Here is a 129,906-nt window from a genome sequence, read left to right on the forward strand (position 1 = left end):
TTTACATTCAAAGGCGGTAAGGTGATTGCAACGCACAAAACACAATCGTTTTTCAGAGTTCAGTACTTCAACAGTTTTCTACTCTATATCCTCACGTTCTAGGCGATGTCTACTACAGGAGCAAATTTCTCAATAGTGAGACGTATAAAAAGAACATAGGTGCCAACAGGATTGTTGTATCCGAATTTGGGACTATGGTACTTCCTGATCCATGCAAAAACATATTTTCAAGGTAGGTGCAAATTTTTACCAACATTTGTTTTTTTGTTCTTTATTAAACATTGTGAAGTAAGATACATAGGTACGTAGGTTGAATTTAATTCACTGTGCAGTATGCTGTGTGTGTGTGTGTGTGTGTGTGTGTGTGTGTTGTACACATAGAACATTAGTTAACATTCATGACACTTTTGACCTCTCCACAGGACTTTCACCTACCTCAGGAATGCCATCCCTGATTTCACAGACAATGGCCTTGTGAACATTATAAAATATGGAGAGGACTATTATGCTGCATCTGAAATCAACTATATCAGCAAGGTTGACCCACACACTCTGGACACTAAGGGGCGAGTGAGTTCAAACATTTTCACATTTATTTTCAAAAGAACTTTATTGAGATATTCAAGTCAAGTCAAGTGCCAATATTGAATGGAAAGCGATATTCCTGATTGGTTTATGCACATTATGTGGAGATGATCATGTCAGCACACGGTGATTGACTAAGATGTGAAAGGTCATTGTAAAACGGATTACTATTAAACTCTGGTTATTAATAATACACTATTGTTGTGTATGGTGCCCTTTTCTCCAGAGTGATTACAGGAATCATATTGCCCTGAATTTGGCAACAGCACATCCTCACTATGACGATGAGGGGAACACCTACAACATGGGCACCGCAGTCATGTACGGCATCCCCAAATACGTGATATTCAAAGTCCCAGCAGATGCATCAGGTATGACGATACAGAAGGGCTATATGATCAGGCGTATACATTGAACATTATACCTGTATTACAAAGACATAGTTTCTCTGTTGAAATGTCCACTGAATAAAAGACTGATGGCAACTAAACCCATTTGGAGTATACAAATGAAGAAGGTGTGCTCTCATCCCTATACCACGCTTACAGTTCTTCCAGATTTGGCAAAACACTGATTTCTAGCTTGCATTTCCATAGTTACAAAATGTATTGTAACTATACCTATGTAAAACAAGATGCTTTAAAAAAAAAATGTTTCAACAGATTTCCCGGTAATAATTTGCTCTACTTTTTATCTGCAGGTGTGGATCACAGCCAACCACCCTTGGACAAACTGGAGAAGGTGTGCGAAATTTCCTGTCGATCAAAGCTGCATCCAAGTTACTTCCACAGCTTTGGAATGACAGAGAATTACATCGTGTTTGTGGAGCAAGCCTTCAAGCTGGACATCATCAAACTCGCCACAGCCTACTTCAGAGGGGTCAACTGGGGAAGCTGTCTCAAATATGACAAAGATGATGTGGTAAGTAAATCAGTGTACAGTACATTAAAGCATTACATTCTGTAGCATTTCACCATTATACGTTTCATTTGTGTTATGATTTGTATACATGGGTTCTAAATGTTTGTTTTCCTCTGACTGCGAAACCAGCTGCGCACAACTCAACCTCTGATTGTTGGAAACCGCTGTCGGTCAAAAGATAAGCTCAAGTGGTTGCCTGCCAGTGTCTTACCCCTCCTCCTAACATCGTCTTTACAAACACTGTAAACCCATGTGTTGGTCTTTTCTAGACACTTATCCATCTGATTGACCGGAAGACGGGGAAAGCGGTGTCCACAAAGTTCTACGGAGATCCGTTTGTTGTGTTCCACCACATCAACGCCTACGAGGAAGACAACCATGTTGTCTTTGATCTCATCACGTATAAAGACAGCCATCTGTACGACATGTTCTACATCGAAAACATGGTCCAAGATTCAGACAAGTTCACTGAAAGCAACAAGGACTTCTCACCTCCAGTCTGCCAGAGATTTGTCCTACCCATCACTGTTGCCAAGGTACTACAGCTGACCTTGTAGCACATAGTCCTCTCTGTGCATTTGAATTTGAAAGAAAATGCCATGACGATCCATTATCATCCATTATGAGCAAACGTATGTATGTACGGTATGTACGGCCTATCCTAGTTGATTCTGGGTCTCATTGTTTTGCAGAATACGCCAGAGGGCACAAATCTGGTGACTTTGGAGGGCACGAAAGCCACAGCAGTGAAACGGAAGGATGGCTCAGTCTTCTGCATGCCAGACCCAATCTTTGTGGGTAGGTGTCTTCTTCATCTTGCCCAGTGGGTAGCTGTAATTGATGAAAAAAACAGCAACACTTTGAACTGTTCTCATGTGGACAATTTCTCCTCCCAGGTTTAGAGTTGCCACGCATCAATTACAAATTCAACGCTAAAAAGTACCGATATGTCTATGGCTCGAGGGTGGAGTGGTCCCCACATCCAACTAAGGTAATATATTTAATTTTAACCCCTTTGTGCAGACCCTCTGTCATAACCTTTTTGTCACAAAAATTGTAATCTCATAGCAATGTTGTTATGGTGTAGTTCAGTCTTTTCAGCAAAGAGTGAAAAGGCCAGTGGGCCCACCTGCACAAAGAGGCTACTACCCGTTATGTGTATTAATGTATATGGCCCTCCTTTATAAATATAACAAAAGCATGATAGATTTACTCCTAATGGTCTCTGGTTTCACTCACTCATGCAGATTGCCAAAGTTGACCTTGTCAACAGGACACATAAGGAGTGGATAGAAGACGAGTGCTACCCATCTGAGCCTGTTTTTGTGGCCTCACCCGATGCTGTGGAGGAGGATGATGGTACGTAGCTCAACAGCACTCTAGAGAGGAAGTCAAAAGCTATTTAAAGATATTTTTCAATGTTTTTTTTTCCTAATTTGATTTTAACGTAATGTTAAGGCAATTGGACCTTGACTAATATAAGTTAGTTTTTCCTTCCTAGCTAAAAAAACAAAACAAAACAAAAAAGTATTTTACCTGGGACCGGGACACACGATTTAAAAAACAAAATAAAACATTTCTGAACTTTGATTTGAAGATGCCTTTTTATTTTTTAATAGAAACAACACCACTTCTACAACAACGCTGTCTGCAAAAAGCATAGTTTACCTGACCATTTTCTCTTGATCTTTTCAGGAGTCATCCTGTCCTCAGTCGTGTCAACTAATCCAGAGAAACCCCCATTCCTGGTGATCTTGAATGCCAAAAACATGGAGGAGATTTGTCGTGCAGCAGTGGATGCCCCTATTCACATGGACCTGCATGGTGTTTTCATTCCCAGCAAGGATAGCAACTGACGGGTTTTGATCTCATGAGCTGAACATAATCTTGTCTTCAAGGCCTTCTAACAGAGCACATGGAACGCGTCAAAAAAATATTTGTTCACTCAACTTAACTCAATCAAGTCATCTTAGTGCTTTGACTGAGTTAACTGGAGTATACTTGTGTAATAGAAGTACCATTAAAGGTGCACTGTGTAGAATAGTGGCCATAGTAGGTATTGCAGCTATGCTGCTTATTGAATACTTTTCATGAATATTTACTAAACAAAACATATATTTACTTATATGACCAAAGTACAGTAAGTTTTGCAGCTAAAATGTCTATTTCTGGAAATTTTAGAAGGGCGGAACATGGAGAAGATCTCCCCTTTCATGCAATTTTCCCAATCATAATGAATACTTCGAATTTTATGGTGGTGATAAGAATTTATTTATAAGCGTAATGTTTGTGAATGGGCTGCATACATTCTAAAAAAATATTACACAGTGCACTTTTAAAGGAATATTTTGAGTTTTTTTGCACTCTTATTACTTTTTTGCAACGAGTTCTCTGAACATGTCAACAGCAGTTTTCTGCAACAAGTCAACAAGTCTTTTTTACAGTGAAGTGAAGCTTGTCTGTTAGGCCAAGAGTATTTGCTCAAAAATAAGCCCAACCCGGAACAAATTAGTAACAAGCTGGATTTCTCAGAATATGTTCAGAATACCTTTAGGAACAACATACTATAAGTCTCCGGGAATCCACCTTGTGCTTTCCGAGAAATTCAAGATGGCGTCCAAATTATATGATGATATAGTGTTAATGCAATAACTTCTGAACGGGTGAATGGATTGTCACAAAATTTGGTGTGCTAACACTTTGTAATTACTAAGTGATGTGATTTAATTTTTGGAGGCCATCACTTTCAAGATGGCCGATATTCAAGATGGCCGACATTTGACATCCGTGTAGCATGCTACAATGCTACACGGATCCATTGACTTTCACTAGCTTAGCGACATGCTCCCTCTTTTAACTTGTCTTAAAGCAAGACAACGGCTTACATGAAAAATAAGACACTTTACCACCTTTATAAACCCTGGCCAACGATTTTAACTGTATTAAGCCCCAAAATAGTGGCATACCCCTTTAAGCACCGCTGCCCCTCGAACTTCGACTACTGGGACGAGACCAACAACGGCCGGTCCGTCCACATCCATCCCACGCGCACCGAACAGACCGTTGCTGCCGCCTAGGGCACCAAAAGCCCCCAGAACTAAAGGTCGTCTGGGCTCGACCGTGCACCCTCCGCCCTACTCCGTTTCCGCACCGAGCCGTGACTCGCCAGACGCGACGTCAGACAGTTCAGACGTACTGACCTTCGAACTGGGTAGCCAACCGATCCCCGCCATCTTGAATTTTTCAGAGAACCCAAGGGGGAATCCTGGGGACTTTTGATTCCTAAGGGTATTCTAAACATATCCTGAAATGTTCAGCTTGTTACTAATTTGTTCCGGGTGAAACTCTAATACTCTTGGCCTATGTTATTCCATGATTATTCATATCTCAGGAAAACTGTCCCAGGCTGACATTGAGTATACTGTGAATAAATATGAATATACGTACATGCATTCCAGAATAATACATTAATACAAACTAAATGAAATGTTTTAATAATTATTATAACGTACTGTAAGATAACATTTGAAGTTTTTTATTGTATTGTTTTTATTTGTAATTCCATCTAACTTTTATACAATTTATATGTTTGATTGTATGTTGTGTGTTTAATTAAAAAAGCTTTAACCATCCCTGTGTATTCTGGCTACCGTGTTTTAAATTTGAAATTCTAATGAAAATAACATAATCAGTATGATTTCCTTAATCAAGACTTAAATTATTCCATTACTGCATTCAGTCCAGGAAAACCATAGAACTCTGCCAGGGTGTTGTGGAGAGAAGTGGTAGAGCTGTTAAGCTGCTGGAGGAAGCAAAGACAGGGTACTTTAGTAAGAACTCATAAGGAGAGGGCGTTTTGCCTGATGAAAAGGCCTACAGGTACAAACCCCAACTCCGGTGAAGTTGGGACGTTTGGTAAACTGAGAATAAAATCAAAATGCTATCATTTTCAAAACATTCAAACATTCCTTAGATGGAGAATAGTGAAAAGACAACATATCAAGTGTTAAAACCGAGAACAAATATTATTTTAGGGGACATATGTACTCATTTCTAATTTGATAACTGCAACATGTCCCAAATAAGTTGGGACGGGGATCCGTGAAATGTTATAAACATCCAAATAAGAAAAAACAAGGAAGAACATTTCAAAATGAATGTACTGATGAACAATTTGAGTGTCCAGGTATAAGACAATCACAGAGAGGCTGAGTCACTCAGAATTAAAGATGCAGAGGGAAGAATTACCATAGTTTTTACATAAAGTTTTGAATTCCATTGATTTACCATGATTGAGTGTATATAACACATATTTCTGTCATTAAAATCATTGTATAGGTTCATGACATCATGAAATATATACTGGCTGTAGTCTCAATAAATGGGTTTTAAACAGCATGAAAAGCAACTCGTGCTTTATATTTTGAAGGGTGATCTTCGATTACTGCCACATAGTAAGACAAATTGCATTCTCTACTATGTTTTAACAGTTTAACTCCAACATATGGACCAGCAGGACATAAAATGGCTGGCTTTTGGTCAAGACCTGTCACACTGTAAGCACTACAGAAAGGAAAACATTGAAAAGCATGACAAGAAATACACCTACCATTTAAGCTGGTGAAATCATGTCCAAGATAGGAATCAACACTGTTTTTATATAAAATCATCTCATCGGTTAATGCTATTAACTGTTAAGTGTTGTTCTTTGTTTTGTTTTTAGACTTCCTCGACATTTGCTGCCTTTTATTGTCCCCGTCCCAACTCTTTTGAGACGTGTTGGATTCACATTGGCCTATTCATGAATATCCCCCAAAACAATAATTTTGGTCAGTTTTGATGGCTGATATGTTTTCTTTGTACCGTTCTCCAACTAATGTCAGAACTTGACTTTTTGAAAATGGCCGTATTTTGTTATTATTCACAATTAAGCTTGCGTCCCAACTAATACGGAGTTGGGGTTTGTAGGTTGAACCGCTGTGTATAATCTAGGTCAGTGGTTTTCAAACTGTGGGCCTGAAGGTATTCCAAGTGGGCCAAAGAATTTTCTAATGAGCAAATTATTATTAGTGTGTGTTGCTGTTGACTATTTATTTGAGTTTTATTGTTCATTGGGTCAGAGGTGGGCCCCGAACAACAGCGAAAATGTCAAGTGGGTCCCAAGTTGGAAAAGGTTGGGGACCCCAGATCTAGTTTCTATTGCTTTGGCCTCAACTAGTGGTGTACTGTAGCCGGTTAAACCAGGTAACTTCGTTCAACATTTCCTATAGACATATAGCAAGGTGCTAACCAAAGCTTTTGTAGCAGCGAGTGGCTATCAATCACTAGACTGATGTTAATCTATGAAGCTTTGAGGCCCTTGACACACGGCTCTGGACACACATGTTCCACCACTCCCTCTAGTGGTGGTAGACCATATTTACCTACCCTACAGAGGCAGCTAAACTAGAACCACGCCACCACAATACTATGTCATGAGTAATATAATCTGTTTTCTGTGGGAATTGGGCCATCAATCGTAAATCTACCACAGTCAGACAGCCCATTCAAATGCATTGGCCACAGAAGTGTGGCCCAACCACGAAAAACGGGGCTTTATCGTGATGGCACGACAAACGTTATAGATCATTGATCGGCGACTCATGGCCACGTGACGATATAGCGTGCGATACAGTTGATGCCATTGATTTATGTGTATTGTGTGTATGCACGCATGAGTAAGCACACTGACACAGCACCTGGGCATCCTCTGTCTGTCTGTCTTTCTGTGTGCTAGGCTCAGGAGTGTGTAAGGACTTGACCATCCCTGTTGAGTTGAGTGATGGGTGACGATGGATACCTGACTTATTAGAGCCAATTGTAGCTAGGATCAGGCTTCACTCTGTGTTCATTAATTACTTTGAGGGAGCTGGCCCAAACTAGGCCTATATAGCCTGGGCGAAAGCCGACTGTTGACTCCGGAGCCAAAATCTTTGGGTGCAGAACATAGGATGGCATCGCCAGGCTATAAATGATAACCTCATATAATAAAATGGGGTTCAACTCGAAACAAGTGTCTTTTAAAAATAAAATGGTAAATAAAAAAAGACATATTTTGTACTTGGCTCATTTGGACATGCATCCTCCATTACTAAACCGTCATGATCATTCTGAACATTAGTTTTTATTGTGTACATTCAGAGTTTAATTGTTTCCGGAGCCCTCTGGCACTCATCTCCTCTTCCTCGGCATTGCAGTCAGCCACTGCTACAGCATCAGTAGTGCAGTAGAAGGGCTCCCCTACACCCTTTGAGTTTTGTTTGAGTTTTCACTAGTGATTTTGTATTGGTAAAATCTAAAGCCATCACATCCTTTGTGCTTGGTTTTCAACATTGAATAATTATCTATTTAACTTTTTGACAGTTCAGGTGGAAAGAAGGGGAAGCTCTCAGAGTTCATTCAAGGGGACTGTGGAGGTAGGGCATAGAGGTGGGGTGATGTAGTTGACGGGGTATGATGGATGAGCGCAAACCAATACACCTGGATCTCCAGTTTAACATTCTTCAATATGTCAAAAGAATGTGCTAAATGAGACCTTGTCACCCTTTTGACAACTAAACCAAATTGAAAGCTCCGTCTGGTGTTGCACAGACTTTGGAATTGGCCTGTTTCACTGTGATGTCAGAAAATTCGAGGATAATCAAGTTATGTATGATGATAGACCAGGGGTTGCAGAACTTTACACTCAATGCTCAGTGTTCAGAGACGCCTGAAAAAGTGAAAAAGGCCCGTTTTATATGTGCGCGGCTCTGGTCTGTGATCAGGTCGAATAAAATATTAGATTAATGAAAATCGTGAAACAGTGGATCCATCATACTGCATGAACTTGTGTGCTGGGGCTCAACCTCAGGCAGCACTGTTCATTTGAACCCCTGCACGTAAAGGTGTTCCAAATGTATCTCTCATCTCTGTTATTATCTTCAGCCTAAATTGTTTTATCACTTGAAGAGTTTACGTTCCACTTTAGATAGTATAAGTTCATATAAGTAGATCATAATACATTCAAGTTCATCATTCTTTCCCATTCATACTGCAAGGGTAGCAGGTCTCTGGGCTATGCCGGTGGAAGGAGATGGGAGCAAAGGTCACTCAAGATAAGACAATTAAGATAAGAGATACCAGGCAAGCAGAATGCTGGCATTTCACTGATATTATGTAGTCGTCACGTCACCATTTGAGATAAGACAGAAAGACTGAAACCAGCTAATGTACCGGTAATCCACTACATTTTTACACAAATTAGAAAATGTCTTACAGAGAGATATCTAAGAGGTAAAAGGTAAATAAGCAAGACACATCTCACCAGCTGTTGTACAGTGGACACAATCGACAGAAGCCATTGCGATTGCCAGTTTATCAGTTAGTCACAAGAAGGCAGTTACATAATAAGAATACATGCTCTGATGCATGTAGGCTATGGTGTGCGTGGCGGGTGCACATGTTATCTAGACAGGCGTGGCGCCACATAAGGGCTTAGTGTCTTGGCAACATCGGGAACAGTCTCAGGTGTCTGACGGGTCACTTGGAGCTCACAAAGCGCCACCATGCTGGGAATATTTACCAAGAATGGGAAAGAGACCCCGGAACCACTGAAAGCAACAATAACTGGTAATTCACGCTAATCTCAGACTCCAATTTGCACTGTTTATCTAGTTTGTGTTACCATGCAAGATGTTGTTACTGAATCCTTGTGGAGTCTGTAGTGCTTTCTTGCTCATCATCTCATCATCAGCTCTAATAACTATTGTGTGTGATGTGATAACTGCTCACTTTATTTTTCATACTGTTTCATTTTTGCAATCTTGATGGACAGTAAGTGGTAATCAGTTGCATTCAACAATACATTGGATTTTGACAACAACAAAAAAAAGATCCCTGGTACATGGTCTTTAAAGGTACACTAAAAGGTACTGCAACTATGCTGCTCATTGAAACTGGACTGCCTATTGCCAAATTTGACCTTTTCATGAAAGTTTACTAAGTCATAAACTAATATTTTTTTTAGTATGGCCCAAGTACAGTCATTTTTGCAGCTAAAAATGTCTATTTCTGGAAATTTCAAAATGGGGGACCATGGAGACGATCCCCCTTTTCATGAAAAGTGCAATTTTCCCAGTCGTAATGATTACTTAGAATTTGATGGTGGTGGTAAGTATTCATGAAAAGGGTAACATGAGTGAATGGGTTGCATGAATTCTGGAAATAAACAACTACAAATCTTACACAGTGTACCTTTAATACTGGGGTCACCTGCAACAGGTGACAAGATGTACTGTAAGTCTAAACAACTGGTTTTGGGTAATGGCATGCTTCCCTCACTTGCATCTGTCTGCACCCCCAGGAACAGTGCCAGAGTGGCTGCAGGGGACACTGGTGCGCAATGGGCCCGCTCTGTTCAACTTTGGGGAGACCAGCTACGCCCACTGGTTTGATGGCATGGCCCTCATCCACAACTTCACCTTCAAAAATGGTGAGTGAGTGAGTGAGCTTTACACATACCAATGCCCTACTTTACATGTTTGTATAAAACAGGGGTGGGGAACCTATGTCTCTAGGGCTGTTTGCGGCCCTTGAGGTCCTCCTTGTCCGGCCCCCGATATAGGCCTAATTTTAATGTTATGCAAATTCACATGAAATATGGTGTTTTGTAAAGGAATCTTAGAAATTACATTTGCAATATAATAAAGTTATATTTCTAGGGGACCGAGTGACGCTGGGGTCTGTTGTAAAGGTGGCCTTCAATATAGGCCTAACGTGCAGAGGGAGGTCCTGATTTGTGTTCATGCAGCCCTTGGAGGACTTAATAACAAGTGGCCTCTTGAATGAAAAAGGTTTTCCACCCCTGTTATAAGATATAAGATGTTTACCACTGGGCTGAGACTGGGGATGGATGTTATACATTTGTATTTGTACTGAATGTTTCCACTGTGGTCACTGAATTGCATTGTATCATGCAATACAGCCGTCATCATTGATCAGGCACGGTCACTTTTTCAGGTGAGGTCTACTATCGGAGCAAATTTTTGAAGAGCGAGACTTTCAAAACAAACTCGGCTGCCAACAGGATTGTCGTGTCAGAATTTGGCACCATGGCCTATCCAGATCCATGCAAAAGCATCTTCTCAAAGTAAGACCATCCATCTATACTAGCGTTTCTCAACGGGGGCGCTACAGTCCCCCAGGGGGCGTTGAGGAGCCCTAGAGGAACGTTGAGAAGGATACAACTGAGTGGGGACGGGCTTAGTTACCATTGGCTTATGATGAGATCAAGGGGGCGTTTGTTCAAAAATGGTTGAGAATCACTGATCTATACAGTCCTATTACATAAGGCTTTCAGCTTGGTTAGAATGGCTGGATTGGTTGAGTGGTTCATTTAAAGTAATACTGGGTAGTTTTCCTCCTTGCTCTCCTCGGCTCCTTAATTTCCTTCAAGTCAGAGTCCAAAGAGGTTCGCGTCTGAGACAAGACAGAGTTCAATAAGATTAGAGTCCAAGTCAAGTCTGAGTCACAGGTCAATCAGTGAAAGAGATGAATACCAATAGTGTGAAAGTTTGAAGGTAACCTATATATGCCATATGCATATGAAGACCAGCTTGTATGCTATTGGATTTTAATCTTTAAAGTCTATGATGGCCGGTGTTCTAAAGAAAAGTAAGACTGAGTCAGCCGAGTCCAAAAGCCTAATTTGGCAAGACCGGTGTCCAAGTTCAAGACAAGTTCGAGTCCAACTACTATCGAGTCCAAGATGAGTCCAAGTCCATAGAAAAACTAACTTGGCCCCGACGTGACAGAAATGTTAAGGCACAGCACTGTTACGCCAGGCACCCGAGTTAGAGTTCCGTCCTGAGGTCATTTCCCGATCCTCCCCAGTCTCTCTCCCTCTTTTTTGAAAAAAAAAACAACAAACAAAAATGAAAAAGAAAGAAAAAGAAAGACAAACTTGAGTCCAGACTCAAATCCGAGTCCGGACTTGAGCATTACAGGCCTGGCATGGAGAATGTTTAATCCACGGAGAGAGCCGCAAGATGACCTCAGGAGCTTTCACCCATTTACAAATTCATGACCCACTGAAAGGTTTTTCACATTTAAAGCAATGTATTCTAGACTTGCAAATAGTACAGACTCCATAAGACAACATGTACCTACCTTGTGCTAGTAATGTCAGGTTTCACCCCTGCTTATCTGGAGCCAGCAGGTTATAAAAGCTTGTGTCCATGCCAGGTCAATGTGATTCTCACATATTAACCATCTGGCTTTGCACTCTCCTTACACCAGTCGACTTTAAGCTGAACTGTCTAGTGTTGATGTCTCTCAATGGTGGAACGAAGTATCACTATCTTTTTAAGAGTAATGTCACCCCTCTCTTGGGAAGACTTCTTCTATCTCTTCATAACAGACCTTACCTCCTCTCATTCCCTTTTACTCGCACTGCACAGTCTTGACACTGTTATGTGTGTTAGTCTGCATATAGCCTACTGCAGATAGTTTATTTTCAACTTCATAAGGCATATTACATAAAAGTGTCCTTTCCAGTGTCATTTGAAAACAACTGACACAAATGTTATCGCTGTGACAACTATAGCAATTTCAGAGCTCACATTTTGGCCTCTCTGCAGGGTTTTCACCCACTTCAAGAATATCATTCCTGACTTCACGGACAATGGCCTCGTGAACATTATCAGATACGGGGAGGACTTCTATGCTGCATCTGAAATCAACTACATCAACCGCATTGACCCACACACTTTGGAAACACAGGGTCGAGTGAGTTTCATATTAAATGACATAAATTTAAATGAAAAATCATCATATCAGATGAGTGTCACTAAACAGTTAAAATAACATATTGCTTTGTTAGAACTGTAATAGTTGTCTCCATATACCACTTTATTTTTTATTGTACAATGTTGTGTTGTTGAATGGTCATTTTTGTACAGGTCATTGACAAAGTGACTCCATAAAGGCACCATGGGTCCACTTCAGTATATAACCTTTGATCCTCTCCTTATACTTGCCGCCTTGCGGTGCGAGGAAAGACGTCATTGACGAAAGAGGTTTTATTCTATACTTCACAAAAGCGCAATATGAAGGTCAATTTCTCATTTGCAATCGGAATGTTGAACAGGGAATAGTCCTCCAAAAGTTATTGTGCCTAGTCTGACAGCGGGGAAACTTAAAGGTGGGGTTGCAGGTATGACATCACGTTGGGGGAACTCCCCCAGGATTCTAAGGTTCTACATAGACTCCTATGAGCCTGCGGAACACCCAACGTGATGTCATAATAGTACATTTTCTAAAAATGGTTACGGGTCATCAACGAAGCATGAGGCAGGCCACAAGCACAAGGCGAGGACGGGAGGTTAGATATTGAGGTGACTGCATCAGTGATGTTTGTGCTATTTAGAAGTGTCCATGAGGGGGCAGCGTGTAGTAAAAGATTGACTTGTGAGGCAGTGTATGCTGTATAAAGGTTGAGAGACATACTGTGTGACAGTTTTGGCCGGTGTTTTATTACTCTCTATCACCACGTCAGATATTAAATATTGCGGTAAAACCCGTGGCTAGAATGCTAAGTCTGAAATAAAACTCTGTAATACTATTGATACATACAAACAGATTCCAAAAATATTGGGACAGTTGGATATTGTGAATAAAAAATAAAATGCTGTCATTTTCAAAACATTCAATCCATATATAACAATAATTTTGTTAAAGCCAAGCAAACTTGTTGTTTTGGGGGAAATATGTGCTCCTTTAAAATTTGACCCATGCAAAAAATATATTTTTAAGTTGGGACAGGGCAATATAATCTTATAATAGTTGGATAATGCTGAAAAATAAATGGAATAACATTTGAAAATGAACTGTATAGAACGCCAACATGAATGCACAAATAAGGACCATCATAGAGCGTCTGTGTCACTCATAAGCAAAGATGTTGAGGGACTAATTACTTATTTATTACATAAAAAGATTGGATTACCAAAATTGCAGGTGTACACGAGAAATTTCTGTACTGTAAAGCCCTGTACAATTATTGCATGAGTTTATGAGGCAAAGAAATGCTCATTGCCAGTAATTACACTATAAGACTCAAAAAATGACAGCTATTGAAAAATGTATATACACAACGCTACATAAATTAACAGGTTTAAGAGTCTTGTATGAGGCAAAGATCTTTAGATGGACCCAGAAGACATGTGAAACTACTACTGAAGCTATTTCCGTTATGAATAGCTTTAAGATCAATTTTATGTTTAACTAGAGGCACTCTGAGAGTGCAGACCTCCACCAAGGAAGCTGTTTGATAGAACATTTGACTGTGTTACACCCTATTTTTTCATTTCAAGCCTTTTCGTGGAGTTAAGGGTGGTTTAAGGGTGGTTTATGCCTCCAGTCCAGCGTCCCTGCGTCGTGATGCAGTCTAGTTTACTCTTTGTATTGAGGACAGTTTGAGCGTGGAATGACATCGCGCAGACCGTGCTTCAAAACAGGGCATAAACCAAAATTAACTGCATCATGGCTGCGACAAGCTCACTCTGTGGCACAAGTAGGAAGCATAACCTGCCCTTAATGCCTCGAGATCAGCGTCCCTGCGTCGTGATGCAGTGAGCCGCGCAGTTAACGGAGTGAAGCCCCCCCCATCACGCAGGTACTCTGGGGCACCTCCCCAAAAGTGTGTCTCGACGCAGGGAGCGACGGCGTGAAGTGCGAAAATAGGTCTCTGATTGGTCCTCTCGACCAGCCTGCTCTGTCCTCGAGTCGAGAACAAGCTACTTCCTTGTTCTAACCTTCGTCGGTCTACGGACTGTGAGCTCTTCATTAAATAAGTTGCCCGTGCTTTGTCGTTTGATTTATTTACACGAACCAAAGACAACACGTGCGCTTGCAAGTTACCACGCTGAAGTTATTTGGACAGTTGAACAGTGGTTCCGAGGACGAGGAAACATTCCGCTTCGTCCTCGACAAATGAGCCACTTCTTTGTTCCAAACTACCACGGTGGCTGCCAGTGCGATCAAACATGCACGTGATATAAAGATGTAATGTTTCATTTTCATTGTCGTCGAGTCTGTGAAGCGAAAAAAAACAACCGACACGTTTAGGTTACTCTTTGTATTGAAGGCAGTTTGAGCCTGGAATGACGTCGCGCAGACCGTGCTTCAAAACAGGGCATAAACCAAAATTAACTGCATCATGGCTGCGACAAGCTCACTCTGTGGCACAAGTAGGAAGCATAACCCGCCCTTTAGAAAGTGGAATGTCAAAAGTCACCCTATCCTGCAATTCAATTTGCAGTCACTAGGGGGTCTAGATTTGTAGTAGCCTAGCGCCACCCACATCCAATCTTACATTTAGTCTGGTTTGCCAGGCTAGATTTGTAGGCTAACAATGGTGAAGAATATTTAAAAAGGTCCTGGTTCCGGTTCATGATCCGGATCACCACCAGAAATGAATCACTTGTTCCTTTGGTCATTTCCAACAACTCCACAAAGTTGCATCCAAATCCGTTCAAGAGTTTTTTAGTCATCCTGCTGACAAACAGACAGACGGACAGACAAACAGACAGACTGACAAGCAAACCAACGCGACCAAAAACATTACCTCCTTGGCGGAGGCAATAATAAACAATTGTGCTTAATATCTTTGGGGAATGTTATATTGTGTACAAGACAACTATGGATGAAGAAGTTTGGTTATAACCAGAATGAGAAAATAATAATTTTGTATGTGTCATCCCAATGACTGTAGGCCTATTTAATCTGAAGACACTTAAGTCCAGAACACTGCACTGAATCTACTGCTGAAAGTTGGCTTATGAATGTGTCTGTAGCTGTTGAATCACGTGGTGCCCTTTTCTCCAGTCTGATTACAGGAATCATATCGCCCTGAATTTGGCAACAGCACATCCTCACTATGATGATGAGGGGAACACGTACAACATGGGCACTGCAGTCATGTACGGCATCCCCAAGTACGTGATATTCAAAGTCCCAGCAGATGCATCAGGTATGAAGACGACACAGAGGACCTGTGGCGTGGCATCATTCACAACATTACAATACACAGACATAGTTTCTATGGTGAATGTATTCTTTGTTTTAAAGTATTTTGGGGGGCTTTTCTGCCTTTATTATCACAGGACAGTACAAGAGTAGACAGGAAACGATTGGGAGCGAGAAATGGGGAAGGGCCGGGAAATGACCCCGGCCGGACTGGAAACGGGGCACCCGTGGCCATGCAAGCCCAAATGTGAAACGTATTCTAAACTAGAAATGCACTCAGAGAGTGCAGACCTCCGCCGAGGAAGCTGTTTGATATAACATTTTGCTATGTTACACCCTATTTTTATTTTATTTTAAGTCTTTCTGCTTTCTTTTTGTGAAGTTACAAACTGGAATGTCAAAATTCGCCCTGTCCCGCAATTCAATTTGCGGTCACTAGGGTGTCTAGATTTATAGGGTAGCAATGATGAAGAATCTTTTTTTTAAATCCTGGTTCCGGTTCATGACCTGGATCACCACCAAAATTGAATTACTTGTTCCTTAGATAATTTCCAACAGCTCCACAAAGTTTCGTACAAATCTGTTTTTTTGCTGACAGACAGACAAACAAACAAACAAGCAGACAGACAGACAGAGAGACAAACGTGACTGAAAACATAACCCCTTTGGCGGAGGTAACAACAGACTGATATAACTCAGAAGTGGAAAATGACAAACACTGTTTGGAATTTACCAATGATGACAATTCTACTAGGCTTAAATGTAGGCACTATAAGGTAGGCCAGACAAACAGACAAAACAAGTTCCTAACCTGAAGTGAACTACAATAGAATGTGCCATATCATCCCTGCAGCAGGGCTGGGCTGGGATCGAAAAATGGGCTCGGGCATTTTTGGCGTAAACCAGCCCCTCACACAGCCCACCTGTTTTTCTACAATATGATTGGATAAGTCCATTGTCTATATTAAAGATGAACCAATGGGCTACCACATCTAAATTACAGGCTGGTCTGAGGGGAAAAAACAGCAGCACCAATAAACTCCCCCCAAAAAATCAACAGCATGAGCCCCTGAGGACCGTTGGCACCGGGAAAATGCCCTGTATGCCAGATTACCAGTCCAGCTCTGCCCTGCCCTGCAGATTGACCAAACTGTTTTATATGTAATATTATCATTATTAAATGCACTGTAAACGTATGTAATGCAGCATGAATTTAAAACTTCGATACGGCATGAAAGGATTTGCTCTACTTTTTATCTGCAGGTGTGGACCACAGCCAACCACCCTTAAATAAACTGGAGAAGGTGTGCTCTATCTCCTGTCGATCAAAGCTGTACCCAGGTTACTTCCACAGCTTTGGAATGACAGAGAATTACATCGTGTTTGTGGAGCAAGCCTTCAAGCTGGACATTCTCAAGCTTGCCACAGCCTACTTCAGAGGAGTCAACTGGGGAGGCTGTATTAAACTAGACAAGAATGACATAGTAAGTAACTAATGAACTTTCATTGATTTCTTTGTAGTGTTTAAAATCTAACATTTTAAAGATGCACTGTGTAAGATGGTGGCCAGAGAAGGTATTTCATCAATGCTGCTCATTGAAACTCTGCTGCCTACTGCCAAATTGGATCTCTTCATGGATGTCCACTAAATAATGAACTAATATTTACTGGTATGATCAAAGTACAGTACGTTTTGCAGCTAAAAATGACCTTTTCTGGAAATTCAAAATGGCGGACCATGGAGAAGATCCCCTTTTCATGCAGGCCTATGAAAAGTGCCATTTAGTCATAATGAATACTCACATTGCTCCAGAGACTGGAACCAATACCCTATAAATAACAAAGCTTTGAATAAAACGACAGCTGAGTGAATGTAATGTAGTGTTCACACATTTTCAGAGGGTACCTTGATGTGTTGTTTTACAGAATGTATTTCATCTGATCGACCGGAGGACTGGGGAGTCTGTGTCCACAAAGTACTATGGAGATCCGTTCGTTGTGTTCCACCACATAAACGCCTACGAGGAAGATAACCATGTTGTCTTCGATTTGATCGCTTACGAAGACAGCAACCTCTATGACATGTTCTACATCGAAAACTTGAATAAAGATACAGACCAGTTTATTGAAAGCAACAAGATTTTCTCACCACCAGTGTGCAAGAGATTTGTCTTACCCATCAATGTTGACAAGGTACATTGAAACTCTTTAAATTCAGTAAACTTATTTTCAAGGAATAATAGACACTTGATGACAGGCAGTTGAGAATATGTCTTAGCTATTAGTGATTAAACTATGCGTATGCTCTAAAGTTCATTGATTATAATGATGGTTTTTATAGACTTTTAGATCATTTTTCATCACTTTGGTCATCTTCGTAGAACTCGTTATTTGTATATCATTATTACACAAACGGGTCTCTTCCTCTAGAAGACAGAGGGCACTAATCAGGTGACTTTGAATGACACAACAGCCACAGCAGTGAGACAGAAGGATGGCTCAGTCTTCTGCACTCCAGACCCAATCTTCGTGGGTAGGTCTTCTCTAGACTTCACTCATAATGACTCGTAATTTTCAACCCAATGTTTGAAAACCAAAAAGATTTTTTTTGATTAAAAATTGTATGTTTTTTTGTCACCTTACTCAACAGGTTTAGAGTTGCCACAGATTAATTACAAATTCAACACCAAAAAGTACAGATACTTCTATGGCTCAAGGGTGGAGTGGTCTCCGTTTCCAAATAAGGTAAAGTATCGCTCCAGCACATGGTGACCTGTCATCTAAAAAAGCCGGTACAGGTCGACTTACAGCTCTATCTTTTCATCATGTTCCCCTGCAGATTGCCAAAGTCGACATCCTCAACCGAACTCATAAGGAGTGGACTGAGGAGGAGTGCTACCCATCTGAGCCTGTTTTTGTGGCCTCGCCCGATGCTGTGGAGGAGGATGACGGTGCGTAGCAATCAGGGATGAATTAAGGAATAAAGTGCCTCGTAAAGTAGTTCATGAGGCTCCTTGCAGAAGGGGATGGAACAGTCCAGTTTGATTTGCACCCTAAGAGTAAAGTAGAGTAGAATAGTATTAGAGTAGTAGAGTAGTATTTATATAGTTACAATAAAGTACTCTACTCTAGTAGAGTAGAGTACTTTATTGTAACTATATAAATACAGTGAGATTATGTTCGGAAGCAACCCACAGATGCCCACAAAAGTAAAGATGTATTAACAGCATAACTAATAATAAGAAAAAAATAAATTAAGCTATAAAATATGCAATCAGGTATTCACATGTCCACACACACACGCACACGCACACACACACACACACACACACCAATTGCACCAGATTTTATGGCAAAGTCCATATGCATCTCACAGTATAGAGAGTCCTGAAGGACCTGGGCCGCCTGTATGCCCATTCAGTAATTCAGCCACGGTATCAATGACGGCATGCTTAAGGGATATCAGAATTTTCTATAGTACAGTTGCCACAAGCCGCATAATGTCCGATATGTTTTAATACCTTTCATCGTTATTACCTTTCAGGAGTTCTTCTATCCTCAATTGTGTCCAACAATCCAGAAAAACCTCCATTTATGCTGATCTTGAATGCCAAGACCATGGAGGAGGTGGCTCGCGCAGCATTGGACACCTCTATCCACATGGACCTGCACGGCTACTTCATTCCCAGCAATGACAAGTAACTGAGCAGGATTTGACCCTGAGGCCACAGACCACTTATGCTAGCAACATGTCATAAGCAGCAGTCACAAGAAAGGAATTAATTATTAACTAAGTCCTGTTAGTTAATATTTTGCCAGATGGGTTAATTGAGGACACATTTGAACCAGGTAAATTATGTGTGATATCTTCAGGTCAAGTAAGTTCATTGGAGGCATTGAGAGTTTTATTCCCAGGATTTGTTGTGATGTTATTTCATATTTTCATATTGTTTTTCTTTCATTGTGTTTTCTGAGGCTTTATCATGATAGGTCTACAGCAGGGGTGTCAAACTCAAACTGACTGAAGGAAGTCGCGGGCTGAGCTCAATATTTATTTTTAATAAATGGACTAAAACCGTGCAGGCACGCACTTAAAACTCATAGTTACATTTCACACACACTGGCAAATAGTGTTGCATATGAGTGTGATCTTTGTTTGGGCTGGGCCCACTCATACTCTTGTGACCCACCAGATTTCATGTTCAAGTATACTATACATTAACAATGTATGCCAACTGTAATACACATTTGAAATTCTCGTGACCCGAAAATAAAATGACCTGAGTTTGACACCCCTGGCCTACAGCAAAGAATGGGAAATGAAATGAAATGAGAGAGAGAGAGAGAGAGAGAGAGAGAGAGAGAGAGAGAGAGAGAGAGAGAGAGAGAGAGAGAGAGAGAGAGAGAGAGAGAGAGAGAGAGAGAGAGAGAGGATGGGATATACATATTTACATATGCATATAATAAGGGTGCGTGTGTTAGCGCCATTCACTTCTGCACATGATTTTTGTTTATGTGAGTGTAGACAGATTTAGTTTTAATTACGCTGTCGTTTGGGCATGTGATGCTCTATTCCATCTCTAAAAATGTTTCACAATTGTTTGACAATTGTAGGCTTCTTCACAAAAATCACAAATACATTTTCATGATGCAACATTTTTCAGGGGTGAAAAGTTAAAATTCAGCACTTGAATGGCCACCTGCTGATAGTATTTTTGACCAAATAATTTCATTTGTAATATATCTCCATTCATGTCCTTCCTACTCTTTATTTTTACCGTCCTATTTTTGAGTTGTACTTAATAAGTGAGTTGTACTTTACTTTATTAGTGTTTATATTTAAACACATCTCGTGAAATGGGTTTTATTTTGTAATGATACATGAAATAACTTTATTGTGTACTGTGGAATTCAAACTATCCCATATATCCTTGGTGGAACAGTTAAGCCATTAAAGTAGATGGACCATGGACGACACTACAAGATTCCAGTGTCAAGCTTAAATTGTGTGTGTGTGTGTGTGTGTGTGTGTGTGTGTGTGTGTGTGTGTGTGTGTGTGTGTGTGTGTGTGTGTGTGTGTGTGTGTGTGTGTGTGTGTGAGAGAGAGAGAGAGAGGGGGGTGGGAGGGTGGAGGTCCAGATATTTGTGTGTGAAGGTGAGCCCAGGCTGTACAGTACAGAGTGCAGGGTAAATCCCTGGTAAGGCCAAGGAAATTCTAAGAAAGATTGCAGGTTAATATCAACAATAATACAAACTATGAGATAAGAGAAGCCAATCTGCACAAATTAAAACTTCTTGTTCTGTATATTTCCTGTGCACTTTGTATCTGCTAGTGATGTTGGCTATGATTATTTCCTAGTTTGTAAGTCGCTTTGATTATAAAGTGTCTGCCAAATGCAATATAATGTAATGTAATGTAATGTAATCTAAAAGGTTGAAGGTTATTCAGCAAACTCAAAGAGGAATAAAATAAATGTCATACAAAACAGAGACATCCAAAATGGTATTGTCTTGCTGTGTGAAAAAATACTACCATACTAGTACACCACTATGACAGTGCACAGGACCTTTTCGAAACACATTATGACTTGATCATTGCTATTCTGGTAACAGCTATTATATAACAGGAGCTGTGTCTGACTGGGTTAATGGCTTTTGATTTCTGGATCCCCTTATCATTCGGCGATAAAACTTGGGCTTCTAGGAATCGATTACATGAATTTCTCTGATTTTCACTCACTGGTATGGCCACATCACAACAGCTCGGATACGCATTACCACATCTCACCCCAAGAAAATAGAGAGAAGAAAGGAAAGATAATTTAACACACAACCTTTCAGATGACAATGTGTGACCATCCAAGTAGGGAAAAGAAGGCTGCTGATAGTATAGCAACTTACAGTAGCCCTATGAGAGAGAGTTTCCTATGAAGGCATACTGTTTCTCGACAAAACAAGTCCTAAGCTCTACAGTCGTGTTGTTAATGCAGGGGTGGGGAACCAATAGGCATCTGCCCACAAGCCCGGTTCTACTGGGTTTTCGTTCCACTGAGGCGTGGCTTCACTTTTCTTTTTTTTGCCTGCCCTTACTCCTCCCATCTTAGGTTCTGACAGGGTCGATTTTAGAATCACCCCAGACGTAGTTCTGAGCGGGCAAGTGTAGTTCCAACGGTGACATATTTACCGCCATGTAGGCTACACATCTATCCCACACACTTTAAAAATCACCATGGCTTTTCTACCGCCTGTTTTTAGGCTACAGTAGTGGAATAGACAATTGGAAATTGGTCAAGCAATTAAAGCTCCAGTCCTTTGCCAAGGAATTAGTTGTCAATGAATAGTTTTTGTGCTGAGACGGCATTACTGACCCGTTTTTTTTTTTTTAAAGCCAAATAATATGCCTAGCTATTATTTCCATGGAGCAATCAGAAGATCGCAGAAGCCGGTTAGACAGGAGAAATATAAACACTCACCGTGCAAAAAGTGTTCATAATGCACACTAATCACCTCGCAAGCATAACATTAATTCATACGTGGGTTCTCCGTAATGTGGAGCATCTTGGTTGCTTCTAAGTCCTGACTGAATGAAGTAGAGTTTAACAGTGTGGGTATCCATAGCCTAGACTACAGGTTGCTTCCTTCGTGAGCCTCGTCCTTCTTAAAATCTGCTTTTAATAACTATGACAACGGAGCATGAAAATGGCAAGGGATCAGAAGTAGTTTAGACAGGGATAGCTCGCTCCATTTGGCTATAGACAGACGCACGCTGCCACAAAAAAAATATGGTGGGACCAATGTTAATTGCGAATACATCTGGACATGCAGGCAAGAGGAGCGTTACTTTCAGTAGATTTCACGGGGCCTTAGATGAGGAGTGCGCACGCTGAGAAATTATGATAAACATCCCCCGAAAGTAGTCTACTTTTTCGACAACGGGACTAATGTTCATTTAATTGCTTGCTGGTTTGCAAATGCACATCGGCTAGGCAGAAGGAAGGCTACATACTACGGCTAAAATCTACAGTCCAACTTCAATATCCAATTGCCAACAATTTACAAAACGACTTGCCAAGTGAATAATGAGTAACTGTTATCGTTTACATTAAGACTCTTTCTCCCCGATTATTCACCATTGCTTGAAAGCCAAGAACACGGTGTTGTCGTGGCTACTTCAGGGATGGAAATAAGCACCCGTCCACCTGCCAAGGACGGGTGAATTTGGCCTTTGGCAGGTGAAATATGTCAATCCACCCGTCAACTTGACGGGTGAATTTTTTTTTACAGACGCCCGGGTTAATGCTGAATTATACGCAGCATCCAACATCAAAGGTTTAAGCAAATGGGTAATGAAAAGAGTTATTGGCATAACAATAAATGAATTTAGGACCTCTGAAACAAAAGTATTGATCAGAAAATGATCTTACTTGGGATTACAATGTTTGGAACGGTTGAATATGAACTGGTAAAAATGGTGACTGGTATAAATTGTGTGTGACTGGTAGATTTTAGAATCTACCTGTCACAGTGACTGGTGGGGATTTTTAAGTTCCACCCCTGGGCTACTCGCAGCAGCTGCTCATACCTACGGCCCAGTTCTAGACCCTGTGGTATGGGAATGCGTTCCAGACAGCACCATTGACCCCCCGTCAACTTTCATGAACATTTATGAAGTGTTGTGTTAGAACAGTTCCGCGGAACTCTAATGGGCAAGAGACTTATGTCTTGAGGGCCGTTTACGACCTTTGATGCCGTTTTTTCCGTCCCCCGATATAATTTTAATGTTATGCAGCTTCACATGAAACATGACATATTTTGTAGAGGAATCGTAGAAACTACATTAGGAATAAAATTAAGCTATTCAGGGGACCTAGAGAAGGTGGGGTCTGTTTTAAAGGTGGCTGCCTTCAATAAAGGCCTAAAGTGCAGGGGGAAATCCTGGTTTGTGTTCATAGTCTGGTCCTTGGAGGACTTTCATGGCTCTTGAAGTGGGCCCTCGAATGAAAAAGGTTCCCCACCCCTGCATTACAGGAATGTGTTTCTCCACAGGGACAGTCCCCAGGGGGTATTAAGGGTGGTTTGCCTCGAGATCAGCGTCACTGCATCATGATGCAGTGAGCCGCGCAGTTAACGGAGTGAAGCCCCCCCCCATCACGCAGGTACTCTGGGGCACCTCCCCAAAATTGTGTCTCGACGCAGGGAGCGACGGCGTGAAAGGGCGAAAATAGGTCTCTGATTGGTCCTCTCGACCAGCCTGCTCTGTCCTCGAGTCGAGAACAAGCGCTACTTCCTTGTTCTAACCTTCGTCGGTCTACGGACTGTGAGCTCTTCATTAAATAAGTTGCCCGTGCTTTGTTGTTTGATTTATTTACACGAACCAAAGACAACACATGCGCTTGCAAGTTACGACGCTGAAGTTATTTGGACAGTTGAACAGTGGTTCCGAGGTCGAGGAAACATTCCGCTTCGTCCTCGACAAATGAGCCACTTCTTTGTTCCAAACTACCACTGTGGCTGCCAGTGCGATCAAACATGCACGTGATATAAAGATTTAATGTTTCATTTTCATTCTCGTCGAGTCTGTGATGCTAAAAAACAACCGACACGTCTAGTTTACTCTTTGTATTGAAGGCAGTTTCAGCGTGGAATGACATCGCGCAGACCGTGCTTCAAAACAGGGCATAAACCAAAATTAACTGCATCATGGCTGCGACAAGCTCACTCTGTGGCACAAGTAGGAAGCATAACCCGCCCTTTAGAGAGCACTCAGGAGGTGTTGAGAAGGAGACAGCTGAGAGGGGGAGCCACAGTGGTATTCATAATGATGATGGATGGGGGGGGGGGGGGGGGGGTGGGGGTGATGATGCCAGGATTATGACATGGAAAGGGGGGCATTTGGGGATGTTTGTTCAAAGAGGGGTGAGAAGCACTGCGTTACAAGTTTACATTCAATACAGCAAGGAGCGCATTGATATCTATGCATTGAGAATAGCTCGTATGGTGGTTAGTACCATTTAACCAGCCTTCTACTGTACACTAGAATTGGTGTAACTGTTGAACTTGTACCCCCCCATCCCCACCTCCGTCTTCAGGTCCCTCTTGGCCTTGTCCTCGGGTCCTACACTTCACGTGTCATATCATCAACACAAGCGCTGCTGCAACATGTGTACTGGCTATATCCCAGGTTGAAGGGTAGGCAGGAAAGATAACAGCAATGGTGTGCTTTAAACCTACGGTGCATTGCTTTTAGCCATGTGTATTTCTGCAGTCGCATTGCCCATTGCTCGAGAAGTGATCATGAGGGGTGTTTTCTTGACTCTCACGTGTGTTTGTTCACATACCATCATGGAAGATTGGATTGATTCAATTCATGTATTTCTACAATTACTGTATTGAGTCTGAAAGAAAATCAGACCGGTGTGGTTGCACTTCTGCTACAATATGTTGTGCCCTTGCAAATAAAAAACAAAGATGACAGACCATGAGAAGTTTATATGCTTTTTTTAAAAAATATGAGAAACGTACGTGGTCATGCTTCAGAGTCACTCACAATATTCAGCTGCATTATACCAACTGTTTCTGACATATTCACATTGAATTGCAACACAACACTACAATACTGTAGCGCACAAATCTAAGTGTAAGCTTCCTTAATTGTCCTCTGATCTGTCCACAATCAAGGCCGATTACCATGACACATGAAAGCTCCATCGCCCAGGAGGGGCCCATTAACTGATCACCAGAGGGGCTCATGAGGTGTGTGTGTGTGTGTGTGTGTGTGTGTGTGTGTGTGTGTGTGTGTGTGTGCGTGCGTGCGTGCGTGCGTGCGTGCGTGCGTGCGTGCGTGCGTGCGTGCGTGTCTGTCTGTCTGTCTGTGTCTGTGTGTGTGTTTTTGTTGTTGGGGGTGCAGTCATGTCCTCCTTTGGCTTTGTTTGAGATACTCAATTATTTTTCAGTTAACTCATCATAAAGATGGTTTCATCCCTTGTAATTCAAGACTGCATTATGTACAATGTTTTTTTTATCTGTTTGGCTGTAAAAATGAGGTACCATAGCGTGAAAGTGGAATTTATGCTGTCTAAAGTGATTTGTTGGTGGAATCACACAAAAAATAAACATTTTACTTTCTAATTCAACCACATACTGGTGCAATAACAATTTGCTGAGCTGACTAAATATTTCGCATTTCATCTAGGCAGAGTTTCCCATGTTACTTCATAAAGCAGCTCTCAGAGGTTAAACATTGATGGCCCCGCTCAAAGAAGTCCGATAAAGTCTTGATAGAGCCTCACTGTGGTGTAACACCGACTCATAAAACATGTTCAGAGTTGTTTTCTTGTTCCATTACATAGTGGGTTCCCATGCTGCTTATTAGTTATGAAATCACAACAAACAAGGGCCAAGCTGTTTAAAAGAATCAGCTGTCCTTCTTGAGGCTTCTTGTTAGTCATACAATGCATTTCAAAATGCATTTCAAAGGTGAACATGTATTAATGCGAAACAAAATCCAGCCACGTTAAACATTACACAAACACCAGTAATTTTCTGTGAAGAAGCAATTAAAGAAAAGATAATGACTATGATAAGCGGTGTGGATCTGATAATAACTAGTCCAGGTATATCCTGAGTGACTAGTGACTGAGATTGCAGGGACAGGGGGCGGAGTTAGGGCTCGCCCGAGCTCCTTATAACTCTACCCGCGTCTGTGTGTAAACTTCAGAGGTATTGTGAAAGCAGCCGCTGTGTTCTGGAAGGACAATGGAGTACGATTACGGTTCAAACAAAAAGGAGCATCCAGAGCCATGCAATCTAGATGTCACTGGTAGGTTTTACTCTTTTAAAAAAAAAAAATTATTTCCCCTTTATTCTATACTTTCATAAAATGGTAATGGGTTGTTAACAACCACAAGCAGCTTGGTAGTGGACTTGAAGACATAGCTTCTGTTCAAAGATTTCTGAGTTTGATTGTTGAGTTTATATGCTTTGAGTAACATGGTTTATTGGACCGTATCATCTCCTGAGCAAATGGGATGACACTGTAAAAGAACTGTTGCTGGCATGAACTGACTGCATTCATGCTGAGGAAGAAACAAGTATTTTTCTCATTTTGTCTCACCACAACTGCAGCTGAAAATTATTGTGAGGTCTTATGGTGTGTAAATGACTTATCGTTATACTTGCACGGCCATCATTCCATAATAATACATTCAATTTGTGCAAATCTCTTAATTAGTATATAAGTAGGCCTATGATGTCTTGTGCAAACTAGTCACATGCAAGCTGCAGACATGCATTTGACCTACCCAGGCAATTTATGATCTGTTAGTCAAGCCAAGTCAAGTGTACTGTAAATCTATGCAAAAGGGTTTGGACAGAAGTTTGAAATTGCGTTTGACCAGTCTCCAATGTGCAGTTAAACTAAACATATAAATAAGACATTGACTGTACATGAACTTACATTCTTTGTCGGACACATTCACCCACAAGACACACACACACACACACACACACACACACACACACACACACACACACACACACACACACACACACACACAGCCGCAGAAGTATAATCAGTGGTCATATAGGTCAAGGGAAATAGTGTCGATGCCGTAGGCAAGGTGCAAGAGTAAAGTGGCAGTGGAATGGTGAAAGAAATGTTCATGGAACGTCCTTCAGTGACGTTTTGGAATGTCCTAGTTGAGAATTTTTTTTTTGGCAAAGATCAGTTACCTGTCATAGGGTAATCCTCTAGTGACAAGCATTCTCAGACTACTTCAAAGTACCAAAGCACCTGAGGGGGAAGTGTCTGAAATGGTAACTCAAAAATTGCTACCTATCCGTCTGGACTTGTCACAGGAACTCACGCCTTTCGCGTGTTTTAAATTACCATACAGATGTGCTTTTAAAAAAGGTCCCACTGAAGCACCGCAGACGCCTTTTGCATATTCATTTACCATTGTTGTCACTAATCACACCACTTGTTGTGCTTTATACTTTGCCCTTAGCCACACTAAAGAATCAGCCAGATCTGATAATGGAATGGGATGTTGTCACAACTTTGTGTTTGTTTCCCCCTTCTAATTACAGGATCTATTCCAGACTGGCTCGAAGGCACTCTAATACGCAATGGTCCAGGTATTTTCTCTGTGGGTGAGACCTCCTACAGCCACTGGTTTGATGGAATGGCATTGATGCACAGTTTTACAATTCAAAATGGTAAGAGACACACATCGTAAAATAGAATGCAATACTCCACTATATCGAGCAATATCATTGTTAACCTGATTTGATGTTTTAAAATTGAAATTTAACATTTTTAGTATAGGGCAATGGAGGATTCAGCTAATGTTCTGTTTAACTGAACTCACTGTGGAGAAGCGTATGGTAAATCACAGTGGCATCCTGTGTGTTTTAGGTCACGTGAGTTACAGAAGCCGGTATCTCAGAGGAGACACCTACAAGGCCAACATGGAGGCCAAGAGGATAGTTGTGTCTGAGATGGGCACAATGGCGTATCCAGACCCAAGGAAAAACATCTTTTCCAAGTAAGTAATTTTGATCCCTCTATCATGATGTGACTTATTTTATTACCAAGTTATCCAATAAATGATACAATTTATCTAGTGTGTGTGTGTGTTTGAATGTAACAAATGTGTTTGAACCTCCACAGGGTCATTACCTTCCTCAACCACGCTGTCCCAGACTTCACAGATAATTGTGGAAATAACATCATACGATACGGAAACGACTACTACGCCACCTCTGAAACTAACTACATCAGGAAGATCAACCCAGTAACCCTGGAAACACTGGACAAGGTAACGTTGGCCTTAAGGAGCCCTTGCTCTATTTCCAATCGCCATATGTTTTACTTCTTTATCCCTGTATGCTGAATGTGAATTTCTTTCAGGTGGACTACCTCAAATTCCAACCACTGAACTTAGTGTCATCGCATCCACATTATGATAAAGAGGGCAATACGTACAACATGGGCACCACCATCGCAGACAAGGCCAAGACCAAGTACTCAATAATCAAGATACCAGCAGCTACCCAAAAAGAGAGTAAGTATTTCAAGTTGAAATGAAATGCATCTGCTGCACATTAAACCATTGATTCATATATTATTGTAAGAATAACCTCTGCCAAGGTGGTTATGTTTTTGGTCGCGTTGGTTTGTCTGTCTGTTTGTTTGTCTGTTTGTCTGTCAGCAGGATAACTCAAAAAGTTATGAATAGACTTTGGTGAAATTTTGTGGAGTTGTTGGAAAGGAACAAGTGATTAAATTTGGATCTGGATCCAGGATTAGAAAAAAGATTCTTCACCATTATGGGACAGGGCGAATTTTGACATTCCAGTTTCTAACTCCACAAAAACAAGGCAGGAACACTTGAAAAAAATTAGGGTGTAACCAAGTCAAATGTTTGTAAGTTATCTTATAGGCATAGGATTCCACAGTGTGTAGATGTTATGGTGTCAGTGACCCCATGGCCTCCTAGGTTTGCGCTCTCTCATCATCTGTATTAAAGACCTTCTTCTTTCTGTGTGTTTCTGGTTAAACTCTTGCAGCTCTTGCAGTGAATTATGTGACATCTGTACCAAGAGGAGACATCCCTCTCCCATTTGTCTCAGACAAGAATTACCACTTATCTGAACTATGACCTGTACAGTAGCCTATGTTTATTCTACTTTGGTATGTGTATCATTAAAGACGCATTGGAAGGAGAAACAGAGAGACCAAAGCTGCCAAGCGAAGAGCATGTTTTCCAGGCTTCTCAATTTATCTCCTTTCCTATCTGTTCCAGATGGCGAGCCTGTCCTGAAGAACATGGAGGTGATCTGTTCAATGCCCTGCCGCTCCCTTTTGACCCCCAGCTATTATCACAGCTTTGGTATGACAGAGAACTACTTCATCTTCATCGAGCAGCCCTACAAACTGGACATCCTAAAAATGGCCACGGCCTACCTCAGGGGCGTGAACTGGGCCAGCTGCCTGAAGTTTCATCCAGAGGACAATGTAACTATGACTTTTAGGTTTATTAATACTGTTTATCGCTGTGAATTGTCAGGAAGACGTATGTTGGTAGACAGAAGCCACTCTCTCGGATACAAATCTTAATGGGATTTAATTGAATAGCATGACAAACAGGTAGACTTTCTGTTTGAGCCATCTTCAGCGTATCAGGGACAGGGGCTATTCTATATCAATAGATTATGTACTCAATTAGTTGCATGCACCAGCTAGCCTGGGAACTCCCATACTGTCTTTAGTTCTACACAATCGTTTCGATCTGAAAGACAGTATGGCGAGGATGACTCATAACGTACAAGATCATGGGATCTGTGTCATAATGGCCAAGCATTCCGACCTTAACAGTTTCTCTGCCCAATCAGAGAGCAGGGCAGTGTGTCATAAATAGCCAAGTATTCCGGCCCCATACGGAATTTACAATAGGCAACTCCCCAGACCTAATCTCACTTGTGATTAGGTCTGGTGTTAACCAGGCAATGCACCAGCAGGAATATAGCAGAAATAAAAAAACTTGCTGAATGACGTATCTGATCTTTCTCTGCCTCTCCCATCTTCTTATAGACTCTGATTCACCTCATTGATCGGAAGACAAATAAGGAAGTGGCGACCAAGTACTACACTGGTGCCACGGTCGTCTACCATCATGTAAATGCATTTGAAGAGGACGGCCATGTGGTGGTCGACGTGATCGCCTATGACGACAACAGCCTGTACGACATGTTTTACCTCGACGAGCTCAAGAAAAAAACAGAAAACCCAGGGTCATCAAACAAAGCCTACAGCTCACCAAGTTATAAGAGATTTGTTCTACCCGTCGCAGACAAGGTATGATTTTGAGCTGTTTAGAGGCAATTGTGACACACTGAATTTCAATGTATTGACTCAATCATAACTTATAATCAATTTGTTTATTGTAGGACTCTGAAGTTGGAGCGGATTTAGTAAAGCTGAAATACACTACTGCCAGTGCTGTGAAAGAGAAAGACGGGAAGCTTCTCTGCCAGGCAGAGGTTATGTGCAAAGGTAATTGAACAACAGAAACATTTGCTCTCTATAAAAATGGCAATCACTAGTACATCAGTAAATTACGCCTGTTGAATAACGTTTCTGTACGTGAATACAAAGAGACTTAACTTTTTCCCTTTTTTTGGTCAAAAATAGGTGTTGAGCTGCCAAGGATGAACTATGATTACAACGGAAAGAAGCACAGATTCGTCTACGTCACAGGGGTGGAGATGTCAGCTGTTGCCACAAAGGTTGGTCAAGCATTCTTATGGATTATCATGTATAAAATGATTATACTTATTTGGTGTTTTGTATATATAACCAAACTTAATTTTGTGCGCAATTATGTATCACATTAGATTATCAAGATTGATGTTGAGACAAAGAAAACACAAGAGTGGACGGCAGATAACTGCTGGCCTTCAGAAGCTGTTTTCATTGGCCGGCCAAATGCAACCGAAGAAGACGATGGTAAGCTAAACAAATACTCTCTCACAAGTGGGACTCATGGTCCATATATTTCATGTTTGTTCTATCTTTTCAACAGATTAAATTATCGGTAAAAGATCTGCCTCTATCTATTTGATCTATTCTATCTATTCTTTTCTATCCTGTTGCCACTCTTACCCAAAGCATATTATAATCAATAAGGCAGGGGGGAAGTCTCCCTAGAACAGTGGCTCTCAACCATTTTTGAACAAATGCCCCCTCTACCTTACAATAAACCTGATGCGCTCTTGAGCTCATCATAAGTCAACCATCAAAAGCCTACCCGCTTACATTAAAAAATAGACCCACACTCCCCAACACTCCCCATCTGCAACAAAGCACCCCCCTCGGCTGTATCCTTCTCAATGTCCCCTGAGGGCTCATGAAAGCCCCCAGGGGGCTGTAGAGCCCCGTTGACAAACACTATCCTGTGGCGGTCAAAAAACTTGCTCAAGGTCACTATTCAGTCCTGAATCTAGTCTATTAATCCGCCACCCAACCCTGAGACCCCTAGACAAACACTAAAGTCACGGTAGTCCACGTTTGTGCATCATTCACTCACTCACTCACTGTGTAAGATTCAGGATTCAAGATTCGGCCATGCTGTTGCCTAGCGGTGGGGCGCTTGGTTGCTGCACAGGCGACCTGGGTTGGATTCCGGCCCGGGTCATTTGCCAATCCTTCCCCATCTCTCCCCACTCATTTCCTGTCTCTCCTCCTCTGTCCTGTCAAATTAAAGGCAAAAAAGCTGTAAAAAGAACATATTTTTTAAAAGATTCAAGATTCAAGAGTTTATTGTCATTGTCTTTGAAAACAATGGGATTGTGTGTGGAGCAACAACACTACGTAGTTTAAAGTAGTAGCCTACATATTAATTTAGCAGTCTTATGGCTTCAGGGAACAGGCTCTTAGAAAGTCCACGGCTGTCCAATGTAAACATAAGTTCTTGACATCTGACTAACCCAGTCATTTCCCTTGTCTTGTTCTCATAGGTGTACTACTGATATCAGTGATCAACACAGCGCCAGGTGAACGTGGATTTTTACTTGTTCTGGATGCACAAACTTTGAAAGAAATTGCTCGGGCACCTGTCACTGGAGAACTGCACATGGACATGCATGGACAATTCATTCCTAAGGACTGTTGAAATAGCTGTTGACAGAAATGTCTGATCAATGTCTACCGTGATACTGTATCAGATCAGATTGTGTATCAGATTGTGTAAATGTGTTGTAAATGAGTGTTTTATATGAAACTGAAATGTTCAGCCTGATATCCAAGATTTTGGATATGTTTTTATTTTTATTTTGCACATACTTTTTTTAGGCCTAACCTTTGACAAATGTCAAACACTGAGTTGCTAAAAGAGACTATCACTGCAGCAGGAAGGGGCAGAAAAGACAAGATCCCTCCTTTTGAAATTTCCAACCATGTGCAACTGTTGCACACTGAGGAAGGCACACACTGGGAAAAAAAACACTTGATGCAAGGTGTGCCCTTTTCTGTTGAGATTGAATTCTGTTGTGTTTTATTTGGACCAGCACCCTCAAAATAATTAAGGAACTCTAGGTGAAGCCTACTACCTGCCATAATTGAGTTCATCTAGTATGTAACAGTACAGAGTAACTGCCTGAAATTGCAATTTATCTGGTGGATCAATGATCAAATGCATAACTGCAATCTGAGTCAGATTCAAAGATTTGGCAGCATAGGCCTACGCAATAAGGTCATCAAAGCTGGCATGTTATAATGTATTTGTTAACAAAAATGACAAGATGTATCCTATAGGTTTTCAGGGCACCTATATCTGAATCGGCATTCATGTCCTATCCATTGAAAAGTTCAAATCATTGAATCCGATGCATTGTTGTCAAAGATTGTTGTCAAAGAGTCTCCAAACAATATTAAAATTGTGAATGTGAAATATGGAAACATTTGCTTTCTTCACAATGGAATAAAACTGTGTTCCATTGGAATGACCACGATTTATAAATCAAACTGCTCAGAGTCAACGGCTCATGAACTCAGATGGGTTGAGTATACTGTACTTCTCTTCACTGACAGTTTGAAAAATAAAAAAACTCAATGCAATAGCTGATGTGATAATGTGTGAGACAGTGGAAAAGGAGTGAACTTCTTTGCGTAATAAACATCCTGTTTGTTAAGGGGCCAGGAAGTATCCAGAAAGGAAATCATAGGCTTTGTTCTATCTGATTATTACGTGCTAATGTAAATTGAGTGCTTATGTTGGCAACTGCTTAAGGGAAAATGGTGTCAATGCCGACTGCACACAGTGAGCTGTCTCTAGCCCCAAACCAGATTTAAAACCAGAGTTTTAAAAATGTATATAAAACAACAACAAAAAAACCTGATAAACAACTAATCCTGTGGAGAGTGATTTCATGTTTCACATTATCCAGGTAAAACAGGACATCAGTTCAGGGAAAATGAATGTTAATAAATTAATGAGTTGTATCTAGGTGACAAGTAGGGCCTATGACATAGTAGGGCAACACTAGATGGAGTAGGGTTGCCAACTATCAACAGAAAAAATGTGGGACACTTGCGGGGGTGTAGGGGTCCTCCCCCAGGAAAAAATGTATTTCTTAGATTTAATTTCCTGCATTTTAACATCCCATGTTCAGTTACAGGTCAATACGGAACCCGTAGCCTACTTTTCTTTCTAAATACGGGACAATTTCATCTTTCAAGAGACGGTTGGCAACCCTAGTAGTCAAGTCAAGTCAAAAGTCAAGTCAAGAGTCAAGAGTGTGTCAAGTAGTAGTGACGCATGTGTTAAAAGCTTTCAATTTGGTTTAGTTGTCAAAAGGGTGACTGCTTCAAAAGGTTTCATTAAGCACATTCCTTCGACATATTGAAGAATGTTAAACTGGAGAGTCAGGTGTATTTGTTTACGCTCATCCATCCTACCCCGTCAATCCATCATCCTGCCCCCTGCCCCCTGCCCTACCTCTCCAGTCACCTTGAATGAGCCCTGCGAGCTTCACCGTCTTTCCACCTGAACTGTCAATAAGTTGTAGATAAAATTACTCTCTGTGGAAAAAAGAAGCACTAAATGATGTAATTGATTTAGAAAAACCATAGCCAGGCCATCAACCTACTTCACATAAACCTATTTTGACCAATGAAATTCTTCAACCACATTGCATTATTTCATTAACTATATGCAGTCGTCTAGCAGATTACACATTGTTCAAAATAGTAATAATAATATAAAAACAATCTAGAGGGGAGAGCGGGGTAATATGAAACACCAGGTAATGTGAGATACCCCCTATATCTCTGCATTGTAACAAATTTGTGATCATTTAACCACATTGTTTTCAACCACTTCACATTCCCTAAAGTGTTTTTTGCACATTTTTGTAAAATTCCGCCCTTAACACATATTCAACTGTTTTTCAGATAAATTAAGTTATTCTATGCATGTTACTGCACTTCCAACACATGAAACCATATGGTTGATGCTGGTAAGGCTGAAAAGCTAAAAGTTCATAAGGGTTGGAGCAGGCGTCACCCAACAGTTTTTTCCTTCCTTTTAAGGGTGCTGACCAAAATATTGTAAGACTGAAAAATGAAAAAAGGTCGCACCATGCATAGGTTTCTTTTTATTTACACAGACGCGTTTCGGCGTTTGTGCCTGAGGAACACTGAGGAAGGCAGAGCGCCGAAACGCGTCTGTGTAAATAAAAAGAAACCTATGCATGGTGCGACCTTTTTTCATTTTTAAGGCTGAAAAGCTAGAAATGTTATTTCTAAAAAGTAAAAAGTGGATATGGGGTAAACTGAGACACATGGTTATGTATGTCATTACAAAACACATGTAAATAAGGTTTTAAAACAGACATTTGTGAAATATTACATTCATTGTTTTTATTGTTGGTCATATACATTGTAGGCAGTTCCGGATTAACGCCCAGGCTCGATATGGCTGTGGCCTAGGGGGCACTGATTGGGCAAAAGTAAAAAACTGCAGAATTGTGATAAGATGCAATATTGAAAAATGAATCTGTAGTGTTGAGTACAGTTTTAAATAGTCTTAATTCTCTTCTCCACAGCTGGCAGACATGTTATCCTTAATTCCTACTTCAATTATGACACTATGTAATTTTGTCATGAAATTTACCTGCCAGGCAGCCCATATCAACAACGTATGCCGGGCCCTCTTAATCTGGCGGGCCCTTATTGTAGGAAAGCTATGAAGTCAAGTAATTACACCAGGAAGACAATCTGGGCTAAAACACACCTCACAGACATGGGGCGCGTGTGTAGCCACTGAGGCCACCGATGGAAAAAACAGTGTCCAGCCCTGCAATAAACTTATTGAATTTGGAATGTGTGGCTATTAATATAGCTGTTGGGATGTAAAGTTAAACATGTTGTTTTAAGCAGAAAAGTACTTTCATCAGTTTAAACTGTGGTGGTTCACTTTACCCCAGGAATTTCTTACTTTTTGTAAAAAAACAAAACAAAACAAAAACAATTATAGGCCTATTTGTATGGTCCTTTGTCATGAAGATATTCTGTTCATTTCCATAGGTGGGTAACATACTAAATTAGTAGAAATGTGGAAATTTGACAGATGTACTTTTAGCTTGGCAAGAGGGGAGCTTATTGAAAAATATATATCTCACATAACCCCGCTCTCCCCAACTGCAAGTTGACCCTTTGACCTGTTACCATTTCCCAAACAAATGGTGACGTGACGTCATTTTCCCGCGACGGAAGGCAAACACATTCGGCATTGATCTTGGGGCATGACTTTTCACTGGTAGCGATTATTCACTGGAGGAGTGTGCTGTCAGTTTTAAATAACAAACACCCTATGTCATTATGATTTCGAGATTTGCCCTCAGATGTCACGTAAGTTTTGCAGTTGTTTTCTGTATCCTCGATTACTTTATAGCTAATCGAATTAGCCACTAGCTGGAGAGGTTAACAGAGTTGTTGTCCCCTGTGCTCTATTCAGCTTTTACTGCAGTCAAAATATTTAACATATCACCTTTGGCCTACCTTTATTGTGTTTGATTTGTGATATATTGAGGCGCTTGTTGAAAGTGTAGCGTGTGGTCACGACGAATGGTGTCATAAGCATCTGACTGCCTGATGTTTTCTTTCAGAGGAACATCCTGGCTTACACTGCTCGGACCTTGTCGACTCATACTGAAGGCGAAATAAGAATCACAAGTGTTTTAAAAGAAAAGTTTCCCCAAGCCACGTCTCTGAAGGTTGTGGACATATCTGGTAAGCTGGGCACTTATTAATAGCATTGTGGTATTAGTGATAATCATCTTCTGTACATGTCTATGGAATGGATGTTGATGACGGCAGCACTGTTTTTGCAGGAGGGTGCGGAGCTATGTATGAGATACATATAGAATCTGATGAGTTCAAAGGGAAGAGGACTGTACAGCAACATCAGCTTGTTAACCAGGTAAGCATGTGGTCATGAGAACGAATGGAAATAGCAGATCTAGATGATGGTTGTTGATGTTTGACCCCCCAATAGTTCGACTGAGCATCATCCTCTTTTGTAGTGCACTCCCCGAATGGGATGCTCGATCAAGGTGGAATTCACAAAAGTGGATAAGAATAAATGTAACTACAGTGGTGCTGTTAACTTGTCAAACTAACTCCTTATCACATCGATTCTAAAACTGTCGGACATTATTTGGATTTTTAGAAAATTATTTCAGGGCCAGTGTTTCCCCTACATTGAGGAAACTATGGCCGCCATAGTTTCAGAATACCCCCCCGGGATGTACGCACCAACTGAATAATGCACGCTCGAACGAATGCATGCATTACGCATGTAACACACGTGTGCGCACGCACACCAGCACCTGTTTGACAGCGCATCTGAGGCTTCAAGAGGAAACAACCCTTAGAACAAAACCGACAGGACAGCCTGTCACACAGATGCAGTAACACCAGCAAGATCTAAATAAACATTTCTAGATCATAGAACACAGTGCAAGTACCTAGGTTTGCCACCCGTCCCTTGAAATACAGAATCGTCCCTTATTTGTTAGCCGTTCCGCGACGCTTTACCGCCTTGGTGTGTAAGACCCCTCAGTGTGCAAGGCAGAGAAAAGCACGCCGGCCAAAACTAAGCAGAAAGACCGCGTCCGTCCTGCGACCGTTCCGTTCCGCCTTGGTATGTTTTGGCCCTCAGTGTGCAAGGCAGAGAAAAGCACGCCGGCCAAAACTAAGCAGAAAGACCGCGTCCGTCCTGCGACCGTTCCGTTCCGCCTTGGTATGTTTTGGCCCTCAGATGCGCTGTCAAACAGGTGCTGGTGTGCGTGTGCACACGTAATGCGTAATGCATGCGTTTCTTCTCAGTACATCTTCCTGAGACAGCCAAGGAAGATGTTTACTGCAAGCAGCAGCAGACATCAACTGGCCAATTTTTTCAGTTAGATATTATCTGTACTGACTTTCATTGTCGTGTGTACATGTCAGTGGTATCATTCCCTTCCTCACTCTCATCAGTATTGTTTATTTATCTTTTCAGGCACTGAAAGATGAGATCCAAGCTATGCACGGTCTTCGAATATTCACGGGTGTCCCAGGAAAATAGAAAGCCTTTCTTTTAGTTTGAAGTCCAACATTTTTCACAGAATGCCAGAAACAGACTTTGAATGGTTTTACGAGATACCAATTGTATTCAACACTTGAGAACGATAGTCTCTTCATAGCTATAACAATTCCAAAATACCACTTAACTTTTGGTAAGTCATGTCATGTGTCTTGGCTCACATTGATTGACTTTTTCTGTATTTATTTTGTTTTGCTGAACATAGTTAAGTAGGAGTTGAAAGTGACCTAACGCTATCATACGCACAGTTTTGATGCCGTCCCTACCAAGAATCCATGTTGTGGATGCACCAACATACACATTACAGTTTTCCACTGCCTCTGGTACATCAGCATCATTGTATAAATCTGTTCATATTGACCTTCATGGTGTGCTTTTGCAGTACTCTATAGATGTACTGTGTGGTTCATTCATCTACAACTACCACCATTGTATCCTGCTAAGATGTAAATGTTGAGAATAAAGAGATATATATTGTTAATTTTACGGTCTAATTTTCATCTTTTGGGAAATTTCTCCATTACAATGAACAGCCGAAATGCAAATAGCTATTATGTTGCCTTGCGTGTATGTGTTTAACTTTTTAGGCCAGTCATAGATTGTGGCAGTGTTTCACATCCTATGACCAGCATTTGTGCTCATTTGTATAATGTCTGTAAACAAACTGGTTTATTCACCTGTTTTAATCAACAGTTAAGAGAGAGTATGTCTCAAACAATTCAATCAGTCATGGGTAAGTGGTTAGAGCGTCAGACTTGTAGCCCAAAGGTTGCCAGTTCGACACTCGCCCCGCCAGGTTGGTGGGGGGAATAATTAACAAGTACTCTCCCCCATCCTCCTCCATGACTGTGGTACCCGGAGCATGGTACCGTCCCACCGCACTGTTCCCCAGGGGCCCCATTGGAGCTACCCCCTTGCATGGGTGAGGCCTAAATGCAATTCCGTTGTGTGCAGTGAACACTTGTGTGCTGTGTCACAATGACAATGGGAGTTGGAGTTTCCCAGTTGGGCTTTCGAATCAAACTTTTTTGAGGACTTTAAGCCTTAAATTACCCTTTTTGTCATAATCTAAAATGACCCTGAGACATAATATTGTTCATCTATTGTTAAATGGGGAGGGGGGGGCAGATGAAGACCTAGGTCTACTGTAGCCTATGGGCACCCAGCAGTCAACCCAGCTGTTAGCTTATCCAAGAAGGACATTTCACTCCGAAATGTCCAGACTGAATCTTAAAAGTCCTACATTGCTATATTAAAATATCTCCTTGTATTTTTTAAAATAAAAAAGTTGCGCATGTATACTCTGATTTACGGTAGCAGCTTCTCACCGTAGTCAAAATCTGTGCAGCCATAGCAATCCAGCAGCATTTGCTGCACTTCAGGGATACGCAACCTGCAGTAACCGCATCGCTGTGAGGGAGGATTGACAGAACCCGTTAGTTTTTCCATCACGTCCTACCCATGAAACCCACAGACATGCCAAAGGAGGGAGCGGAGATGACAGAAGAAACTGAGCACATGATAGAGAAAAATTGTGCTAAAGAACCAGAAGAAGAGAATGTCGCGTCTGTGGGGGATGCCAAAGAAATGCGCGTCGTGGTACTTACTGGCTTCGGGGGTCTCAACAAACTCCGGGTAACCAAGAAACCGATGCCAGAGCCACTGGAAGGAGAGGTGAAAATTCGGGTTAAAGCTTGGTAAATAATTTTGCAGTTCATGCAGAGACGGTAGTCTGATAGAATACCTTATCTCAGTCAGTGGGGAATAGTAAACTTTGTTGGACTGGCAGCAATCCAGCAACATGTTGCGCATGGTAACCGTAGCCTACGGATCATGTGTAGATGAAATGTGCTCTTTGTCGAGGTGTGCGCACATTTCTTGTTCTTAGAGCTATTTCTTACCTTGTTGCCGTGCACTACGATGCAGACCTCATCACCAAGTCAGAAGGAGAAATAATCGGGAAAGCTGATAACCGTGTCATCATGGCAGGTGGTGGAAGAACAGACGAGGTTACATTGGGTGAAAAAAATAGGTCCTTGTGACTGTGCCCCACTTTCCCCCACTATCTCTCTATCAGGACCAGTGCCTGTTTGATATGACAAGACGAAGGGAAATTGCCTCTAACTGTACATTGTGTATACAATTTGAACATGATGTAAAATGTAAAAAAATAATAATAATAAAAAAGGGGGAAAAAGCAATATATGCCTTCTTTTGTTCCTATAGGCTTTCATGGCCTGGTGGAAAACTAAATTAATGTGGCCTACAGGTGGCATAGGATTTTATCATTTATTATCATTATTACAGTAATAGGGCCTACTGGTTGATATAATATTAGTTAGTAATTGTAAACAGTATTCATCAGGTGTCATGATGTAGACAGACATGTGTTATCCCCATCATCTGACCAGCAGAGGGACTGATTTGACAGGATGGCTTTACTGTACATAAGCTAAAGAAGTCTGTTTTTTAGGTTGTTAGTTTGTCTCTCAAATGAATAAAAGCCTATTGCTCTACATGTCAACATGTTGAAGTTCATGTTTGAGGCATGGTAGCCTATAGACCTGTCCTGTACGGGGGGAATAGTCTTTTATTTCAGCTTCTTTGTTTGTGACAGTGGGCTGAATTTTGTGGACCTGATGGTTCGACAAGGAAATATCGATAATCCTCCCAAGACGCCTCTGGTACCGGGTTTCGAGTGCTCGGGCATAGTGGAGGCAATGGGAGACAACACAACAGGATTTGAGGTAGGTGATTCAGCCTCTGATGACTCACTCATGGCTATCAGTGACTCTCAGTGGTAAATTACAGGGGGCTCTTTTGTGAACAGCAATTTTGAAAGTGTGCCTTTAGAAAAGGAACACTTTGTGGTCATCACTTTTCCGGCTTCTTTTGCATTGTGTAGAGCAGACATAATGCAATGTAATGCCTAGTTATTATTAAAAAAAATAAAGAAGCGCCTCCGAGGCCAGAAGTAAGGTTTTAGATGTTTTTTTTTGTCATTCAACATTCACTGAATCGAAAAGAGAACCAATAGCATCCCAAACCTCAAAGTTAAGTATTTCAGTTTGAGCCGATTTTCATTTGACATTGCCTAATACATTTTGTAAGTGTATAGCTGTTAGCAGTGCAGTTTGCTTCTTTATTTTTTTAAATTCATCATAGTTTAGATATTACATGAATGATGCTTGAACTAGAAGCACTCAGAGAGTGCAAACCTCCGCCAAGACAATGGGGTCAGTGACGCCATAACATCTACACGCTATGGAATCCTATGCCTATTACAACCAGATCTGGAATCCACATCCGATCATCACTAAACTTTGCCGTTTGATAGAACTTTTGACAATGTTGCACCCTAATTTTTTTCAAGTCTTTCTGATTTGCTTTTGTGGAGTTAGAAACGGATATGTCAAAATTCGCACTATTCCGCAATGTTGAAGAATCTTTTTTAAAAAACAAAATTGAATTACTTGTTCCTTATGTCATTTCCAACAATTCCACAAAATGTCCTCAAAATCCGTTCTTAACTTTTTGAGTCGTCCTGCTGACAGACAAGCAAACAAACAAACAAACAAACCAACGCGACCAAAAACATATCCTCCTTGGCGGGGGTAAATACTGTAAATGTGGCAGGTGGTGTTGATCATGCTCTCTAAGTGGCGAATCAACACTACAAAATGTACTTTGTATCGTTTGCCATGTCAGCCTCTAACCTTAATCAGATGGGTGCTGTTATCCCCTACTACAGATTGGTGACAGGGTCATTGCATTCGTCAATTATAACGCCTGGGCTGAGGTGGTCTGCACACCACTGGATCTGGTCTTCAAGATCCCCGATGACATGTCCTTCACTGAGGCCGCGGCCTTCTCCATGAACTTCGTGACTGCCTACATGATGCTGTTCGAGGTGGCCAACCTGAGGGACGGCATGTCAGTGTTGGTCCATTCAGCTGGAGGAGGCGTGGTATGCATGTCAAGACATCATCTCTTTTAAAGATTTTCCTTTGGTCTTTTTCGACTTTATTTGATAGGACAGTGTGAGAGGTGGACAGGAAGCGAATTGGGAGAGAGGGGTCGGCAAAGGACCCGGGCTGGGAATCGAACCCCGGTCAGCCGCATGGCAGGCGAGTGCCCTACCGGTTGGCCACGGCAGGGCCAAGATATCATCTCTTTTATAAGTTTCATTCATACATTATAGTTTTTTCCTTTCTCTGCTTGTGGCTGGAGATAAAATCTGTGAAATGAGAGCGTTATTTTTAAATCGCATCAGTTTTTGCACTGACCTGGAGGAGGCGTGGTTCGTTATCCCACCTGTGCTCGCTCCGGGGCTGGTTTTAGTGAAGTAGTTTAGGTGTATGGATCAAGATACAGTTTTTCCAAATACTAAGTCTGACAATAGCTTCTTACTAAGTTATATACTTGCAGTCTGTTCTCTCTTTGTGAAATGGGCCCTTGATGTGTTCCATTCTCAAAAGCATTACGTCCTGATCATGTCAAGAATGTCAAAACATCAACACCTTTTTTAAAGTTTTTATTTACTGTGTGTTTTTTTTCCTTCCTTGAGCTAAATCGGTACATACGTAGTGAAACTTTTATTTCAAATCTAAATAATTTCACTGATTGTTGCCTTTGCCCTATGTAGGCCTACTGATATTCCCCTGTGTAAAAATATGCAGAACATAACAGATACTTAGTGCATACATAAAGGTATTACATCCTGGCATTATATATTTTCTGGATATGATATAAAATGTTACTGCTGTTTTACTGCAGGGCCAAGCTGTTGCTCAGCTCTGCTCGACCGTGCCAAATGTCACAGTGTTCGGAACTGCGTCCCCCTTCAAGCACGAGGCCATCAAAGACTCACTGACTCACCTATTCGACAGGAACATCGACTACGTCCCTGAAGTTAAAAAGTATGCAATCATTTTCTCATTCAATCATTCTTAACACTAGTAGCTCAGACAGGTGACATGCCATTCGTGACAAGAAAATCAATTCCTATATGGGTCAATGACATTTTAGTAGTAGCAGCACACGTCAAGGTGGTGCAAGGACAACTAATGCCACTATTGTATGGATTATTTTTGTTTGTTTTAGTGGATTACCTAAGAAGCATATTCATTGCAGTACATTAATTACAAATTACTAATTAATTTATGGGCATTAGCTGTCGTTGTACCACCTCACCTGTCTGAGCCCAAAAAACGTCATTGACCCATATCCATCACAGATGACGTTGAGATTGGACCACTGACGTACATACTATCTCTGTTCAGCGTCAATAGATTGGACACATCTGCTGCAGATGTGAAACAAGACAGTGTTGATACAATGTTGTGCCACTGAAGATGCAAGTTGATCTGGTTATGCTAATCTGACTGACGGTAGGAGCCACGTCAGTATTGACTGCGTGCATGGAGACATTACCCATAATGGAGTGCGGGACTGTGTGGCCCTGGTCACCATGGTAACATGATGTGGCAAGGGGGGGAGGTGGGGCGTCTTCAGGGAGGAGTGACTGTAGTATCTAAACGCAGCAACCAGCAGCAGCAGATGTGACAAGCAGGTGTTGTGCCTAGTATAGTCAGGTCTTTCTTAAAACAAAGCAAAAAAACATAGAAGCTCATTCCACTGTCTGTGTTTGAGGTTGTGATACCTCACTACTTAAGTGTATCTCTTTCTTTTTATATTAATATTGTTCTTGGAGTGAATAGAAGATGCCAAGACTACTGTACTAGCATATTGTGTGACAACTCAGGTGTATTTTTCAGGGAGAGCAGATGCTATTTTTGAGTCCTTCTGACAGGTTTTACACTGACGTGACCATTTTTGGCCCAGCCACTCGTGTCAGCTGCCAAAAAATGCAACAACCACTGTCACCACTGAAAAGAATTCTTGTGAAAGTATACCTCAGGCTTTGGCTTTCCTGAAGTTGAGAGCACCATCTAGGAGAAACACCAGCCCTGGCCTTCGCCAATACAGTGGTTCATGTTAGGAAAAAAATAAAAATCATGGTGATCGAGAGGGAGAGATTAATAATGAGCCTTTCATCTGTGGGACCCCTCACATTCTTCTCAGGATCAGCCTGGAAAGTAAAATTAAATTGGTTCTAAGTCACACAGCCCACACAGGGCCATGGGTATCACAAGACCACTAAAGTCAAGCAGGCTGCCACACAGGTTACCCTGCCAATAGCAAAACACTGGGACTCCTTGCCCATAACATGCTTCTCATGCCTCTCCAGCTTTGCACCAGTGAGTCTTTTTTTTTAAAGAAAATAAATAATAAAAAAGCTGACTATGTCCGTTGTGCAATAACATCAAGAGTGAAGTAAAAGATGGCGGTAAGGTGTAATGGGTGTTCTTCCTGTATCTCTTCCTTATTTGGTGATGACTCTATTAAATGGATTCATTGTACCAGATACTGCATAGTTGGGGGATTAGTATCTCTTATGACAAAGCTTGAAAAATGTGCGGTATGGGCAGGGGTATTAGGTAACAGTCTAGCAGACCAGCTTTGCAGCATCCTTAGTGGAGATGTTTGTTTCCCCTGTGTTTTTATTAAACATTCTGGCCTTGGGTGCTGTGTCTGCTGTGCTTGGCTGTGCAGACGGGCTTGGGTTGAGAATAGAGAGAGAGAGAGAGAGAGAGAGGAGCTAATGGAATTTTATGCATTCCCCTAGGATCTCTCCAGAGGGGGTGGACATTGTCCTGGACTGCTTGTGTGGAGAGAACACTGGGAAAGGCCTGGGCCTCCTCAAGCCCCTGGGCACGTACATCCTCTACGGTGGGTATACAGCGGCCCTGGGCCCTGGGAAACATGCCTAAGCACCTACTACAGGGGGCCTTCGGGTCACATAATGAGCTCTGTTATTATTACTACTCAGTCGGCAGGGCCAGTGAGTAGGCCTACCCAAATTTTAAAAGCAGGACCCCCTGCTTTGTCTTCTACCGTTTGTTGGAACCGTTGTTCTGTTGTGGCTGTGACTGTGTAGCATTGAATAAAGAGTTCCAATTCAATGTGATCCTTTTGTCGTCGTGTTCTCAGGCTCGTCAAGTATGGTTACGGGGGAGACAAAAAGCTTCTTCAGCTTTGCCAAATCTGTGAGTAACTGGCTCAGTTTTAATCCTGCTAAATGTTCAAAAACCTTAAAAACTCTGGAAAAAAAACTTTGTCTTCTCATTACTTGAACAATACCCATGATACGTTTTTGTCAGAACTTGTACAAATTATAGTAATGTTTGAAACCAACATTTGGTGTAAATTCTCTAGAATATTGAGTCAAAATGGAGTCAGCTTCTAGAGTTTTGCCAGTGACAGGAATACCCCTGACTGTGTTGTCTTCTCTCTAGTGGTGGCAGGTGGAGAAGGTGAATCCCATTAAGCTTTACGAGGAGAACAAAGTCATGGCCGGCTTCTCGCTCCTCAACCTTCTCTTCAAGCAGGGCGGAGGTGGCCAGGTGAGGAATGCCGTGCTCAAGCTCTTCTCCCTCTACAACGAGAAGAAGATAAAACCACGCGTGGACTCCCTATGGGCGCTGGAGGAGGTAATTTTCTTTCTCTTGGCTACGAGCAATTAAATTAAGTTATGGATTTTTTTTCTTGTTCAGGGATTATATCCCACAATGTCAATAAATGGAAGCTATATCTTCATGTACTGCAATGATATTATAAGAGCATAAACACCTACAGGCACTCTGACCATTTTGCAGTTACTCTTTAAATGATTTTACTTAGTAATACAAATTATGTGCAAGATTTGTGTTTTATATTCCTGATATGCAAGCTGCTTTGATCACCCCCTCACCTGCAACTTAAAGTGATGTGCAAAAATCTTTCACAAGAAGTAACATAGGCTACTATAAGAACGGAAAATAGCCCTTTTTTTCTGGTCATTATACCGCATGTGTTAATGACAACAGGTGACTTAAAAAGCCTGATCAGAAGAGAAATGTCTACTGTACGGACCATCTGGGTGGTGTCTTGTTTGAGCCGGTGCCATGGAAGTCTGTCAGCTGTCAGTGATGAGATGTGTTGTTATGTATCAGATGGTGGTGGGTGGGCTGGCCAACCTGGTCTGGTTCCGTTGACAGCACCACTGCTGCTCGCGCCCAACCACCCACTCACCTACCTTCCTCCAGTCAGCTCTGCAGTACTCTGCCACTCTATTTTCTCTATTTCTCTCCGGGGCTCACTGCTCGGCAGACGGTCAAGAAAGAAATAGTTATTTGCTTCAAATGCGAATATGGCAGTTTAATAAAGGATAAGTGCACTATTTTGAACGTTAAGCCCCTTTCCCGAGTTGTCTGCAATGTTTCCCCTCCCCAATGTACCCCTCACCGTTGTTTTAAAAATGTTTGCTGGTGTCTCTGTTATTTGGCTCATTTTTAAATTTTGTCTCAATTAGCTTTACAATGGCTGTCGAACTTAAACATTTGTTTTTGAAAGTATACATCTCACTAAGTGGCAAGAGGTGTTCACTGCCATTCCCTAACAAATCCAAATGCGAAATATGGCTTCTGTGATTTTTTATTTGCCATGTTGTGAATTAAAGATGTATTTTTTTACAAAATGCTACATTAAACATGACAGAAGCCATGTTGCGCTACAAGAACTCTTATGGAATACCAATGAATACCCCTGATCACTTGGTGAGTTGCACAGTTTTGAAATTAAATGTTTAGGATGGTTTTAGGAACAGACTTGGACATGTCCATGGACGGCCATTCTAAAGCCGTTTGAGACAAAATAACGACATTAAGATAGCAAGGCAATTAAGACAGCATCAAACTTGAAAGAAATGGTGAGGGGGACTCATTGCAGACAATTCAGAGAAATATGTTGTAAATGGTGCACTTGTGGTTTCCTGATGGGATGCTATCTGAGAAGGTTTGTGTTCGCGGACAGCTTTTTCCCATGCTCTGTAGTTTTCTGTGGAAGAATATAACTGCTGACACAGAGAAAACCAGGACATATCAGATCATGTTTGGTAACAGATGAGATGAAATTGCTTGTGACGCCCAGATGCTTGCAAATGGTTGTCATTTCTCCCCTTGCCTGAACGCCTTCGTAGCTCAACTCCTCACAAGAGTCCCATTACCGAGCCTCGTCAATATCCCTTAGTCATGCAGTTCATTTGAAAGTATAGCTGTCCGTTATGTGAAAGTAGCAAATAATTGAGTGTTCTCTGCAGTGTAAGGGAATATTAATACCGTTGAGATCCTGCAGCAATCACATTTTTTACTCTTGCCCACACAAAACACTAATAGCCTAGTTATTCTCAAAAGTGATGAACGACAGAAACATTCTGTGGCAGTCAGTAATTGGTTGCCGTAATGAGTTTGTTGTTGACTGAATATGTTACCCATGAGAATCAAGTCGTTTTTTTTTTTTATTCCTGGATTTTTTAAATCAGCAAATTATGTTTTTTGCTGGTATTTACCTTTCTCATATCTTCCTGGTTGGGGGAACAGCGCCATTGTTTTCCCTCCTCCCAGTATAGAGTCCTATGGTACTGTATGCACTACGCAGGTCTCTATTTCTGTTTTGTGGGGCGCATTGTGCCTTTATTATGATACTAGTGCAGAGCCCGTTGGATCTTTTTTTCCCGTGTTGTGTTTTGTAGCCTACTGTACTGCAAAAAAAAGTACTGAGATATTTTAGAGCCCTCCCTGTGCCTCCCTAATGTTCTCCTAAAAAGACATGAAAACTGCTTAACTATGATGTCTACACGTAACCTAGGCCTACTTTTCTACAATTTAGAGAGGTCACACGACATCGGTGAGGGCTACAATAGGCCTATTTGAGATAGATAGACATATCGTGCCTTGTGCCACAACATCCCTCTGTATGTGTTGAGCTGTAACAGCACACCTATTTGCACCTCCATTCACACCCATATACACATGAGACATATGACATTCTGTGACTCACCCTTTTTCCCCATTAGCAGTGAAATATGCATTACGCTCTCACCAGTGCCTCTGTTGTGGTGTTGGCTGTGCGTCAGGGAAAACATTCCCCACATTTGTGGCAATATTATTCAGTACCCTTTATGCTTTTCAAGAGGAAAATTGCTGCCTTGGAAGCGTGTGTGTAGGCATCAGTGTTTGCAAGCATGGTGTTTCGGTATCCGAGTCGAATTTGCATGCACGCCTGTTGTGTTCAGCCCTGCAATTGTGCTGTAGCAGGCGACCTCGTGTCTAATTAGGGCGGCTGCCTTCTTTGTTCAAAGCCCCCTGGTTCAGCGGATCCAGGGATGTTAGCCAGTGTGCTCTCCTGTGCTTATGACACACTTGTGTACGGGGGGAAAGGTGGCTAAACAATGCATAATTTTAATACGAACAGTCATTAAAAGCCAAGTAAACATTGTTCTATAAATATTGTCCTTTTGGGTTGGCTGTTGCTAAATCGATCAGGCTGACTATATAGACCCATGAGGCTCTGGAGGACTTGCATACTAGTGCGATGCGAGCGTTGTGGGTAGACTGCAATGGAGGCCATACTGCTCGTTTAATCATCTGATCCATATAATCAAAAGTAATCGCATCACGACCCGCTGAATCAATTAAATGGAAGGAGATGACAATGTCAATACCCCAGACCTGGAAATAAAGGGCATCCGCAATTTATGATGCGCAGGAGTTTGCTCTCTCTCTCTCTCTCTCTCTCTCTCTCTATCTCTCTCTCTCTCTCTCTCTCTCTCTCTCTCTCTCTCTCTCTCTCGCACTCTCTCGCACTCTCACACACACACATCATGTACTTTATTTGATTACACATTACAAGTTAAAATCAATAGGAACCAAATATGATGAATAATCCATGAACTATTTTGACCAAAAGACACATCTTTTTATGGAAATGCATCATTAAGGATACAGGAAACATCTTCTCTTCCAGATGAACATGCTCCCTATTCTCTCTCTCTCTCTCTCTCTTGCACTCTCTCTCTCTCTCTCTCTCACACACACACACACACACACACACACACACACACACACACACACACACACACACAGACACACACACAGACACACACACGTGCTTGAAATCGAGATCAGCAAAAGATTGGCTGGGAATCTGTTGGAGATGAGAGCCTGGTCATCGTCTGGCCTTTGCAAATCTAGAACACGTTACCAAACAAGCCCATCAGTCTCGGAAGCCCCAAATCAAATTACAGTGCCTTATTTGGCGATTTAGATTTCAAGAGAAATCATCAGGTTAATCTCACTAACCTAAGATGAAATAGCACCCCAATATGTCCAAAAGCTTCACTGTGCAGAGCTGAATCACTAATGCCTCTTTTCCTTTGCCTGTTTTCTGGTAGGCCTACAGCTCCACACAGCGCGACTCGGCCACCGCTTTTTGCTTTACGATTGAGCTGTGTCGTGCCTATTCGAAAAGCAAAAAGTGGCGGCCGAGTCGCGCTGTGTCGAGCTGTAGGCCTACCAGAAAAACGGCAGTGGAAAAGAGGCATAAGTGAGATCTGCCAAGGCTACATGGCCTCTGTATGCATATTAATATAGCCGTAAAACATTGCCATTTGGGGGAATCCCTGACATGAGCTAAGCACATTGGCAGAACCCATCACTTGAAGCCTTGAGCACCACTTGATGAGATCAGGCAACTGAGAAACGTCATGTGCACCAGACCATGAGGACCCTGCTTGTTAAGAATTTTTCTCTGAACACCATCAGAGAGAGAGAGGAGGGAGACACATGAAATCAATAGAAAGAAAAAAAGACTAGAAATGCTTTTGATACCTAACAGCTTTGCTTCTGTATATGCCTCACCTGTCAGAGTCGGGCACAAAATGAGTACAACCCAAGTCTTTAAGGTGCGGAAAGATGAATGAGGGCTTATGATGGTTATTATTATAAACAATGCAATAAAAACACATGATGATTATATTTAACCACAATATTGGTGTGCACTTATTGTTGTTAATATCATTTTTGAGTTTCTTAAAAGTATGTATTTAATAGCCAAGTATTCACATTATATTTTATGCACTATTATTTCGCTTAAATCCTAGCAGAGGTACTATGAGACTTGTGATTTGTCTCTTGTGTGATTACATTTTCATTGCTTAAAAGGCAGACAAGAAACTTACACAGAAACAAACACTGCTAATCACTGGCTCTTTCATGGTGAAACTGCATGTCTACATGCATACCATGTAGCCTACCTTGGACCCATGCGATCCGCCATGCCATAAGCGATCCTCTCTTGTGAGATGCGCACACCTGCTGAGGAGAAAACGCAAACCAACAACACAAGGTTGCATTTTATGAAGACATCCAACATGTGGTCATTTGAGGAGATTGTGTGTTGCCATCACCTTCGGCAACGCAGGATGGCTTGCCCCCTTGGGTAGCCAGACAAATCTCCCCTCATCAAATTCACAAAGGCTGACAAAATTCCTCTTTTCAAATTATCAAGGCGGACATTTTCTCCACTCACGGTTTTCAGGGGGTGGACTGGTGGACACTGACAGGTTATGATTAGGAATGGGTTTTGGTCCAGGTAAACGTCATGTGATCGCAAATACACTTTCCTCACTGACCCGGTAAGGGTTAGGGATGGGTTTTGGTCCCAGTACAGTGACATTTTGTCTTTGTTTTCTGTGATACCCTGCTCATTTTTTGCATAAGAATACCATAGGATAAGGATATCATAGTAACTCCACAATGCCTCACAAAATGAATATTAAACCCTCAGCTCTGCTCGTCACCTGAGCATAATTGAAAAAGGTGAGAGAATTAGGCTATTTATACTTGTCATGTATTTCACAAAGGACCATGTGAGTAGTGCTATTTTTAATAAAGGATTACAGCAGTGTTAAATCATCTTGCAGGTGTCACTATATCCCACAGCCAAGGCTCCCAAAGCCACTTTCAGCAGAGCACTCATGTATGTTGCCATGGATTTCTCACTTAACAGCTTTCAGACTGTTAGTTGAAGCTTGTATGTAAATAATCTCTTGACTGCTACCATGTAACGCAAACAGTGGCTGACTGTTGTATTTTTTCACGTATTCGTTGTCTGAGGCATGCAGCCTCTGCCTCTCTCCGAAGTGATATGACAAGGAGGAATTTGTGCACCGAGCATTTCAATTTGTAGCAATTATTTCAACCATGTTTACGACAAATGGTCTTGCCATAATCACAGCTAAGGAAAGGTTAAACCGTGGCAGTGGCAATGAACAAACTAATACAAGGGGATGGGGGGGGGCAGACTGACATTTTACCAATGATTTCCTGTAGTAGACTAGTGGGAGATGGAAAAAGGCTGTTGGAGCCTGTCTTTATCTCGGCGTGAGATAAAGCTAACAGGGGTGAATCCGATTTAGCCGTCTCTGTGGCTACACTAGCTGTTGCCGCGGGAGACAATAGAATGTCATTACTGCGGAGTGGTCTCTAAGCTGAGGCTTATCCCTTTCCCTCTCTTACCCAAGATGGAGATGGCTATCTTGGCTGCCCAAATAGAGTAGCCTACCTGTATGGCCTCAGTCACCTGGAGGGCATGCTGGGTATTAATGTAGCTGAATGTCTGCAGGAGAGTGGTGTATTCAAAGAATCAATAGTGGCACTGATATGGCAACAGACAGACGCAAATGCCCCCCTTGTTTACAGATGTTCCCCAGTGAAAGACCCTCTTAAGCCTTTCGAGTACTGGTGTTTAGTTGTGTCCTGCTCCAAGTACTTTTAACCTGATGTTCCTTTTTTTGCTTCGCTTTTGCTGGCTGTCTTTGAAGGCAAAGAGTTTATTATGCAAACCTGTGAACCCCCAGAACATCTCCATCAGTACACGAGATTGCCTCAAGGGTCTCATGCATGTGCAAATAGGGGCAATTTCATCAGTGACTGAAAGGAGGTTGGCCAGGCCGGCAGGGAAATGTCACAGGATTCTTCCCACTAATCAAATCGATGACCACCGCACGGCACGGCCACTTGGCTGCCTTTTTAGCTCACGTGTAAGGGTGTGGCTCTCTCTGAGGGGGTGAAAAAAAAATCGAAATTGAAAAGAGGTCTGCGCCCGGACAAAGGAGCGGGGATCTAATTTTGGCACTGCTGACTCACAGTGGGGCTGTTCTTTTCTTTCTTTCTTTCTTTCTCAGTTTCTCGGCCTGGTTTGTACGGCAGTGGGCTGCACAGACAGGGGTCTGTCAGTTCAGAGAGACAAGCAGGAGAGGGCTTCTGTTGAGACAGGTGTTGTCAGCATGTGGGTGTGCTTGCTTGCAGAGCCCAGAACAGCATCTTTTAACCCACCTCACTAGCACATGCGCACACGCACACACACACACACACACACACACACACACACACACACACACACACACACACACACACACACACACACACACACACACACACACACACACACACACACACACACGTTCAAAGAGCACACTAAATGACACTCTACTCTTCTATACCTAGCTTTGCTTTGCTGAGCTGATGTTCTCTGGCTGGCTGGGGGTGGAGTTGTCAAGCCAGGCCAGTTCTGATTTAGAGCGTCTGACCTGAGCCCATTATGCCGTGCTCCAGTGAGCCGGCCTTGCCTCTCCATGCTACTCCCTCCTCCTCACACCTCCCAAAGGCCTGAGTCACAGCAGTCCTCAAGGTGTCAACAACCTTGGCCGGATTCTATAGGCTCACAAGAGAGCTTGGAAAGAAGGACAGAATCACATAAAGTTAGAAACCTAGGAAGTGTGTGAAACATAAGGTGTGTTTCTGTTCATTGATACACTATATTAAGGTGGGATTACAATGTATGAAACTGAGAAAGAAATATTATCCGCAGACTCTTTTGTTGTAATTGAACACTAGGAGCACTACAGAGAAAAAAAATATGCAATACAGTGGTGACAGTGCGGCCCTCAAGGTAGCACGGGCTTACTTTGACATTGCATGTTTACCCCATCTCAACGACTAAGTGCTTCTTGTATCAACTCTCTGTATCAACTCTTAAGCCTTACAAGATGCACATGCTTTATGTCTTTGTATTTTCCCCCACACATTATTAGCTGTGGTGGTGATTAGGGACATGCAACTGTACATAGTTGTTGTTTTCAGTTGCCACCGCTACTGACATTTCCTCCTTGATGATGCCATACGTTACTCGGTTGTCATGGGAACAGAGGGTCCTTTGCTAATAAATATGCCAGTGTTTCTTGACCCCTCCATGTGCGTGCACACACACACTCGCATACATGCATATACACACACACACACACACACACACGCAGGCACGTGTGCGCGCTCTTTACCCACTGCACACACACACACAGCCTCACCACGGTGGGACTGTAACCGGCCTCCAACTCTGTATGGAGAGACTGACCGAGACAGAGAAGGAGAAAAAAAAAACCAGACAGACAGAAAGACACCAGTCATGCAGAAAGGAATAGGGCCCTGGGTCATTTAGATGGATTGTCCACTGAACTGGAGTGGGGTGACAGGTGGTTTTAACATGCTCGCCTCTGACAACTGGTGTCACGTGACATCAGCTGAAGATTTCATCATCTATCTGTGCACATCAGTGGCGTGGTGAGAGGCTGGGGGAGGTGTCCTATTGCCTTGACTGCACCCTTTACGCACTTGGCAGCTAATGTTGTACGTGGCAGCACAGCACACCTAAACGGCTCTTCACACCCAGTGAAGGCTGCTGCTGTGATTTTGATTTGTGATGACCCCCCCCTCCCTTGGGTTCTTGCCTCAGCGGTTTGCCTAAACGAGCATGTTAGATTAGATTAGATTGAGCTATTGTCATGTTCCCTGCTGAATGAATGTTAACCATGGCTGTGCTGCTTTTTTGGCCAGCTTAGTGATTTAATTGTTCCCCACGTTGGTGAGACTAGGAGATGTCAAGGACAGTACTGGCACAGCATTTTGTCATGAGGCATTTGTCTTGTTGCTACTCCTCTACTTGACACAAGTTTGTTATTTATAATCAAGTGTGAAATGCAAAGAGTAAAGCTTTGGCTTTTGATTTCCCCCCTAGTTTTTTTACATGCTTACGACGATGCTATGTTTTAAACAATTTAAAAATGCACATAAATGTTGTTTGACCTATGGTGATGTATGGACCTGTGGCTGAGGTTGATAGTGGTTGCCTCGATTACGTTTAAATTGTCACAGACAATATGAGTGGCCCAGGGTAGTGATGTATGTGACCATTTTATTATGTCCATTTTCCATTCTCATTACGCCATCACCTGGTCATATGTAATTTTCCTGCAGGGCCTTAAGATATTGCAAATAAAAACAAAAATTGAACAGATTTTTAAAAAAGTTTTTAGTAATGAAAAAGGAAGTGTTGTTGGAGATTGCGTAGTATATCAGTTTTTATGTTCGTATACACTCAAACCTTTTCACAGAGCAGTGTTTGCTGAGACCAAACCATATTAAATGTCAGGTGTGAATTAAAATGAAGGTGGTGTTTACCTCAGTAAAAACCCATGAAGAACACATTACGATGGTGTACTGTAGAAGCCAAAGGCAAGTTATCATAACATGTCATTTGCCTTTTATGAACATGGCTTTCAAAACCATATTTTTCTGCTATGGGGAATTATTGTAATCACAATCCGTTTTAGCATGAAGCATACAGTACGTTTTCTGGGTTATTTAGTTGTACAAGCTGTCTACATTTTGTTTCCCTATTTTCTATCTCCATTTTGCAGGAGGTCTTAATGTTTGACGCAGATTAAACAGACACACATTTCTGATGGTGTTAATTTCAGCCCAGTCCATCTCCATCTCCATCTGTGCTTCATTAGTTTTTGCCCTTGCGAAGTGAACTGATATCTGTGAGGTCTACCATCCACACATACTCCAAGTGGAAAACTGTCATCTTAGTCTTTAAGGACAACATGCAGTTGTATTGTTCACACTACCCCTCACCTGTCAATATCTAGCAACATTGTTTATTTGTTGTTGATGGTGGTGTTTGGCAATTCTCATCAGGGCATGGGTTTGATTAAATTCTGAAGCATCTTGATACAATCCAAATGTCAATCCAAACATTATTGATGTGTCCTAATGTGCCCGATGATGATGCATAACTTGGGATGACATTTGCGGTATGTTAAGGTGTCTTTTTACAAACCTTGCGCCCATTAGAATGGCCAGGATATCGAACAGGGCTGAACTGATACAGAATAGAAGGGCTGAAAAAAAGAGGTTGCATCATCGGGTTACAAGACAAGTCAAGGGTGCTGTGAGCAATACAAGCTTGTTGAAATCAGCAGGTATTCGTCTTTAAATAGACAAGGGTCACATCGACCCAAAAATGCCAGGAAATGTATGAAACATGTTCCAGTGAACCGATTACTTAGCTCAAACAGGTACTTTCACATTTTTTGTGCGGTGTATTTTTCATACCCTGAGTTCCATGGCCTGTGACCATCAACATAGGCACTTCTCAGTTTCATAGCTTCTGCCAACTAGGACCTAAATTGCGTTTGTTGAGCATCCTTTGGCAGGGAGATGGCAATGTTCCCTGAAACCATATTGCATGACGTACTAGATCAGAGAGCAATAGGGGCTGATTGCCAGGAGTCTGTCTGACTCATGGAGAGAGTACCAGCGGGAAGACTTGGCGATCTCATGCCATATAACATGCCATATAGAGCACATTTCTAATTGAGTGGTCAGTTGGTTCGTTTATTTGTTGTCTTCCTAGTTTCGAACCACAACATGATACAAATCCAAAGAATAACATGTAAATGTTAGAACAATTCTCTTCAACTGCTTTCTACTTTAAAATCATTGGTCAACCCTCCTCCCCTTCCTGCTGACACAGATCTCAAATCCAACAACGTTGGCACTCCTTTCACTTAAAAATATAGAAAACATAAATTCAACCCTTCCTCCTCATCTGAAAACTCACCCCCAGGAAATCATGCACACTGCTACAACACTTGAATGTGAATGTACTCTTCTCTGAAAGTGTTGCCTCTAAACTCATCACTGAGAGCCGACCCGCTACGACTACCTGCCTACTGCATCCAGTGCCCACAAACCTGCTTCAAGACATTGCCCTAACAGTGGGCCCAGTGATCACATCCACCATGAACTCCTCACTGTCCTCTGGCACAGTCCACTCTGCCTTCAAACAAGCAAGGGTAACACCTCTACTGAAAAGGCCTACACTCAACCCAGCACAAGTTGAAAACCACAGCCCTGTCTTACTGCTTCCCTTCCTATCTAAAACCCTGAAAAGGCCTGTTGCAAAACCACCTACCAACTTCCTAAATCAGAACGAACTACTGGACCCAAAACAACTGGGCTTCAGAAGTGGACACTCAACTGAAACGGCTTTATCATAAGTAACTGAATTTCTGAGGACAGCAAGAATGGAAGGATTAACCTCTGTCCTCATCCCGCTAGACCTTTCAGCCTCTGACACAGTCAACCGCAAGATACTCCTTCATATACTCATGGGAATAGAGATCTGGATTTGAATTGGTTCCCGCGGGACCCAACGCAAATCTCTCCGGAACGGGTGGTATGGGCTAAGCTGCAGACTGGAGTGGGCGGGAGAATTCAAATACAGCGCAGTTGTGCGGGCACAGGGTTGGAATTGCAGACTAGCCTAGTAAGATGAGCCAGTCTACACGTGAGGAAGTTGAGAAGCACATTGAACAAGGCCTCTACAGTGTTAAAACTAAATGGGGTTTTCAATTGTTTGTGACAAAGACGGTAAAGAAATCGGCGTCGTGACATATGACAAGTGTGAGAATTTACTTGTGTACAATGAACACAAATCTGGAACCTCTGGGTTGAAGCGACACACTTGCACCATCATGCTTGGTCAAAGTAAAGATTTAATCGAATTGTCTTCTCACGTTTAACAAGAAGCTGCGGAGAAGTGTGTGGATGTGTACTGTGTACATGTCCTTATGATCTAGTCGCTGGGAAAGGCTTTATTGACATACTGCAACACTTTGTTAATCTCGCTGCCGAATATGGCAAGTTTACCTCATCGAGCATAGGCATTGGGTGTGTCAGTGACAGGCGAGATAAAGCCCATCGCTGAGGCGTATGGATGTGTCATAATAACTGATATCTGGACGGATGATTATCATAAATGTTCGTTCCTCTCCGGCACCATACATTATAAAAATGATACATTTTAACTCACTTAAAGGGTTTTATTCGCGGCCCCTTTCGAGGATGGTGTGTCAAACTCAGGGGAGAGTATCAGCAGTTTGCTGTTTCAAAAGCTCTGTGAATTTGGAATTGAAGTTTCACTTCTATCTGACCGTGTCGTTACTGACCGTGAAGCCAAGATAATTACAGCCTTGCATGGATACACCAGGTTGTACTGCAACGCGCACATTCGGAATGTCACCCTCTCAAGTGCGTTGTCACCAGACGTGCTTGCGGAAACACCTGAGCTGTCTGAACTGCTTACGGTGAAATTGGTGAAAAACTGGTGAAATACTTCAAATTCTGGACTGCAAAACGGCTTGAAGAAATCCCTGAAGCAATCAGTCGAGACTCTAGGAATTCCAATTTCAATTGGAATTCCAATTATGATATACTCGATTCCACACTGAAACAGCATGAGGAGATCTCAACATTAGCCTACTGCTGTCCCATAACCAGTATGAGAGAATTGCACAGATCAATACCAACACTCTGAGTGCAATAGTGGTCTTCCTGAAGTTATTCAAGGATGCAACTAATGACTTGGAGTCAAGCACCATTCCCAATGCATCACTTCCACTGCTGTGATCTTTGAGACTCATTGAAGTGGCTCCTGTCATCCTACCTCACCGACCTGTCAACATGGATGAAGGAACACCATCTACAGTTGAATGTATGTCTATGACAGTGAAAGAATCAATCTGTCACATCAACTTCATGATGGGCTCTACCACTGTGGCGCCAAAGTCACCAAAAGCCTTGGCCTCATGATTGATAATGACCATCTGTCATTCTCAACTGCATTGCATCAGTTGCCTGGGCCCACGGATTTGTGCTATTCAATATACAGAAAACCAGACCCTACCTGACCCAACACACATCGGATTCACTGGTTCAGGCCATGGTCAACTCCCACCTGGATTGTTGCAGTTGCAACTCCCTCCTGGCAGGTCTATACTTGTATAATAAAACCACTGCAGATGGTCCAGAACATTGTGGCAAATTTGCTATTCACTCAACCCAAAAGGCCCATGTTAGTTATTCACTGGACTAGGGCTAGGATCCTCTCTCTCAACATTAAAAAATCAAGTAAAGACTCTCATCTTTCATGACTATTTACTGCACTAATGCCTGAGCTGGTCCAGACCTGGGGTAAATGCTAAAAAAAAAAAAACCCTTACTTGCCATTTGTTCTTATTGTTCTGTAGATTTCCTGTGCACTTTGTATCTGCAAGTGTTGCTATGCTATGATTATGTCCTGGATTGTAAGTCCCTTTTATAAAAGCGATAAAAGTGTCTGCCAAATACACACACACACACACACACACACACACACACACACACACACACACACACACACACACACACACACACACACACACACACACACACACACACACACACACAGAGGTATGTTTAGATTCTTCCATTTTGGCCATAATGGAAGGTGGTTCTCGCAGTCAGACTATTCAATGAAGGGCTTTTACCGCCTGTTTTTCGACCACAGCTTCATGTGCTGGCACACTTAGTGTAATGCAGCAGTGTGCCAAAGCCCAAAGGGCAGAGCTGCGCTGCTCACACATCATTCATCATTCTCAGAAAGGCGGCCACTTCCACAAAAGCAAAACTCAAGTGTTCCCCTATGCTGGGGGAGTCAGGTCTGGTGGCCTTGACAGAGGGTTTCCACCCATGTATCATGATTCTCCCCTCTTTGCTCCTGCCTCTGCACTCGCGCTGAATGGATGAGTGGCATTCCGACACTGTCCTAGTTTCCTGTGGCGTCGTCATATTGTTTTCTGTGCCTGGGCGCCCTGTGTTGTTGTGCAATGTTGATTAAATATGTGAATGGAGGACGTGACACAAAGAGGCACATTCATTGAGAGTTCACGGTGAATGGGATGACGCTAACCCATCACTGGCGACTGCAATTGAATAATTGCATGAGTGAGTGCATGGGGAGATGGAAGGCGGTCTGGTTAAATGGTGCTGCAAATTTAGCTTGGGTTTCCTCTCATGCAGTCTCATTCACATCTGCTTTGGTGATGTTAGTCCATTAGTTTAACTCTTCCTTGTTTTGCTGTGTGTTTGGGTTTGTGGAAGGAGAAAAACAATGACCCCATCTTACCATGACATGTTCTCTCTCTGCGTCTACCAACAAACCATTGATGATCATTTCCCAGAGTTTGGAGTAAGGAAGCTCTAGTTTAGCGACGAGTTCCCGTCGCAGTCCTTTAACGGCACTTGAGGAGTGTTTTCTTTAACGTCTGTAATAACAAGCTATTTGATGGTAATGTGAGCTGTGCTGAAATGAGAGAGGTTTCATTCTGTGAAATTATGGAGCGGAGCTCGAGCTGTCTCTCTTTTTTTATTCGTTATGGTAGTGGTGGTGTTGGTGGTCTTTAGATTCCCATGACAACACCCCTGAAATAAGTGTGTGTGCACTGCATGATGCTGTCTGTGTAGAACACTCAATGTGCCATTTGGAGAAAGTGCCTATTAACCGAGAATTTGTCCTTGACTTTCATTGTGATGTTTGCCAGCATGATGTAAAAGGCCCACATTTCAACAATTCTGTCTGGTTTTCTCTCCAGCGTCTGAGAGCCTCTTTCAACGGCCTTGGGAGTCTTTGCGGGAGACAAGCAATTGCCACACATGTACTGTACATTGTCTGCTCTCAGGTTTTTTTTGACTCTAGTATTTTTGTGGTCCGTTGAGTAGAAAGGTTCGCTTTTATGTTTCATACAAGCACCTGAAATGCTAAAGATGGTGTTCTCCCGCCACCTCCATTATGTTTGTGTGGAGTAAAATAACTAAACGACATCTTGATGGCTGAGGCCCACCAGCAAATGATTGCTATTGAAAATCTGCATTTTGAGTATTTTGACATCTCCCTTCAAAAAACAAGATTGTATGTTTTTCTCTGAATGTACAGTTCTCTGTTCTATAAGATCTTAGCGACATGAAAAGGATAAAAGTATTGTGACTTGAAACATCAAAAGTATGTGGCTGGCTTATGATGATGTCAAGGGGGGCGTTCACGGGTGTATAATGAACTCAGGGGGGTGTTTGTTCAAAAAAAAAAGCTGATACACTGTTCTAGCCTATATAGCCATACACCAGGGTAACATACAGTAAGCCAAGCTTTTTATTTTAGCACTGCATTGAGAGCTCTGTATAATAATTTTGAAAGTGATAGCATGCTCGTGATCCATTCCTAGTGCACATGTTCTACACATATGCTCTCCTATGTGCCATAAGGAGTTTGAGATTGGCCCTATGAAGTGTTTCAATCATGTGCACCTATTTGTATGGTGGAGATGAAGCTGAAGAGCGTATTCAGCCGTGCGTTTGATTGTGCTCGTGTTGCTTTTGCCGCGGCAGCCACCGTGGGCCCATTCTGAAACAATCAGACGGCCCTGATAGCTCCACCGGCCTCTCCAACGGAGTTGAGGGTAGGCCGCCCTGGGCTGTCGGCGGTTCAGGATTCAGGAGATGTTACAATGATTGATGCGAGTGTATGTAACCTTAGAGGCAAGGAGTTCTGGAGATGGCTCCAAGACAGTGCTGCACAACGAGCGATAGGGGACCCCAGAGCTACATGGAGTGCATGAAAGATTAAGTGCGGATTTGAATGGCACAGTGCTCTGGGACTGCTGTTGCTGTGGAGGGCTCAAGATAAGGGGCGCTGGCAGATACAAGAACTTGTGGGTAGCAGAGAGAGAGAGACAGAGAGACAGACAGGGAGAGACTGGAGAGCCTCAGGCTTTACAAGGATTGTAGAATACTAAGACCGTTAACAGCAGTGAATACTGCTGCTACTTTTGTGCTTGACCTTTGTACACACTGTACTGCCCTACTAAGGCAAAAGACAGTAACTCACCAGAGTGTGAAACTGAGAAAAATGATGTTAAAGTTATCTTAAAATAAATGAATGTCACCACAATCTGGTTATAGCTACAAAGCTGTAATTTTCACAGTTTGTAGTGTATGCCTGCCTACATCTATTCATAAAAAACAATTTTACAAATAGTTAACCTTTGACCCTTTTTTGGAAGTTACTGTGTTCTTCCTTAGCATTGCCCCCGGAATGACAATTAGTCATACTAAGGCAGAAGACAGTAACTTCCATTTTAAATCTGAATAATAAGCAACAAATACAACTTTCACATATAATTTAAGCAGTATACACACTATTGGAGTCATTATGACAAAATGTCATGTTTATTAACATATAAATTGTTAATAATAATAATAATAATAATATAATTATAAATGGGTTTTGTGTGTGTATTTGTATTTCATACTACCTCAAATAATAGTTACACACATTTCCTAGCAGGCTGATCATGTTTCATAATATAATAGTTTCATTTTTTAAATTATTATTTACATGACTGAAATTTAAAGAAGGAGTTTTAACTGTTAACAGATGAACAGTAACTGAAGTTACTGTGTTCTGCCTCAGTTTGGAACATCAGAGTTCCAGAATTCTGCAGGTCCAGAGCAGAAGGCAAAAAGCAGTAACTGAAGTTACTGTCTTCTGCCTTAGTTTACCCAAAGGATTTTCAGCTTGTTTTACTTTGCACCTTTTTTTTACCCTCAAAACAACTGATTTCAAACTCCATGTTTGTTCACATGATAAAACTGATGCTTATTATTGCAAATATGACAAAAACTAATTTTTTTACTGCCTTTTGCCTTAGCAGGGCAGTGTAGCATGGGTACTGCTTGGGGGTGAGGAAGTAGTTGAGTATTTATTTAACTATGAATCTCTATGAGTAGTTTATTCAGTCCCCTGTGTGGTGTTGTTATTTTTTTCATCTTAGTGGTATTTTAGCTACTGGTATGCAATTGTCTGTATTGCTCCATAACTGGTACACTGGTGAGTTGGCATGCATAAAGATACTATATCTTCACTATTAGACAAATTTCTTGACAATATGTCAGAAAGTCGTGCATAAATGGAAATATCTAGAAACAGTATGAACGATTTAGATGTATTACAACGCAAATGCAAATAGCAGAAGTCCTCCAGGGATGCCTTGATGTGCTTTAAGCATCTCATGACAGACATTATCATATAAAGTTAAATTAATATTACTGCCTGCAATTTCACGTGGGTGTAAGTAGAAAGTGTTTTGTTCACTGATGCGTGCACGATACTGAATCTGCTCAGTGATCTGTCAAGTGTGTGGCGCCTTCAGCATCTCAAGGTTGAACGTTGTTGGCTGGCTGCTTCTTGCGGCACAAAGCAGACAACAAGTCTAGGCCCCAGACTCCACCAACTGTAGTCTAATTATTTGTCTGTGGGCGGCTGATAATGTTTGGCCAGCCTGACTTGTGCTAGTGTCTGTGTGCAGTCGTTTAGTTTTCCCTCTGGTTTTGATTTATGCTGTTTGTTGACCCTTTTCCTGATTTGCATCTTTGTATTACGTGCATTTTAATGAGTTAAGTGTTTCTGGAGGACTGGAAGCCCCCATAGTGTATACCAGCTTATCCAATCAATTTAGTAGTACATATCTCATTTAAACTTTTAAAATTTTCATTTCTAATTAAAAGTTGCTGCTGGTGTGCAACTGTTGATTAGGGCATTGGGGAAAAGATCCCTCAAGTCATATCAGTGTGCAATTGCACCACAATTTATTTAATCAAGGTCCTTTAAACAAAGTTTCTTCAAAATAAAAGTGAGGGATTGGTGCCCTAATGTGTGTTAGCCATTTAAAGCTTGGGGTATATTGAAGCACAGAATGATATAACATCCCATTAGCAATTGTACCGTAATGTGTCCAACTCTGCTGTTACACAACGGCATTATGACACTGTTCGGTTTCTTCAGTGTAGGGTTTTTTTCAGTTCAAGTCTCAGGTTCAGTGAGTCACAGTCAAACATCCCATGGTTCTTACATGTTATCCAACCATTTATCTCAGCTGTTACATCACTGTCCATGTCGGGGTTAGCCGTGTTTGAAGCCAGTACAGGACCTTCCTTATGTTGCTCATTAGCCAGTCACATCAGCGGGCTATCTTGCCTTCACGTCTCTCATCTACACACCTACAGCACGACTCCACTGCCACCCGCTGTGCACTTTTAAGCATTGCACCATGTTAACAGCCTTGCAGTAGTAATTTGTGCCTTTTTTAAATGCAAATCCCAAGCTAAGCCACATGTGAATCTTCAAATGACATGCCTATTAAAATGTGAACATATGGTTGTGGTGTACATGCCACCTGGGAGGCTTGGACAGTAGATGGTGCAGGGGAGGTGTACCGCGGTCCAAAAATAAAATATGTTCGAAGCTTGTAGCAAACGTTAACAGAAACTTTACTTATGAAACTTCAATTGTGGCTGCAGTACTGTAACCTATGTTAACCACTGTGTAACACATGTACTTAATAAAATCATATAATTATTACAATTACAAAATAATAATGACATATACAACCTCTCAAGATTTATACTTCAAGTTAAAGTGAAATGCCTTTATACAATGCCTTAATATAATGTAATATGTTAAAAACCATAGCGTAGTGATAAATAAATTAAGATCTTTAATGGCACCAGACACAGATTAGATTGGAGGTGCAAACACACCAAGTCATCAATAGATCAATGCTTACAAATAGCTAAAGTAAACACATAAACTCTTAAGCCTTGTAATTTACCACAACAAAATTATGAGCCAAGCAGTGCTATAAAAGGTGCCAACAAGCAAGGGCACCGGTATTTGGATGTGTTTTTTACTTTTGGAATAATGCTCTTTGTTTTTAATTTGCAGGTCAAAGAAGCTATGCAGAGAATCCACGATCGAGGCAACATAGGCAAACTCATCTTAGATGTGGAGAAGTCTCCTACCCCTCTGGTAACATATGTTACACACACAAACAGCTAAAATGCTTGGGTGAATAATCATGAATCACGGCACACTGATTATTACGGTTCAGTTTTTTTAAAACATTTTTTTGGAACGAACACCATATTTTCCGAGGGGAGAGAGATTGGTTTCTGATTATTCACCATTGGATAGACATCTGTTGAAGGCTTCTGCATAGGGATATCTGTGGACTTTGATAACTAAATAATGCTCTTGAACCAATGACATTTTGCTGTGATTTGCACTCTGTTCCGATTTCCATGTAAAAAATGAAAGGTTGTCACCAGGTTTGACATTTCAGACTGGACAAGCCCTCAGGGGCTTTCAATAATAAAACAGCACCCATACAACACACATCATGCATGTCGTGCAAGAGTATAACTTAGACTGTTTTGGTGTCTGGATAGAGATGTAAATGTATTAGAATAAGACAAACTAATTCCAATGAACATTTTTTGTGTCTTCCAATTTCACCAAACTTTGAAATGCTTTAAACTTTAAAAGTTTGTTAAGCCAATGATATTCAGCTTTGATTGGCTCCTCACCCTGATTTCCAAGTGTAAATTGGTTGTCTTAGCGGCAAGAGTTGTTTTGCTTATTAAGAAAATCGCAGTTTAGGTTGCTACAGAGAGGACAGAGTCAGGTGACAGGGAACACTATCCCCACGCTGGAACAAATAAGAGGTTTCCATGGAAACGCCTTGGGCTGGAACCTATCTCAAGGGGAAGTGTATGCAGAGATAATTACCAGTACGATCATTGTTTTAGAATCTGTCATGGATTTGAACAATTTTCAGTGGGAATTAGCAAGGGCCCAGCTGCGGGAAGACTGGCAGCAACAGGTTCAGATATGCATCTTTGTTACGGGTGACACACAGCGCAGGGAAATATTGATGTCTGACTCTGAATACAATAGTACAGTTTAATTGTAGCACATAACTCATACCTGTCTCTGCCACCACCACTGTCTTTGCTTCAGTATCTGTCTTCAGTTCTCTCTCCCTCCCTCTCTCTCTCTCTCTTTCTCTCTCTCTCTCTCTCTCTCTTTCCAGTATCTATCTCTCTCTCTCTCTCTTTCCAGTATCTCTCTCCCTCTCTCTCCAGTATCTCTCTCTCTCTCTCTCTCTCTCTCTCTCTCTCTCTCTCTCTCTCTCTCTCTCCAGTATCTCTCTCTCTCTCTCTCTCTCTCTCTCTCTCTAGTATATCTCCCTCTCTCTCTCTTTCTCTCTCTCTCTCTCCCTCTCCCTCTGTCCCTCATTCTCTCTCCACTGTCAACACTTTAAAATGGAAATGTCACCAATCTGTTTTCTCAGCAGGTGCTCTGTGCTGATAGCACTGCTTTAACTCTCCCCCCCTCTTCTTGTGTCCCTGTAGATGGCGAATGACAGCACTGAGACCAGCGAGGCCGGCGAAGATGAGGAGGAGCATGAGGCGGACAATGACAACAAGGAGCGCATGCCCTTCATCCAGTGACACTCCCGTCCCCCTCCTCCGCCATCCAGCACTACCCTGCATGGGACCAGAGGTATCAATCCCAGGTTCAGAAAGTAAAAACCCTGCCATCGTTTTGATCCAACAAGCTCTGAATCAGCAGATGCTCTTTAGACATTTTCTCAATGAGCTCTCAAGACAGGTAGGCCAGTTACTCAAGTCACTCACTGGGGTGCATTTCTTGAAACAATCGTTGCTAGCTACATTAGCTACTTTTTTTGCAATGCGATTTGCCATTGGTAACTACTACCGAAGTTGTTAACTGGCTAACAACTACACTTTCGAGAAATGCACCTCTGTGTTGGAAGGAAACAGTGGCAGGTTTTTTATTAATTTATTTCTGAATCGGATTTTTGACCCCTCTGACTGGGACCAGTAAAGCACCAGTGCTACTAGAGACTACTCCAGGACCTAATCTACACTCCCATGAATCCATGCTGTTGTACAGTGTGTGAGTGTGAATGTATGTGTGCGTGCACGTGTGTGTGAGTGTATGCTTTGTCTGTATGAGTGCGTGTCTGTCTGTGTGTGCTTGTGTAGTAGTAGTAGTCGTGTAGTCAACCAATTTCACCATGTGACTTGTTTGAAAGTGAAAATGAGGATTAAAAAAAGCAAGTGTAACAAAAGTGCCATTCCCCAAATCAGTGTTGAAATATTATATTTCTGTTGTGCTAGTGTGGTTTGCAGTTTTGTTTGGTGTCTGGCGTGTGCAGTGCCAGTTCAAGATATGGATCAATTTAATCAAATTGATTGAGTTGGCAAGTGAAAAGATGGGTAGAATGAACATGTTTTAAAATACGTCATGGAAAGGATGGCAGTGCTCTGTTTGACTCCTATGAGAAGATTGTGAAATTATATGGCATAGGAATCTATTGTTTGTTTATGCATCACAGTATTTAGCACTCCGTTCTGCCATATTACACTTTGAAATGTACATTTCCACAGGTGTGTTTCTTCAGTACCGCCTTAATTTACATTGCAAACCCAGAGTAGATTTTACATAATATGTATGTGTCTTTTTTATTGTGGTTATCTCTTTTTTGTGTCATTGGAAGTTTTTTTTGGTTTTGATTAGCTAATGTTAAAGGGCAACCTCCCTGCCCCTTGCCCTCTGTGGGGAATCAGCCAATGGGGATGGATAGCAGGGAGTGATATGTCTCTGTTCCTTTGCACTGTGGCATGTGTGTGATAAGACGTGTCCTGTTTACTGTACCCTCTGGTGCCTGTGCATGTAGTGCCACACACAGAAATGGCCTGCGCCATTTTCACATTGTGACAAGCTCATGGAAAAACTGCTAGAACATTCCACGTGTGTGAAGCAAGAGTATTTTCATCGACCAAGTCAGCTCTATTTGTGCAAGACTTGCCGTCTGCAAGGTCTGTGTGAAATACACAGGCTATTCATATATTCAGTGTACTATAGTATACACCATATGTGCACATACATATACAGTGTTGCAGTATTACTCACCAAGGGTCACACTATAAGTTTAGTACATCACAACGTCTTAATTGTAATTTAGGGGTGTCAAGTTAACCTATTCATGTTTAAATAGTAAGGATTACCTCAAATACAGTATGTAGAATCACAAGAGTACACTGCTATTGGTTTCACTGAAAAAAGTTCTCTCCTAATGACGCATTTGAAATCAGGAAAATTTTAAATTACTTTCACATACCACCTAAGTTTTGGATGAGTTACTGAACTCTTATAGTAATTAAAAGAAAAAACTGAAGTTATTAAATAGGTTTCAGGTCCAAAGGTGCAGATAAAGATAAAATATATATGAGTGGATCTTCGCTCAGTTTGCTTGTAGTACTGTAGGCATATATTTTGTTTGTGTGAGACAGTGAACATGTGTAATTTTTGTTTTGTCAGACTCCGTAATCCGTTTGCCTTAAAAAAAAAAAAAGGTTATTAGCCCTGTATGTCTATTCCATAGGAAGTGTCTGGTTGAGAATAGATGAGGAAAAACAGTCAAACGTGCGTTAATGTTGACTTGTGTTCTGCCTTGCATTTGTTTGTAGACATCCTGTTCCTTTCACCTTAATAAATGGATCCGCAGAGCAAACGAGGCACACTGTGGTGTTTTATTGCTGGAGTGGGCGTGATGTGACCTTGGACAGTTTAAAGATACAGTATTTATTTTTCTGTTGTGCACTGTATGTGTGCAGTTCACAGATTCTGTCAGTGTGCACTCTGACAAAGAGGTGCTAATGCAGGAATGAGAATGTTAAAACAGGTCTTGGCTCCATGCCCTTGTTTCATCTTATTTTCCTCCCTTGCAGAGCACAATTTTAATTTTAGTTTATTACCTCTCCCCCTTCATAAACTGTTCTTTTTAATTCTAGATTGTGGTTAATTGCAATTTGAATCTCATTGGTGGAGCACTTTGGAAAGAGGTTCAATAAATAACACTGTATGAGTCATCCACAGCTGGTGATGTGTGCTCAACAAATCACTTCTGCGGGTTGAGGTGCCATGAATTTCATGCCGTAAAATGACTCTGTCCTTGTCAGGGTGACTAAGTACTGCCAGGTGGCATACAATATTATATGCGACACAGGTTTTATAATAACAAATTTAACTGAAGGCTCTCATAAGCCCCACAGCTTTAGTATTTATTATGTCATAACTTGGAGGCTCTGAAAAGTTGCTCGAGTCTGAGTCTCCTTTTTCTGTCAGAGATACTTTGCACACACCTCCCTCCTTCCAAATCAAAACTAGAGATGCTAAAAATAGCCTTCTCCACAGGGGTCGGCCTCCACTGCAAATATATATTTTTCTCTTTTTAAAAAAATACAGAAACAGAAATCCTATATATATATATAGGCACCACAGGAGTACCTATTTATAAGACTGGAACACGCTTGTATAATAAAATGGCTCAATTATTAATTTAACCAATTTACTGTTGCTGAAAATTGCCCAGCGATGCCCAAATTTGCCTATAATTGCATAAATATGCTCCTGGGTGAAGTGATTACTATGCATGGTATTTGTTATTAATGGTATGTTAGAATACCAGTCATAGTTACTTTGCTGTGTTTTGGAGTGGAGGTTCCTGCAACGTGTACCAAGTTGCCAAATATATATCACAGTGTTATAAAATAGGCTTCAGAGCTGCAGAGAGCTGAGCGAGCTGTCTGTTTGCTGTACTTGCACATCATGTAACAGGGTGGCAGTCAATGAATCTGAAGCTTGTTTGGGCCAATGAATGGGGGGAAAACTACTAAATGAGCAGGCACCCTAGTGCAGGTAAATATTTATGAATGGGCAGAAACAGGGCGAGGATTGTTCTGCCTTCGTCCCAGGTATTCTAATCCCTCTTGATGACTCAAGGGGGCACACACACAGGCCCTACACTGTGGACCAATGGCATGCCAGGCCTACTCTCAGCAAACCTGCAAGCCCCCACCTATTTGGAAAGACGTCTGTACTTCCCGTGTTTGGAGAGAAAGAGAGGAGAGTCTATACGGGTGTTGGGGAGCTTCTTTCAGAGGTATAAACTAGTCAGCTTGTCTTGTGGCGCCAGACTCCTATGTGTACAACCATGGTGCACCCAAAGCTGCTGCTTCTCCTCCTGGTCCTCTGTACTGTCTTGCTCCAGCGTGGGGATGGAAGGCCCAATCGCTCCAGGAAACAAGCCCCAGGTCGGCAGAGAGGTAACACGCATGACACCGTAGAGAGGTAGGACAGATACACTTTCAAGGGTGGGTGCCATGATAAGTTGGACTCCCATAATGCACGCCGTACCACCAGTGGCACGCTGTAATAGTCATTGAAAGGTTAATGAGTCAAGTCAAGTCAAGTCAGCTTTCATTGTCAGTTTCTTCATATGCGCAGGTCATACAAGGACATTTTACCAACTGTAATAAAAATCCAAACAGAGTTTAAAACATTTAACAGACAACTGAAACACTGGCTGAAGGAAAACCAAAAATGTAATCATAACACACAATAGTTAACACACATACATGCACACACAGCATATATAGGTCACCCTCATCATCTTGTTTTTTTTTCTTAATGCACAAGGCTTTTATATTATAGGGAGCATGTTTCAAGTTGGCTTATTGTTGTCTTGTATACTGTATTGTACAATGGTACTTTTAGATGATTTATATGTTTTATTAGAGTAGGTAGCCTGATCAGGGACTGAGGTTGCAAATTAGCTATCTAGCTATAAACCTTCCATGTATTCACATCTGCAAGTCGTGTCATGGCTCTGCCATGTCATGTTTCTAACAATGTGCACTGCATTGTCCCTGCCAAATAAACTACAAATAAAAAAAATAAAATACGTTCTATCTCTTTTACCATGAAAGGACATAGACATACATGGGACTGACATTTACAGACATTTATCAAAGTGCAAGACAGGACAAGTAACAGTGATGGTCCAATACCCATAAAGTGATGATGTAATGAATAATACTGAGCATTTAACATTAGTGAGTGACAGTGATGGACCAGTAATAACCAGTAACAATAAGTGATGGAGTAATAAATAGCAATTAACATTTAACTTTGAATATTTAACAATAGAAGACATAATATAATAACAATAATTACGATGTTATTACTCTTCTATGACATAACAGAGGGCCTTTAGTAATGCACTACGACTCAGCACTAACAGCACATTTATAACTCTGTGTTTTAACGGGTTGAGACTACAGTGGGCTGTACAATAGGCCCATTTATTTATACATTGCCAAGGAATCAAGAAGATCTTTCAGTGCTACAGGAGTTATAAGCTTAGTATATGAGTTTATTTTGCTACTTTGTCCAGTTTCTGTCTTTCTCTCTCTTGTGTTCCTTGAGAAAAGCAGATGATGAAGACATGAAGGCACAGATAGACAAACTGTGGCTAGAGGTCAACTCCCTGAAGGAGATGCAGGCGCTACAAACAGGTGAGGGGTTGTGTATCATCATCCCACTTTTGAAAAGTGGAACTTTTAGGCTTACATTCTCGTTTTGTTCCTTTAAAACTGCTATATTCGCAATACATGTGCGATGAAGAAGATCACTCTCCCTCACACAACCAGCAACATCTAGCATTGACTATTCAAAGCGGCAAATTTGTATAGATCATATAATGGACTGTTTGTGTTCCCGACAGCAGGAAACAGCAATGTCACATGATTAACATGCAAAACTAATTGGAATTGAATATAACATTTCTACAAATTGATTTTGAAGTGTAAAATAACTGAATTTATTTTCAAAATGAGCACACTGTATTGAGGTTGATTTTTGGTTAAATCCCTTTACATATGTCTATCCACCAGAGGTCACCAAACCTCAGTGTAAAGCCTGAAAGCCATATAAAGGCGAAGTACGTATGCTATAGATGGGTTCTCAGTGTTTGTAAACACGATGTTATGAGGAGGGGCAAGACATTGGCAGCCAACCATGTGCGCTATTTCTTTTGACCGACAGCGGTTTGCAACAATCAGAGGTTGAGTTGTGCGCAGATAGTTTCGCACAGTCAGGTTATAAACAAAATTCAGAATCCATGTATATTAGGGGCAGGGGTCAACATGTGATCTGACTATGTGTACTCTTATAAATTATTCTAAATAATATAAGACACTTAGAATAGGTGACGTAGTGTATATTGTGTTCCCTCAGGGGACATGTATTCAGAATATCCAATCATGGTCCATAGGTCTAAATTAAGGTATCTCATTGTGATTCTCAATACAGTCTGAACTAAAACATAAAATATTGAAAATCTTTGGTCAGTAAACATATCTCTTCACTGATCTGCCCACTTTTGTTAATGCCATCGCCTACTTTTATATGATGACTTGAGAGTAACATTCAACTTTTTATTGCTTAAATGGTTATGTCTTTGTTCCTAGTTTGTCTGCGTGGATACAAAGTACACAGAAAGTGTTACCTGGCCATCGAAGAGCCCAAACACTACCATGAGGCCAATGAAGACTGTATTGCTCAAGGTGGTACACTCGCCACGCCTCGCGACATCCAAGAGAACAATGAACTGAAAGAGTATGCCAAGAGGAGCTCTCCGGGGTCCAAGGATTTCTGGATTGGTGTGACAGACATTGTTAAGGAGGGACAGTATGTGGATGTCAACAGCATTCCTGTCACATTCTTCAACTGGGACAAGTCTAAAAAGCAACCAACAGGTGGCAAGAGAGAGAGTTGCGTCACCATTTCCCTGCCCGCACAGGGCAGGTGGCATGATGAAGTCTGTCGCAGTCAGAAGAAGTACATTTGTGAATACGTAATTCCTTAGTGTATTGCCAACAAAGAGTGCATATTTTTCCATCAAACCTGTCAAAAATAAGAAAATATACTGACTTGTTTGAACATATTTGTGTAGTCTGTCCAGTGTTTTTATGTATGGAAATGTTATTTCCCTCTGTGCTATGAATGTTTTTTCCCCCCTTAAATACAGTTCTTCTTGAGTGGCCCCAGAAATGAAATATTAGCCTAAAGCATGTAGGCCAGGGGTATTCAATTAAAAGTCATTGAGGGCCATTTGTTCAAATTCCTTCCAGTAAAGGGGCCGAATATATAATCTGCAAAACCGTGAGCAGCCCGGTGTCCAAGGTTAGGGTGCGAAACAAGCGGATAACTTTCAGGCCAGAACACATAGGTTATTCACTTTTCTATTTCTTAGAAGCCTTATGATAGTCTTTTTTTAATCAGACTTTTTAAGAGAGGATATCACACTCGTGTGAATGCAGGAAAGATATATCCCCAACCTGAAGTGTTGGTGATTGCAAATTAAGCACAGCCACAGATGGCACGTTTTCATTTTGTTCAGACCTTGTGGAAGGCCAGAGCCTTGCCATCCAAGGGCCGCGTCTGTGACCCAGGGCCTCAATATGAATAGCCCTGATGTAGACTATGAACCAAAGAATTGGCCAGTTTGGAAAGAGACGGTTTAATGAGGAGGAGGAGGGGGAGGGGGAGGAGGAGGAGGGTTGCATTATTATTATTACTGTATTATTATTTGTATTAATATTATTATTATTATTATTATTATTATTATTAGTAGTAGTAGTAGTAGTAGTAGTAGTAGTATTAATAGTAGTAGTATTAATAGTATTATTATGTTGTTGTTATTATTATGGATGGACAGGTAATGTGAGGACGCGAGATGTTTCGGAAGTGACGCAGGTCTGCGAAATGAGTTCTCGCGAAACTGACGAACGGCCATTTTTACCCCCATTGATTACTGTTTGTGCATAGGTGGTGTAACTGAAAAGAAAGTGTCTGCGATTAGTTTGATTGCAAGTTTTTATTTTTTCAATTTGACTTTGATATCCATCTGGATTGAACCAAACAGAAATGATGTTTCTGTACAAGGTCACCGCTCCACACAATTCCTGTTGACATCCGATTTAGGGTAGATGTCCGTATAAACTGTCGCCCAAATGGAAATGGTGCCCAGCGAAGAAAACCAGCTCGTAGCCAAAGAGGTGAGATTATCACTTACAAACAGTTACCGGTTTTGGCAGCAACTGCCCCTCGTTGCTTTTCTTGAATTGTTACTCAGGACGGACCGAAACAACAAACGAAATAAGGGGGAACTTTAACATTGTCCATGGTGCAAATGAAACCTAAGAACTAAAGGCAAATTTGCCTGCTAGCAAATGTTAGCTGTCTGAAGCCACAGCTTCTTAGCAGGACCGCTAGTAGCATCAAGCTAGCGATATAACGCAATAACGCTGATAAACAAAATAACTCACGAAACATTAATCTGTAGTCGTTGGTTGAGATACAGACTGAATGTGTTGTCTTAATCGGAAGAGGCGAGGGTGGTGAAACAGAAAATGTACAGTTGTCAACTTTGATCTTTCAATAGTTTTGTGCTAGCTTCAGCACATAGCCTGATACCTTCCCAAGTAGCCAGTATGTAGCTTGTTTGCTACATGCTAGATACATTGAAGCTAACAAACGCCTAGCTAAACATTGAGAAAGCCATTTTAATCCACCTTATTTAAATACACGTGAGCTCAATCCTGGCAGTGTTGAATCGAGTCATTGTTGAAGAAGGGATTTCACGCGACTGTAGTGTGTCCATCAGCTGTGTATTGGGAAGAAAATCTAACGATAACGGATGTTATTCGAGGTTGTAGTGAGGAGTTGAAAGGCGACATTTGCATGACAACGGTATAGTTTAACAGTCGCAGCTTTTAAGTGGGGAGTCACCGCTGCCAACTCATGCCAAACCATCCTGTTGGGCCTTCATGGGTAAGATTCGGACTGGTGACAAAGTTGGTTATTTCCCTGCCAAAAATGCATCAGGAAAGACAGCCGTGACAGCAGAACGCTGGGTCAGTTAGCCACCAGGTATTTTGTGCTTCGATAGCTAGCATTGCATCTCGGTTACGGCATGTTATCACTTACAATTGCATTGTTTTAATTTTAGACGAACCTTGATTGAAATCAGCAATTGGGCTGAAAACAACCGCACGTGTACAAAATACGTCCAAGTTTCGTAACAGACAAGAGAGTGACGGAAGCAGCAGAGACGGCGTCATTGCACGAAGGAGGGGAAAATGGCAACAAACATCGTCGGTCTTTGTTACTCAGCGCTAGACAATCACGTTCAGTCCTAGCTGGTGAAAATGTTGTTGATGTATTTTGACCTGTCATTCTTCCTGGAAAGCTGAGTCGGTGACACAACATTTAGGCCACCCAAAACAACCAGATCAACGACCGAACAGTACCAGTGTTGCCCAAAGTCCTCAACCGATTTAGTATTTCTAAAATTAAATATAACTAGATTGCCATATTTTCCTCCAGTGCAGAAATAAGACACATTTAGGTAATTTTTAGATGTGCTAGAGTTGGCCTATTCTCAAAAGCGGTTGTCATTGCTCATCATGGAACCATGGGGAACCAACATGTATTGGTTTGCTCTAATGTTCGTCTTTTTTAGTGTAGTCTGCTTTGTCCATACATACATGCCGTACTAAGGAAAGTGGATATCACTTTTTTACAAAATACTTTGAGAAGGCCACATTTGGAGTCAATGCTCCAGTTTGCCAAATGATTTTCTCCAGAGAAGCATGCCTGCCTGCAAGTGGCAGGTTGAGAGGTGAGCACACACTAGCAGAATCTCACAAAGTGTCACCAGAGCTAGTAAGATTCTGTATCCTCTCTGGTGTCACCATGTGATTTGAAGCCAGGTCTAGGGTTTGATGCATTACGTTATAACATTACATTATATTTATCAGATGTTTTTATGCAGAACAACATTCTCCAAATGCTCATTTATTCTAATACCTGGTTCTTAGCGAATTCAAGCCTATGCTGATGGCCTGGGAATCAGTTATGCCTAAAACTTTTAATACCATGTTATTACATTTCACATTTAGATAGTTTTACCTGAAACTTGCTACGAAACAGTGTTCATTTGCGCAAATTATCAGTTTCTTGAAGGTGTCAACTGTCAAGTCTGAACTCTGAACTGATGGCTTGGGGGACTTTATGGGTTAAGCTTAGTGTCACTGCCATGTGGGGCTGGCTGTGGTGGAGGCTCTGAGGAGCCCTGGATGTGCTTTTCAGTAGACCACCTGCTCGCTGCTGTTAAAGGCGTTTTGACAGTGAGCTTGGTCTGCTGCTGCTGTTGGGGCCAGTTGTCTTCCCAGAGGTATTTTTGTTTCAGATTATTCCCAGCGTACTCGCCAGCCTCTGGATGCTACTGTGCATATTTGTTTCCGCAAGTTCAATTTTCACAGCTTTTCACAATATACAGGAATCCAGTTTGTCAATTTACTCAGTCTCTAATAGACTGTCCAAGTCATTTTACATGAGGAAGTGAAAGCTGTATTCTGTATCAACTTCTCCTTTTAGTGCTCTCACGCACTGCAACAGACTTTCAAGACTAGGTGTTGTTGAAAGTGATTTCTTTGTAATATGATAGTGTTCCTTATTTATTTACAATTCACCCAATTTTGAATAGTTTAATAAGCCCTCATAACTCCTACTCCAGACTGTACTCCAGCACTGTGACTTATTCAGACTGTACTAGACGAAGGACTATGTCCATTTGGCTACACTAGGCCATCAAAGTAGCCTACTTCCCAGGGCACGTCAGTGCTTTGTTATATGATGACGTCTGTGCTGTCAGTAGTGATTTGTTCTTTGGCAGCAGTCAGCTGACATTCTGGAATCACACGAGCGGACTGAAATTCATGTTCTTAGAGTAGACGGGTCATTTGGAAGTGGATTTTCAAGCTGTTTGACATGCACAAAAAAATGATACCCTGTGCCAACCAGTGGTCCCTGTTCAGATGACACCCACCCCACCCCCTTTTTCTTTGAGCTGTCGAAGCGTAGTGAGATAACTGTCGTCCGCATGTCAGGACCTCGCGATATTATCCCCTGATAAAAATACCCGCCTAAGCTGATAATGCCCCCACCATGCATCCACATCTCGGGGAGTTAGTTTAGACCTGTCAGATTTAGCCAAGATTGCCAAGATTCCTTTTCCCTTCATCCTTTATCTCCCCAACCTCCTCTCCCTTGTGTTAGCGAGCTTGTCAGTAAAAATTCACCTGCGAAAGAATTCCCACTGTGTTGTGGCATTTAGAGTCTGTGGGCAGGGCTAGCAAACAGGGGTGACTGTGTAACACATCTTTTTTCCTTTGTAACACTTCAAAAAGAAATAAACAGCTAAACGAAAACCCTCAGTCATGTTTGTTTGGCTCCAGGGGCTGTTTTGGAGTTGCAGACAAAGCATTTTTCAGGAAATGAAGCAGAGGTACTCCAAGGTAGCTCCTGCTTACTTGCTCGCATTGAATAGTTTTGTGGTGTGTGTGTGTGTGTGTGTGGGGGGGGTGTTTGTGTACGCATTGCAAGAGTGAAAGACTGACAGAGGCCTTTTTTTACTACATGCCTGTGCATGCCGAGTTGACCCCAGAGTGTTTGTTTGGGTGGTGTGTCCTTTCTCACTAACCTTTGACCGGCTGCTACATTTTCACTTTTTGCCAAACTGAACAGAGACAGGTGGATATTGCACCACGAAGGAAGAGCCTGCTAGAGCTGTTGGGAAGATATTGTTGTGGGTGTAGTCTATCAATAGCCTGCCAGACGACACGACAGCAAAACACAAACACGGTGTCATCCTGCCAAGCTATTGCTTAACTTAAGTGATCCCCATCCTCCTCCCTGTCCTGGTTGTTTGTCTCCAGGCTTAACACATAACCAAAGTAACAACATGCCCGGGGCCGCGCTTAATCGCTCCCATAGATTTAATGTAATGACCTTTTGACCCAGCTGGGCACCCTTCAAGTTACGTTCATTTACCTAAGGAAGACCCAGTTGGCTTGAAACGTTGCGTGTCAAATTAGGCCTGGGTCAAAGATTGATTCAAATCGTGAATCGAGTTGGAAACTCAAATGGATCTGAAGCATCTGACGATTTTTTTTTTTTTGTGATCAACTTTTTATTGCTTTTATGGGGGGAGGGGACATCTGACGATTTTTTTAAATATATATAATCCTCTATCCCATACAGTTTATTTTGCATGCAGATCATACAGTGCACACTCATTTTGTTAAGTTACAATTACTGCAGTGCAGACTTTGCTACGGTTCAAAAGTTTGTTGATATTTTATATCAAAATGAATGTATATGTTGATGATGTATAAGGAGCAGCTATTTTGTTTTAAATAGGAGGTGGGGTAGGGGTGAATCGATTCGAATCATGAATTGGATTTTTTAGCGAAAAAATGGAAAGACTTTTTTTTTTAAGGGTGAGCCGCCCAGCCCTATGTCAAATGTGTGACTGACGACTGAAGCAAGTGTGTGATTACATGTTGTTGTGTCTGTGGTTGGGTTGAGTCTCTACCCCGCTAGTCTTCAGTGTCGTTTGTCCTCATAAGGAACATTTTTGACAGGAAATGAGGCATGAAACCCAAGATATGTGGTTATCTGCTATTGACAAGTGTGGATGAGCAGCATACCACCTCTACTTACCCAACAAACACTTTCCACTATCTCGCCACCGCAACATCCAGAAACGTGTCACTTGACATAGTTCTTGGAAATTGTGCGGCCTGTAGATATTTATTGGCATCAGTCATTTGAGCAGTGTGTTGCTGTGTGACTGTGTGCTGTGCTCTTGCTGATGACAATGGACCCTTGGCTGCCGCGCTGAAGGAGAGGACCCTCAGCCACTTGGAGGAATGGAGTGGAGAACAAAGACCTTTTTCAGCAAAAGATATTTATTTCTTGGTGACTGAGCAGCAGCAGAGCTGGCTGGCGTTGTTCCTAAATCACATTGGATACGTTTTGCAGCGCTGTGCCTTGTGTTTGTCGGCGTCTTGCGTTTGTGTGTGTGTGTGTGTGCGTGGTGTGGTGCGCGTGTGGAAAGTTTTCAGCAGGTGTTCTTCACAAACAGGCTTGCCAGTGTCTGCAGTGTCCTAGCATGAGTGCTCGGTTACTGATTTTGATGACGAGATGCGCTTTGGCTGTGTTTAATTCCACACAGACTGCCTGATGGGCCTCCTCCTCCTCCTCTTTTCTCCTAGGTGTAGGGAGCCTTTAAGGCGCTGATTTTGAAGCCGTGTCTTTGGAGTGCTTCATGTAACAAGGTCTGGAGGAGGTCATATTAACACTGCACTGCACTGCACTAGTGGCCTGCCCCAGTTTTCATGTGCAGGTCTTGCCTGCTCTTTGATGGTATGCTCATGTTTGAAGAGTTTTTTTTGTGGTTGGTGGAACGTGTGGTTGACCAAGTGCATTTGTCCTCTGAGCATTTTCAGAGGCGTAGGAGGAGGACTTATTTCATAGAAACCATGCTAACAAAATAACATGTCCTCCTGGCCTGCAAACAATATTACTGCTATGATATGGATTTTTTTTACCTGTATGCGCCTGTTCCATTTTAGCTCGTCTGTGTGTGTGTGTGTGTGTGGGGGGGGGGGCATTTGTGCATGCGTGCTTGCTTGTTTGATTTTCATTTATTAATGTTTTCTTTTATTTATCCATCCCAAGCAGATCGAATGTGCCGCTGAGGAGCCCCGCGTGCTGTGTATCGTCCAGGATACGACCAATGCCAAGACGGTGACGGAGCGGCTGACCCTCAACCTGCCGGCCTCCACAGCCCTCTCCAAGCTCTTCGAGGATGTGGCCCACAAGGCCGGCTACGTGAACGGCACCTTCGACCTGGCCTGGGGCAGCACTGGGGCGGACATGGTGAGCAATGCAGCTTGACATTAACGTTTTTTTTTTCTTTGGTTAAACAGCCACTGTGGCTAGTGGTTATACTGAGTGTCCAGTCATTCAGCCTTTCCACTAACCACGTTTTTGTTGTTTCTATTCCCTTCACTCAGATATGTTTAAGATCTGTAGATGACGTTCCAAACAGCCTGATTTCTAAAACTACCACAACAATACAATAGTGTTAATGTGCATTACAGGTAGCAGTGAGTAACAAATGGATTTAGCGCACAGACTGAAGCCTTCTGTAAGATGGTGTCTAGCCTCAGTGGGTGGAGCGACAAGGGCAACGTTTTTAAACGGCATCATAATGTTTACTGATTGACTACAAGGCTCTCTCCACGGTGCTTAAAAGTGGTGTGTGTGTGTGTGTGTGGTGTGTGGGGGTCATGAGTGTGCTGTTTTTTGCCGACATCACATGCTAATCCTGCAGCTGACCCAGAGCACAGGTGCGGGCGCTGGAGTTAGCGCTCTGAGTAGGTCAGTGGATTAGACCTGCTTCCACGTCCCTGCCTGCTTGCCACTCTCCGCACAGCCTATCATCCAGGCAGGACAACCATGAGCCATGGAAACTTTTGGGCCACATCTTGGATTCTCATGCTACCAGATACCGAGTGTAGACTTTGATTACGTAAAGGGTATATGGACCCTACCTCTCCCACCATCCCACCTGAGACTCCTAGACGGGGCAATGCCTGATAAGTGCTTGTATAAGCTGCGTTGCTGGTATACATTGTACCAATACAGCATTTTTGTCTCTTCTTTTTTTTCCCCCAATGGAATGTATTGGTGTTGGATAGATAGTCTGTTTTGGGCAGGGCTTTGAACCGGTTCAAGGAACGAAAACGAAAACCGGGAACTTTTTGTATTTTACAGGGAACAGAAACGAAACCGGAAACGTTATTATTTTTTATGTTCTGGAACAGGAACACTTATTTAAAAATAATGGTTACCGGTTAATACCGTTCCTCAAACAAACAAAAAAAGTAATTATTTTCCTGCGCACGTTACCATGACGGCTGAGGCTCACGTCCTGTGTGACATCAGACATTATCTGACTGAATGGAAAGAGAGGTGTGGACTACAAAGTCTCCACTCCACATCTTAAATAAGAGAAACCACTGTCATACAAAAGGGCTAAGTTTCCGTAGCATCATTGTAAGACATATGCAGAGAAGCGCATGTAAAGCGCACCAAGAATGTTCGACGTTATTGGGCATCCATGGCGCTTTAAATATGCACAAACTCACAATGTCCATCATAGCATTCCCCGTGACCCAAGTCAGCGTGGAGCGTGCATTTTCATCATTGAGGTTTATTCTCCGCTTAGGTCGTCCCTAAATGACAAAATTCTGGAGGATATTCTTTTCATCGTTTGGAATGTAGGCTGACCCATTTGCACTTCCGTCTTTCTTGGTTAATTAACGTCAGTTAGGCCTATGGGAGTAATCAGCTGACAGGAACGAAATTAACCGTTCCGGGAACAGTATTTTTCTGTTCTAACCGGTTCGGGAACGTCAATTTATTGGTGGAACGCATAACCGGACACGTTATAATTCCGTTTCTGTTCGGAACGGAACGTTTGGAAAAAAATAACGGTTCAAAGCCCTGGTTTTGGGTTAGTTAAATATCCTGAAATTATTAAAAAAAAGCTATCTGAAGGCATTGAACCATAAATTACTCTTAAAGGTTTGCTGCTAATCTAGAACTACCCTCCCAGCCATGTTTCCACTGCAGAACAGTAATTTTGTGTTCCGCAGGGCTGAAAAGAAGGAAAACATCCTGTCACTCACAAGCGGCTTATCTGGTTCTGCAAGACATGCCCGAGTTTCAGAAAAGTCATGCTCAGCAAAGGCTGCATCTTAACCTGCTTTTAAATGTTATACTGTGAGGCCCAGTGGGAACCCCCCACGGGCTTAAAAACCTCTGAACGTGAGATACACACACAGCCCCTCAATTTGGTGTCTCTGCCCAGGCATGCAGGTGAGCCATTGTCCCTACAGGGAAACAAAAGCAAGCCTCTTAAGATGACTTTACATTGACACGACAGTTGGGTGTTGGTTAGTGTTGAAGATGGTTGGTAAGAATTGTTTTTTTTGTGTCTGTGTGCATATGAGGGGGTCGGAGGACAGCAGTGCCCATGGGTCTGCGTTGGAACACTTTCAACATGCTCAGATGAGAAGCCAGTCAGTGGTCGGGTTCCATGATGGAATCTGATTGGTTTGTGCTAACTGCAAGCAAGACAGTCCCTCCAGTTTTCGCGATTCAGTGATCGCGTGGATTCATGCAAATTCAATGATATTCCGCATAATTTCACGATGCCACGTAATTCCTGTAAAGCCGCATTTTTCCCGCAAATTTCCCCCTTTGTCCCTGTGAGGATGTGAATTCTCTTCCCCTCTTCACGGCTCCGTTTGTGAATGCGCACGGACAGCATTGGCAACAGCAAGCGCATAAAGTGTCTCTCTCTCTCTCTCTCTCTCTCTCTCTCTCTCTCTCTCTCTCTCTCTCTCTCTCTCTCTCTCTCTCTCTCTCTCTCTCTCTCTCTCTCTCTCTCGGGTGCGCAAACGGAGCACTCGTATTCGTTCACACACACACACACATAGACGCACACGCATACAATACTGATTCTGGACTTGAGCATGGCTAAAATGAACTTTGTTGTGTCGGGTTTTGTTGGGGGGAAGGTTTGGAACTTAAGGGGGAAACGTTTGGACGCCATTAACCACGAGGTTATTTCATATAGGCTAGCGCATTTCATGTTCCACACACCTTGCCGTTAAAACAGTCCCTCCATAACATCCACAGCATCTAGCGAGGCGCCTGCTAGCATGTTCCACTACCCAATGCACCACAGTTTCCCTGCCAGTCCACTCATTCACTCAGCACAAACTTTCAGCATCAGTCCACTCACCAGTCCACTGCACACACCAGCTCCGCCTCCATCCATCTACAGCGAAAGCGCTTCCGCTGGGAGAGCGCATCTTTTCTGTCATATTCAACTGTCAATCAAACCCTCATGCAGTTTCCGATCGATATTGTTTGTTATTTTTGCCATTTAGTTGGCAACTTTGGTTGGTACTTTCTTTGTATTTTTGGGTATTATGACATGTCATTGGTGGGGGTGTAAAGTACATGTATTTTGATATTGTTTTGGCCAATTTTAATTCTGTAAATCCCAGAAAGGGGCGCAAAATCTTTGCAAAAAATGAGAAAATGCCGCCACAAAATCCCAGCGCGAAATCCTGGAGGGACTGGCAAGACATGGGAGGGCAGTTAACCTTTGTAAGGTGTACATGTTTGCTATATAGGTGTTGGGGTCTTTAAGACCCAGGCATATAGAAAAACCATTAGCTCATATATTCCTTCCATCTTGCTTGGGAATTTTCTGTGTTTCTATATAATTGAGGGTGAGAGATACAGGGAAAGAAAGATAAGGAGACAGTGAAGATAGTGAGTAAACTCAATCCAAGCTCTCAAATTCATCCAGTAGTGTTCCCTTTGCGAAATGTCGCAACATTGATGCACAACTTGAGGACCAAACGGTATCTGCACTCCTTTCCCTACATAATTCACCCTCTGCCTTGTCTACTGAACGTGTGATGAGTATTATATGAAAGAAAATATTGATGTATAAGCCCTCAGATTAATGTTCCTCACAGAATATGAGCCTAGGCCAGTGAATCTCAGTGTAAAAGACTAATAATTTGATACTATTTTTCTCAAGAAAACAACTGAAAACGGGTCAAAAAGACCTCAACAACACGCTAACATCTACATGGAAGTTTCACAAGCACATTACAATGTATTTATTAAGTCATCTTCTAACACAGTGCACAATGAATGTACATTGTTTTCTTCTTTTTAGCAAACTAGGTCGCAGTGACAGAAACTATTTCTTCCCCTGAAATAAGCGGGGGAAAAAATGATTGCGTTTTTTGCTCTTTTGTTAGCGAGAGAAGGAGATAGAATGTCCTTGGTGGAGAAATTATGAAAGGGAGAGGGGACTTTGCATATAAATCTTGAATATTTAGAGTCATTAGTAATGAATCTACTAACAAGGCTACTCATAAAAAGTAGAGAGATGGACTTAATGGCGACCTCATGAAAACATTTGGCTGCTTCAAAGGCCTAGCCACTAGCTCTCAAGCGGAAGTTTCAACAAAATCCCTCCGGCACCACCCCGGGGGAAGTGTTGACGTCGACAGCAGTTGAAGTTGACTTGGTGTGTTCGGTAAAAAGACTGCAGCTGATCGAAACCGTCAAGGGACAGAGACGGGCAACTGCCTAGTTGTAGTTGGGAGTCTGGTCAGGTGTTTCTGGTGTGCAGAAAGAGCCTAAAGCAAGTGTCCCAAAAGCAAGCCTCCTAGCTCATCTTAACTGGCTCTCATATTCTTGTTATTCTCGTTTTCTTGTTTAAATCCGGTTTGTAGAGCTCATTTTCGTTTAGGGGCCACGCACGGCTCATTTGTTCTCTACTGGGCTGGACCAGCAACGTAGTTGCGAAATATTATTATTAATCATATTATGGTTTAATATCAATATTATATTACCTTTTTTTTTTACTTTCAGTAAGGTACATCTACAGTAGTATATGCATTATGCCTATATATGTAGCTTAATTACTGATAATGGTCCATGGTCTATACATGTCAATACCAATGTTTTTTTTTTTTTTTTTTTCTCAGACAGTTGAGTGAATATTTTTTACCTATGACACTGACTCAAGTTCCCAAACTAGTTACGGACCGCATTAAACCAACTGCTGGGACTCATGCGGCCCCTGGGCCTTATGATTTCAAGTGTCTCATAATAATCTTTCCCTCTTCTCCGCTCTCTCCTACCCAGGCGCCTCTGGACCAGAGCAGTGAGGTGAGCTTGGTGGACTCGGGCTTCCAGGCGGGCAAGAAGAACTTCCTCCAGCTCGTCGACAAAGACGGGGAGCAGCCTCAGGTCGCCTCAGTAAGTCCGAATGCAGTTACGCTTGTACACACACTGCCAAAGTTGCTAACTGCTAACAACTACTCTTTCCAGAAATTCACCCCAGGTCACACTCTCACAGGCCATACACAACTTCTAACCTGGCTGCATAAACTGTGGTTGTGCCATTTATCGCGTTTAAGATTTGTAATTGTAGGCCTAATGTATCATAAAATAGGATTTTGAACAGGGCTTTGAACCGTTTTTTTTTCCAAACGTTCCGTTCCGAACAGAAACGGAATTATAACGTTTCCGGTTCTGAGTTCCACCAATAAATTGACGTTCCCGAACCGGTTAGAACCAAAAAATATTGTTCCCGGAACGGTTAATTTTGTTCCTGTCAGCTGATTACTCCCCATAGGCCTAACTGACGTTAACCAAGAAAGACGGAAGTGCAAATGAGTCAGCCTACATTCAAAACTGTTTATTCAAGCGGATGAAAAGAATATCCTCCAGAATTTTGTCATTCAGGGACGACCTAAGCAGAGAAGCAGAGAATAAACCTCAATGATGAAAACGTGCCCTCCATGCTGACTTTAGTCACGGGGAGCACTATGATGGACATGTGAGTTTGTGCATATTAGAAGCGGCCATGGATGCCCAATAACGCCGAACATTGTCGGTGCGCTTTACACGCTCCTCCCTGCAATGTCTTACAATAATGCAATGCAAACTCTGTTCTTTTGTATGACAGTGGTTTCTCTTAATTAAGATGTGGAGTGAAGACATTGTAATCTACAGCTTTCTCTCCATTCAGTCAGAGAATGTCTGATGTCACACAGGACGTGAACCTCAGCCGTCACGGTAACGTGCACAGGAAAATAATGACTGTTTTTTTTTTTTTTGAGGAACGGTATTAACCGGTATTAACCGGTTACCATTATTTTTAAATAAGTGTTCCCGTTCCAGAACATAAAAGATAATAACGTTTCCGGTTTCGTTTCTGTTCCCTGTAAAATACAAAAGTTCCTGGTTTTCGTTTTCGTTCCTTGAACCAGTTCAAAGCCCTGATTTTGAATATGCCAGTGAGTGATGCATGTGTCTTCAAATCTTCTGGTTTCTCTGATCATCCAAATGACATGATGTTGACGTCTCGCTGGTTGCTGAAATTGACCTCTGACCCTTGCCCCGTGGCAGGATGAGTCGGGCGCGGCGGACAGCAGCGGACTGGACGACAGCTCTCAGGACCGCTTCATCGGGCCACTGCCCCGAGACGGCACTGTGGGCTGCAGCAGCGACTACAGCAGCCCCAGCTACTCCTACTCCTCCATACTCAACAAGTCAGAGACCGGTAGGCGGACACACACACACACACACACACACACACACACACACACACACACACACACAGGCGGGTGATTCTCACGAAAATCAGATGTAAAACGGTTCACACTTCCAAATTTTAAAAAGACTTTTGAAGGCAAATTTTCTTTTTGGAATGAAAGATTGAAGTCTAAAGTTGTTACAAACACACGTTTTAGTCATTTTATCACATTTTTTATCTATATTTAATGGAGTTTTTGTCTGCCTGAGCACAAGAAATTCTCATTACCGCAACACAAGTTCACATTAGAAAAATGTTTAAAAAGTTATGTTTTTGGCACTTTTTAACTGAATATTTGTAACAGTTATGTTAAGCTGTGTATTACAAACCAGGAATTATTGTATTTTAAGTTCAATATTTTATTCCAATTTTATGATTTGTCTCATTACCGCAACACAGTTAATGATTTATAATCTGTCTTTTTAGGATATCTTACTGGAAAAATACTTTTATATATATTTTTTCTATGCAGGTGATATATGAAGCACCATAATTTATCTATATACCATAACAAACTTAAAGCAGTTTGTAGTATATCATTAATTTGCAAATAAACATGCGTTGCGGCAATGAGAATGATGTTTCGGAAATGAGATTCAATGTTTCGGAGATGAGAATTATTGTATAGGATTCCTATTCAACAGATAATATATTTGTGAAATGTTTCCACAACAAGCAAATTGAGTATGAAATCTGTGAATATTCAACAATTAACACTTACCCATCACTGTAACTTTCATACGGCTCAGCCATATTCAACACAATATGGCATTAGACCTTGAGCAATGGCCCAAAATGTTGGCCCTTGGTGCCATCTGGGGGGACAAATGCTATCTATGTTTTTTGGCAATATATATCCCCCCATTACTAGAAAAAGCCTGATGGCAGTTATGGGGTGGTAGCGAAAGGAGGGGTGCAGCAAGGAGGGGGAGTGTGGGGCCTGAGTCATTTGAGGGCAAGGCAAGTTTATTTGTATAGCGCATTTCATACATAAGTGCAATTCAATGTGTTTCACAAACAAATAAAAGCAAAAAGAAAGAAAGAAAGAAGTTAGAGTCAATCAATAGTGAGTGCATTTTTCTGTACATCTGGAAGCTGGTTCCAAAGCTTTGCAGTGTAGGAGCTAAAGGCTTCCTCACTTTGTTTTGACTTTTGGAATTACAGCAGCAAATTCTTCTCCGTTGACATTAGTGACCTGGACCTTGGTGCATACCACTGAAACATATCCAGTAGATACCCTGTAGATGGGTCCAATTCCATTTACTGTTTTAAACAAGAAGCAATGCCTTAAAATCAATTATGTAGCTCACTGGGAGCCAATGGAGTGATCTCAAATTTGGAGTACTGTGGTTTTTTGTAAGAACCTTTGCTGTCGCATTTTGGATTAGCTTCAATTGTTAGATGCTCTTTTTAGGGAGGCCTGTAAAAAGGCTATTGCAGTAATCAAACCTATTAAAATGAAGACATGTATTAGCACCTCCAGATCATGTTTTGACATAAGGCCTCTACATTTAGAAATGTGTTTAGGTGGTAAAATGCAGACTTATTCATGGCTTCCATGTGATTATTAAAGTTTAGGTTGCTGTCAATAAGGACACCAAGGTTTTTAACTGTATCCCTTGCTTTCAGGCCCCTTATTTTCCAGGAAAGTAGTAATCTTTATTCTCTCCTCCCTTTTCCCAAATATAATTGCTTCAGTTTTATCTGTGTTCAGCTGAAGGAAATTGTGAGACATCCAACTTTTAATTTGGTCAATGCAATGATAGAGTAGCCTCGCGCGCCATCCTACGTACTTCCGCCAAGACACTTGGCTCTGCACTACGCACTTCTATGGAGCGATGTTGACCGGTAGGATTTTCGCCGGTGTTCTGACAAACGGTCCCACATTGTAATTTTATCCTACGGTAGGGTGTTCTGTCAGACATGTCTGTTAAACGGTCCTACATCGCCACAGATACAGTAGACGTCAGACATGTTTGTTCAACAACTTATAAGTTAAATCCTGTTTTTTCACAAAAATGTCCTTTCTGCTTCCTGCAATCGCGTCAGATCAAACAAAGTCCAGACCATGAATACGAAATGGAAATGGTAGTATTATGGGATGGTCAGGACCAGGCTAATGATAGAGCGATTTAAGAGGGCTGTAGTCATTTGGGGATATAGATAAGTACCGTTGAGTTATTCTTGAACATTTGTTCGAGTGGCATACAGATTGAAGAATAATGGTCTCAGAATGGATCCCTGGGGGACCCCACTGTTCAGAAACATCTGTGATGAGTCATGGCTTCTAATGGCAACAAGAGTAGTAAGGGGTGGCTGGGGTTGTTGGGGCTGTGTTGGGTTAGACACTGTAGAGGGGGTGCAGGGATAAATGTGTGAAAATGTTATGATATGTATCAAAATGAGCTGTTATTATACATTCACATCCTTTATAATATAATATTTATTAATGCGCAATAAAATAATTTAATATAATGTAATAAAATGTTAAGTTACATCCTAAGATGTATAACGATTCCTCAATGCATTCTCAATGTACAATGTATTTTCAATGTATTCTCATCCACCGAAACATTGAATCTCACTACCGCAACATTGCGGTGTATGATAATGGTGTTGCGGAGGATGAGTGACCTTAACCTTTATCACCAAGCTGTAGGAGCACCATGAAGGTCAGCTAAACTTTTCTCAGTTGTTTATGTTTAGACCATAATAGGGTATATGATAATAGAAAAATAAAAGCAGAAATATTTTTTTAAGACTTCATAATGTCACGTTGCGGTAATGAGAATTAAAAAGTTACATGGGTGCTATAAGAGGAAAGTTTTAACTTTTGTCTTGAGAGAGACAAATATAGCTGCTTGCCTGGTAGACATCTTGAGTGTTACAGTCAATTTTGTCCCCATCCAACAAAAAGCATTGCAAATATTTGTTCCTTGTTGATTTTATCACTGATGCAAAGTTGTTGCGGAGAATGAGAAAGTTGGTGTTGGACACGTTTCTTTTTTTTATTATTTTCACTGTCTTAACCAACAGTCATCAAATACCCAATGTACCTTATTTGTGCCTATTTGTAGTATGTTATTTCGTGAAATGTATTCTTTTTTATCTTTTTAATTTATAATATTTCATCTTATACAGCACAATTTTAGTTGTGGACGCGTTGCGGTAATGAGAAATTTACCATTAAATGTTAAAAAATGACAAAATGTGTAATAGAAGTACCGATTTAGAATAAGGAGCAATATAGTAAATAAGAATTTGTTTTTATTGATATAATTTCTATTTTCATACAGTAATAAATTTAATCATAAAAATGCTTCTTGATACCTTTTTCTCATGATTTCGTGAGAATCACCCACACACACACACACACACACCTCTGAGGGTGTATAGACTTAAGTAACTTAAAAGTCCAGCTACTCCTACTCCTCCATACTCAACAAGTCAGAGACTGGTACGCACACACACACACACACACACACACACACACACACACACACACACACACACACACGTGCGTGCATGTGCGCATCATCACGCCTCCATCCTCAATAAGCCAGACCCTGGTTCATACTCACTTACCCACCCACACACACCTTAAGGACAGTTCATGATTGATACCACCACCATCCTTCACCATAATAGACCTGAAAGGGATGGCATGTCAAGGACGGGTGTAAAGCTTTTAGAATAGAGTAGATATACTAAATTGATCTGAGGACATTGTGATGTCTGGCAACATGCACATAAAAACACATTGCACCATAATCCAACATATCACTCATTGGCGGAGACCAGTAATGTTAGAAGATCAGCAAAGTCAATTCATAACCGAGGCAACAAGCACCACTCAGCTGAGGTTGCGTTGAAGTAGCATGTCTGCCAACGTGTCATGTGGTGCAGAGGTAAGCGCCTCCTTAGATTAGATAGTATCTCTAATTTTAGCAGGTTTTCTTGCTCCTCTGGTGCTACAACATTTAGGTTTTTTTTTTTTTTTTTGCTGAGTCACAGTTGTATCTAGGCTAGCATTACCTAGTGTCTCATTTTAGTTTCACTTAAGCCTACCATACGTGTTATATAAGAATATTTACCACCACCCCCCTTACAGAGAAACATGTATGGGAGAAGAACACCCTTCTACAGACCTCACTCACTCTTTCTTTCTTCACTTGGTCTCTGTTTCTCTGCTTCTCTTCTCTATCCCCCCCTTTTCTCCTCCCTCTGTCTTCCTTTCTCAGGGTACGTGGGTTTGGTCAACCAGGCCATGACTTGCTACCTGAACAGCCTTCTGCAGACGCTTTTCATGACCCCAGAGTTCCGAAATGCACTGTACAAGTGAGACACCTTTCCCCCTCAGACGCACAAGCCTATTCATGTCTTCATTGTAGTTATTTGTTAGTGTTGTTGATATCAGAGCCATACAGAGGGGAGAGTCGGGCAATCTCCACTGTGTCCTAGGGCCGACTTCCGCATTAGCAAAATTAGCTGTTTAGCGTCTCAGAACTGCTTATGCGTTGCGAATGTTAGTGCCTAGAAGTGGGCGTAGCACACAGCAAATGCGATGCGATGCAATGCAGGGAATATTACAAGACTTGCTGTTCGTAGTAATAACTTCAGATAAACATCACAGATGGTAAAACTGTTGTGATTATCACCCCTGAGACAGTTGATAGTTTACATATTTGTGGTGATTACCCCACAGTGTAGTTCGTTAGTCCTTATATTTGGCTGTTAATGTGGTGGTTCTATGTTGAGTCTATGGAAAGACAGCCGCTTTAGGCACAACCTTATCTTGTTGAAAGGCGGGGCTGCAATTTAATTCCTGGTCCTCCAATCACGCAACTCTCCCCTCTGTATGGCTCTGGTTGATATTATGTCACAGACAGCTGGACCCTGTGTCTGGAAAGCATCATTGCTAACCAGTCAGCAACTTACTTGGTTGCTATGCAATTTCCCAATGGAAACTAGTAAGTTGCTAACTTAGTTAGCAACGATGTTGTAGAGAAATGCATCCCTGTTTTTTTGTTGTTGTGCTATATTTGTGGTCTTGTTCCTAGTTGGGAGTTTGAATCATCTGAGTCTGAAGAGGACCCGGTCACCAGCATCCCCTACCAGCTGCAGAGGCTCTTTGTGCTGCTGCAGACCAGCAAGAAGCGCGCCATCGAGACCACGGACGTCACGCGGAGCTTCGGCTGGGACAGCAGCGAGGGTAAGTTTCCACCTCCTCCTCCCTCTGTTAGGCCGTGTCCCCTTTCTCCCCACTTCATACTCACCCTCTGCTCTCCAAAATATTGGGAAAACACTACAACTTACACATGAACCCATGGTCTTTTATACACTCTACGGTGCACCTGCGAAACAGTACCAGGAGCAAAAAAATAGACCTGTAAAGACTTAAGTGCCTCCTCATCTTCTATCCACTGTCCTCTGCCTGAGCAGCTTGCTGCACGCATGTCAATAAACAGCCACACTTCAGTAACTTGGTTAATCTAAGCAGCCCCTACGATACTACTGTACATCTGGGCACTCAGGTCTGAATGCTGCCTGAGGTAGTTTCCCAAGCCTTTCCCATCTCCCTTCTCTCTCCCTTTCATTTCCTGTCAGTGTCTTCTACTGTCAGATGTACTATCTGATTTAAAGGCCAAAAAATATACTTACCAAGAAGAAAACCTCCCAGAGATCCCTTTGCAAGTCTTTGTTTGTGCTTTGCCCCCTGGCCTCTTTGTGGTCCAGTGACACACTATACCCCTCCTCCTCCCCTCTTAGTTTTGACTGTGTGTGTACGCCTGTTTTCGTGTTTTTCAGCCTGGCAGCAGCATGACGTGCAGGAGCTGTGTCGGGTCATGTTCGACGCCCTGGAGCAAAAGTGGAAGCAGACAGAGCAGGTAAAAACCTCCTAGTCAAAAACACCCACAGCCTGCCACTCTACTAACTAACCCCTCACCTGACAATATCACCCCCCTTGCACTTTAGTCAACGCTAATCCCCCACGACCAATGGCAGAGCTCCGCCAGGGCCACTGAGACAAAGAGGCCTGTGTGGAGTGGCAAGAGAGAAAGTGTCTGAAAAGCCTGGGGGGGTCAGCTATTTCTGATCTGGGGAGGTTTGTGTAAACAGCCTCAGCGGGGACCGATCGGCCTCGCTGGACTCATGTGAGCGCCAGGGAGTGCTAGGCCAGGGTTGCCAGATGAGGCTGATGATTTCCGGCCCAAAAAATGCTCAAAATCTGCCCAAATCCTGCCCAATTCAATTGATTTCTGTGGCCAAAATTGGACAGTTTTTTCTCCGAAGTGCCATTTTTACCTGCACAAGGCCACCCTAAGCAGCCCAATTGGGCGGGAAACAGCCCAATCTGGCAACACTGTGCTAGGCCGAGACGCGGCAGGCGGGCGTTTGGGGAAAGGCCCTCAAGTACAGTGCAGGCCCTCCTCTGCTCAGCTGAGCACCAGCGTGTGTGTGTCTGTGTGTCTGTGTCTGTGTCTGTGTCTGTGTGAGAACACGAGTCAAACAGTCAACATGTTCTGGCACAGACCTGCAGCGTTGTTCAAAGTCGTCACTCGTGCATGATGTTTGATGAGTCATAAAATGACACGTGCACCACACACAAACACAGATTTATATAGTCCTCATGTTCAGTCAGCTGTTGAAAGGAGACCTGCAGCGCTCCTCAAAGTCGTCACTGGTGTGTGGTTTTCGGTTGGTAATAAAGTGTTGTACGCCATCATGACTATTATAGTGCCCACAAACTGGCCCAATGTCAGCTGTAGCTATTTGAGCGGGTTTCAAATGGGCTCTTTAGAAATTCACTGTTTACACTGCTGAGAATCACAACATTGGCCTTCGTCACTTATTTTGCTTTGAGCTTTGGTAATTGCTTGTCACTTTGCACAAGTCCTTGGTGAGTCAGTTGAGTCCTTGGTGAGTAAGTCTGCTCTCTGCTGCCCCTCCTGCTTGGGAAAGCCGTACGGCAGGGGTGGGGAACCCTTTTCATTCGAAGGGCCACTTCAAATTCCTCCAAGTGCCGTTCTATGAACACAAACTTGGATATCCCCCTGTGCTTTAAGCCTATATTGAAGGCAATCACCTAAGATCAGCCCCTCCTTCTCTGGGTCCTCTGATATACAACTTAATTGTATTGCAAATGTTATTTCTAATCCTTTACAAAACATGTAATATTTCATGTGAAGCTGCATAATATTACAATTATATGGGGAGTCGGATAAGACTGCCTCAAGGGCTGTAAACGGCCCTTGAGACATAGCTTCCCCACCCCTGCCATAGAGAGTTGGTTTAGGAATTGGAAGATCACAGATTCGAATCTCATGGTCATCCATGGCTGAAGTGGCCTTGAGCAAGACACTTAAATCTCACATGGCCTCAGCCACTGTAACCAATTCCCTGTACCTAAGCAACCGTTAGTCTCTTTGGATCAAAAGACATCAGCTAAATGTAATCTAATGCAATGTCTCCAGGCGGACCTGATCAACCAGCTGTACCAGGGCAAGCTGAAGGACTATGTGCGCTGTCTGGAGTGTGGCTACGAGAGCTGGAGGATCGACACCTACCTGGACATCCCTCTGGTCATCAGGCCCTTCGGCTCCAGCCAAACCTTCGGCAGCGTGGTGAGTCCTCCTGTGCTTGCTTATCCCGAGCCCCGCTAGCCAGACTGCCCTCTATGCCAAGCCTGTGCTTAATACTGTGTTTAATGACTATTGAACTCTGCAAATGCTTTGGTTTCCCAACTAAATATTTTAGCAATCCGTAAGTGAGCCAAGCTTGAAAGCAGGTCATGTTAGAGTAAGGTACTTGCACACCATGATGTTAACTTGTGGGTATTGCACAAATGTGTAATTTACAAAAAAGAATGGGAAGTATAAAGTTTGTGGTTCACTGGGCTATCGTCACAATTTGGCAAATCAGTTTGGCTTATTGCCTGAACAACACAGACTAAAGCCTTTTTGCTCCTAAGAAACATCAGACTTGCTAATTGGAAATGTATTGCAGAATCTAAAGCTGCAACCGACAGACCTTTTTTTTTTCTTTTTTTCTAAGCTTGAGTAAACCAAACACACGTTTATGCTCCTAACCAGCTTAAACCCTCTAACTCCATCCATAGTTTTTTTCTGTAGTGACTAACTCTAATTTTAAGGACTTAAAAAGGAGTTATCATTTGAACTCATTAATGTGATGATTCTGCCTTTGTGGTCCTCACAGGAGGAGGCTCTGCAGGCCTTCATCCAGCCAGAGACTCTGGACGGGCCCAACCAATACTTCTGTGAACGCTGCAAGAAGAAATGCGACGCCCGCAAGGTGAGCCGTCCCCTATATCCCCTGCCCCCCAGCTTTAATCCCCAGAGATGCAGGGTTGTAATAATATTACAACATTGCATCAAAGTCTGAAATGCTAAAAATGTCCCTTTGTTACTTTATTATGCCGTTTTACTTTACTACTTAAGAGATTTTCTAGTTCTATTTTGTAATGCTATTGGATCGCATCATGGGTACATGGACCTGGGTATTTGGTCAAAAGGTCATGTGACTTGGAAAGCTGCTGTCTGTATATGGACTTCTGGCACCTCATTGCAGAAACGACGACTTCTTGAAATCCTGCCATGTCCTTTCTTCAGATGGAATAAGCAGTTTGGACTTTTTTTTCTGTAATATGGCCCCTGGGGCTGAAGTAGACATTTGGAGCACGGTTGGCTCTTTCTATAGTACCAGGGGGGGCCTGTGGAGACTCACCTGGCCTTTTGCCTGTGCTCTTCTTCCCCCTCCACAGGGCCTGAGGTTCCTGCACTTTCCTTACCTGCTGACCCTGCAGCTGAAGCGCTTTGACTTCGACTACACCACTATGCACCGCATCAAGCTCAACGACCGCATGACCTTCCCCGAGGAGCTGGACATGAGCCCCTTCATCGACGTAGAGGATGAGGTGAGGTTCCTTTTGGAATTCAAAGGTGTTTTGATGCAGTTTCTCTGCCATAGCCCTATTGAAAGTTGTGTACTGTACCAGTTATTACTTTGTCCTATGTCCACCTTTGAGGAATCGAACCCGGGTCGCCAGCGTAGTAACCCAGTGCCCCACCCTTAGTCGACGGCAGGGCCGGCAAAGAGGAATTTTCCCTTAATTTTTCCTTCCTTCTAAATTTCTTTCACTCTTTCAATATAGTGTAAACTCTCTACTTTGTCTCTACTCCAAGATCCTTCTCATGAGGATCATTTGGCTGAGAGCTATGCAAACGTGCTTGGTATGGCTTCCAGTCCTCTAATCCCCTTTTGTCTGCTGCAGAAGTCTCCTCAGACGGAGAGCTGTACGGACAGCGGGGCGGAGAACGAGGGCAGTTGCCACAGCGACCAGATGAGCAACGACTTCTCCACGGACGACGGCGTGGACGAGGGCATCTGCCTGGACAACGCCGGCAGCGCCGAGAGGGTACTGAAGCCAAAGGTGAGGACACGACACGGACACGGACACCACTGACGGAGTACCCAAGCCAAAGATGACGCAAACACATAGGCACACACACACACACACACACACACACACACACACACACACACACACACACACACACACACACACACACACACACACACCAACCATTGAGAGGGTACTGCTGGCCCGCTATCAGACAGAGTACTGAAGCCAAAGGTGAGGGCCCCCCACACACACACATTCCCGTCCCACACACATCTACTGTACACAGCAGCCCTACTTTACGTTTTGCCGCATGAGTGCACATCTAGGCTGCTGAACTTGGCTGTAACCGGCAAAGCCTTCTTGCTTATCAGTCAGCTGTGCAGGCTTCAGCAGTTCTCCCAGTTGCCTACCACACTAATGAGCCTTACTGTCAGCTCCACTTTGCCTTACTGTACGGACACACACAACTTTCTCCTTAAAGGTGCACTGTGTAATATCTTTAACAGTTTCTTTCCAGAATTCATGCTGCCCATTCACCAATGTTACCTTTTCATGCATATTTACGACCACCGTAACATTCTAAGCATTGATTATGACTGGGAAAAATGCACTTTTAATACACGAAAAGGGATATCTTCTCCATGGTTTGCCAGTTTGAATTTGCAGAAATAGACCTTTTTAGCTGGAAATCTTATTGCTCTTTGGTCATGCTATTAATTATTAGTTAATTACTCAGGAAATGTTCACAATAAGATTAAATTTGGCAATAGGCAGCACAGTTTCAATGAGCCGCAATACCTACTCCTACACGGCGCAGCTTTAACCTAATTAACAATACTTCATGGCCAGTCCCAAGGCCGGATGAGAAGAGAGGAGCCTGTGCATGAAACCAGCGTCAACACATGTAAAATAGCCCCTTAGCCACAGAAACGTGACATCAATAGTATAATGGATTTTGTCACCACTTACACATTCTTCCTGCCCATGACTGACTTTCTCGTTTTCTTTTTGTCTGTGTTCCTTCTCGGTTCTTGGTCCTCAGAGCTCGCTGACCTTTGAGCTGTTCTCCGTCATGGTGCACTCTGGCAGTGCGGCAGGAGGCCACTACTACGCCTGCATCAAGTCCTTCAGTGACGGCCAGTGGTACAGCTTCAACGACCAGCACGTCAGCAAGGTCAGTGCAGCAAGGCCTCTCCTATCACTTGGCTCAGGCTGTAGTTTTTTTTTCCCCCACTAGTTTTTTGCAACCTCTGTTTGAAGTGTTCTCTTGACGTTTTTTGTTTTTGCACAGCGGTCCACCACAAAGTCGATCCACCACAAAGTCAACTTTTTTGCCAGCTGCTTCATGTGTATTAGATATACAAATGAACAGAACAGGTGTTTCTCATGGTCCCGTGCGTAATCAACGATGACGGACAGAATTAAATGCCATGTCTGGAAGGTGGCCTGATTGCCATGTTTTGATGTTTGTGTGCATATTTGCAGATCACCCAGGACGACATTAGGAAGACATATGGCGGGTCCTCAGGGAGCAGAGGCTATTATTCCAGTGCCTTTGCCAGGTCAGTACAACCTCTGTCAACTGCAGCAGATAAGTGCTTAATTGTGGCTTATTTTATGATGAGTATGTAATTGACTGTATCGGTTAGGAATGGTGAGCCATATGTTCTCCATTTTGCATGCCATTATATTTGGGTGTTGGGCCAATAACACTGTTGGCAGAGAAAAAGTGAAAAAGAAAGCAATACATTAGTTTCACAGAATTCAGAGTTCTGTTATGTAATATCAAAAACGGGGAATGCATAAATAATAAAAAAAGCAGAAATTGCATCACATCGCCACAATCAAAGGTCCCCATCAAAAGGCATGCTGTTTGCAGCGCTACTGACTGACGTCTCTGGCGGAGGGGGAACAGGGGTGCCATTATGACGGCAATAACAAAGCCTGCTGTCATCTCATGCCGCCAACACTTCCTCAGCCCCCCGACAGACCCAACGCGACAATTGTTATAAAATACACGCTGTGCCAGCTGATAGAATTTTAGAGTACATTTTGCCTGTCTTTCTTTCCCTCAACTCTCCTTGTCTTTTTTTGTTTTTGCAGCTCTACGAATGCATATATGCTCATATACAGATTAAAGGATCCCACGAGGAATGCAAGTGAGTGTGATCTTGCATCTTTTATTAAGCTCATCTTGGTGTTTTTGTTGTGGGGTTCCTTCATTTCTGGTGTGTGTGTGTGTGTGTGTGTGTGTTTTTCTTGATGTGAACAGAGTACCTTGATGTGGAAGACTTCCCCGAGCACATAAAGCGCCTGGTGCAGAAAGAGAAGGAGTCAGAGGAGCAAGAGAAGAGGCAGAGGGAGATCGAACGCAACACCTGCAAGGTGACCATATACAGTCACACGCACACACTGACACAAACCTGGTGCACATGCGCGCACGCACACGCGCACACTGACACAAACCTGGTGCATATGCGCGCACGCACACACACACACACACACACACACACTTACACCCACACAAGCACAGAGACAAACGCACACTCCCTTGTTGGGCCACTTAGACATACGCACATGCACACGGTCACAAAGGCCGTTCACGGTCCCTGAAGGACGCTTGAGTGCCAATCTGATATCTTGAGGATGCTTGAAATGCCTTATCCCTCCCCCACCAGCAGCAGATTTCATCATGATTTCTTACTTGTCCGCACTCACCTGCTGCCTCTCTTTCTTCTTTTTCTGCCCCCTTCATCTTCTCTCCTCCTCCTCCTCCTCCTCCTCCTCCTTGTCTGCTTCAGATCAAGCTGTTTTGCATGCATCCCGTCAAGAACATGATGATGATGGAGAACAAGCTTGAAGTTCACAAAGACAAAACGCTTCGAGAAGCCACAGAGATTGCATATAAGGTAAAGACACTGCAGACACGCGCGTACACCACACACACACACACACACACACACACACACACACACACACACACACACACACACACACACACACACACACACACACACACACACACACACACACACACACACACTGTCCTTGGGTCAGCACTTCTAGCACCTTCAGTAGGCTGTGTGCTGTTGGAAGCAGGGCTTGAAAACGAAATTATTTTTCAAACGTTCCGTTCCGAACGGTTCAGGCAAGTTTCAGTTTAACGTTTTCGTTCCTGCAATCGTTCCCCCACAAAAATATCGTTCCTGAACCGGTTCGGAACGAAAAATAACGTTCGTTCTTAACGTTCCTGCAGTGTTTAACGGCCATATTAAGTCTATTTTCGTGGACTTTATCTTAGAATAGACGTACTCATTATTTCCCCTTGATTTACACAGCTATTCTCAAAAATAATAACACACCCAAAAACACTCAGATGGGCTATCCATCCTGGCAGATTTAACCGGATGCCTATAATTCTTATCAAAAGTAGCCTATGCCAGCCCAGTAGCGGTGGGTGGATGTTGAGAGGCGAGTTCCTAAAAAAATCTCTGGAATAGCGCAGGTAAACGTCAGCATAATAAGAGGTGTCAATAGGCATGGATTTCAGTTAGCTCTATTTAATAGGCCATGATGAGGTTTGCAGCAAGTGAAACGTGTAAGTAAAGGGGACACAGTTTGCTCCACAAAAAAATCCCAAACTGTTTTGAGATGTGCACGATGCAAGGGGTCACTAGTTCAGATATCGGCTACCAACCATTCCAGTGCAAGTCCATCACCACAAAACCGGAGACCTTTTGTAGCCTAACAGAAGCGTCACAAAATAGTAAGAGTTTCCACGTAGTCCATCATATCAGCCCAGCCCTCTGCACGACAGAAGAGAATAATAACTTAAACAACAACAAATGCGCTGTCTTTCTCTATCCCTGCTTGTTGTCACACGCGACCTACTGTTATTCGTGATGACAGCCAGGAAATATTGCGCATTGAGCGGGCCAGCTAACGTCAGCTAGCGTCTGTCCATCTGCCACGAATGACTTTATCCCGCATTGACCACAACAACAGATAAATAAGACGTCCTTGATTACAGCACATAAAACACCAGCTCTCACCTCTCTTCTCTACAACCGACAGTGGGATACGCTGCGCACAACAAAAGCACTTCAGTAACTTTACGACAACATAATTTGCCATAACCGCATTGAACATCGAGGCACTCGGCGGTGCTATTACAAGTAGTAAGCTAAACATGACTTACCCACCAGTTGCCTCTCGAGAGCACTCTGCGAATTAGGTTCATCAAATCGCCTATCCAATTCCTTTGCAAATCATAGACTGTATGGTCCAAATAGGCTACTCTGTCCCTGTAGGAATCCCAACGCCGATCTCAAGACATGTTCTCTTTTGCTCTCCATGGTGTCAATATAAAACTCTGCAGGCCTACTGTCCGTGAATGAGACTGAAGAACGGCGCGGGTAAAGTGTCATTTCTCTTACAAAAACGTATTTGATATTGGTGGTCAACAACTTTAGGGCGGGTTTATTAGAGCCAACTTCCAATCACTACGAGAAAGCCAGGAGAACAGAGACAGTTTAGTTCTAGTTTCCCATCAAAATCTCTGAGGAGAAGCACATCCTAAAATTTACCCAGTGTTTCTCCATACAATGCAGTCGCACTCTGATTGGCCAATGCTCCTCAATATTTTATCAATCGGCGGCAAGAGCTCAGGTGAAGCAAAATGCTGTTGCTGTATGCATGTTTCCCCGTCAGTAGCCGAACTAAAAGACTGCTCGTCGCCATGGTTACTCCTCAAACAAAATCGTGCACTTGTATGAAATAGGCCTATAGAGAACGAAAAAAAAAAACGTTATTAACCGGTTTGTGGATTTCAGAATAACGTTTTTGTTCCGGAACATTTGAAGACCATTTCGTTTTCGTTTCCGTTTCCGTTCCTTGTAAAATTCCATAAAATTTCGTTCGTTTTCGGTTTTCGTTTTCGTTCCTTGAACCGGTTCGGAGCCCTGGTTGGAAGTGAGTGATTGGTCTTAAAGGGCCAAAACATACCAAGGCGGAACGGAACGGTCGCAGGACGGACGCGGTCTTTCTGCTTAGTTTTGGCCGGCGTGCTTTTCTCTGCCTTGCACACTGACAGCGTCGGCGTGCGCGGCCAGTCCTGTTCAAAACCCTCCCCACAGCTAAAGCTAGCGTGCTACTTTGCCATTCATTTGAATGAGACACCGCCGGTTGCCGGCGTGAAAAATACGCTGGAGTTCTATTTTCCAAATGCAGCGCGGCGCGGAGCCGGCTCCCGCGCCGCTGACGCCCGACTACCGCCGGTTGGTGTGTAAGGACAGATAGGTTTCAATGTATTTTCACCGACGCCGGTAAAAAACGCGGCCGTTCCGCGACGCTTTACCGCCTTGGTGTGTAAGACCCCTTAAAAGCCACCCCAACACACCGGGGCTAACTACAGGATTTAGCCATCAGTCTCTTCATGCATCAGTCTCATTAGGCATAATCAATAGCACCAGCTGTAGGGCCATCGATCATGTCATGGAATGATCAATGAGACACTTCTTCACCTCCCGAAATGACCAGAAACGTACTGTTCTGTCATTCCTGCATGCAGCCTATCTGGTCATACTTATTTTTTCCATGTAAAATGTAATTTTCAATGGATGGACCAAACCTTGTCATATTATTATATGAAAAGGTAAACAAACTAATAAATCTATGGACGACAAAACTTTCAATATGTCTGCTTAGGCATCATAAGGCTTTTGCACCAACTTCTGATTGAAGTTTGCACTCCGCACTGGCAACTTGCAATCCGCTAAGATGCCACCATGTGTTAGTATCATATTTTGGTAGAATCAATTGTTGGCAGGGTTGGCATATTTTCAGTTTTTAGTTCATGTTGAATGAAAGTTGGTAAGTTGTGTGTATCTGGCTTAGACAAACAAAAAAGGTTGATGGGGCGTGGGCATGCTCCACCCTTGCAACGTAGGTGCGAGGACCCGACATTGCTGCTTGCAGCTTTAATTGAAGTTTGCAGACCTTGCCTTGCCTTGCCTGACGCGTTGTCGTTTTTCTCTCTCCTGTGCTCTCGTCTCCTCCCCGCCAGCTGATGGAGCTAGAGGGCGTGGTGCCTCTGGAGTGCTGTCGGCTAGTGAAGTATGACGAGTTCCACGAGTACCTGGAGCGCTCGTACGAGGGCGAGGAGGACATGCCCATGGGGCTGCTGCTCGGCGGCGTCAAGTCCTCATACATGTTCGACCTGCTGCTGGAGACGCGCCGGCCAGACCAGGTCTTCCAGCCCTACAAACCCGGAGGTAAGCGGGACACGCAACACCTCCGTACCAATCTCAATCAACGCTGAGCTGTCGATTAGGCCTAGTCAACTCCCTTCTAAAAACTGACTGTTGAAACCATGTCATTATGTGGTCTAAAGGACTCATATACGGCCTGACCAGGGATGCATTTCTCGAAAGCGTAATTGTTAGTAGTTAGCAACCTTGGTTAGTTGCCAATGGGAAATTGCATTGCAACTAACGAAGTAGCTACCGAAGTTAGTAACCACGCTTTTGAGAAATGCACCCCAGGTCTTCCAGCTCTACAAACCCGGAGGTAAGCAGGACACTCAACACCTCCGTACCAATCTCAATCAGCTCATTATGTTTTATGAAGAAGGCATACAAGGACAGGTCAGGACCCCATTTCTGGAAAGCATCGTTGCTAACCAGTTAGCAACTTAGCACTAGGTTTCCAATGGAAAATTGCATTGCAACCAAATAAGTTGCTAACTTTGTTAGGGACGATGTTGTCGAAACGTATCCCAGGGGCCTAAACTAACAAGTCCGACAGGCGGACAACAGATGCGTCCGTCTATGCCCGTTCTGAACCTTTTTTGCCCAAATTCCCCCTTGGCCTCCTCATAACCTGTCAAGGAAATTTATCAATAAGTCTACCATGTACTGTATAAGCCTGGATTTGAAAAAGTACCATAGGATTTCAACAGTGTTGGGCAAGTTACTGAAAAACTGTAATGCATTGCTGATTACATGTTACTGTCTTTTCAAAATAATCCCTTACACTACACGTGGATATTGTCTTCGTGGACCGTAACAGACAAACCGTAAGTTCCATAAACTAATCAATGAGACATTTACTGCATAAACCGAAAAGCGCGCTCTCTGTCAAGCGGTCGCCCCGAACAAACCCTTTAAAAGACGCGTGTGCGTATGATCAACAGTAACACAGCCTTCACTCTCCCTGTGCTCGCGTTAATCGAAGTATCGGAGTAATCTCCTGCACCCACGCTCAAAGCACGAGTTGCTCTCTTGCCTGCACTTCTCACAGCATTGTAAAAAAAAATACAGGGGATTGCCGGTGTTCGGGCTCTTGTTTTCTTCAAAGGGTGTTGTTTCTTTTGAGTGGTGACGCTGTGGAGTCTAACAACACTGAACATAGGAAACGCTATCTGCAAATGTCTCATGCCTTCCTATTTTTTGTGCTCCGCTTGGTGTTATTGACCATGAAGAGTTTGTTAAGTGTGGCGCTTGACAGTTATCCTCCTTATCTGAAGACGTCTTTGTGTGAATGTTTAGGAACTCGGCTAGCACACATGGCACACATGGATGGAATATGCATACAGACTTCTGTGCTTCTGCAGTTGTGTCAGATAATGCAATCAATCAGCTGCGTAGCCGGTTTGCTAACCATTATGGTAGACGTTTTGGTTTGCACGCATGAGCTCCAGGCCAAAACTGAGCTCTGCCACTCCACTGAGCGACTGTCACCTTGTGGACACAAGAGGGAATCACAAGAGGGAATCACAATTCAGAAACGCATCACGGGAGGGCGGACGGACGGACGGACGGACGGACGGACGGACGGACACCAAAGCCTCTTATAGAGATGCGTGGGACGCATCTAAAAAGCTGGTTCAGGAGTGAACCAGGTAAAGTTAAGAGTTATATCATCTAATGGAAGAGCATGTAGTCCTCATTTTCTTAAGAAGCTGGTTGCGGGTTCAAATCCCACCCTTACTTTTCCCTACACGCCCATTCATGGATTAACTGGCCTTCAGTAGGCCTAAGCCACTTAACCCGATAATATGAAATGGTACAAATGGCCAGCAGTGAAAGCGGACTCTGGTTTGAAAGTTTGAATCGGTGAAAGGGTGCCGCATATTCAGAACTGTGTAAGGTTTTTTTAGGCTCTTCGCCAAAGTGTTATCACTCCTATGAACAAAAAAAAAAAGTGTGCGGTACCTTTTCTCTGATTTAAGCATGCCAGATAAGCCAAATGTACAGAACGCGAGCAGCAGCACTGAAGTTTTGTTACTCTGAAACCAACTGTGCAGTGTAATTTCATTTCTGTTTATATGAGAGTTCAGGTAATTCTGAAGGGGAACATTCCAGTGTGCTCTGCTGTGGCTGTCCGCCCTCACCTGAGCAAACAAGTGGTTGTGAATGTTATTTAATAAGTGGAAACTACATTATTTACAAAGGGCTGGGTCAAATACATATTCATGTTTCTGGATATTTATCGTGGGGTTGGCGGAGTCGTAAATTACAGCCTTATGATCTTAAAATGTACAGCAGTGTGTGGACATTAAAACAGGGGTGTTGCGTTTCAGTACAATTTCCCTCCCCGAGTCTCGTCTTTGTTTGTATATGTATGTACAGTGCTGCATGGTTTGACCTTTCTGCAAAGTCTGGGAGTTCAAAGTACATCCATACCCAAGGTTGTGGGCACACAATAAAACCTAACACAACCCATGCCCTAAACTAGGCCGTCATGTCTGTAACCATCTGTATTTGTGTGTTTATGCATGTTTGTGCGTGTGCCTGTGTGTCCTTATAGAGGTCATGGTGAAAGTCCACGTGGTGGATCTGAAGAGTGAGACCATCGCCCCTCCCGTGAGCGTCAGGGCCTACCTGAACCAGACGGTCACAGAGTTCAAGCAACTCATTGCACAGGTACCTCCTACATACCCTTCCCTCTGGCACGCAATCCAATTCAGATGTTGGTTTGTCCTTATCCCTTATCTCAGTGGCGATTGTCTGGAGATCTACTGTATGCTCTTTGTTGTATGCATGTGCTCATGTTTTGTGTGTGCTTGTATTTGTTTGTGCGACTAGTCAAAGAGTTTTCTGATATATGCTTGCATGTCATCTGATCTGGCCAAATTAATCCGAGAGCCAGAATTAGTGAGACATTAGATTAATGGGATGAATGCATAACAATAATGATGATGAAGAATAATATTATAACAATATTGGTTCTTATTTTGTGTTTGTGTGGCAGGCCACGGGGCTTTCTGCAGAGACCATGCGTGTGGTCCTGGAGCGCTGCTATAACGACCTTCGGCTTCTCTACGTGCCCAACAAGACACTGAAAGCAGAAGGTTTTTTCAGGAGCAACAAGGTTTCCCCTCTACTGCCTCCAATAAGCAATAAACAATAGTCCTTTTTATGTCCTTTTTATGAGCTTGCCTTTTCCCTGCCAGATGTCTGGTGCAGAATAGCCAGTGATTATAAGGCTTGGTTGCTCTGAGATGCAGATTAGGCATCACATCTCCACCTGATCTTGATGTATCTGTTTATCAGGGATGAACCCTAGGCATGCATTTTGAAATTGGTTAAAGTGTTATGGTGTGCCTGGATAATTTGGCTGATTGAATTCAGTAAGACTTTGCTTAATCAATCCCACAAGGGGGATTTGAAGTGTTGCAGGGGGAGATGTTGCCTACAGAAAGCGGTAGGTGTTTTTTGGATGGTTGCTTGTTATGGGTTGCATTAGTTCCCGTGTCTGACTGTGACTCCTGTTGTCCCTCCAGGTGTTTGTGGAAAGCTCGGACTCTGCGGACCACCAGGCGACGTTCACCGACTCCAGCCTGTGGAAGCTGCTGGACCGCCACGGGAACACAATCAGACTGTTTGTCTCGCTGCCCGAGCAGTCACCAGGCTCCCTGGCCAATAGAACTAGTTGCCCCAAGGGCACCTCTGCCACCACCAGCGGTAACGGTAACGGTGGAGGAGACTCTGAGGACTCTCTGGAAGGGGGAGCCAAGGGCAACAGGAAGTCAGTGGAGGCTATCCTGGAGGAGAGCACGGAGAAGCTGAAGAACCTGTCCTTACAGCAGCAGCAGCAGCAGCAGCAGCAGCAGGCCTCCAGCAGCGCAAGCACCAGCGGCAGCCAGAAGAGCTCCGATCACAGTGACTTTGAGCACATTGACTCCCCAGCCCTGGAGCTGGACTCGGCAGTAGCGTCCACCTCCTCACAACCTCCTCCTCCTGCTGCTCCTACTACTGCTGCAGCTGTTGCTCCTGCTGCTTCTACCAGCACCAGCCCCCCTCCGTCCACCCAGCAGCAGCAGCAGCCGTCGGAGGCCAGCAGCAGCAGGCCGCGCGTCAGCAGCTCGGGGACCACCACCGCCAGCACGGCCACGGCCGGCTCCTCCTCAGAGCCCGACAACCCCTTCCCCTTGGAGGAGCGCTCGGATTCGGACATGAACAACGACCGCAGCACCAGCTCGGTGGACAGCGACATCCTGAGCTCCAGCCACAGCAGCGACACGCTCTGCAACGCCGACAGCGGTGGAGGGGGCGGTGGCGGCGCCGGGCCCCTACCGCTGGCCAACGGCCTGGACTCGCACAGCATCACCAGCAGCCGGCGCTCCAAGGCCCACGAGGGCAAGAAGGAGACCTGGGACACGGCCGAGGAGGACTCGGGCACCGACAGCGAGTACGACGAGAACGGCAAGAGCAAGACAGACGGCCAGGCGCAGTACCTCTACTTCAGGGCCGAGCCCTACACGCAGGACGAGGGCACAGGAGACGCACAGAAATGTGAGTAAACCGATTTTATTTATTTATGTATTTTTTTTATTTTTTTGTTTTTATTGATTTTTCAACAAAAACCCCCCACATAAGTCACAAATGTCCTCACACTTTGAGTTATTCAAATATGGTAGTACAAATCAACAAAATGAGTCCACAGAATTTTAAAGTTTCATTGTTCAAGGTGTCAATATTGCCACAGAGAGACAGTTGGTGGTGAAAATGAATGGAAAGAGATAATGATATTTCAAACTATTTCATACTGCATTTACATATGAGTGCCCTGTGATGTTGTTTGTGATCATAAAGAAAGGAAGTAGCTGTTGTCCAATAAGAGAGATTCTGAGCATATACCGGTAAGCTTAGTTGGTATTATATGCTACAAAGGACAGCCATGAACATATTTTATCTAAACTCCTTGACTTAATTCCCTGAACATTTCTACCTCGCATTTCTTCAGAATTGACCCTTATTTAGTGTTTGTCATTTATACATGTAGCACTTATCTTCCCATGCTGTTTCCTGCAGAATTTTTATTTGTCATGGTGGTGGGGCGGTAAAAGTATATATTTTTTGGTTAAGCATCTTTAGAAATTACATTCACAACATGAAATCTTTTCAGGGTACCTAGTCAAGGTGGTAGGTGTTTCTTGTCAAGGTGGCCGCCTTAGTAATTAAGTGCTGGGGGAAACCCTACCATGCTGTGTAGCCTTTATCCACCTGCTGCCAGGTCATTGTGTGTGTCCTTTAGAAGGAAGACTGCACATCCCAGGTGACGGTGCCTGATTCAGGTGCTGTTGTTATGCAGCCATGTCTGCATGTGGCAGCCTTGGCCTAATGGGTAGAGCAGTGGTCTTAAGATCAGTGTTGCAGGTTCGAATCCCACCCATACCTCCTCAGTCCATGGTTGAAGTGCAATTGAGCAAGGCACCCAACCCCACATTGCTCTAGGGACTGTAACCAATACCCTGTAAATAACTAAGTCGCTTTGGATAAACAAGCGTCAGCCAAGTGTAATGTTTCTGTTGCTATGCTGGCCCTGCAGGTCTCCTGGTCCACGTGGACAAGAGGATCTCGCTGGCGGCGTTCAAGCAGAACCTGGAGCCCTTTGTGGGCGTCACGTCCACGCAGTTCAAGGTGTTCCGCGTCTATGCCAACAATCAGGAGTTTGAGAGCGTCCGCCTCAACGAGACCCTCTCCTCTTTCTCGGACGACAACAAGGTCAGTTCCTAACCCCAACCTCACTCACGTCAGCGTGTCTCGTCATAATGGGCCAGTGAGTCATTGTCTGTGCACTAATGAGAGGTATTTTTATGCTCTTTTATAAGATCACCATCCGGCTAGGACGAGCCTTGAAGAAAGGAGAGTACCGGGTGAAGGTCTATCAGCTGCTCGTCAACGAGCCCGAGGTAAAATGAAAACGCAGTCAGTCCACAGTTTTCAGACACTGCTGCGTCAAAGGCAGTCGTGCACATTACATAATAACTTGTATAATGCAATCATTGTGTGAAGCCTACAAGCTACTTGCACTTACAAAAAATGTAAGCGATACAAAACCACATGAACGAGTAGCCTTGTGGCCATTTCTAAAAGTTTTACCATTGTTTTTGATGATGGCATAATTTGCTATATTATTAGCCAGTGGGAAAGACGAGCACATTTACTTGTTGTGACCTAGACAACATTCACCTTTGAAATATGTTGACAAATTTTCACTATAATAAATAATGTTACATTTAATGCTTTAAATTCTTTCCCCAGCCCTGTAAGTTCCTGGTGGACACGGTGTTTGCCAAGGGCATGACGGTCAGACAATCCAAAGAGGAGCTGCAGCCCCTGCTGAAGGACCAGTGCAAGCTGGACCTCAGCATTGACCGGTGAGGCTGCCCTCTGACTCACACACAGTCAGACGCTCCACGGCATCAGTGAAGGATGATGATGCTCATTCGTTGCGGAAATCACGTTCTCATATGATTAAAGTTGGATGTAGATGGCTTCAGAGAGATAACGCCCTGCCCCACATATTTGATTCGATCAATTTCTAATTGATGAAAATAGTCTTTGTGAAATGCACTGAGAGAGGAAAATTTGGACCTTTGTGTATATTCATGAAGGTTATATTGAACATTCTCAACATGACGTTTCAATGTCAGCAATAGACAAGGGAGTTATTGGGTGAAAAATCGAGATGTAATTACTATTCAATCAAGTCATCTCATGCTACACGTAGCCAAATTTAAAATGTTTGCGTCAGTTTTTCGCTCATGAATTTTTATCAGCCCGTGAGTCAATGCTTTAACCTTTTGGAGAAGATGACTGATTCATGTCTAGCTAGCACGCTACAGCTCTACTGTCTGGAGCCTGCTGAATGCTAAAGAGCATTTTATCCTTTTCACTGTATCCCATTTGATCTTCCCAAGGGACTGTCACAGATGAAAATGAGCCTTTAGCTATAATCTGCCACAAGTCAGTTAACTCTTCGCTTCTTGGAATGAATTCATCTAGTACATGGTTCACGTTTCAAATAAACAAATTAACTATAAAAAGTTGAGGAATACCAAGGCACTCATCTTCTTTGTAATTAAAATGCCTTTATTTTGTTGCTCATTCCTGACGAAGGCTTCATGCCGAAACGCGTCAAAGTGTTTTAATTATGCAATGCCCAATAAAAAAAGGCATTTTAATTGCAAAGAAAATGAGTGTCTTGGTATTCCTCAACTTTTTAAAATCAACCAAGCCTGTCACCAAAGAGTACCATCTTTACTAAGAACTAGCCGTTCCAGGAAGCACTCCAACTGGACTTGATTCTGAAACAAATAAACGAATTAATCTTTTACTAATTTAATCTTTGGTTCAAATGAACTGAATGAAACTAAATGAAACTGATGTCTTCCCTCCTCTGGTCAGGTTTCGGCTCAGGAAGAAGACCTGGAAGAACCCTGGGACGGTGTTCCTGGACTACCACGTCTACGAGGAAGACATCAACATCTCCAGTAACTGGGAGGTGTTCCTGGAAGTTCTGGCGGGTAAAGGTCATGTTTATTGTTTTTGCAGGCTTAACGCATGGCTTCCGAACAGGATGACTGAAAAGTATAATGTCAATGGCCTGGCCAAACAGTCTGCTCTTTTCTCTACACTTAACCACAGCACAGTCAACTTCGTTCTTTTGTATTTCATGAGTTTAATTCTTGTTTCTAATGTTTGTTCAATTACTGTAATGCCATATTAGCATGTTAAACAGATTAAACAAACACAATTCCTCAAGTGGATTTAGACTCTAATAAATTTGGTTGTTTCAAGTACTCAGGACAACTCCAGTTAAGTGGCAGGACCTGTCATTAGTACAGCCACCATTTCCCACCTCCACACCACGTCATGTAGATAAGAGAACGCATAAACAACACGAGGGAGCAGCTACTTGCACTGGGCCCAGCCAATATTTCTCTCGGTTGTTTCTGAGGTTGTGTTTAACACCAGTGGTGAGATGAATGAGATGGGCTGAGTGCTGAGGAGTTTCTGTATTAATGTGTTGTTGTGCAGAGCCGGAGCGGATGAAGTCCATGTCTCAACTGGCGGTGCTGACGCGGCGCTGGAGGCCGGCCCAGATGAAGCTGGAGGCCTTCCAGGAGGTGGTGCTGGAGAGCAGCAGCGTCGACGAGCTCAAGGAGAAGGTAACGTGCGCCACACTGGGAGCAGGCACACCTTCACAGGCTACCTGTGTACATATACAGCCACAGCAAAAAATAAGAGACCACATCAAAATTATCAGTTTTCCCCCCCTGATTTTACTATGTATAGGCATGTGTTTGAGTAAAAGGAACATTGTTTCATTCTATAAACTACTGACAACATTTCCAAGAACAATGTGAAAGACTGACAGAGAGCATGTCAATATGCATGGAAGCTGTGATTAAGATCCACTGTTATTTCACTAAATGTTGATTTCTTAATTCTTCCCAAGTCAAACATTATGTTTAACATTAGATTACATAACATCTTGTTTTCGTTGCATTTTTAAAGTCTGAAAACTTTGCATCTTTTGTGTAATTTTGACTGTAATTCTCTGCAGATAAATGCTCTAAATGACCATATTTTCATTCAAAATTTGGAGGAAATGTTGTCGGTATTTTATAAAATGAAAGAACAATCTTTGTTTTACTCAAACACATAGCTGTCCATTGTAAAAAAAAAATCAGAAAAACTGAACATTTCAAAGTGATCTCTTCATTTTTTTGTGGCTGTATGACTATGCCTAGAGGTGTTATTGTGTGTGTTTGTTCATGTCATAAATCAGGTCTGTGAAGTTATTTTTGCTACGTCCTTATCTTTGTTAGCATTGTACCGAACTTTTAGCTTTTCCTGTGACCTTGTCCCTGTGATGCATGCTTAATGCTGCTGATTCTAGTGTGCTGATTCATCTTCATCTCCAATGCTGTCATTTGAGGAAACAGACTGATCAAGACATCACCACTAGAGGGAGCTAATATTGCACTTGCTTGTTTATGAATGCATTCAGCAGTCATTGATGCTTTTTTTTATCACTTTTGTTTTACAGCTCAGTGAGTTGAGTGGTATTTCCCTTGAAAACCTGGAGTTTGCCAAGGTATGAGGGCGTTTTATCATATTATTTTGAGATTTTGTTGTGACCAAAACACAATGTAGTACTGTTAATATATTCCGTGTTCCCGGAAGAAATATTAATTTCTATTGCTTCCATATAGGGCCGAGGAACGTTTCCTTGTGACATCTCGGTGTTGGAGATACATCAAGACTTAGATTGGAACCCCAAAGTGTCCACCCTTAATGTCTGGCCTCTCTACATCTGTGACGATGGAGCTGTGGTCTTCTACAGGTAAGCAAACATACTCAGGCTGAAATGGTCGTTTCTGTTGCCTTTCGCCCTAGGGTCTTGTATTATTTGGATCTGAGGTTTAGTTGAATTTTGGTGTTCTTGTAAGTGTTTTTAAGGCCAAATTGTGCTTGTACAATTGTTCAAACCAGCACTTTTCTATCTGATTTGTTAGTTCAATCTTTCAACCTGCCCCCCCCTTGAAGTTGTATGCACTAGGGCTGTCCGCAAATGATCTATTAATCGTTGTTCGACCAAAAAAAATTCTAGTCGACCCATTGGTCGATTAGTCGCAGCGGAGGGAAAAAGTCGATTAGTCGGAGTAAATGACGACCACTGGTCGACCAACAAAATCCTTGGTCATGGACAGCCCTAATGTGCACATCAGCAGTTCGTCAGTCAGTTGGAAATGGTTTCGCTGTCTTCAGTTTCTGCATTTTGCATTACCCCGTTGACCTTGTACTTGTCCTCCGGTCCCCCAGGGACAGTAGCGAGGAGCTGCAGGAGCTGTCTGAGGAGGAGCGCAGCGAGCTGATGAAAAAGGAGAGCAGCCGGCTGCTGAAGACGGGCCACCGCGTTAGCTACTCGCCCCGCAAGGAGAAGGCCCTCAAGATATACCTGGACGGCGGGCCCGCCAAGGACCCAGGACAGGACTAGCACCGAGACCGGAGCTGGAGCCAGCAGCAGGAGAAAGAGAAGAAGGACGGGCTGAGGAGAAACCAGCCTTCCTGTCTCCTTCTAAAAAAAAACCCAGCTGTTGTCCCTCTGTCGATCTCTCACACCTGTCTCCATTTTTTAAAACATAAAACGAAAAAGAAAAAAAAACCCAGACAAAAAAAATATGAACATTTTATTTTTTGTTCCTTTCCCCCCCGCTGGCCTGCCTGCCGCTGTTTAGCGTTGCCCAGCCGCCTGCGTCCCGGAGGAGGGACCCACGTTGAATCAACGTAACCAGTGCTGTCTGGCTGAGCTGACGGCCCTCCAAAAACCCTGAACTGCAAAAAAAGAAAAAAAACTCACAGGAGGGGGGTGAGAGGGGCGGGCTGGGGTATAGAGTGGCTCTGATAATAACTATTGTGCACTATAGTTTATTGTACTGTAAAGTTGAAAGGGATGTGCAAAAGCTATTCACTTGTAAATCAAATCAGAAAACAAAAGAAAAAAACCTACAAAAAAATGAAATAAAATCGAAGACCATCCATCTGACAAATCAGCCCTATTGGATGTAGAGCGTGGTGGACAGGTGGTGTAGAGGGCCCATTCTGAGATCTTCTGAATATTTTTTTTTCCCCTCCCTCTCACAATCTCTGCTGATCTCTCGCTTTCCATTTTGCTCTATTTTCCCTCATCAAAGGTTTTTTGTCTGCTGTCTTTTCATTCTTTTTGTCCCACCCTGGCACCTTTTATGTCTCCTTCCACATATGCTGTGTCTTCTCACAGGACGTACACCATTGGCCTGGATGGAGGCCAACTTGTTCTCAGTGTGTGTGCACTTTCTCTCCCCTTCGTCTATCTGTCTGACTGGAGTGACCACTGGAGCTGGTGATGCCCCCATGCTATGCCCCTGCAAAGCCACGGTCTTACACGCTACGCTCTCCATGACTTCCCCACTGTCTTCAGACTTGCAGACTTCACAGTTTGTCGCTTCACAGGCAAGCTCACTGACTCAATGAAATGTTCTGGGTGATTTTTTTTTCTTCTTCTTTCTTAGATCATTCAACTTCTAAAGAGTGATATGATGGGAAGTGAAGTGCTTTCCAGCCCCCAGATCCCACCATGGCTGTTTCCCATTTATCTGTACATTTGATTGTCTGATTTTTGTTTTTCTTTTCTTCCTTTTTCTTTCTCCTTCATGGGGTTGCGTTGCATTGCGTTGGGTGTTTGGGGGTCGACTAGTCCCTTCATTACTCGGTCACCTCTGCAGGCGTTAAGTTCTTCAGTGTTTCTAAACAAAATGGAGTACTTCTGCCTAACTGCAGCAACGTCCTAATCCAGGGGGACACATTCTCAGTACTGGTACATAAGTAGTCTGCATAACCGTCTGGGGTCACAGAGACTCACAAACCAGCTAGATGACATCATGTATCACCTTTTTTTCTTTCAGTTTGGACCTTTTACTTTTGTTTTTCGTTCCAAATGTAAATTATTTTCACAGCAGACTTAATTATGACATTGGAGTCTGGCGCGTGATCTGGCACACATTTTAATTTTCATTTTTAGGTCTGTATTTAACCTTTGTTTCTTGTAGAATATTTCGCCTGTGTTTTTTTTGTTTTCTTTTGTGCACGATGTGAATGGAGCTGGTTAAGGGGTGTTTGAGCTTTGGGGATTGTGTTGATTGGTTGGGGTGGGATAATACGGGATGGGGGGGGGATTATAAAGATGCAGGTATCCAGAGCTGAGGAGTGAAAACTAGGCTGACCGCTGCTGCCGCTTTATGTAGACTGAATGAAACAGCAGACTGAGTTGGACGCACACATACACATATTTTCCCCAAGCCTGGTACCGCGTCTTCACAGCACCATGGCAACCACACCGGGCTCCTTGTGCCGCCACGAGCTGTTCACAGTAGACATGCCAATACAGAAATAAAGAGACAATAAATTTCCTCCTTTTGGTTTTTATTTACTTCATTTACACACCTTTTATTGTGTTTAGCCTTTTTGAGCACTGCAGGAGATGGATGTAGTGTGGAAACTTGCTGGTTTTCATTGATTGAATGTCTCTGTTCTCTGCTACAATACACAAAGTCCCTTGAGGTCGGGACAGCTTTTTTGAGGTTAAAACAAAGTCACTTAATAGTAATACAAGTATGAAGGTATGATGAAGAATCTGCATGTGACTGGTTTCTTTGTCTTAGTGTTGTAAGATGACTACAACAAATGTTTGAAACAAAGAAACTGTTCTGTGCAATGCATGATGCGAGAAATGGTAATACTGATCCTACCTTTTTATATATATAAAAAACAGGCTTCAACAGGTTAACAATACTATACTGCAGCTGTAGAGTCATTTTACACTGGGTAAGGTTTTCAATGTTTATGATTTTCATTTATTCATGCAAAAAAAAAATCAAGAAGAAATCCATTGGAACACATTAATACTTTATTTGTATTAGTAAGCTGTGACTGAGGTACAGTGGGACTTTGGTCTTTGGGAAATAGAAGGAACTGGAACTGATCGACATTGATTGCTTTTGAACTGCTTATGACATTTGCCACTTTCATTTATTTAAAGCGGGTTACCTTCCATTTACAATAAATAAATAAATAAATACATCTTACTAGGACTACATGGTATTCTGATAAATACAATGAGCGTGTATAACTTGGGTGGTGGGGGGGGGGGATTTCCATATTAAGGCTTTGGGCTGAGGCTACTGAAATGAACTCCAGTGTTAATATGAGGGAAGTGCTGAGCAGGTTATCTACAGCATTAATTATCTAAACGATGAGCACACTGCAGCAGTACTTCACTTCAAATAAGGGCTTGGCATCGGTATATGGTGTGGTCATTGTAGTAGGTGTTGCGGTTTAGGTTAGAGCTGGGTTGAAGTCTTCTCTCATAAGGGCTCTGATTTGCTCTGCTTTAGGAATGTGAAATGGCATCGATATGGGGATATAGGATTGCACTCTGCTGAAGTTTCTAACCTACCAAGAGCTCCATCACGGGACTGTGTCTGCCTGCTTGTGTCTACTTGCTTGGTGTCTGTGTGTTCAGATGATGTAGTCGATCTCGGAGTACAGGGTGTCGGTCAGCTCCTCCTCACTGGAGTTCTGAGGCTGCAGACACAAGGAGCCCCGGCTGCAAGAGAACACAGCAGGCATTACTGTCAGGGTGGCCAGATGAGACTGATGATTTCCAGCCAAAAAAATCCCATGCAATTTGAGGCAAATTCTATTGATTTCTATGGCCATAAATGTGCAGAAAAAAAACAGCTGAAATGTGGCTGTCCTAAGCAGCCCAATTGGACGGGAAACCACCCAATCTGGCTACACTGATTACTGTATGTCATCGACTGAGTCATTCGACACCAATGGCTTTAAGGACTCGTAAGAAGCCATGTACAAGAAACATCTGATGTCATGTGTCTAACCCGAATTCTCCTCACACATGATGTAGTAGCTGTTTTTACTCCATTCAGCAGTGTGGCAAGCCTTATTGTTAAAGTCATTCAGTGTAGTAGGTAATATTCGTCAAAAATAATACATTTTGGAATCTATGACAGCCTTTTTGGGTCACTATACATACCGGTAATTAACTCATGAGAGCACTGGCATTAAAACTCTGCGTATGGTACATTTCACGTGAAACACGTTTCTACTAGAAATAGCCATGACTAAATGTACTTGCAAAGGCGTTCGTTCAAAATATTTTTTGAACATTCTACTGTTCTTTCTAACTGGGTGTTTAAATGAGAATCTCAAACAGGCTTCATACCCCATATGTTGGCACTGCAGTCCTCCGGCACAGGGGCAATGCTCCCTTGGTCCTTCCCCCTCCATGTCCCAGGACAGGAGCTCCATCAGGTGATTGGTGGAGATGAAACAGCGCTCACGCTCCATTGGCTTGGAGTTGCACACAGGGAAAAGCAGGGCTGTTGAGAAGCATGGGGAAACATAAAGACAATTATGGCTTTATAACTTAAAGTTTATTGGACCTCCATGCTGGTCTTAAGTGCTAATTTAAGTCCACAGCCTATTCGTTCTATTTTTGTCCTCAAAGACAATTAAATTGGCCTTTTATGTTAACACCAAAGACAAATAAAAGCATGTAATGAATGAAAAACAAATGTTGAATGTTTAACACATGGTAGACCAGTGGCTTTTTGTGACTTAACAACAGACGTTTCAGCTGAAACTCCAGTCTGTTTTGTCCAGGAAGAAACCAGATGTGGAGACATGAACCATTCAGGTTTTGGCATGTACAGTATATCACGAAAGTGAATACACCCCTCACAGTTTTGCAGATTTTTGAATATATCTTTTCATAGGAAAGCATTACAGAAATTTCACTTTGACACAATGATTAGTGACCTTTTAACAACATATTTAACCACTTAAATTTCTTGTTCACTCAGAAAAAAACTAAATACAGCCATTAATGTTTGAACATGTACTCACAAAAGTGAGTACACCCCAGATTAAAATCCGGTAGAGAAGGGGCTGTGTTGGCTCGAATCGTCTCGAATTGAAACGAAATGAAAAGGGATGAAAAGGGAGGTCATCAGTGTGCGTTTCAACCTTTCTTTGCATTGAACTTTTACATTTTGAGTCTGCATCTGGCTTAAATAGATTGGTTTGAGATTTGAATGCAATCCTATGGAGAATATCAAGATCTGCTTCAGTAGTCACAGTGCATGTTGACATGCATGTTTCTTTTAGGTGTATTTCAGATTGCCAATGTTGACAGCATTCATGCATCCCCAAACCATGTCAGTCCCACTACCATGCTTGGCGAGGAAGAAGATACACCTTTTTTGTAAAACTCACTTGTTTACCACCACACATGCTTGACACCATCTAAAGTATATTTGTTTATCTTGGTCTCTTCAGATCACACGACATGGTTCCAGTGATCCATATCCTTGGTCTGTTCATCTCTCTTGAGACCAAGATAAACAAATTTGCTTTAGATGGTGTCAAGCATGTGTGGTGGTAAACAAGTGAGTTTTACAAAAATGGTGAATCCTCTCCATAGCCAAGCATGGTACTGGAACTGACATGGTTTGGGGATGCATGAATGCTGTCAACATTGGCAATCTGAAATACACCTAAAAGAAACATGCATGTCATCATGCACTGTGACTACTGAAGCAGATCCTGATATTCTCCATAGGATTGCATTCTATTAGGATAGGATTCTATTTAAGCCAGATGCAGACTCAAAATGTAAAAGTTCAATGCAAAGAAAGGTTGAAACGCACACTGATGACCTCCCTTTTCATCCCTTTTCATTTCGTTTCAATTCGAGACGATTCGAGCCAACACAGCCCCTTCTCTACCGGATTTTAATCTGGGGTGTACTCACTTTTGTGAGTACATGTTCAAACATTAATGGCTGTATTTAGTTTTTTTCTGAGTGAACAAGAAATCTAAGCGGTTAAATATGTTGTTAAAAGGTCACTAATCATTGTGTCAAAGTGAAATTTCTGTAATGCTTTCCTATGAAAAGATATACTCAAAAATCTGCAAAACTGTGAGGGGTGTATTCACTTTCGTGATATACTGTACAAGCGGTACGCAACCAATTACCTTTGTGGAAAGCACAGCACAGGTCACCATTGCAGTCGCTCTGGTGCTGGCAGATGCTCCCCCGATCTCCTTTGGTGGCGTTCTGGGCACACTGGCCCCAGATACACAGCTGTCCCGAGCAGCACTCCTCATCCTTGCTGCATGACTTCACACACACACACACACACACACACAAACCAAAATGGCAACAGTTAATATTTCTATAAGAATTCCATTGAGGTTCTCTCTCTATCACACACACACACACACCATTATGTCAGTCCGATAAACACGTATTGCCTTTCACTTCAGATATAAAGCTCATGAGTTCCTCTCAAGATACATCAAAATATTGTTTGTTTTCATGTCTTGTGTATGTGGAAAAACTCAGGTACAGCTGCCACATCATCAGTGAACTTTCCTAGTTCAGGCAGCTTCCTCTTTACTCTACAGCATTCCAGCCTACTGTCATGCTTATACAAGCATAATGACACAATAATCTTCAATCTAACCTTTGTTTTCAGCTTAATGTCTTGTATGTGTATGTGATCTGCTTTGTTAGTAGAGATGCAGCTGCCCCATAGCAATAGCAGACTGTCCTGGCTAAGGCAGCATCCTCCCCATCCTACAGCTCCCCCTATCCTGCAACCCCATGCTTATACAAGCATGATGGCATTACATTGTTTCATTACATTACACTTAGCTGACGCTTTTGTCCAAGCGACTTGCAGTTATTTACAGGGTATTGGTTACAGTCCCTGGAGCAATGTGAAGGTTAGGTGCCTTGCTCAAGGGCACTTCAGCCATGGATGGAGGTGTAGGGAGTGGTATGGGTGGGATATGAACCGGACACCCTCTGATCTCTGACCATCTTCTTGATCGTGTACCCATGTCTCATGCTTATACAACCATAATCGCATGGAATAAATGACTCTCGAATCTAACATTTGTTTTCAGCTTAGTGTCTTGTGTATGTGAGAAATGCTGTTTTATACAGAAGAAGCTACCTCCGCATCAGCAAGTTGTCCTCATTAAAGCAGCATCCTCTGCATCCTACGGCACCCCCTATCCTCCCAAGCTTATTCAAGCATAATGAGTCACGGCACAGTAATAACAATGCATGTACTCCATACATCTGGAATCTTGTATCTTAAATCTGCTTTTGAGTTCTTGTTCTTGAATTTGTTTTCAGCTTTATTCCTTGTTCATGTGAGAAACTCTGTTTTATACAGGTGCAGCAATAGCATGCCATCCTGGTTGGGGCAGCAGCATCCTCCCTCCTCATCAGCACCCCCTATCCCCAAACCCCATGCTGCTGCTACTGCTGCTACTGACGACTAGCATCTGCAGCACCTCAGCTCTGCTTTCTCCCTCCCTGCTCCTCTCCTCTCCTCTCCTCTTCAAGTCTCTCGTCTCTTCTGCTTCCCTCGGCACGTGAGTGAGTCAATAGAAAACACCAGAGGTGCTGCTCATATTTAGCCCAGCACTGCACTCTGATCTGATGCGAAGGTCAGTGCAGGGAAAGCACGCGTCCATATCTGATTACAAGTACACTTGTGGCTTGCACTGCAATGCAGTCCTGATGCAGACAAAGTTGGTTGCATCATATTGTTCACAAGGCAGGGGTAGTGCAAGTGCAGGAGGGCCTTTGGGCTATCAGTGTTCTCTTTTTAGCAGCGTGGCAGCCTCCAAAAGAGATGCGAAACATGTCCCACTGAATAAGCTCTGAGCCCCGTGTTTTCTCACACAGCTGCTTTTTGGTCCCATAAAAAATACAACTCAGCACACTTCTAAGCTTGTAATATCCCTAGAAAGGCAAAAGCCAGGCAAAAATCTCTATTCTTCGGCTCATTTATTTATCATGAGGAATCATCCACTGTTCCACAACAGTGAGCTCAAGTGATGCACCATAAAGTTGCACAATCTGCACCGTTCTATTCTACGTGATTTTTCTTTTTTAGATCTCCTGCAACCAACTGCCTGCATTTTTACAGTTCACATAAAAAAAACTGCCGTCTCAGTCTTTCCTGTGAGCACCACATGGTGAGTGGCAGGTAGCCTTACCCTGTCCAGCTCCTTACAGGGCAGACACTGGGAGCGGTGAGTCTCATAGAGGCAGTAGGTGCCCTTCTCACAGTCCTCATCGATGATGCACTCCTGTCAGGACACAGGGGAGGGGAGGGACAGGGGGAGGGACGAACGCAGAGCATCTCAGAGCGATTATGTCCTCTTTTGAAAGTCGCTTTGGTTATACAGCGTCTGCCAAATGCAATGTAATGTAATGCAATGTAATGTAATCTCAGAGATGACGGTAACATTTGCGTCTGCATCCCAGTAATATTTCATGTTTAGAACCCTTCTATGCACCCTTTAAGATTGATGAAACCTATATTCAGACTCCCAAGGCAATGTGATAGTTCTATTTTCATAAAAGAGCCTCACATAGTTGATATAACCTCACAGGCCTTCAGTGTTGTGGCCTTTAACCGTTATATCCTCCCGGTGTGCAGTAAAAATGACTGCATCCAGATGTTGTATCTCAGAGCTCAATGCTTATCTGGGTGCGCACTCAGCATTCCCAAGTCATTATGGGTTATCATTAGCTGACACAGCTATCTTCTCCTAGCCTCCTCCTCAACATGGATGATACACACCTCTTAAATCTGGAGCTATGATCACACTGACCCTGTGCTGTGGTTGTCTAATAGGAAACATCTGCTGGGTTGGTAATGGGAACGTCAGCTTAGACCCATTATATGCACAACGCATCACTTGTGCACACATCTTTATCAGCTGCAAAATTTCAACGCAGTGCTGAAATTGTAAATTAAACATTTTACGACAGGCCAAGTGCTTAGTGGTGTCATGGAGGATCTACAGAGAAGCTACACATCATATCAGGGCCCTCAAACTTTCGGTAACTCCAAAACCAAGCCCCTGTGTGCTAAACTATAGGGTCTCACTCTCAACATTATTTATCGAAGCCATTAGTGACCTGAAAATGCTAGCCAAGACATTAAATATGAAACAAGAACAGGCTGCTGATCCAAACATGTAGTTACGAAAATATGTTGTTTCTCCCCTTTGCTGCAATATTACTTCATAAATAAGGCATGTCTCAATGAGGATATGGGAGGAAACCACTGTTCATAAAATTTGTCTGATGGGCCCAGATGAATTTCGCTATCACTAGAAAAACATCAATGACACAGCCAAATCATAGGCAAAGCTAACCACTACACTGACAATTGTAAGACAATCAAGTGAATTGTTTACCAGTTTTCCCATTTTCAAAGCACCTCAACATGTTCAATGAGAACTGAAACTGTCTGCCAGGCTCTGTGCTTCAGAATACAAGCCTATACATCACATCCTATGTCAACTCTGACTGAGCATTTCCATCAGTGTGCTGTGAGTGATGACACAGCGGTTTGCCCTGAAGGACAGCGTGGAGGCATGAGTAGGCTCTAGCTAAGAGGTATCAGCGGTGGGGAATTAGCTGACAGAGAGTGTCCTGTGTCTCAGTGTGGCGTCTACAAGACTGAAACGCTAAGATACCCTAGCACCTCAGGATGGCTGGCCGACCTCTATACTGCAATATCATCATCAGGAGTGTAATAATGAATTTATGTAGTGTTTTTTTTATACTTGAGTAATGCCGTTGTTTCCAAGCAGAGGGATGAGAGTAGAAACACTCACGTGATTGACATCATTTTCTTTGCTGGTCTGGATCGCCATGGGAATGTGGGGCTCTGCAGTTGCATTGTCAGTCACCTGAGTGAGGACAAATAGAAACAGAAACGCATCAGAAAAGCACCTAGAGCAATGAACTGCTGATAACAGTTCAATAAACCTATATGTATATTACATTTACAACCACATATATTTTTTCACTTCCCAAAATGTACTTGTCGACCAGCTGTGGTGTTGGACACCTGCTCAAATCTATTAAAATAAAAACCACAACATGTTTGGCTACAGGACTATGGGCCTACATGAGCCTCATGTCCCTTTTTTAGGCTATTATAATGGGTCTTGCAGACTTGAGGAATAACAATGAACTTAGAGCTTTTTCAGTTCAAGAAGTTAGATAACACTTACCTTCTCAGCATCCTTGATAAGTGGAATTGGAGTGGACTGATTTCCAGCCACAGTCTCACTGATGTTTTCATGGTGGTAACCCTGTGCATCTCTGATGGATTTGGAACTCTCGTTGTCTATCTGCATCAAAAAGTCTTCTTAAGGCAATGCAACATTCATAATAGGCTAATAATAAGGACAGGCATAGCCTACCTCCTTTGCACAGTAATTCATTGTTTCCCATAATTATACAGTTTAAAAACATGCATGGGTAGATTGCTTAACAAATAATGTGGCATAGGCCCACTTACAAAGATTCAAAACTGTGGCATTACTTACACACATGTAGCCAGTAAAACGACTTCTGTTAAAGATAATTTTTAAAAGCATAATGTCCATTTAGGTAGCCTAAACAAAGCACATTACAGACCAACCTGGTGTACGGCGTTCTCCAGTTTGTGCTGCGTATCTTCCATCAGTTCCTCCACCTCGCGAAACATGTCATTTAACGTCGCGTGACCTTGGGATACGTTCGCCTCGAGCGTGATGTTAACGTTCGAATCCACAGTTGTTGGCATGTCTGGTAAAATACCATGTCCGACGGCCAGACACAAGCTGAGAGCGAAAAAGAACATCATCTCGTCGCAGTGTTGTAGTGCGTGTTCTGATGGAGCTTGTCCTCTAGGTCCGGTCTTCCTAATGTACCGGGAAATGGATTCTGAGGAGAGCAACACTGTCATGTGGGCATCGCGAAAGAAGCCAGCTGTGCCAATCCTGGCAAGACGCCAACAGGACAGGGGATGAGAGACTCCGATGAAACAGCAAAATTGTGAACTGTTTTCTCAGCAGCACCTCAACCACAGGATAACAACAACAAAACAGAAGACTAAGTTTGGTCTAGGGACTGTGTTAGGCTAATGGAAAACACTGGCTGTTGACAAGGTATGACGCAGACAGTGAAGATGAAAATGTTTTTATTTTTTTATTTTTTTTAAACTTGTTAATCAGGGCAAGTTCAGTAGTGTTTATTGTTCCATGGTTTATGCTTTGAATTTTAGTTTGTGGTTAGTTCCGCTACCACGTTGAACCCTCGCCGCACCAGGCAGGATTCCCTTGTTTACTGTTGTGGACATGATGTCATGTTGGAACATAACCTATTGATATTACTAAACTCCAACTGTCTCCATTTGCTCAATTAAACACGGCCATACCGTCTTTTTGTACCATTTTAACAGCTGGGTTAGAGAAATCACAGTGACACGGGTTCACTCATATCATTTGTCCATAACCTACATCTTACCTGTACCTAATTGGCCATTTGTTTTATGGTCTCAGATCGCCATCGTGTGGCATTGACCAAAAGGCCTTAACCTATCCAGTGATGTGCCATCATTTCAGATAATATTCAGACAAAATGCTACTCAGTCATTGTAAATGAGTGTATGTGGGATACTATAACGCAGTTCCAAATAACACAGAAATCGCAGTTGCAAATAACACATAAAACCTCCTGCGCTCGCATACAGGAAATTTAGTGAAGGTTGATAAAGTTGAATTAGATGGCTTGTGAATTAAATTTTGGTATAGGCTGCTGGCGCTCCACCTGATGCAACATGATTATAAAATACTTTATGAGATCGACATTTATTTTTGTAATTTCAAACAACAGTGATTAGGCATATAACTTTGTGCAAATATGTTACTGGATGGATTATTTTAGATTGTGATTCAGTCTGTCAGCTACAAGTCTATTTCAATATAATACAGATGTACGCCCACAATTGGCTTTTTGGTCACCTAAGTCAGTGTTTCCCAACCAGGGGTACGTGTACCACTAGGGGTACGCGAGCACATTGCAGGGGGTACTTGGAAAAATATAATTTTAACAAATACATGGAGCTTAGTTACATTGGGACAGAGAAAGCGATATAAAAAATGACTTGGGTACTCATGGCACAACGAAAATGCTTAGGGGGTACACAAGACAAAAAAGGTTGGGAAACACTGACCTAAGTGCTATTTGAAAGCGTGTTGCCAACATCGCCATTACGCAAACAAATTGACACTTTTGAGTAGGTCTAAGGTCTAGGTTTGAAGCAGACTCTTTGTTATAAATGATGTTGAATTTGATTATTCGTTTTCCCCTGCAAGACAGTCATCACTGATGGAGAGAGAACAACGTGAAGTTCTGTACTTTGCCTTGCGCCAATACCTTTGCGCACCGCTTGGTGGTGCTGTTTACCAAAAACCCGAAATATGCTCGACCACCAACTCATCAATGAACCAGGAGTTCAGCAGGTATGGTGAAACTGTAGCCTGCAAAACCGACCCACTTACCATTTAAATTCGTACTACTTCGTACTAATTCCTCGGTGATAAGAGGAGTCAACAGTGGCTAACTCGAAACATGGCCTAGAGGTATCATAAAAAAGCATATCTCTGGAGACCAAAGGTCAAAAACCTGCTGCTAGGTGTCCTGGAATGCGCATTGTCCAAGTAAAGCCTGCGTGAGATGTCAGTCAGCCATTCTGTCATATGGGAACTGAGAAAGCAGAGGGGCTGGACGGCTGCTGTCCAGGGACATGTCAGCTGGGACTAAATCAGTCAGTTGCCCATGGCCAAAGTTGTTTGCAAGTCTGTCCTACGCCTAAATGTATGGTATTGGATAGTAGCGGTGTGTGTAATACTTGTATTCACACTGCTGCTTCTGTATGTTTTGAACCCCGAAAAGAAACGACACATGATTTATGATGGGATTATAGGACAGCCCTAGACAAATATCCACAGTATGTTCATTGCCACTACACCTTACCTCGTTATTTATGCAATTGTTCACACAGATTTAGTCTACTGCAGTGTTTCGAGTTGCATTAGTTGCCACGCGCCGCGGTGTTTACGTTAGGCTCTGTCGTTTTTAAAAATCAGAGCACATTTGTATGCAGAGCAGCTGCGGATATTTTTATGCTCCAGCAGTGCACACTTTGGTATCACTGTATCCACGTGCCACCTAAAGCTCCTAGACATCCCAGTCACTCCATCTAATTTGGTCCACCGTCCCCTCCCCAACAAGAAGAATGGTTTTGAGGTGGTAGGGTATGGTGTATTTTAGCCATCACGTGTAGGCTATGTTAAATAAAATAAACAACAAAACCAATTCTCAGGACGTTTGCCTCGCTGTCAAAACCGTATCCGTGGGCGCACTTCTCATTGGAAGCTGCGTCCAAGAGCACCGCCTTCAAAAAATAAGCTAAGCGCTCAATGGTGAGCTCCCTTTGAAACATGCCTTCACACGCAAATGACAGGCGAGTTTGACTTTTGGTTACTGGACCTCACTCAGTGTCAAGTCGGAATCGCGGTGAAATTGGCTAGTTTTGTTATTTTGTCTACTACAGGCATATTGCTGAGAATAAGGAGTGAAGGGACATCGTATTCCATAGGCTACGAGCCTAGGCAATTTGGGAAACGACACCGGAATATGAAGTAAGTAGGTTGCAGTAAACCTCTGCTTGTTTTCGCAGTCTTTTGACTGCTTTGCTGTAATCACACATTAATGTATTGTTGAATGACAACTCGAACCTGTCTGGCACGGTGTTGGGTTCATTTGAAACGTAGTTAGCCATTCTATAATTCATGAACGGTGCTTAATGTTTCAATAGCCTACCCGTCAATATCATGTCTTCCTTAGATTACAATTTGGGTGCCATTTGTTTGATCTACTTTCAAGTGCAGTAAAGCATTGTCACATATGAATAACAATCAAGCGCATGATTTCAAAGATAGATTTATTATGGTCATAGTAATGGGACAGCAGTCTATTGTAGCCTCCTCTATCGTTTTCAATGTAATTGGTGAAGAACAGATTAATATGTAGTCCAGACAGTAAAGTCACCTTGGCTTCTCTCCCTGAGCAAGTGGACTAGTTAGTTGTGATTGACACTGACCTCCTTCTTTGATAATTAACACACAGGGTAGGCTGAGGTAGGCTAATGGCAGTTTATTGTTGTATGTTTGGACTAATTTTAAAAATGCACCATTGCTTCTCATTTTAAAAATGCACCATGCTTCTCTATAGAATTTAGTGTCATATTATTAGTGGAGCAATGATAATGTGGGCAATATTTAAGTGGGTATAGAAAGAAGCAGTGGTCATATTATGTATAGTGTTATGCTTATATTCAGTTTTAAGAAAAAATATTAAGAAAAAGGTATGCTTTTCAACATATCATTTTTGTAAGCTCTTGGCAAGCACATATAACTATTTTGATATTTATTTATTTGGCATCAGTGACACTAAAGAGAGCAGAAATGTCTTGAACTACAAGAAGAACAAGTTTTGGCATTTTCTTATCCGTCTCTCCTCACAGAGTTGATGAAATCCAGCATCCAATAGAACAGTAAAACCAAGATAGTACCGGCACTATCATGTAGATTGTGTTAAGTTTGGACGGAAATCCAACCAGTAGTTTATAAGCAGCATGAGTGGACAGACACATACAGTACATGCACCAGAAGAGAGATGGATAGACCTGTTTCCAAAGCCTTTGTAGCAACGGGCAATAAAGCACATAAGCGCTTTGTTTGAAGTCCCTCTATGACTGTCAAAGGGAGTCGTTAGCTTAAGCCAGCGTATATATCCCCGTGCCCTGCCTCTCCCCTCATGTCATGGTTTGTTGTAAAAGTTGCACAACTTCTTAAGTCATCTGACGTCGATGATGAGTAGGATTCGCGAAAGGACAGCACAGGTGTGTCATTTCCTGGATATGCTGGAAACTAAACATTTGTTGTTACCCAAAAGCCATCATTTTTCATATAGTAAAGGCACACTGGCCAGTGGAGCGCTGCAATAGTGGTTGAAAAGATTTGACTGCCATAGTACTATACTACTTTGACAATAAACACAACGTGACCGCTTGGTCATTCCAATTCGGGTAGCAGCAAATTTACAGTACTACAGGGGCCTTAACTAATGGTTCAACACATCTCTCTGTGATGCTCTTAATTTGTCCGGACACTGTCTCTTTCTGTCTTCTCCTATGATGATGTTGTGTCTTCTCAATAAATATGTTGATTATTCACAGAGTTGTTGAGAAGACATGACATTGTCATTGGAGAAGACAGAAAAGGACAGTGTCCACACAAATGAAGAGCATCACAGAGACATGCATTTCCACACACACACACACACACACACACACACACACACACACACACACACACACACACACACACACACACACACACACACACACACACACACACACACACACACACACACACACACACACACACACACACACACACACACACACAGCATGATAAAGATAACAACATATTGACTGTTTTCCTCCAGAGTCAGTAGCTTGTGCAATCCTAACCCATATATTATGTAGTATGACAGGGGAGGGAAATGGGGACATTATGTGAACCGTCTGACTTCTGGCAGTGGTCCCCAGTATAGACAATGGCTACTAGTAGTTGTGAGCAGTGTTTGCAGTTAAACTCGAAAGACCAGTGTGTGTTTCACCATGGAATGTGGTAAATTACAATGTTTTTGTCAGTGAACCTAATGTGTGGCCCCTGGTACGTTTGTGCTGGTTTTTGTAGGTGTGCCGGGCGACATTGACAAGTCGGTGTCCCTCTGTGGCTTATGGGTTAATTTGTCTTTGTCAGTGACTTTGTCATGACTGTGTGGCAGGAACAGACGGAAAGTATGTGGAGTATGAGACGGTTTGTGATTCACACACACACACACACACACACACACACACACACACACACACACACACACACACACACACACACACACACACACACACACACACACACACACACACACACACACACACACACACACACACAAACAAACAATTTGGATTTGTTTTCTTTTGAATGAGGCATCATTTGCTTTTTCACCCACTGATGGTTCATGCTTTAGCATGTCCTCTGAGGATTTGAAAGTCAGTAAGCTTGCAGATCTCACTGCAGGAGACAGCAGTATGTGTCTGTTCAAACTGCCCTGGTGTATCCATTGACACACATTCTTGGTGTGCAGTTGTTGTAACACAGAGGCCCACAGACAGGATTTTGATAAATGTTTTGTGCCTTTTTGAAAACCACTGGGTTTTTTTTAGCACCTTTGGAATTTCCTCAGGAATTCACGCCGTTGCTTCCATCGTACGCTGTCAAATTGTATAATTCAGAAGATGACTGTATGGCAAAATGCATACAGTTGCCATGCTCCCAAAATTAATCTTGTGAACAGCTCTTCTATTTGACAATGTAGGTGTCCAAATGCGTTTGTACGTATGTTCAAGACTATTTAGGTTTGTTCAGCTTACAATGAATCAACCGAACCTGGGAGAGTTTTGGAGATGATGTATGAGGCTGACAAGAAAAAAGAAGGAAAAAAAACTGTGGTTTTTGTGATCTCATCATGTTGACTAACTCCATATTTGGTCTTTTCGTCCGAGAAAAATGCTTGTCTTTCACCAGGGGTAGTATTTGGATTAGACCTTTGTAACGGTTGGGATGTAGAAACCTAAACAGCCGAGGAGCTGACGTTGAGACCTCAGGGCTCATAATTATTTAAAGATGTTTGTCGAGATGGAGAGATTTTGGGACACACCCCGAGCTGATTATTCTAGCAGTGGAATTTCTTAAAGGTAGCACAAGTGTGACATAAAATCCTATGGCTCATTAGGGTCTGCAAACGAGGCCATAAAGGAACTAATTTCGGAATACTCGGCAGGACCATCTTAGGTGGGTCGTTTTGGGTCCAAATCAAGAAAAAATGAGTGAGAAAGTCAGCTACTGGTACCAGCATTTCAGACCGTAATTAGTGGTTGGGCAAAGTTTGAAGAGTAAAATACAGTCTTCCACAGCAAGTCCCAGCAGAGCAGAGCAGAGCAGAGCAGGTTTGTCTCATTTTAAAATCGGCCCCATATGAGTTAGCTAGCCACTCAGAAATTAAAGCAGGACCTTTCTAACAACAGCTACCCAGACGACCCAATAAAGACACCAGATGAACTTGAGGTCTGTGTTGTTTTCTTTGTTAACTGAGACCATGGAGGTGTGTGTGTGTGTGTGTGTGTGTGGTGGGGGGGGGGGTATTAATTATGTTCACTCCTCTGCTGGCATACAGTTTTCCTCGAGCAGGCCAGTGAACTTTCTATTTCCTGTCTATGTATACATGTTTCCCTCTCCGAGCGCAGCGAAAACAGAGCCGCATTTCCGGCCTCCGACCGTTAGTAATTGGGACAGGAAAGAGGAAGAGTGAGTAAACGCGCAGGATTTGTACAGCATTCAAAAAAAGCCAGGATAAGGATCGAACACTCAACTTCAACTCAACATAAATCCCCGTTGTGTTACTAGCAATAATCTTATGCCAGGGGGTAAGCTTTTGAGAGATGTAAGCCCCTACTGACAAACAGATTAAACGGCAAAAGAAAGAGGAAGAAGATTTAAGCAGGTTATATATTCTGCATATCATTTGAAATGCTCTTCTTTTGTCATGAGTGGTTTTGAAAGCTCCCATGAAAAACCAATGTAAAAGTATCTGTGAGAGCAGTAAGCCCCCCCTCCACCTCCACCTCCACCACCACCGTGAGTCATGTGGTTTGGGGTTCATCTGGAGCTGGTACCAGCCAGAGACATGCATATGTGCTGCCGCCTTTATGACTCGCCTGGTCACATGATCCTTCACAGCAGATGTCTTCAGGATCATTGCTTCCGTCTTCCCTCGAGCTACAAGACCTGACTGTCACCCCTGAAAACTATTTTGTCCTGCTCTGACCTGCGCGTCCAGAGGGGGGGATACAATGCAATACACACCCACAGAGTGGCCAGAGAGCCTCGTCAGATGAGCACATGGAAGAGTCTGTGTACTTACTGGACCATTACACAGTTTACCATGAACTGCACTGGTACAATGGGCCACTTAAAGTGCCATTACAGTCCATTGAAATGGCTTCTTTCATTGCCGGAGGGCCAGACAGTGTCATTGATTTAATAAGCAGGGCAGAGTTGTTTTTTTAATTGTCTAATATTTCACACTACTGCTGCGCCTTAGTCTAAAAGTCATTATGTGGTAGGCAGTTCACCTTTGTGCTGTATTTCTCTCTCTCAAGTGCACACTAAGTGCTGTCAGAGTGGGGGAGATGTGTGGGAGACATGTATATTGCGTCAGGTCAGATCTAGTGGTGCTGAGACGGCAGACAGCTGCTGCACGTCTCTGTCAGTGCTACACTTCTGTGTGCATTAATGATTTTCGCAGCGTTTCAGACACGGAGGCCCGTCTCTGGCTTTGTGCAGATAAGACATTGTTTTCATTCTTTGTCCAAAAGAATCTTCCTTTGTTTTGGCACCAGTCGACATAGACACACACAGCTACACTCTCTCGACATGGCTCATCTCTGTGTCTGTGAGTGTCTGTGTCTGTGTGTGTGTGTGTGTGTGTGTGCGTGAGTGCTATGATCAACTTTTATGGGACACTGAAGTGCTGTTTGCTGGCCTGGCGAAAGGAGAAACTAAAGCTGTTGAGAAGTGCCAGGAAACATTATTTTTTTTCTTCTTCCATGCGGCCAGCCCCTGCGCTCTCAGACACTTGGCCTGCTTATCATAGGGGTGCAAAGTAGGTTCCTTCCTGGTTGGTTCTGGCCACGGCGGCGTAATTAAACACACTACTCATACCTCCCAGCAGCCACCACTGTCACTTCCTCATCCAGTGACATCAGCTTCCCTTTGTTTACCCTGACAGAGACAGGCAGGCTCTTCATAAACAACACACAGTATGAAATGCAGTGTTAATTTAACACTTAGAGAGTGCTCTAGGACCCAAAAATGGCCTCGGTGTTGAATTAACACTGCATTTGTTGTTACTGTGTGCAGAGCTCCTGCAACTCAGTAGCCTGGCCATGACATTCCCAAAGAGGGATATCATGTGTTTATAATCTTCAAACCGCAGGCTATGTAGTGTACACAGTACATTTATCCATGGACTATTTCACCCTCAGATGGATATTGTAGGCTGGTGCTGTTATTAAGTGGGTGTGGAGAGGTTGTTCGTGCCACAATGTATATGCAGCACTTCATTAAGTCTGCCACATTACCATGCTTTTACCCTGTTAATGTTACTCAGGAGGGTGTGTCATATATATACCAAAAATGGGAGAAACGCGTGCTGTTTTTACCTTCTCCAAACCTACTTTCACGAAAAGTGTTTCAACTGCATACATTAATGGTCCCAGTTGCTCTCATGTTTGCGTGTAATTGGCTCATGTCAGGCAGAAACGCATGCAGCTTTACCTTCTCCAAACCCGATCTGGCATCAAGCCAAAACAGAGTCAAGTCTAATCAGCCTGCGTTATAAATGTTGCGTGTTTGTGTGGAATGGGCCGACGTGAGGCATAGCAGCAGCTCTGATATCATAAAAGGTCTCGGGGTGGTTGAGCTGCCAGTTTGAGGCAGGTGCATTTTTCACATCCCTCACATTCCTACCCAGTATTGCCTGACTGCCTGCAGGACGAGACCCACTTCAGATTCCATTGTTCTCTCTCTCTCTCTCTCTCTCTCTCTCTCTCTCTCTCTCTCTCTCTCTCTCTCTCTCTCTCTCTCTCTCTCTCTCTCTCTCTCTCTCTCTCTCTCTCTGAGTTCTCAGATGCAGAGCACAGATGATTCACATTAGCCACGCAGCGCTGATTCTAAATCTATATCAGTATGTATGCAGATGTACAGTGCACACATGGTTTAAGCAAGCATGTGATGATCATGCCTTAAACAGATGTACCGATATATACG

At 42.7% G+C, this 129,906-nt stretch overlaps 9 protein-coding genes across 20 annotated transcripts in view; 8 read left to right on the plus strand and 1 right to left on the minus strand.

Annotated features, from left to right (window-relative positions):
• Positions 1-5,195, plus strand: part of LOC134439147 (beta,beta-carotene 15,15'-dioxygenase-like) — a 6,519-nt gene extending 1,324 nt beyond the window's left edge. The window contains exons 2-11 of the mRNA XM_063189009.1: positions 1-16; positions 103-232; positions 423-570; positions 812-956; positions 1,286-1,506; positions 1,776-2,042; positions 2,199-2,304; positions 2,403-2,497; positions 2,754-2,865; positions 3,202-5,195. The exon at positions 1-16 is cut by the window's left edge and continues 113 nt beyond it. Of these exons, the coding sequence (XP_063045079.1) occupies positions 1-16; positions 103-232; positions 423-570; positions 812-956; positions 1,286-1,506; positions 1,776-2,042; positions 2,199-2,304; positions 2,403-2,497; positions 2,754-2,865; positions 3,202-3,362 (1,401 nt within the window). The 3' untranslated portion in view covers positions 3,363-5,195. The remainder of the gene's footprint in view (positions 17-102; positions 233-422; positions 571-811; positions 957-1,285; positions 1,507-1,775; positions 2,043-2,198; positions 2,305-2,402; positions 2,498-2,753; positions 2,866-3,201) is intronic.
• A 3,866-nt stretch (positions 5,196-9,061) lies between these two features.
• LOC134439392 (beta,beta-carotene 15,15'-dioxygenase-like) lies at positions 9,062-19,857 on the plus strand. Its single transcript, XM_063189326.1, has 11 exons — positions 9,062-9,153; positions 9,887-10,015; positions 10,543-10,672; positions 12,162-12,309; positions 15,409-15,553; positions 16,813-17,033; positions 17,476-17,742; positions 17,980-18,082; positions 18,200-18,294; positions 18,389-18,500; positions 19,094-19,857. The coding sequence occupies exons 1-11, from the start codon at positions 9,090-9,092 to the stop codon at positions 19,249-19,251; spliced, it is 1,572 nt and encodes a 523-aa protein (XP_063045396.1). The 5' UTR covers positions 9,062-9,089; the 3' UTR covers positions 19,252-19,857.
• Positions 19,858-26,296: 6,439 nt separating this feature from the next.
• Positions 26,297-33,048, plus strand: bco1 (beta-carotene oxygenase 1). Of its 2 annotated transcripts, none has more exons than XM_063188034.1 (11): positions 26,297-26,368; positions 27,637-27,765; positions 27,965-28,094; positions 28,220-28,367; positions 28,460-28,613; positions 29,355-29,566; positions 30,143-30,406; positions 30,499-30,604; positions 30,743-30,837; positions 30,946-31,057; positions 32,068-33,048. In XM_063188034.1, the coding sequence occupies exons 1-11, from the start codon at positions 26,305-26,307 to the stop codon at positions 32,220-32,222; spliced, it is 1,569 nt and encodes a 522-aa protein (XP_063044104.1). In that variant the 5' UTR covers positions 26,297-26,304; the 3' UTR covers positions 32,223-33,048. The 2 variants fall into 2 exon arrangements, with proteins under 2 accessions (XP_063044104.1, XP_063044105.1); XM_063188035.1 differs by having other exon boundaries at positions 28,460-28,606; positions 29,351-29,566.
• Positions 33,049-35,785: 2,737 nt separating this feature from the next.
• bola3 (bolA family member 3) lies at positions 35,786-38,175 on the plus strand. Its single transcript, XM_063188999.1, has 4 exons — positions 35,786-35,959; positions 36,217-36,340; positions 36,442-36,530; positions 37,611-38,175. Exons 1-4 carry the CDS (start codon positions 35,930-35,932, stop codon positions 37,674-37,676), a joined length of 309 nt encoding a protein of 102 aa, XP_063045069.1. The 5' UTR covers positions 35,786-35,929; the 3' UTR covers positions 37,677-38,175.
• An 877-nt stretch (positions 38,176-39,052) lies between these two features.
• Positions 39,053-67,287, plus strand: vat1l (vesicle amine transport 1-like). Its single transcript, XM_063188036.1, has 9 exons — positions 39,053-39,391; positions 40,312-40,441; positions 41,446-41,661; positions 42,471-42,613; positions 44,383-44,486; positions 44,748-44,803; positions 45,053-45,247; positions 63,633-63,716; positions 65,102-67,287. The coding sequence occupies exons 1-9, from the start codon at positions 39,156-39,158 to the stop codon at positions 65,198-65,200; spliced, it is 1,263 nt and encodes a 420-aa protein (XP_063044106.1). The 5' UTR covers positions 39,053-39,155; the 3' UTR covers positions 65,201-67,287.
• A 1,423-nt stretch (positions 67,288-68,710) lies between these two features.
• On the plus strand, positions 68,711-71,565 carry clec3a (C-type lectin domain family 3, member A). The gene is made up of 3 exons (XM_063188141.1): positions 68,711-68,872; positions 70,055-70,135; positions 71,090-71,565. The coding sequence occupies exons 1-3, from the start codon at positions 68,761-68,763 to the stop codon at positions 71,485-71,487; spliced, it is 591 nt and encodes a 196-aa protein (XP_063044211.1). The 5' UTR covers positions 68,711-68,760; the 3' UTR covers positions 71,488-71,565.
• An 876-nt stretch (positions 71,566-72,441) lies between these two features.
• Positions 72,442-112,406, plus strand: usp47 (ubiquitin specific peptidase 47). 5 transcript variants are annotated; one of them, XM_063187810.1, is made up of 29 exons: positions 72,442-72,679; positions 75,923-75,982; positions 78,210-78,410; positions 83,283-83,396; positions 84,552-84,705; positions 88,980-89,076; positions 89,799-89,950; positions 90,547-90,626; positions 92,214-92,363; positions 92,956-93,051; positions 93,521-93,673; positions 94,031-94,189; positions 95,205-95,336; positions 95,648-95,724; positions 96,266-96,321; positions 96,435-96,547; positions 96,964-97,071; positions 100,227-100,434; positions 102,971-103,086; positions 103,415-103,534; positions 103,947-104,958; positions 105,995-106,170; positions 106,278-106,358; positions 106,711-106,826; positions 107,857-107,975; positions 108,490-108,620; positions 109,505-109,552; positions 109,671-109,801; positions 110,281-112,406. In XM_063187810.1, the coding sequence occupies exons 1-29, from the start codon at positions 72,635-72,637 to the stop codon at positions 110,453-110,455; spliced, it is 4,380 nt and encodes a 1,459-aa protein (XP_063043880.1). In that variant the 5' UTR covers positions 72,442-72,634; the 3' UTR covers positions 110,456-112,406. The 5 variants fall into 5 exon arrangements, with proteins under 5 accessions (XP_063043880.1, XP_063043882.1, XP_063043881.1 ...); XM_063187812.1 differs by having other exon boundaries at positions 94,034-94,189; XM_063187811.1 differs by having other exon boundaries at positions 78,213-78,410.
• Positions 112,407-112,502: 96 nt separating this feature from the next.
• On the minus strand, positions 112,503-121,405 carry dkk3a (dickkopf WNT signaling pathway inhibitor 3a). Of its 2 annotated transcripts, XM_063187817.1 has the most exons (7): positions 120,546-121,405; positions 120,133-120,252; positions 119,731-119,805; positions 118,096-118,188; positions 116,053-116,197; positions 114,239-114,395; positions 112,503-113,602 (listed from the first exon to the last, which is right to left on the minus strand). In XM_063187817.1, exons 1-7 carry the CDS (start codon positions 120,849-120,851, stop codon positions 113,515-113,517), a joined length of 984 nt encoding a protein of 327 aa, XP_063043887.1. In that variant the 5' UTR covers positions 120,852-121,405; the 3' UTR covers positions 112,503-113,514. The 2 variants fall into 2 exon arrangements, with proteins under 2 accessions (XP_063043887.1, XP_063043888.1); XM_063187818.1 differs by lacking the exon at positions 118,096-118,188.
• A 1,800-nt stretch (positions 121,406-123,205) lies between these two features.
• Positions 123,206-129,906, plus strand: part of mical2a (microtubule associated monooxygenase, calponin and LIM domain containing 2a) — a 58,929-nt gene continuing 52,228 nt past the window's right edge. For 2 of the 6 annotated variants that reach the window (XM_063189273.1, XM_063189274.1), the window contains exon 1: positions 123,208-123,591. The gene's annotated coding sequence lies outside the window, so the exon portion shown is untranslated. Of the gene's footprint in view, positions 123,592-129,906 lie in introns of all 6 variants that reach the window. The other 4 variants (XM_063189271.1, XM_063189272.1, XM_063189276.1 and 1 more) reach the window with 4 other exon arrangements.

This window comes from Engraulis encrasicolus, chromosome 22 (assembly GCF_034702125.1).
Source record: "Engraulis encrasicolus isolate BLACKSEA-1 chromosome 22, IST_EnEncr_1.0, whole genome shotgun sequence".
NCBI lineage: Eukaryota > Metazoa > Chordata > Actinopteri > Clupeiformes > Engraulidae > Engraulis > Engraulis encrasicolus.

Excerpts from the sequence above, each read along its gene's own strand:
- LOC134439392 (XM_063189326.1), top strand. The coding sequence starts at position 9,090 with ATGCTGGGAATATTTACCAAGAATGGGAAAGAGACCCCGGAACCACTG. Across the intron at positions 10,673-12,161 it reads TGCAAAAGCATCTTCTCAAA|GGTTTTCACCCACTTCAAGA; the intron begins GTAAGACCATCC and ends GCCTCTCTGCAG. Across the intron at positions 18,083-18,199 it reads TCCAGACCCAATCTTCGTGG|GTTTAGAGTTGCCACAGATT; the intron begins GTAGGTCTTCTC and ends CTTACTCAACAG.
- dkk3a (XM_063187817.1), bottom strand. The coding sequence starts at position 120,851 with ATGACAGTGTTGCTCTCCTCAGAATCCATTTCCCGGTACATTAGGAAG. Across the intron at positions 119,806-120,132 it reads TTATCAAGGATGCTGAGAAG|GTGACTGACAATGCAACTGC; the intron begins GTAAGTGTTATC and ends GTCCTCACTCAG. Across the intron at positions 113,603-114,238 it reads CTGCAGTGCCAACATATGGG|CCGGGGCTCCTTGTGTCTGC; the intron begins GTATGAAGCCTG and ends GTTCTCTTGCAG.
- usp47 (XM_063187810.1), top strand. The coding sequence starts at position 72,635 with ATGGAAATGGTGCCCAGCGAAGAAAACCAGCTCGTAGCCAAAGAG. Across the intron at positions 96,548-96,963 it reads TCGAACGCAACACCTGCAAG|ATCAAGCTGTTTTGCATGCA; the intron begins GTGACCATATAC and ends TGTCTGCTTCAG. Across the intron at positions 106,359-106,710 it reads TGCTCGTCAACGAGCCCGAG|CCCTGTAAGTTCCTGGTGGA; the intron begins GTAAAATGAAAA and ends TTCTTTCCCCAG.
- vat1l (XM_063188036.1), top strand. The coding sequence starts at position 39,156 with ATGAAACCCACAGACATGCCAAAGGAGGGAGCGGAGATGACAGAAGAA. Across the intron at positions 40,442-41,445 it reads ACAACACAACAGGATTTGAG|ATTGGTGACAGGGTCATTGC; the intron begins GTAGGTGATTCA and ends CCCCTACTACAG. Across the intron at positions 44,804-45,052 it reads TCTTCAGCTTTGCCAAATCT|TGGTGGCAGGTGGAGAAGGT; the intron begins GTGAGTAACTGG and ends TCTTCTCTCTAG.
- bco1 (XM_063188034.1), top strand. The coding sequence starts at position 26,305 with ATGGAGTACGATTACGGTTCAAACAAAAAGGAGCATCCAGAGCCATGC. Across the intron at positions 28,614-29,354 it reads AGCAGCTACCCAAAAAGAGA|ATGGCGAGCCTGTCCTGAAG; the intron begins GTAAGTATTTCA and ends TATCTGTTCCAG. Across the intron at positions 30,407-30,498 it reads TTCTACCCGTCGCAGACAAG|GACTCTGAAGTTGGAGCGGA; the intron begins GTATGATTTTGA and ends TGTTTATTGTAG.
- clec3a (XM_063188141.1), top strand. The coding sequence starts at position 68,761 with ATGTGTACAACCATGGTGCACCCAAAGCTGCTGCTTCTCCTCCTGGTC. Across the intron at positions 68,873-70,054 it reads CTCCAGGAAACAAGCCCCAG|ATGATGAAGACATGAAGGCA; the intron begins GTCGGCAGAGAG and ends TGAGAAAAGCAG. Across the intron at positions 70,136-71,089 it reads GATGCAGGCGCTACAAACAG|TTTGTCTGCGTGGATACAAA; the intron begins GTGAGGGGTTGT and ends CTTTGTTCCTAG.
- bola3 (XM_063188999.1), top strand. The coding sequence starts at position 35,930 with ATGATTTCGAGATTTGCCCTCAGATGTCAC. Across the intron at positions 35,960-36,216 it reads GATTTGCCCTCAGATGTCAC|AGGAACATCCTGGCTTACAC; the intron begins GTAAGTTTTGCA and ends GTTTTCTTTCAG. Across the intron at positions 36,341-36,441 it reads GAAGGTTGTGGACATATCTG|GAGGGTGCGGAGCTATGTAT; the intron begins GTAAGCTGGGCA and ends CTGTTTTTGCAG.